Source organism: Vipera ursinii, assembly GCF_947247035.1.
Source record: "Vipera ursinii genome assembly, chromosome: 10".
Taxonomy (NCBI): Eukaryota; Metazoa; Chordata; class Lepidosauria; order Squamata; family Viperidae; genus Vipera; species Vipera ursinii.
The window spans coordinates 7,668,840-7,813,018 of NC_139520.1; the positions used below are offsets into that span (position 1 = coordinate 7,668,840).

Here is a 144,179-nt window from a genome sequence, read left to right on the forward strand (position 1 = left end):
GACAGGAGAAACATGGGTCTCCTGTGCTTTGCTGAAATTTACCCAGAGGCCTCTGGACAATGCAAGAGAACTAACATGCGGATAGTCCTCAAGCTACGAGTGTTAAATGACCAAGTTACAAAAAGTGCTTTGCAACCTATACTCGCACTAATGATCCTCACACCACCTCTGCAGTTGCATGATTGCAATTCAGACACATCACATTTATGACCAGTTGTAACGTCCTGCGGTCACGTGATCTCTTGTGGGCACAAAGGGACTCGAGACTGATGACGCCTTTGATCCCTCCCTCTGGCTCAGCCTGGTTATCTCCGACAAGAAGGCACTAAACAGCCATCTCTGAATTTGTGGAAAGAAATTGCAAGCATTTGAATAATTTGATGGTGGTGGAGAGTTGATGAGTGGATGGATGGATGATAGATAGATAGATAGATAGATAGATAGATAGATAGATAGATAGATAGACAGACAGATAATTTTATTAAATCTGTCACCTATCTCAAAGTTCATAGATAGATGATAGGAGATAGAGATGATAACAGGTAGATGATAGAGGAAAAGATGATATATATAGAGAGAGATGATAGATAGATAGATAGATAGATAGATAGATAGATAGATAGATAGATAGATAGATAGATAGATAGATAGACAGACAGACAGACAGACAGACAGACAGACAAAGATGGGTGGGTGAGAGAATAGAGAGATCAGCATTTTTTTTAGAAACAGGAATGCAGATGACATGACAGAAGTTTAGGCTTATCACTGTTCTGCAATTGTTGTGGTGAAGGCGTCAGATGCACACCTCCTAACCGGTTCATTTGTGTGCCACAGCAATGAGCAACCTTTGGATGCCTGGGCAACAGCAACAAAAAGGGTCCACATCATCAAATACACTTTGTGGTTTTGGGGAGGAATGTTGTGGATTTTCTTTTGATATCCACACTCAGATTATTTTAGAAGTAGGCTTATGTGTTGTTTTTTTTTTACATTTGTAGGGTTTCCAATTTTGGAGAAACAGAGCTGCTGATTTTCAACAATAATGGTGAGACGATTCACAGGGCTTTCAAAACGTGGTTGCCCCTTTCCACCTAACCCAACAGTATTTCCAAAGCTTCAAGTTGGTCAGTCTCTCTGCAAAACTACCATTCAGTTTAAAATCTCTCGCCAAAGCGAGATTTTGGGGACCTACAGCCAACATTAGGAAGTCCGCAATGAAACTCCGGTATCCGAAGCTTTGACAACATCTTGGAAATCCACCTTGTATGAGTCAGTTGGTTGCAGGTATCCATAAACACACCCATTGCTGTTTCCCAGCACTGGGTCAGCAAAAAATAGCGCGCACGCGCACACAGCTCATCAGAAAAACAAAAGAACACTTCTCTCTGATGGGTGTGAAGTGTGTAGGCGAGCTGTTCTCAGCCTCATCCTACACAATATTTTGGATGGGGACTTTGCAACTTGGGGCAAAAGGGTTGTGTTGTACATCTAAACAGGATGAGGTTAGATGTTCTGCATCACAGCAACGCAGCAATCTCTTTAGGAAGACTCATCTTCTCCTTAATTCATTTATGCATCACAGGAGATTTAGCTTTGTTTGGAGGGGCAGAGATGGAAGGGTGGGTGGACAGAACCCTTAAACGACAACAACAGCCCAAAGACACGCTTGCTTCTCTATTTTGCTTTGATTTAAAATTGTAAATGGGTCTTCCAAGGCTCAGGGAGAATAAGGCACCAATGTTGGCTGACCTATATAGTACGGGCCGTACATTTCTGCAACATTCCTTGCAAACAAATTGGCAGGGTGAGGGTCTTCCAACCCTCCCTCAAAAAGCCACAAGTTGGAAATTCATCCAGTAAAGAATTTGTTGATCTCCAACCCGTAGGTTTCATGCGGCCCCTTCCCACAGATGTTGTTGAGATGCAGTTGGTTTATGCAATGTGCTATGAACACCCAGGTTGTTCATGAATTTGGTATCTCTCTTTCATATCTATCTTTCTCCATCCATCCATCCACCCATGTGCCAACAAGTTATATGAACACCGCATCCAGGTGGGGTTTGAGCAAAGGACTTTTTATCACAACTGTTCTAATTTGCTGTTGTATACAACAACCTCCATTCCTCTTGGATCTCAGCTTCCTCCAATTAAATAATGACAAAAACAAGAGATTGTGTATGTGTAATAGAAAGAAGATACCGCCTATCTGATTGCGTCAGAAGACAATGAACAAAGCGAGAGCAGATTGGAGGTGGCTTATTCATACTTTGAGACAGACTTTCACCACCGAGGACCGGCCTGTTATCTTAGAACCCAGACTTCTTAGCTTAGATGGCCTTGACCTCATGTAGGCACATGAGAGTTGGAAATACAGCACTACCACAAAAGGAGGGTTGGTTCCTCTTCCAATCTATAATGATTAAGCCCCACATGGCACCATCTATTTGTAGGTTCCTCTGACTGTAGAAGAAGGCAGAACCTGGCGGCAGAGATAAAAGAGGGACCAGCCTAGAATCCCTATGTAGCCAGAAGCAAACTTAAGTCCAACCTCCCCTGAATTCCATGGACCCTTATCTAACTCCTAGCAGGTACTAACAGTTCGTTGAATAGATTCATGTGCATAGGCATGATTAGCAATAAATCAGTTTAACTGGACCTCACCTGAGGACCTAGTCCAGGGGTAGGCAACCTTGGCTCTTTTATGACTGGTGGACTTCAACTCCCAGAATTCCCGAGTCAGCATGGCTGGTTCAGGAATTCTGGGTATTGAAGTCCACCAGTCATAAAAGAGCCAAGGTTGCCTATCTGCGACCTAGTCTTTTGTGCCTGACATCGACTGGCTTAGATTAGCTTCCTCAAGGAAACTTCAAAACGTCTCCAAGTAGGCTGGTGTAAAGAGGCACATTTCACTCCCGCCAAAGCAAACTGTTTTTGCTTCCTCTTTTTCTCCCTTAGCTCGCTCACTCTCTGCTTCCTCACTTGTTTCCGGAAAAGCAACCGTTCCCAGCTACACCCAAACCTAATACAGCCTCTATCGGCTTTATTGGCGTTTTATTATCCCAATACATTTGCATGAATCTTTCACAACGCCGAACACTCTCTTAGCAGAAGTAAGTCCTTCAGAGGACTTTGGCAAGACAAAAAAGAAGGCGCGGCTAGGTCCAGCCACATCAACACAAACGTGTTTTGTTTTTTTTAAACACTCATCTGGCTCCTTTAAATGGACAGTTCTCCCATTATCTTGTTAGTGTAGAACACCGAGATACCGAGTTGTGCGAGTGGTTGTGACTCAACGTCACCAAATAAGTACTGCGCACGAACAGGGTTTTGAATCCAAATACCAAGACATGCAGCTGCTACACCCAGAATTTGTCATCATTTCCCAGAATACCAGGTGTGGTGGATGGGAATTCTAGGTTTTTGCACGGCCAAGAGATTTTTTTTGAGAAGGTCAGGTTTTCATCATGATTGGTTGAACAAGCTTCAAGGACTGGGCTCAAAGATCATCCTGAGGCGAGTGATCCACTCAACACCCTAAACTGGTCACGTTGGGTTGCAAATAGGTGCTATCTGAGTTCCAAATGTAGCAAGGAACTAAGAAGCAGATACATGCCAGAATGGAGGTTGGTCAGCACTCTTGAGATCAGTGGTGAAAAACCTTGATGCTTTACATGATATGAAGAAGTACCTGATTATATGGATACATACTATATGTTGCCATCTTTATTTTATTAGGAGGCGGTTCGGGTCTGGATGGGGAGGAACAGACTTCAACTCAACCCTGACAAGACTTGAGTGGCTGTACATTCCGGCATCCCAGGACATTCAAAACGTTCCATCACTTTCTATGGGGGGTGAGTCTTTACCCCCCGTAGATAGGGCTCGCAACTTGGGAGTCCTCCTTGATGCACGGCTCACCTTAGAAGATCATGTAGTAGCCGTGACCAGGGGGGCTTTCACACTGGTTCGCCTGGTGCGGCAGTTGCAGCCCTATCTAGACCGGGATGCCCTGTGTACGGTCACTCATGTGCTCGTGACCTCTCGTCTTGACTATTGCAATGCTCTCTACATGGGGCTTCCCTTGAAGACCACTCGTAGGCTCCAACTGGTACAGAATGCGGCCGCGAGAGTTATCTTGGGAGTTTCCCGGTACTCCCATGTTACACCTTTGCTCCGCGAGCTGCATTGGTTACCAGTTGTCTTCCGGGTGAGGTTCAAGGTCTTAGTGATGGTTTTTAAGTCCTTACATGGCATGGGTCCGGAATACCTCGGGGACCACCTGCTGCCGGCGTCAACTCCCCTCCGCCCCGTGCGTTCCCACAGAGAGGGCCTCCTCAGGGTGCCTCCGGTCAGAGAATGTCGGCTGGTGGCCCCCAGGGGGAGGGCCATCTCTGTGGGCGCTCCGGCTTTGTGGAACCAGCTGCCGGTTGAGCTCCGGATGGCACCGGATCTCCGCTCCTTCCGTCGCGGGTTAAAGACCCATTTATTTGAACAAGCTGGCCTGGCCTGATGGGGAATCACTTAGGGTTTTAATATTTATATATATTTTTATTGTTTTTATTGTGGGCAATAATTTAATTCTTTTTTAATTTTTGTATTTTTGTAGTCTTAAGATATGCCCTGTTCACCACCCTGAGTCCTTCGGGAGAAGGGCGGTATAAAAATTTAACAAATAATAATAATAAAATAATAATAATAATTAGGTTTTTTATTCTGCCTTTATTGTTTTTATAAATACCTCAAATTGGCGAACATACTTAATGCTTCTTCCTCCTCCTATTTTCCCCCACAACGGCAAGCCTGTGAGGTGGGTTGGACTGAAAAAGCGTTAACTGGCCCAAAGTCACCCAGCCAGCTTTTATGCCCAAGGTGGAACTAGAACTCACCATGTCCTGGTCATAAGTCCAAAGTCACCCAGCCAGTTTCATGACTAAGGTGGGACTAGAACTCACCGTCTCCTGGAGATTGGCCCCAAGTCAGCCAATTGGCTTTCCTGACTAAGGCAGGACTAGAACTCACCGTTGACTTGTGATTGGGCCCAAACCACCCAATTGGCTTTCCTGGCTAAGGTGGGAATAGAACTCACCGTTGACTTGTGATTGGGCCCAAACCACCCAATTGGCTTTCCTGGCTAAGGTGGGAATAGAACTCACCGTTGACTTGTGATTGGGCCCAAACCACCCAATTGGCTTTCCTGGCTAAGGTGGGAATAGAACTCACCGTTGACTTGTGATTGGGCCCAAACCACCCAATTGGCTTTCCTGGCTAAGGTGGGAATAGAACTCACCATTGACTTGTGATTGGGCCCAAACCACCCAATTGGCTTTCCTGGCTAAGGTGGGAATAGAACTCACCATTGACTTGTGATTAGTCCAAAGTCACCCAGCTGATTTTCATGCCAAAGGCAGGACTTGAACTCCTGGTCTCCTGGTGCCTTCACCACTAGACCAAACTGGCCCAGGTTATGTTTTTCGACAGCTGATTTAAATTGTTCATTGATGTTATGACTTTTATAAGATTTGTTTTTAAAAGACCTTTTTAAAGAGGAAAATACAAAATTGTAAGAATGAAGTGATTCTTTTATTGTGTTATGAATGCAAAAGTTAAAACACACTTTATATTAAAAAAAAAATTAACCACCATCTTGACTTTGTAAATTGATCCAGATTAGGGCAACCCAGGAACATTGGTTTTAAAACCAAGTTAAGTGAAGGGTTGAAACCAATCCAAGGGAGAAGTGGCTTAATGCGGCAAAAGATCTGGTTTGCTGTGCCAAAACACCCCAAGCAGCTTCTGACTATAGTACACACTTTTTTGTGAGAGCCTTAGTTGGGAATTGCTGGACCAATTAGTTGCTGGTGGAGTATTCTCTGTCACCAAGGGATGCTCAAAAATCCCTGCTGGCAAGCTTTGTTCTCTGTGTGTAATTCATTATAAGCAAATAAACAGAAGTGCTCTGGTAGGAGGTATTACTTCAGCGTTAACCCTTTAGTCGCTCTGCAGTCCAGAAGCCTGATTGACAGGAACCAGAGATTCAAACCTTCTTCCAGACTTGTCAAGAAATCTGTGAGCAAGTGTGGGCTGGCTTACAGGAGGAAGGGCAGAATTTGAACGGGAAGAAATGATTGTTTTCTTAGTCACCTTTCCTTGCCACCTTCTAGATCGTGTTTCTCAATCTTGGAAACCTGGAGGTGTGGACTTCAATTCCCAGAATTCTGGGAATTGAAGTCCAGACATCTTCAAGTTGCCAAGGTTGAGAAAGTCTGTTCTAGATTCTCATCAAAGGACTCACTTCTTCTTTCTTTCTTTCTTTCTTTTTCTTTCTTTCTTTCTTTCTTTTTCTCTTTCTTTCTTTCTTTCTTTCTTCTTTCTTTCTTTCTTTCTTTCTCTTTCTTCTTTCTTTCTTTCTCTTCCTTCCTTCCTTCCTTCCTTCCTCTTTCTTCCTCTTTCTTTCTTTCTTTCTTTCTTTCTTTCTTTCTTTCTTTCTTTCTTTCTTTCTTTCTTTCTTTCTTTCTTTCTTTTCTTTCCATAATTTAATTTGGACATTTGATTAAATCCCATGTATATTTTAATTCCAGAACTTCTGAAGAGAATAGCAGCCTCTGTTTACTGGCACAACTTTTATGAAGTTTGAAAGTTGGCCTGAAACACAGCTCCCAGTCATGCATACAAACTGAACTCAACACCCTAGTGAGGATCAGACCCAGGAGTTTAATTTCCCCAAGGCCATTCACGCAGTGCTGCTGCAGTGGCGTCACCAAAGCCAGCAGCAGACTAGCAGAAACCCTGCAGAGACTCAAAAGAGAGATCTCGGCTTTTGCTCAAAAATATGCAGCTCCCATCCTGCTGGATTAACTTAAATGAACTTGAGGTGGAAGGTTGTTTTAGCACAACAGAAGGAAGATTAAGGGAAAGCGAACCACTGTGTCTATTTAAAAAGGAACTTTACAGGTAATCCTTGACTTACAACCACAATTGGGACCAGGAGTTTTGTTGTTAACTAAGTCACGCTCAACTTTAAGACCTTTTTTTTGCTACGATAGTTAAGCAAATCACTCAATTAAGTGAATCACATGGTCATTAAGAAAATCCAGCTTTCCCCATTCGCTACACTTATCAGGAGGTGGCTGGGAAAGTTGCGAATAGCAATAGCACTTTAGACTTATATACTGCTTCATAGTGCTTTACAACCCTCTCTAAGCGGTTTACAGAATCAGCATATTGCCCCCAACAATCTGGGCCCTCATTTGATCAACCTCAGAAGGATGGAAATTCTGAATCAATCTCTTAGCCAGTCAGGATCAAACTGTTGAAAGTGGGCAGAGTTAGCCTGCAATGCCGCATTCTAACCACTGCGCCATGAATAGAATAGAATAGAATAGAATAGAATAGAATAGAATAGAATAGAATAGAATAGAATAGAATAGAATAGAATAGAATAGAATAGCACTTAGACTTATATACCGCTTCATGGTGCTTTAACAGCCCTCTCTAAGTGCTTTACAGAGTCAGCATATTTTCCCCCAACAATCTGGGTCCTCATTTGACCAACCTCGGAAGGATGAAAGGCTGAGTCAACCTTGAGCTTCTCAGGATCGAACTCTTGCCTTCTAAGCACTGTGCCACCAGGCTCTTGGTAGATCACGTGACCCTATGATGCTGCAACGGTCACAAACACATTCCAATTACCAAGCTCCTGAATTTCAACCATAGGGATGCTGTGATGGTTGTAAGTGCGAGTACCAGATATAAGTCACTTTTCCCCCCAGTGCGGTTGTAACTTTGAATGATCGCTAAACAAATGGCTGTAAGTCGAGGACTGTCTGTATTGGATTTGTCCAAAGTCAAGTCGCTTTGACTCTGTTGAGAGGGTAGACCGAGTAGTAATGGCAAAAGGGCTCAAGGAGCCTCGAAGTGTAACAGGCATGCTGTGATTCAAGCATTGGTGACCTGCAATCCACGTTATCAGACCCCTGGAAAAAAAAACATTCCTCCAAAGCTTTTATCTGTTAAGGAAGGTATTAATATCCAAGTTGCCTACAAGTATTTGTTTTTGTTTCAAGAAATGACCACTAAATCTTTGAAACTGATGCCACAGGTCTATTCTATTCTATTCTATTCTGTTCTGTTCTGTTCTATTCTATTCTATTCTATTCTATTCTATTCTATTCTATTCTATTCTATTCTATTCTATTCTATTCTATTCTATTCTATTCTATTCCTCTATTCAATTCTCTACTGTATTCTACTTTATTCTCTATTCTCTTCTAAATTCTCTTCTCTTCTCTTCTATATTCAACTCTATTCCCTCTATTTTCTATTCTATATTCTACTCTATTCTCTATTCTATCCTCTATTCTATGCTATTCTCTCTTCTCTTCTATGCTATTCTCTATTCTCTTCTACTCTTCTCTTCTATATTCAATTGTATTCCCTCTATTTTCTATTCTACATTCTACTCTATTCTCTATTCTATCCTCTATTCTATGCTATTCTCTCCTCTTCTACTCTTCTCTTCTATTTCTCTTCTATATTAAATTCTATTCCCTCTATTTTCTATTCTACATTCTATTCTATTCTATTCTATTCTATTCTATTCTATTCTATTCTATTCTATTCTATTCTATTCTATTCTATTCTATTCTATTCTATTCTATTCTATTCTATTGAATAATTCAATTCAATAATTCAATTCTCAATAATTCTACTGCTAAGCTTGTAAGCCACCCTGACTCTTCGGAGAAGGGCGGGATATAAATGGAATTAAAATAAAATAAAAATTCACTCTATTCTACTCCATTCTAAATTCTATTCTAGCTTAGGATTTCTTATGATATATTTAACTTAAAAACAGTTATGTATATGTATATGTATATGTATATATGTATATATATAAAAATCATGGAGCATCTTTCCCTGGATTCTGCTTCCGGAGGACTGATGCAGAGCGGAGAAAGTGAATCCGAATCACAGCTTGGTTTGTCCCAACACCCAGAAACCCTCTGAGCACACGTCCTCAGAACTCGTTCCTTCTTCCTGTCTTCTGCCTTTGCTGGATTGAGGGGGGGGGCCTGCGGGGAGAGCGACCGAGAGCTCCCAGAGACGCGGTGCAGCCGGGCAAAGAAGAGATTGGTGCCAGCCAGACCACAGCCACTAACGGGGCCCTTTCTGCATCTCGGTTAGCGCGACACCATCTCCGGCCATCTGTTTTCCTGACAGGGTGACAAAACCCTTTTTGTCAATGAGCGCTGCCTTGAACGAGCGCACCTGTTTTCCTGACATTAAGACTTGCTGAAAAGCATCCTGCCCTCATTGCAGGCCACGGGGGGGGGGGGGGGGGGGTAAGCTAAAAAGGAAAAGAAACCACCAGCACAGCATTTCTGAAGTCTGAAACTGAACAGCTGAGCTGTCCCGCAGCCACTGTCTCGGCGCTCTCCAAGCCAGAGTCCTGGGGAAGCAATGGATGCTGCTATTCCAACTGCATCAAGCCCAACATTAAGCCTGACATTCCAGGGCAAGGCTCGGCTCCATGCCCGGGACATTCCAAAATATGTTCTGCTACCATCTCCTGCAGAGAAGGAAGCCCCAAATGCAGGAGTATCTAAGGCCAAGGGGCATTCAAGACTCTCTTTGGAGGTGCCCACAAGTGTCCTGAGAGGGGAGGACATGGCAGCATGTCATACACGGAGCCCTTTTGCAAAGCACTAAGGTCTACTTTATGCCAGCTCTAATGGGAGAGGGTAGGTGAAAAAAAGATTAGGGGAAGAAAAAAAAAGGAAATCCAGAAAAATCTTGGCGGTGGGGTCCTTGGTGCTCTCTGAGCTTGGTCGTTTTGTTGCAGACGTTTCATTGCCCAACTAGGTAACGTCATCAGTGCTAGAAGGGGGTGGGTTTTGTGGAGAGGAGGAGGAGGAGGAGGAGGAGGAGGAAGACTGCCTTGGGTCTTTAGTGCTCTTTGAGCTTGATTGTTTTCTTGAAGACGTTTCATGACCCCAGTAAGTAATATCATCAGTGCCAGAAGGGAGAAGAGTTTGCTTTCCACTTATATACAAAGTGCCTTGCCCTGTCAGTGTTGGTGGAAGGGATTCTTGGTGCTTCCTTGATTAGGCTGGGGTTTTCTTTTGACACTCTCCAACAGGGAGTATTGTTCAAAAGAGAATCCTTGTGGAAACTGGCCCAAGGCCCATTCATGTCCATTCTGTGATAGGAAATCCTCAGGGTCTCTAAAAGCAATGCAGGAATTAAAATCCGTAGCGCTTATATGAGGCTACCTGGCTTTCGCGCATGAATCAAGCCTACAAAGCAGCTCATGGATGCTGGACTAGCTTGATGCTTACCAACAGGAGCCAAGGGAACAATCCAGAAACTTCAGGCGTTTCCACTTCTAATTCTTACTTGCCATGCAGGCTGGAGCTGATATAGCACTCGAGTGCAATTAATTCTGGAGAAGCCCGGCCAGACTCTGCTTCCTAACCATGGCACTGTCCCGACACCACTGGATGACCTCGCCAGGACCCGCTGCCTTGCAAGAGTGAGGAAAATCCTCAGGGACGACTCACGCCCTGGTCGGTATCTCTTTACTCTCCTACCGTCGGGTAGGAGATACAGGAGTATAGCCAGCCGTACCAACAGGCTGAAGAACAGCTTTTATCCATGGGCTGTTAGGCTCTTGAACGGGCAATAATTTTATAAACTTTATGCATGATTGACTTGCGAGGCCGGTGTATTGTGCAATTAGCTCACATGGTGTAATAAGATGGAGGTTTTGTTGTCACTGTGAGTTGGGGGTGGGGGCACGAAGGGAGGCTCAGCCAATCTCAATGTATACGTGGTTGTACTTTGACAACAGAGGTTCATTCATTCACTCGGCTGGGAGGATCGACAGCCTGTAGTATATGCTGCCCTCTGATGCGCACAACGAACACAACAACTTCCTTTGTTCCTGCCTCTGCTTTAGCTAGTGGGCAGGAACCATCTTCTTCCTAAGCTGAAAAGCACTACAGGCAGTCCTCGACTTACAGCACTTCATTTAGTGACCGTTCAAAGTCACAGCAGCATTGGGGGGGGAAAAGCAACTTGTCTTGTTTTTCACACTCACGGCCGCTGCAGGATCCCCGTGATTAAAATTAGAGACGCTTAGCAACTGACTCAATATTTGTGACGGCTGCAGCAACCCATAGTCACGTCAAAATTCAGACACTTGGCAACTGGCGGTGGATTTATGACCGTTGTAGCCACCCAGGATCCTGTGATCTTCACTTTTGACCTTCCCAGCTGGCTTCTGATGGGCAAAATCAATGGCAGAAGCCAGATTCACATCAGGACCACACTATTCATTCAACAACTGCAGCGATTAACAATTGAGGCGGGGGGGGGAAGGCAAGAAAATTAGGTGCCACTCGCTGAACTACTACCGCCTTGTTTAGCGACAGAAATTTGGGGGCCAGATTGTGGTCGTAAGCGAAGGACCGCCTATATCTTCCTTTGGCTTTCTTTTCCCTTGGGATCTCAGCAGAAGTGGACATACAGGCAGTCCTCGAGTTAACGACCACAACCGAGCCCCAAATTTCTGTTGCTAAGCGAAACATTTGCTAAGCGAATTGAGCCCCATTTTACAATCTTCCTTGCGAATCACCGCAATTTTCAGTTGGTAGCACGGTTGTTCAACGGACCTGGCTTTCCCCCCTTGACTTTGCTCGTCAGTAGGTCGCGAAAGGAGATCATGTGATCCCCCCCCCTCCGGGATGCTGCAACAGTTGTTAAGTGGAGAACTTGTTATATAACTCACTTTAGTAGTGCTGTAACTAAAAACAGTCACTAAACGAATGGTTGTGAGCTGAGGAAGCGCACCCATCCCTGTCAAGTTGCTTTCCATTTCAGCCTGAATGGTTATCAATTTGGCCAGCTCTATGGCAACGGATGTCCTTCATTTGCAGAGAACTGTTTCTAAATGACCTTTTGGATGCCAGCTGTAATCTTTTAATTCTTTTTTAACAAGCTTGCAATCCATTAATTCAGGGTAGAATCGGGGTGGCTGAATGGAGCTGAGCGTTTACTAGCTGGATGCCCTTCCTGTCGCCTATGAGGCGTTCACAGCAGATTTTGGTGCCTTTTTTTTGTTTCACGCTCTTGGAGAGAAATATCTGCCAGTAGGATTGAACTCTCAACCTTCCGAGCCGGAGGCGAGCATCTTCACCTCTAGGCCACCGTGCTGCTCTTCCATGATCTCAAAATCTAGCTTGAGCAAAAATCTGACCCAGATCCTCCAGATCGCCACGGCAGATCAATGAAGCAATGTTTCCTTGTAAGAAAAGGGTAGTGTTTATTCAGTTGGGAAAAAAACAAAATAACAAGGAAAAGATCACACTGGGGACATTGTATGTTTCCATAATGAAATCCATCCATCCTTGCCAGCAGTTTTCCAGCACTGGACATGCCTGTCTACCATCTGGCTGAGTCTCAGATGCTTTTTCAATTCGCTGCCTGCTCGAAGTCTAGAAAAATGCCCCCCCCCACTCCACCCCCTCCCCCCAATCCCAGTACTGGCTTTCATTTCTCATTAAGGAATATCTGTCAGAACGAAAAAAGACGTTCATTGGAATATACCAGATCTGGGCCGTTCATTTTATTTATTTTATCTTGGTTCAGATTTAAATCAAAACAAGAAGGGTTTGAATCAGAGCTTAGGATGGGAAATGTCTTTTTATTGTGACTTACAGACCATAAAAGGAGCAATGTTTGCAATGCAGATTCCAAGTATCACACTTCCGTGTTATTTAAAATCGGGATTCTCTACCAAGTCTAAGGACAAATGAACGGCACAAGGTTTCTAAATCCAATCTGGTCACCCGCTCTCCTTAGATAAAATTAGCATTTTACGCTAATTTTAGATACACTTCTCAGCATTCAACCAGGATGGACACATTTTAGGTTTCATGTTAATGATGGAATTGTCCTTTGTTATTTTTTGTACAAACATTTTTATTACTATTTTACGCTTCCATCTTTCGTTTCGCTGTTCAACTCCCAGAATTCCCCAGCCAGTCTTAAAGTTGCCAAGATTGCACACCCCTGCCTTAAACAAAGCCAGCAGTACCGTGAGGGGTGACCCCCTCCCTCTCTGCCCAGTCCTGCAGTGTGTGCAAGCTACCACAATTAAATTTTAAAAGATCTTGAAACATCAGGTATGTTGTTGAGATTTTGGGTGAAGAACACTGAATGCCTGAGTGAAGAGAGTGGATATCTTGCAGGATTTAACCATGGGCGAGAGTGCACACAACTGAAAGAATTTTAGGAATGCCTGCTCTGTGACACACACACACACACCCAGAAATGGGGACCCCTGGCACAGAAGAATTTGACATGGAGATAAAGCTGTTCCAGGGGCTTAACGGTCCCCAATTAAAAAGTTGAAAAATAAAAAAAGAGGTAAGGAATCCCATGCCTGACACCAAGGAAATACCAATCAAAATTCAAATTTACCTGTTCCACCTGATTGCCTCCAAGGCAAAAATATAGGAGAGAGAATGGGAAGCTGCATAGTGGTAAAACGCCAGCCAGCGGAGGACGGTCATTACGAGCTGTTGCAAAGAGACTCTTTAGGAAGAAGATGAGGTTTCTTGCAAACAGCATCTAGCACAAAAGAGTCCCTGTGTCCCTCACAGTCTGAAAGTTGCTGATCTTGCCTCTTGCGTTTGTGAAGCGAGGGCTGATCGGCGTTTTCGCTCCGCTTGCCTTCAGGAAGGCCCAGCGTTCTTAAACAGGCAATAGCTGCCGCTTGTTCGGCTAGCTTCTTGGATTTTTCCCTGGAAAAGAAGAGGACAGGGAGATGGTGGCCGGGAGTTTGAATTTTGATCCTGTCGCCATGGGAACGCAGGGAAGAGTTGCAAGCATGAGGACTGGATGTACTGTATTGTGGTAACTTCAAACTAACTGGACAGTTGTATGTCAAGGACTACCTATATACATAAAGCCCAAACTCTGCATTCGGCTGATTATCTATTGCAGGGGTCTTCAAACTTGGCCCTTTGATGACTTGTGGACTTCAACTCCCAGAGTTCCTCAGCCAGGCACACGTGCCTGGCTGAGGAACTCTGGGAGTTGAAGTCCACAAGTCATCAAAGGGCCAAGTTTGAAGACCCCTGATCTACTCAATGTCATATGGAGGTTCTCAGTCATCCAGCTCATGGTTGCCCCAAAGGTGCTTTTTTCAGGAGGAAAGTAGACTTTCTCTTTTTCCTTTGAAGAAGTTTCCCTTCTGGGATGAGAAGTCAAATGTCTTCAAAGAAAAACAAAAGAGTTAGTTCTCAACGTACGGCGACAATTGAGCCCAAAAGGGTTTTTGTTTTTTCTGGGTTGTTTTTTTTTTGAAAACGACAGTGAGATATTCTAGGGAGCCACCAGAAGCTTTTTGAAAGCTACAGGTTGAGTCTTTTTTCAGTGAAAAGCAGATGCTCATTTGGCTTTTTGACCACTTGGATGCTACACAACGATGAAGACCAGGTCACCATAGTCGTGGTAGATATATAGATAGGTTAGGACCTTTCTGAGGGTGGAGGGGTGGATATCGATTCTGGGAGCTTGCCCTTGGTCCCGATTTTTTTTCTTTTCTTTCAGGTGCCAGAAGAACAATGTAAATTAATTCATATTGACTTATTTCACTAATGAATTCAGGGAAACAAAAGTCCCATTGAACCCCATAGGGCAGACATGTCAAACACAAGGCCCGGGGGCCGGATCCGGCCTGCGAAGTGGTTTCATGTGGCCGGCGAAGTCATCCTGGAAACAGTGAGGGAACGCCCCCCACTGCCTTGGCCCTGGCCCAGAGACCCTCCTCCTGCCAGAGACCCTCAGATCTGTCCCACTCCTGCCCAGGCCCCCATAGGCACCCTTGATGCCAACGATGTAGAGCTGGCCACGCCCACCCAGTAGGCCACGCCCACCCTGGCCTTACCCACCCGGCCCCCTTAGGGCAACCACAATGCTGATGCGGCCCTCAATGAAATTGAGTTTGACACCGCTGCCATAGGGAGTTTACGCCCAGTGAGTGTATGTGTATATATATGTATATATATGTATGTATGTATGTGTGTATGTATGTATGTACACACACACACGACATACACACACACAAACACACACACATATATATATATATGTTTTCTGAGGTTTTCGCGGGTGTTTGTATGTAGATCTTTGGTCATTCGGGTTTTTTCCCACGTAAAATTGGAGGTATCAGGGCAACGTTTCGACGAAATCTCATCCGTCATCCTTAGGCTGGTGACTTCAGCTTCCTTCTTCTGGGAAAGGTGTGTGATAGTGGTGGGTTTTTTTATTTTCTTTTTTAAACTGTTTTTTCTTAAAAAAGAAAGCTCTGGTTTTTGTTTTTCCCCCCACATGAAAGATGGCTTAATCAAACAATAGCTTCCCTTGCCCCCACCCACCGGGTACTCCCACGGTCCAGTCATAGAACTTTGGCTTGTTATGAGAAGGGTCCACTTCTCCACTGAAGACCTGCGCTAGCGAGCTTGGCGTTCCCACAGGTTCTCCCAATCTTTGCCTGGCTCCTTGGAATTCCGTTTCCTCCCTGCGCTTTCTACCCCTCCCCCATTTCCATGGCAAGTTAGATTAGCGATAGAAGCCAGCACAGCCATGGTGAACCTTTTGGAGACCGAGTGCCCAAACTGCAACTCAAAACCCACTTAGGTATCGTCGGGTGCCGGGTGGGCGTGGCCCATTGGGTGGGTGTGGCCCATTGGATGGGCGTGGCCCGCTGGGTGGGAGTGGCTGCGACGGTAACGGCAGACTGGGTGGGACTAAAAAGTTCAATCAATCAATTCCAACTTTGTGAGATCTTTTTTTCCCCGCGAGAAGTTGAAATTGATTGATGGAACGTTGTTTTGTTTTGTTTTTGCACATGGCGGCGGAGGCCTAAAACGAAAAGGTTTTATAAAACCCAGCTGAAGGCGTACGACTAGGGCAGGGGTAGGCAACCTCGGCTCTTTTATGACTCATGGACTTCAACTCCCAGAATTCCTGAGTCAGCATAGCTGACTCAGGAATTCTGGGAGTTGAAGTCCATGAGTCATAAAAGAGCCGAGGTTGCCTACCCCTGGACCAGGGTGACAGCGCGCGTGCCAACAGAGAGGACTCTGCGTGCCACCGGTGGCACGCGTGCCATAGGTTCGCCACCAGAGAGCTTAGCAGGTCTCACAGCGGTTCAACCTGGACAGAATGAATCACACAAGAACCTCTGAGAGAGGGGTGTCCAACCTTGGCAACTTTTTAAGACTCATGGACTTCAGCTCCCAAAAGTCCCCTGCCAGCATAGACCAATAGTTGTAAGCCGAGAACTATCTATATTCTAAAACACTGAAAAACAGGCCCTCCTTGCTTCAACATGCTTCACCGCTCAGAAGAGCAGATCAGAAGCTTCTTCTTACCCTTTAGTGCAGCGTTTTCCGAACTTGGCAAGTTTAAAATGTGTGGATTTCAACTCCCAGGGTTCTCCAGCCAGGCACAGCCGGCTAGGGAATTCTGGGAGTTGCAGTCCGCTTAAAGTTGCCACGGTTGGACATCCCTGTTCGAAAAGGCATTATGCCGACGTTCAGTAGCCCTATTATTCCTCCTCCCTTTCCGAGTTGTCGTGAACAACTCCGCCCTTTTTAGCAAAGGATCCCCTTGCAAATTACACTTTCCCAAACGGCGCTTACCAGAAAGTCGAGCTGTACTTTTGCCCAGCAACCGTCACGACAGAACAGAACAGTCTATCCCGGGGCCTTTCATTCTAGAGCGAGATGAGAAACGAAGGGCGGATGGATATGAAGTCAACGCAAGCACTGATCCATTCATCGTGCTTTGGAGCGAACGTTGGTGAAACTAGCAAATCCCCAACAGGTGTGATATTTCAGGGCCAGGCTGGGGACAAACAGCACCGGCTTAAAGCTAGGACGCAGAAGCTTAAGGCAGCTGATTCAGCCGCATTGAAAGCGGCTTTCGAATCTTTGGCTGTCCTGAACAGCTGTTCCTCCAGAACACAAGAGCAAGCTGCTGGTTGAAAAGCTGGAGAATTTCAAAGGCAGCTTGTGATGCAAGGGGCTTGATGCAAGGGGCGTACGAGCAAAGTGGGTCAAAATTCCCACAGACACAAATATTTGTAGAGGCCCCGAGTATCTCTAGCTATCGGAGCCAACGTTTTAAGAGGACACGATTCCCTATTCAAATTAAATATTTACTGTGCTCCTAGGTCAGCCTAAGAAGAATTTGGAAGAAGGGGGGGGGAGGAGGAGGAGTTTAACTAATGAATGTTGTCATATGGTGTCTTACTGTTTCATAAGCAGGTTGGACCAGCTTCTCTCTCCTGCACCATTCCAGAAGATACATTTTGGGTGTAATCTGCGGGGGATACTCTCGTCTGAAGAAGTAAAAAGAAAACGGAACAATGAAAGGGCACCCTGGAGGCTAGGGGGCTGCCGTCATCTTCAACAGCCCAATCTGTTACACCAATGTTTTTTTTCAAATCTGGCAATTTTCAGAGGTGTGGACTTCAACTCCCAGAATTCCTCAGTTAGCAAGCTGACTGAGTACAACAAAGTACAATGAAAATCTTGGCTTAATGTGAGGCCTGAACACAGACAACTGTTTCTTATCAAACCAAGATGAAACAAGACTGTGGCTCAGCGTAACCCAGCAGCTCTCTAAATGGTTAGTATTTAAAAGAAACAGAGGATGCTAATTATCTCACTTACTTATCAAACCTAACTGCCATCTTAATGACATCTGTGTCTTCAGTGTGATCATCATTATTTGGGCTCTTGACTTGCAGTGAAACTTTTTTCTTCTCCAGGAAATCAGATGCTTCTTGGAAGAAACTACTCATCTCGAAAACCTCACTAATAAATTTAAAAAACAAACAAATTAATTCTAGAAAATGTTATATATTTACATATACCTACACATACAGGTAGTCCTCGGCTTACAATAGTTCATTTGGTGACTGTTCAAAGTTACAACGGCACCTAAAAAGTGAGTTACGGCTGTTTTTCACACTTATAACCATTGCAGTATCCCCGTGGTTCACGTGATCAAAATTCGGGTGCTTGGCAGCTGCTTCATACTTATGACCTTTGCCGTATCCCAGGGTCACGTGATCCCCTTTGGCGACCTTCTGACAAGCAAAGTCACTGGGGAAGCCAGATTCACTTAACTGGGTTACTAACTTGTGAACTGCAGGGATTCCCTTAATAACTGTGGCAAGAAAAGTCATTAAAAAGTCATAAAATGGGGCAAGTCTCACTTCACAACACAAATGTTGGCCTCGGTTGTTGTGGCTGTAAGTCGACACCTGCCTGTATTATGAAAAGCACTGACTGTATAAGGTAAAGGTAAAGGTTCCCCCGCACATGCGTGCTAGTCGTTTCCGACTCTAGGGGCCAGTGCTCATCTCTGTTTCAAAGCCGAAGAGCCAGCGCTTGTCCAAGGACATCTCCATGGTCATGTGGCCGGCATGACTAGACGCCAAAGGCGCACGGAACGCTGTTACCTTCCCACCGTAGTGGTCCCTATTTTTCTACTTGCATTTTTACGTGCTTTCGAACTGCTAGGTTGGCAGAAGCTGGGACGAGTAACAGGCGCTCACTCTGTTACGCGGCACTCGGGATTCGACCCGCCAAACTGCCGACTTTCTGATCGACAAGCTCAGCGTCCTAACCCACTGAGCCACCACGTCCCTTTTACTGACTGTATAGTAAAAGGTAAATATGCCTCTTTAATGAAATAAGGTAAAATCTACTTTTCAAAGGAGCTCAACTCTTGGAGACACATAGACCCAGCCCAGATAATTTTCTCGGCAGGAGTCCATCTGCCACTGCCTTCTTCTGACACGTTTAGCCTAGCCAAGGCAAGTCAAAGCATCTCTCCCATCCAGTAACAAGCAGGCCTAACTCTGCTTAACGTTTTGAGGTCCAGGTAAAACAGTAACAAAAGTGGCCCATCAAAGTCTCAATCCTATCCCTAGTTGCTTGGGAAGAGGCTTCATGAAAGACTTGCTTCCTGGGCAGTTTCGCATAAAACTGTTTTTAGCATAGATTCAACCTCTTAGTTAAGCTTTCCGGGTCTTTGAGGGCTTTCTGATAATAACCTAACGTCCATTTTAATGTTAATATGTATTATTCTTACGTTTCAATGGCTTATCTTGTTGCTTTTGCTTTGTTGTTAAGTTGCCTAGAGTCGCTTCTAGGCGAGATGGGCAGCACATCAATTTAACAAACACACAAGCTAAGCCAGTGGTGCTCCAAAGAACGCCTCTTGATCATTTTACATTAGGTTTTTATATTACTGGGAATAATAGGACATGACGAGCAAGATAAGTAAGACTAAATTCCATCTGTGATGGGAAGATTAGAATCATTCTAACAGAAGAATAGGAAGATTTCCTTCCAGCAAAGGCAGTTAAAGGTAAAGGTAAAGGTTCCCCCGCACATGCATGCTAGTCATTTCCGACTCTAGGGGCTGGTGCTCATCTCCGTTTCAAAGCCGAAGAGCCAGCGCTTGTCCGAGGACGTCTCCGTGGTCATGTGGCTGGCATGACTAGACGCCAAAGGCGCACGGAACACTGTTACCTTCCCACCATAGTGGTCCCTATTTTTCTACTTGCATTTTTACCTGCTTTCGAACTGCTAGGTTGGCAGAAGCTGGGACGAGTAACAGGCGCTCACTCTGTTACGCAGCACTCGGGATTCGACCCGCCAAACTGCCGACCGTCTGATCGACAAGCTCAGCGTCCTAACCCACTGAGCCACCACGTCAGTTAGCATGCATTAAAAAAAAGGAGGTAAACAAAAGTGGCAAGTTTTTGCATCAAAAACTTCTAACAAATATTTTAAACTGTTTGCATTTCAGCACTTTACACTGTTGGCTTTATCCAGGGACACATTAATTAAAACAAAAACATGAAAATGCCCTTACCAGATTTCCTGCAAGGACTGTGCGGCGTGCAGCTTTTTTCCTTCGGCGTTTTCTAATTGCTCCCGTAACATCTGGCACAAGCAATATTTTGTATTGGTATAATGATTGTCATATCTCACTGCCTAAGGAAAACAAGATGAGTAACAACACTTTGACAAAGGAGAAACAAAGGCCTTCCAAGTCCAATTCTCGTTCATTTCTAGAAAGGCAGATTTCCAACTCTCTTTTGACTTGCCGGAAATTTTAGAATATGTCAGAAACCTGGTACTAAAAAAAAACCCCCTCATCTTTCTCTCGTAGCAGACATCTAGATTGAACAAACTGTGCAGTTTACAGATGGGGAACAGTTACTCCATTAATGGAATTAGGGAGGGGGACTGTCTTCGCAGACGAAGCAGACTCTCTCCCCCACCCGGTTCCAGCCTGACTTCAAGGCTGTTGTGCCCTGAGAGTTATCTGCCTAGCACCTCAGCATTCTCAAAACATCTTTGGAGCATCATCTTGGCTGCCGGTGGACTTGTTGTGGGGGGGGGGGTTGGGATTTGGGGAAATTGAAAGAATTGCTTTTACTCTTTGCATGGGATCTTCAGATTCTGCTCGGCTTTCCTGCAGCCACTCTCTCTCAGGAAAAGTTCTTTTGATTCAACTCAATGGATTCAAGAGTCTTCCTTTCCTGAAGGGCCAACTGGGGCAGGCCCTTACGTAACCGTTCGTTCAGCAACCGTTCAAAGTTAAAACGGTGACGGAAACAGCGACTTACAACCGGTCCTCCGACTTATGACATCGTAGCATCCCCATGGTCTAGGGATCAAAATTTGGGGGGCTTGGCAACTGGCATGTATTTACAACGGTTGCAGTGTCCCAGGGTCGTGTGGTCGCCACTCGAGACCTTCCCAGCCAGCTTCCAACAAGATAAATCAGTGCGGGAAGTGGGATTCACTTAACAATCAATGAGATTCACTGAACAACTACAGTGATTTGTCCCGTCCCCCCCCCGCCCTGCCCCCCTGAAAAAAAGGGATTGCAAAATGGGGTGCGACTCATGTTACAACCATTTTGCTTAGCAATGGAAATTCTGGTCCTAATTGTGGTTGTTGAGGTATAGCTGCGTGGGACTGCAGGAGCTGCTGTTATGAAACCCAGAAAAATGGGAGACCACGGTTTCATGTTCCTTCAGCTATAATAGAGCCTTTCCCCCCCCCCCCCCACTCTAAGAGACTGCTGTCAAGAATGCCTACGTATTTGATGTATTCCTGCATGACGTCCTTCAAGGGCAAAGAGCCTTCCTTTCTGAAGACGGAGGGGTTCCACATGGCAGCCCGGGCGACCATTACGGAAGATGCTGAGGTCGCTTCCTGGAAGATCCGGAGGTCAGAATATTCTTTGATGAAATCGTAGGATCCTCCGCTGAAAGAAGAACACGGTTCGCATTACCAGCAGCGGTGCATGAACCTGATGTAGGTGAGATGTGGTGTCTATGAGGAGTCTCAGTTATCCAGGTCCTAGTTGCATCAAAAGGGGTCTTTATTTCGAAAAGGCGACTGGACTGATATATATATATATATATATATATATATATATATATATATATATATATATATATATATATATATTGAGGAAAAACGAGACAGATTGACAACTTGACCACAGAAAAATTGAGATCAGTTGTAGTCGTAAGTCAAGGACTAGTGTATAGCCAATGTCAAGCTCTGCTAACTGCAGGGGAGGGAACATTTATGTTCACAATGCAATTTCATCCATTAGGGCAGCTTGTTTGCGCCAAGGCTGGACACTCTGGCCTTAGAGCGAATTCGTTCTACTTACTTGGCTATTACTGGGATAGAAACTGCCTCGGAGATGGCTTTGATCACATCGCAGTGGACAGGGTGCTGAGGCCTCTCCTCTTTCTTCCTTCAAAAGGGAAAGATCAGAGATTAGCAATAGCACTTAGATACCGCTTCACAGTGCTTTTAAAGCCCTCTCTAAGCGGTTCACAGAGTCAGCCTATTTGCCTCCAACAATCCGGGTCCTCATTTTACCGACCTCGGAAGGATGGAAGGCTGAGTCAACCTTGAGCCGGTCAGCATCGAACTGTCGGCAGGGGGCAGAGTCAGCCTGCAATACTGTATTGTAACCACTGCGCCACCATGGCTTCTGAGCAGCAGAGCCTGTTCTACCAGCAGATCCAATTCCAACCTCAAAGGGTTTCATGAGGCAGAAGGACCCATGAGAATTTTTCTCTTTTCAGAGGGAGGATTAGTTTACCTTCCATGAACAGCAATAGCGGCTACTCCCGCCTGCTCTATCCTCTTCACTAATCTTAGAGTTTCTTCTTCCTGAAAATGGTGGTGGGGGAGAAAAAAAAATCAACGCTCACCCAAGTTTACTACTTAACTTTCCTGAAACTAAACATGGATGAGATTTCTTTTCTTTTCTTTTTTTTATTTTCAGGAAAAAGGCTTCGGGGGGGGGGCAGTTGGTGTCCCAACCCATTACATTTGCCTTAAACCCCAAATGATTCGTTTTTCCAAGTACACGTCCTTAATGAGATTTATTGGGAGGAGATTACAAGAATTGCAGCAAATAAATTTCCGGTTTTGAAAGACTGTGTGTCTGTGTGTTATGAAGAAAATCAGAAAGCCCCCCCCATCCTAACAGTCATTCTATGATCTGGTGAGGAAGCAAGTAACAGCATCTGGAGGCTCTTTATTTAATAGCTGCCAAGGTGCAAGCAGCGAGAACCATTTGTGGATAGCCTCGGGTGGTGACTTTATTGCTTATTACCTATGTTACAAGAATCCCATCAGACTGATGGCCTTCCCCTGGGACATGGCCCAATAAGGCTTCATAGATCTGGGGGGAGGTCATGCTTAGGAGGTTTGGGGCTGTGCAATGACTCCAAGCTAGGCCCTTGCTTGACACCCCCCCCCCACTTCCAGCCTAATTGGCATTTTCCCAACATCAGCTTCCTGAACCTTTACCAGGGTGGAAACCCACCCCGTACAGTGTGGGTGGTGAGTTTGAATTCAGTGAGCCTTTGGAAGTCAGGTGATTTGTGTTCCCCCCCCCAGCAAATCCTGTTTAACAAATTGTGTAGGTACAGAATCATGTGTTCAGGACACAAATGCTCTTCCAAAGCACGCAATTCAACGGAGGGAGTTCATGTAGGCTAACCTCAGCACCTCCTGAACCACAATAAAGGGTTTCTGAATCAGTTGGGGCTACATCTGATGTGGGCTCTTATCAGAGTTTTAAAAGAACAATCCTAGACACGTCTACTCAGAAATGTTTCGTCTTACTCAATTTAATGGGTCTTATTTGCAGAGAGGGGTACTGTATATAAACAGCAGTGAACTTTTTTTCTTTTTTAAAAATCTCTCAAAGGCTACGTCATCTAGATCAGAGGTCCCCAACCTTTTGGGCACCAGGGACTGGTGCCATGGATAAAGACTTTTCCGCGGAGAAGAGGGGGTGTGGTTTTGAATAGTGCCTGCATCCCGAGGATGTAGCTTTGCTTGTTTGTGCGGCCTGCTTGCTGGTGCCGGTCCACGGACCGGGGGTTTGGGGACCCATGATCTGGATGATGTTGGGGCTATTTCTCACGCCAATGGCTGAAAAATCCAGAGTCAGAATTAGGTGCAGTATCTCCCTTACTGGTTCATTTTCACTCAGTGCAATTGCCGCAAATGAAGCAAAAACTGATTTTTTGCATCAAAAGACTAGACAGGTTCTTTTTCCCCCCCAGAAGTGTAATATCTGAAATATTGTAATATATTCTTACCGATGACAAAATTCGGATTTTGCAAGTTACTGGCTTAGACACACCATTGACAAGCGTAGTCAAAATCTAAAGAAGAGGAAGCAACAGCAGTCTTTTAAGAACAAGAGATGCAGAACGCTTTGAAAATTTAGGTCAGGGGTAGGCAACCTCGGCTCTTTTATGACTCATGGACTTCAACTCCCAGAATTCCTGAGCCAGCCAAATATTGGGAGGAATTCTGGGAGTTGAAGTCCATGAGTCATAAAAGAGTCGAGGTTGCCTACCCCTGATTTAGGCTTTTCCCTCATTCTGAAGTCATATCTCCTCAAGTTCTCAATGGAACAATAAAACAAGCTAAATGACTCCTAATGACTTCCTATTGCCTTTTTCTCATGAAGGAGGTCCACAATTCTGCCTGCAAGCTGTACATAAAAAAATATTTCTGCTCTCAGCCTGATCCTCCAGGCAAGCTTTGAACTAGGAATAGGGGAAGCTTGAATATGTTCCCAAATGCCATTAAACGTTACTGCCAAACAAAAAAAAATAACCACCCAACAACGCATCACTCTGCAAAGAAAAATACAGGGCTAAGGGTTTTCTTAGGGAACACTGCCCACTTCTTCAGATGCATCAAGAATTATTTTGAAAAAGAAACTTATACGTGCCCCCGAGGATTTTTTGGTGGGGAAGGAGGAGGTAGGAGAAAGGAAGGAAATGTAGAAATGAGGGGAAAAAAATATGACAGCTGTCTGCAAGGAATATAAATCCTTCTCTTCCCCACCAGCTAGTCAGAGCTGAAGAAGCTTTTTGGATGAGAGATGAAATTCTTCAAAGAGCAGGGGATTGGACTAGATCAGTGGTGGCAAACCTATGGCACGCGTGCCAGAGGGGACACTCGGAGCCCTCTCTGTGGGCACGCACGCCTCGCTCTTTTGGCTATGTTTTTGCAGAAAAAAGCCATTTCTCAAGCCCCTTCGTAGCCAAAACAAGCCTCCAGAGCGAGTGCGCTGTTTCTCAGCTTTGAATTATATCAAATCTGACATCAGAAACAGGCTAACAGATGAGCTGAGGGCTGCATGTGTTGCTCTCAAACTTACAAAGTATAAGCCAAAGTTAGACAAATTACCAGCATGCATACAACAGCAAAAATCACATTAACTGTTCAAAGGCATGCCAAATGCAAACTTTTACCTTTCAGTAAAAAGTTGTTTGTAATCGCTGAAAACTTTGTTATTGTGTTTTTCTTTTAAGACAAAAGTTGCTAATGTATGAGTTGTTTTTTTCTAAACTAAAACCTCAGTATTCAGATTAAATTGCCCTGTGGGCACTTTGCGATAAATAAGTGGGTTTTGGGTTGTAGTTTTGGGCACCCGGTCTCTAAAAGGTTCGCCATCACTGGACTAGATGACATCCAAGGTCCCTTCCAACAATATTATTATTATTAAAAATGAGAAAATCCAGTTGCCTCTTGAAAAAGCAACTTTGGGACAGGCAGGGAGTAACAAAAAACTAGCAAAAAACCCCACCGTTATGAGGGTGAAGGCTCGTTCTCCGAGCTTATGGGTTGGTTTCCGAACATTTCGTTACCAGGCTAGGTAACATCTTCAGCGGAGTTTAGGCAACGTCAGTGTCAGGGTTCTTCTGCTTATAAAGGCTTCAGGTGTGGGTGCGTCAAGTGCCCTTAGAAACAAAAGAATGTGTTTGATTTATTAACCCAGGTAATATATATATAATGGTTTTGATTTATTAAAGGGGATATTGTATTATTAAGTAGGCGACTTAAAGTGGTGGGAAATAGATAACTTTTAGGAAATAGAACAAGATCGCATTTAAATAGATAAAATGTGTATTTTGGACATTATAGTTTGTTACAAAGTGAGATAAGGGAACTCTTGGTTACCCAAAGCCTGAAAACTATGGATATCAAAGGTTAAATTGGAATATTGATAAGTTTAAAATTATGTAAAAATTGATAACAGGATATGGATTGCTTAGGGAGACTGAATGTAATTAAGGTATGCCTAAGCTAAACATTTATTGATAAATGTAATGACGATGTCTTTATTGAGTTGATATAAGTAGACATGTACTAGTTGGAATATGAGACAGTAAATGTTAAGGGGGAAAAAAGAGAAGAAATATCTGATGTTTTATATATATATATATATATATATATATATATATATATATATATATATATATATATATATATATATATATATATAAACAAAAGAAGACACACTGAAGAAGTTACCTAGCCTGGTAACGAAACATTCGGAAACCAGCCCACGAGCTCGGAGAAGGCAGCTTCACCCCCATCCTACACCTGAGCTACAGGTATTCACCACTATTGCAAACCGCCTGGTTGTGACCCCTGTACACTTTTGATATAGCTCCGCTCAACATATTCCTGCCCTGCCACCTATTCACAGCCCCCGTCAGTTCCTCCAGTCTCCACCCGCTCTTATTTTTATCAACAGCCACAGAAAACGACGAGCAAGGAGCTCGGGATACTCACCGATTCTATTCTGTCCGGATCAGACAAGAGGGCTGCACCCATTCCTCCCTGGGGGGAACATGCACAAAACAGGCCTTCGATCATCATCTCAGCAGCCCAAAATATCTCAAGGAGGCTCTACAGGTCATCCTCGATTTACAGCCGTTCGTTTAGGGACCGCTGGAAGTTGCGTCGGCGTCGACAAAAGCGACCCGCGACCGTTGCGGCCTCCCCACAGTCATCTGATCTAAATCCAGGTGCTTGGCAACCTGGATTTGGACTTATGACACTTGCATTGTCCCGGGATCATCTGATCACCATTTTTAACTTTCTCAGCTGCTTCTGACAAACGAAGTCAAGGGGGGGAGAGGCGGATTTGCTTAATGACTGCATGATTCAATTAACCGCTGCAGAGATTTGCTTAACAATTGTGGGGAAAAGGTTATAAAGTTGTTGACTCAACCTTCCATCCTTCCAAGGACGGTAAAATGAAGACCCAGGTTGTTGGGGGCTGACTCTGTAAACCGCTTAGAGAGGGCTGTAAAGCACTACAGGGCAGTACGTAAGCCTAAGTGCTGTTGCTATTGCCTTTTCTTTGTTCCATCCATCCATCCATCCATCCATCCATCCATCCATCCATCCATCCATGATGCGCAGTGGTAAGAATACAGTATTGCAGGCTAATTCTGCTCACTGCCAGGGATTCGATGCTGACCGGCTCAAGGTTGACTCAGCCTTCTATACTTGGGAGGTAAAATGAGGACCCAGATTGTTGGGGGCAATAGGCTGACTCTGTAAACCGCCTAGAGAGGGGCTGTAAAGCGGTATGTAAGTCTAAGCGCTGTTGCTATAAAATGGAGCAAAAACTCACTTAACAACTGCCTTGCTTAGCAACAGAAATCTGGGGCTAAATTGTAACCAAAGTCAAGGAATTCCCAGTACCGAGAAGGTAATTAATCAACATAATCAAAGAATTTGAAAACTGTGGAGGGGAAACCAGGCTACTTCTACCAAGCCGGGAGTACCACTGTGGGGATGCTAACAAGAGGGTCACGCAGGCTGGGAAATTAGGGGGAACAAAAATCCATCTCATTTGGAAGGCACCAGATTCAACCTGCAAGGCCAAGAGGTCGGAGGCCTGTTGCCATCTGAAGCAAATTTCAGAGTTCCGTAGCGGGAATCAAGACACCAAGCTAAGCCACTGTTTCCTTAATCACGCTTTAAACCACAGTGGCCGGGTTTGCACCTAACAGTAAACTGAATCCTCTGGTTTACAAACCACAACATCTAGTAGGCACATTGTACTAACTAAGCCAACACCAGGCCATCCTATGAGGTGCCAACAGAAGAGAATATTTTAGCTCAGGGTTGAACGGTGGAGGTCTTGGGTCCTCTCTGAGCTTGGTGGTTTTCCTGCAGACGTTTCATGACCCAACTAGGCAACGTAATCAGCAAACCCCACTCCCTTCCAGCACTGATGATGTCACCTAGCTGGGTAATGAAATGTCTGCAAGAAGACCACCAAGCTCAGAGAGCACCAAGGGCTCCACAGTTCTTGATATATTTTACACCAGTCCATTAACCCTCTTTTCTTTGTCTGGTGGAAAGTTGAGAATCACGCAGGGAACCCTCCCACTGCTTTCCTACTTAAGATGCCAATCAGGCTACCAGATGATGCATTAACTCGAAAAATACAAGGAAATGAATGGAAGTAGTAAAAGAGACGTTTCATAACTTCTCAATTACTCAGATTGGAGCGAATCAGGAAGCCAAAGGGCCAGCAGACGTGTTTTTCTGGAGTAAGCTAGAAATTCGCATCTTTAGTGTGCAAAAAAAGGGAAGCTGTTTGAATGCAGCTGATCAAAACAAGGACGCTGTCTGCACTGTTAAATCAGCCAAATGTAACAGGATGGGCTCGATCAATCCCTGGTCTAATGTTAGGTTCAGGCAAGAAATCCTGATGTCTCATTCCTAATATGACAAAACTGAAACACAAAAACTCCGATCGGGGTTCTGACTTCCTGAGAGAAAAACAAACAAGCAAACAAACTTATTCATATGTTATTCTAAAAAAAAAACAACAAAAAAAACCACAACCCAAATTGTTTTTCTGTTCTTGGACACAAGGTTTCCGTTACACGTATTTAGCTATTCTGTCACAACACGCAATTCTTTCAGTTAAGCACAATTGTATTTGCAGCCTGCAAAATTCCTAGGGGGTGATTTCAAAGGCTTGAAAGAAATGGGTCTTTCATACTTTTATAGTCTTGATTAAAGGAATAAGAAAGATGGCAGAAATTCAAATAATGATGCAGGTTATATTCATCAAACCGGAGGTACTGCATCGCACGGCATCTATAAATATGATTCATAAAGAAAAAGAAAAACTATAGATGGGCAAGATCAACCTTACCTTTGTGGAATATTCTTTGGGGCATCCCATGTTGACGTCAATGCCAGCGATGTCGTCCTCTCTGAAACGACAAGGCAAAAAGACAATCACAAAGGCATAAGGAGATTTTTTTTAACATTTACACACACACAATTAAGCAATTCATTTTCAGAGTAACTAGCCAGTGGCTGGAACCGTGAGATGCAAAGCAATTGTTTATTCTTATCATCTTTTTGTAGCAAATCCGCCCATTTTAACGTTTGTATTGACTGTTTTTTAAATGCCTTGTAAACCGCCCTGAGTCCTTCGGGAAAGGGCGGTATATAAATCTAAATTAAATAAATAAATAAATAAATAAATAAATAAATAAATAAATAAATAAATAAATAAATAAATTTTATTCTCGAAGCATTTGTTTTTGTACTGTTTCCGTTTATATGCCTGCTTAGCTCAAGATCATTGTCAGAAGGATCAAACTTCCTTTGTCCAAACCAGACACAGCTCACGTCTGAGCAATATCCAATGATCCCGTTACTGACTTTGTAAGAGTCGCAATAAGCCATACACACGAACTGCATCTTCACCATGGAGATTACAACTCTGTTTTAAATTACCGTTATCTTTTCCTTCACGGGTTTTTTTTGGGGTGGGGGGGTCTGTGCATTTATTTTAAAAGCTCAGGGATATAATTTCCAGACTTACCCTAAGATTTAATTTGCTTTTATTAAAGAGAGACAAGCATTTTCTAAACCATTCTGCTTTCTGATTACCTCAAGAAAGTAATAGTTTGCATGATAAGTAAACAATAGCTTTAGGCTATCACCAATCCCAGTCACCCATAATTTCCTTGCTAAAGGAATACGAGTAGAGTAGAGTAGAGTAGAGTAGAGTAGAGTAGAGTAGAGTAGAGTAGGGTAGGGTAGGATAGGATAGGATAGGATAGGGTAGGGTAGGGTAGGGTAGGGTAGGGTAGGGTAGGGTAGAGTAGAGTAGAGTAGAGTAGAGTAGAGTAGAATAGAATAGAATAGAATAGCTTTGTCACTTTGAATGTACACTAATCGGTATACATTAAAATGAAATTTCATTGCATTCAGCTCTCAAAGGGTCACCACCTCCAATATACACGACATAAATATGGCAAAAATAAATAAATACAGAATTATGCATATACCCATACATATTATGACACAGAGAAACAACAGTCTAGTCTGAGTTATGTACACAAGTGCCTGGTGAGAAAAATGAATCTGGCAAGTATACCAGATGGATGGGTGTCATTAGATCAGTGCTATCTTTTCCCTCAGCAGAAACTCAAGGCAGGCAATCTAAGTATTTCCCCTTCCCATCTTGGCCACCCAACAATTTTGTGAGGCTTGTTACAATAAAGAGCATAATGGACCCAAAGGCACCCCATGGCTGAGGGGGACTTTTTTCTAGCCCTAATCCAAGGCTCTGAACCAGGGGTGTCCAACCTTGGCAACTTTAAGACTTGTGGTTGGCTGGGGAACTCTGGGAGTTGAAGTCCACAAGTCTTAAAAAGTTACCAAGGCTGGACGCCCCTGCCCTAAATACTATGCCAAACTAATACTGTCAAGTTTTACTCCTGAGATTTGCAAAGTGTAAAAGAAATAAACATTATACAAATGGAAATGTGGAGTGGATCTGCAACCCAGGCAGATTTGTTAAAAGTTAATGCCCAGTAAAATTAAGTCTTTTTTCTTCTTCTTTGTTTATTGTCATTTCTGTGGTCTTAGAGCGAGAGGGGAGCGGATGTAGTTTTGTTAGCATTGTTATGATTTGCTTTTAACCTGCCTGGGGATGTTTTCACTTTTGTTTATATAGCACATAAGCTGACGAGAATTGTTTGAACGTAAGACGAAAGAAGTACAACACGTAAGTAACATGCATGTAAATATATTCTGACAGATACATACACAAGTTTGGCTACTGCCAAGGCTCTCTCAGCATCAGCTGTGCCCTGAACAACAGTGAGGGGAAAAAACATAGAGGATTATTTTTCTAGAAAGATTACTAGTTCATTCTTCATTCTCCAGAGTTCATAGAATTGCTCACATATACATTAAAAAAAATTAGAGGTACTCCTCATTAAAAAAAAACAACCCTAGATAGGACTGGCAACTCTTATCATTAAGTAATGCAGCCATTGCGGTACATGAACTGCACTTTCTGGCTGGAAAGAGACAAGACTATTGTCAGGTGCAAAGGTTCACATGTGAAGTTGCGCTAAAGATTTATTGCAATAGTGGCAAATATCTATAGCTCTGGTGTAAGATGAGGGTGAAGGTTCGTTCTCCAGGCTTGTGGGTTGGTTTCTGAACATTTTAATAATAATAGTAGTAGTAGTAGTAATAATAATAATAATAATAATAATAATAATAATAATAATAATAATAATAATAATAATAGTAGTAGTAGTAGTAGTAATTGTAATAGCAATAGTAGTAATAGTAATGATGATGATGATGTTGTTGTTGGAAGGTCGTCTAGTCTTGGAGGTCATCAAGTCCAACCCCTGCTTAGGCAGGAAACCCTATACCCTATACAGGTGGCATGCAGAGCCCTCTCTGTGGGCACGCGCACCATCGCCCAAGTCCTAGGCCTTCAGCTAGGTTTTAAAAAACCTTTTCGCTTTAGACCTCCACTGCCGTGTGCAAAAAAAAAAGGTTCAATCAATCAATTTCAACTTCTCGCGGGGAAAAAAAAGATGTCGCAAAGTTGGAATTGATTGAACTTTTTAGTCCCACCCAGTCTGCCGTTACCACTGCAGCCACACCCACCCAATGGGCCATGCCCACCTGGCACCCGACAATACATAAGTGGGTTTTGGGTTGCAGTTTAGGCACTTGGTCTCTAAAAGGTTCGCCATCACTGCCCTATACCATTTCAGACAAATGGCTGTCCAGTCTCTTCTTAAAAACTTCCAGTGTTGGAGCATTCACACCTTCTGGAGGCAGGTTGTTCCACTGGTTAATTGTTCTCACTGTCAGGAAGTTTCTCCTTTCGTTACCAGGCTAGGTAACATCTTCAGCAGAGTTGAGGGGGTGTCAGAGTTCTTCTGTTTATAAGGGTTTCATGCGTGGGTATGTCAAGTGAAGGTCTGTGATGGGCCTTGTGTTGGGTTGTGATGGGTCATTGAAGCTTGGCACTCCATAAGCAATTCCATCAACAGACACACTGGCCAAAAACCAGCCCATGAATCTCTCAGAATACCAATCAACCGTACAGCCAACCAGAGGCAGCAGCGACCCTCAACCGAGCCATGAAAGCCCTCCTCCCATCAGTAGTTCAATGACCCAATGACCATGACCTCATCACAAGACTGACACAAGACTGACAGATGACTCATCCTGATCCATCACAGACCCTCGCCTGAGACACTCACACCCAAAGCCCCTATACACAGAACACTGACATCCCCTCAACTCCGCTGAAGATGTTACCTAGCCTGGTAACGTTCAGAAACCAACCCACAAGCTCGGAGAACGAACCTGTACCCTCAAAGGCTTATTGCTCAAGATCATGCATGAGAATTTTAGTCATAAAATTTAGTACTGAATCAGTATCAGATAAGGGTTATCAGAATTCAGGAGTGGTTGGACTTAGACCAGGGGTCACCAACCCCAGGTCCGTGGACCAGTACCGGCCCACATCATGCCAACAACCAGTCCGCACAAACAAGCAAAGCCCCATCTGTGGGATGCAGGCAGCACACAAAACCACATTCTTTCCGGTCCATGGGAAAACCTCTCTCCACGGAACCGGTCCCTGGGGTCCAAAAGTGTGGTGACCTCTGACTTAAGACTATTTGTGGGAACATAATGATTCTAGGCTGATGACTCACTTAACTCCGCTCTCCAGCTCTGACTGCTCTTCTCAAATCACTACTTAGTTTCACACCTTCAGCTTGGTTTGCCAACTCCTCTGCCCTTTGAAAGGCCCCCATGCCTACAGAGCTTGGAGCCACGGGGACGTCACGCAAAATAGCTGACTCTCTTGAAATCTCTTTCTCTCAATCTCTCCCCTCTCTGAGGAGGGTGGGGGGGGGGAGGTCAGACAAACAAGCGATTGCCTAAAGAAACAGATTTTCTTTCTTTCTCTCCCCACATGACCACCCCGATTTTATGACCTTTTTGTGGTGGTTGCTTCGTTTTAGCAGTTAGCTTTGCTTTTGTAACGCTTGCAGTTTCCTACCATTTGAAAAACAACATGGTCTTTTTCTCTTTCACAAGTCCTGAACACCACTCTCTCATTGGGGGCAACAAAGTCCACAGTTCCAAGAATATCTGTGGGACACAGAAGGGAAGAAGTCTCTACTAAGGACTCAATTAACAGACTATTAATTATTAACACACCCATATTGCCATTCAAGATTTCACTTCTTAGATCTTCACTGCTGATTACAGCCAAATATTAAATCACGATATCAATACGGAAAGTTCAGTTTGTAATTGTGTTTATTAAATTTGTTGGATGTGTCACTTTTACATAAGCTCTGAATACTTCCAAAGAAAGGAGCATCCTTTACATAAGTGTCAAAAACAATATATTTAATAATCTATAAACAAAGTTAAACGTGCCAGCAATTTATAAGGTGAACCATAAGGAAGAACAGGTCAATATTATTATATACATGTTTAGCTTAGTTTACAGCTGGAATGATTAATTATCTACACTATAATTTGATCAAAAGTTTATGGGTTACATATTCAAATATGTACCAACCAATTATTACCATTTTTTTTACCAGTGTTAATTTCAGTTTCATCAAGACGTTTTAATTTAACAAGCACTTTATCTAAAGAAAAGAAGCCACATTAATTATCGTCTTAAGCTAACGGTTAGGAAAAACAGAACTTTTCCATTTTGTCGCTCAAATATCAGATAAATACTTGCCGTTTACAACTCTTTTGCACTGAAGCATCTTTATGTCAATCAGCTCCTTAAAGAACAAGGCAAAGGTTACCAAAGAATTTCATCCCAATAGGAAAAAACAAACAAACAGATTTTTAAAAAGTAACCCCCTTTCCCTTTAATATACAGAAGAGGTGAAAGATATCCAGGCTGTTTTCTTAGCAACAATGTCTAAGTGTCTGGTCACTGCTGTCTTCTGAGCTATTTGAAGACTAGTTTCCAGCTCTGGAAATTACCTAGTGGTCTCTCTTCCCTGTTAGTATTGGTCAGTGCTGCCATTTGCAGAGACAGAACTACAATTATATAAACACGGAAGAGACTTTGACAGTCAGAATCCCAAACCCTTGCTTCAAATGCAGTTTCTAGCGATCTACTTGTGAACTCTAGTCAGAGTGTTTCCCTCTATGAATTACTACATAATGGGTGCTGTACATAATTGCTACATAATGGTTAGTATACGCTATGTATACAGCATGGGTCAGAAAGAGGGTTGAGAAAATATTATACAGACCCCTCACACCCTGGACATAAAACTATTTCAACTGCTCCCTTCAAGACACCACTATAGGGCATTTGCGTGCCAAAACAACCAGACACAAAGACAGGTTTTTCCCTCTGTTGAAAACCCAGTTACCACACTACTGTCTTATATCCAAGTATATTTACCCATGTAGTATGGCTGTATTACTATTATCCTTCTCATCTTTTCTACTACTTTCTCCTGTCGGTATCCTATGATCATATTACTTTGTTGTTTGTATGTACACCGAGAGCTTATAGACCGGAGGCAAATCACTTTTTGTCCAATTGCACATGGCCAATGAAGCCATCTCTTCTATTCCCATTCCATTCTCTCCTGAAAACAGTCTGAAAGAGAGGGAAACACCCTTGTCCCTTACCTCACAATACACAATATCAGCACCATAATCCAAAGCCAGTAGTCTCATCGGCAGGGTCCCAACCCGCACCATGGGAGCCAGGATGGCTTTATTTGTGAAACTGAGGGCTATGTGGTTCATTGGCATGATGTCTTTGGAATCAGCTGAAAGAAAGAAAACTAAGGGGGGGGGGGAAACGCGTTCAAAAATTAAAGAGTCCCACTGAATTGAAGTAACATTAAAAACTGACCAGTTAAATTATTCTTTGCATAAATAAGGAAAACCATCCATTGCACTTATAACTGCCATAGTCAGATACAGCTTCCAATCCTAGTTTAATCTGTTGATATATATATACTAACTTAACAACTGCAGTGATTCACTTAACAACTGTGGCCAGAAACGTCATAAAATGGGGGGGGGGCAAAACTCACTTAACTGTCTTGTTTAGAAACAGACATTTTGGGCTGAATTGTGGTCCTAAGTTGAGGACTACCTGTATATAGAAACTGAGTTGCCAATTTCAACCTGATTCATGGCTTGGTGTTACATACACATCCATTTATCCTAATTAATGCTTCCAGATTCTGCCATGTCAACCAGGCAAGCGTTTTTCTTCTTTTTTTTAAAGACCTCCCAATGAAATTTATAAAACATGTTTCTAATTTTTTTCATTCCACAGATCACTTCTTCTGTCTTGATCACGTACCCTCTTTTCTCCCTAAAAGGGTAGATGAAGAGGGGCATCATATCCCCCCTTTTCTCAAGAGTATCCAAGCTCATTTAAGAATACCCGAATAACAGAGCTGGAAGGGACCTTGGAGGTCTTCTAGACCAGCCCCCCCCCCCCGCTCAAGTAGGAGACCCTATATCATGGGTCTTCAAACTCGGCCCTTTTATGACTCATGGACTTCAACTCCCAGAATTTCTCAGCCAGGCATGCTGGCTGAGGAATTCTGGGAGTTGAAGTCCATGAGTCATAAAAGGGCTGAGTTTGAAGACCCCTGCCCTATATCATTGCAGACAAATAGTCCAATCTCTTTTTGAAAGCCTCCAGTGATGGAGCACCCACAACTTCTGAAGGCAAGCCCTTCCACTGCTTCTGTTCCACTGGTTAATTGTTCTAATATTAGAATTAATTCAGCCACTTGGGAATTCAGAACTGCACTGGAAGGTTGCCTATTCTAAGGAATCGATTGGAGATAACCAGCCTGGATAATAAAAATGAAGATGGAAAGAAAGGTTGGACCAAGGGTGAGACTTGGCTGTCTCCAAACAGAATGTTGAGGCTGGATACCAGCTATGGGCATGGCCCAGCCAAGGAAGCATGAGATGAGTCCATGGATCTTTAAGTACTCAAGATTGAGAAACGCTGCTCTAATGTACACTATGAATCATTTCTTGAGCTTTGACCTCCATTCAGAACATTCAGGAAGTAAATAAAACAGAACGACAGAGTTGGAAGGGTCCCTGGAGGTCTTCTAGTAGAGGGGTCCCCAACCTTGGCAACTTGTGGACTTCAATTCCCAGAATCCCTCAGCCAGCGTGCCTATTTAAGACTATTTAACACTCCCACCTCCTGTTTCCGCTATTACAAACAACCCCGTGAAATGGGCCGGGTTCCTGCCGGGCTCAGCCTGCCCCGAGGGGACCTCCAGGCCTTCCCTCCGCCGTGGGACGCCGAGCGAGGCTCAGCTCGGAAGCGGCTCCCACCGCAACTCACCAGACGCCGGTTCCCATCGCTCGGGCCAGCCTCGTCCGCTGCCGCGCATGCGCCAGGCGACGAGATATGACGTCGCTGCCTTGTCCTTTTTTTTCCTCTCTCTCTCTCTCTTCCCCCCCCCCACGATGCCCAGGTGTAAACAAATGCCAAAGTTGGGTTTTTCGAATTACAGTTGTACAATTATACTTCCATAAACGTTCAGTGGATCTCATATCAATGAAATCATGCCTCCGCGCTTGGCTCGCTCTTATAACGGTTATACCAGGGGTCGGCAACTTCGGCTCTTTTATGACTCGTGGACTTCAACTCCCAGAATTCCTGAGCCAGCTATGCTGGCTCAGGAATTCTGGGAGTTGAAGTCCACGAGTCATAAAAGAGCCGAGGTTGCCGACCCCTGGGTTATACGGAATGCCCCATGCTTCAAACATTACAATTTTTTTTAGCGTTACTGACCCAATTGATAAAATCCGGTTGTCTGGAAAGAAATTTTTTGATACGCTTATAAGCCACCCGTTCGAATTTTTGTAGTTCTGATAAAACTGCAAGTTCATTTCTATAGTCTAACGGCCAGGGGTCTTCAATCTTGGCCTTTTTATGACTTGTGGACTTCAACTCCCAGAATTCCTCAGCCAGCTTGCCTGGCTTAGGAATTCTGGGAGTTGAAGTCCACAAATCATAAAAGGGCCAAGTTTGAAGACTCCCCTAGTCCAAGGGTAGGCAACCTTGGCTCTTTTATGACTCGTGGACTTCAACTCCCAGAATTCCTGAGCCAGCCACGCTGAGGGGAAAGGGAGAGGTTTCCATACTGAGCCATGCTGGCTCAAGAATTCTGGGAGTTGAAGTCCACGAGTCATAAAAGAGCCAAGGTTGCCTGCCCCTGGCCTAGGCCGCTTTATGACTCGTGGACTTCAACTCCCAGAATTCCTGAGCCAGTCATGCTGAGGGAAAAGGGAGAGGTTTCCAAGCTGAGCCAGGCTGGCTCAGGAATTCTGGGAGTTGAAAGTCCACGAGTTATAGTTTAACACATGTGTGGTAACCGCTCTCAGCTGATCTTTATGTTTACTCGAAATGTCTAGCCATCCTCTTATGAAAACAATCGTAAAACTTATGAAAACTATCCTAATGCCCCAAAGTGAAACATGGTACTATCGCCTTCCTTAATGAAACATTATATCGGATGGCTCCCGACCTTCGCTCTTTTCGCCGTGACCTGAAGACTTGGCTATTTGAACTTGCCGGCCTTAACTGAGGGACTGGGATTTTAGATCTTAAATTTTAAAAAAAATTAATTTTTAGAATGTGTTTTATTGTTTAGGGGTATTTAGTTTAATTTCATTTTAATTTTTGTATATTATGTGTTGTTCATAGTGTTTTAATTGCCCTGTACACCGCCCCGAGTCCCTTGGGAGAGGGGCGGTATATAAATCCAAATAAATAAATAAATAAATAGATAGATAGATAGATAGATAGATAGATAGATAGATAGATAGATAGATAGATAGATAGATAGATAGATAGATAGATAGATAGATAGATAGATAGATAGATAGATAGATAGATAGATAGATAGAGGCTCCTCTATATTTTATAGTCTATGGTTTCTAAGCGCCAGGAGGCGAGGGCGTCTTTGACGTCATCGAGGAACGCCTCCACCGCGAGTCCTAAAACCGCGCCCACTGTCTACGTCATCCATTGGCGACCGTCGCGTTCTCCCTTACCGCACCATCATGGCGCTCTCGTTTTGGGGGATTCGCGGAGCTGCGGCGGCCGCCCGGTTCCCCTCGTGGCTGCCGCCGGCCGTGCGGGGCTGGACGCTGCGCCAGGCCTCCGGAGCATCCCCGCCTGACGACCGCGTGGTGCGGATCCCCCACGCTTGGAAGCTGCGGCTGGAGCGGCCGGCGTCCAAGCGGGAGCGAGGCGGGAGCCCCAAGAGGGAAAGCAGCGCGTCCTTTGGGGAAAAGCTGCTGCTGCGGACCAGGAGACGCGAGCTGAGCCAGGCGGCCCGGCACACGGTGGGCCGCCTGGACAGGCCGCGCTTGGTGTCGGACGGCTGGAAGCACCGCTTGTCCCGCGGGGATTATTTCCAGCTGGAGCGGACGCGGAAGGAGCCTCTTCGGGAGCCGAGCGACGGGGAGGCCCCGTCCACCTTCCTCGAGCTGGGGCTGGAGCCTCGCGTGGCGGCCCCCTTGCAGGAGGTGCTGGGCGTCTCGCGGCCCACGCCGGTGCAGCAGCGTACCATCCCGGCCCTGCTGAAGGGGCGCCACGCGCTGTGCGGGGCGGAAACCGGCAGCGGCAAAACCCTGGCTTACCTGCTGCCTCTCTTCCAGCGGCTCTTGCAGGCCCCGAAGCTCCCCGAGAAGGACGTTTATGCGACCTCTCCCCGCTCCTTGGTTGTGGTGCCCTCCCGTGAACTCGCGGGGCAGGTGCGTAGAGTTGCCGCCTCCTTGGCTGGCCCTTTGCACTTGCAGGTGAAGGAGATCGGCGGTGGCCGAGGCACGGCTGTGATCCGGCGCCGGATCCGTGAGGGTCCCACTGACCTCTTGATTGCCACGCCTGGTGCTCTGAGCAAAGTCCTGAAGAGGAGGATGTTGTCCTTGGAGAAATTGCTCTTCTTGGTGTTGGATGAAGTGGATACTCTCCTGGATGCCTCGTTCGTCGATCTGGTGAAAGAAATAGTCCAGCATGCTTTCTTGAAGGATGTCGTTCAGCAAGCTTTTCTGGACCCACATTCTGAAGACAGGGATGAGGCTTGGGATCCCAAAGCCCAGCTGGTAGCTATGGGTGCTACCCTTCCAAAGGGGCTGAGTGAGATGTTGAGTGAGTCTGCCGATCTCTCCAGCTTCACCATATTGACTGGCTCAAGTTTGCATTGTCTTCAGCCTCACGTGGAGCAAAGGTTCGTACGTTTGAAGGGCTGTGACAAAGTAGCAGAGCTGGTACAGCTCCTCAAAGAGCGAGGGCCCTCCTCCGGAGCCGTTATTATTTTCTGCAACAGAGCCAGCACTGTGAACTGGCTGAGTTACATTTTAGAAGACCAGAAAATCAAACATTTACGTCTGCAAGGGAACATAGCAGCTGATACACGAGCTGGCATATTTCATGCCTTTAGAAGAGGCGAGTCTGACATTTTGTTGTGTACTGATATAGCTTCCCGTGGATTGGACACCATTCACGTTGAGCTCATCATTAATTATGACTTCCCTTTAACATTGCCAGATTATCTGCATCGGGTGGGACGAGTTGGTCGCATCGGCAGTAGATTCCTTGGGACGGCGATCAGCTTTGTAACCCATAAGTGGGATGTAGATCTTGTTCGAAAAATAGAAACAGCAGCTCGCAAAAGGAGTCCGCTTCCAGGGCTAGATATAGTTGTTAAGGAGTCTTTGCAGAAAAAGAAGAAATTCTGAATTTGCCCGGAGGGCCTAGAATTAATGTAATGTTTGCAGCAGTTCCTAATATATTTCTGACATTTTGTGTATTTGATTTTTGACCACTCAGTTCCTTAATAAAACTCTGCTAATGCATGGATGCTGACATGGAACAGTTAGAAACGTCCTCTATCCTATAAAAACATGGAGGATATTGCATTCACCATATTTATTCACCATATCTACATATGTTTTGTATTGTCCAAATTGACTTTATATATCATTCTACAAATGGTATAATCCAGTAGTTCAGGTGCCAAATGGTACGGCCCTTAGCCATGCCAAACTTCTGGGCTCTGCCATTCCAGGTGCAATTTGGTAGTTTCCTGGAAATACACGGCACGTACCAAAAGCAGCTTAATGCATACTGGTAATTACATTCTGAATTCAAAAAAATAGTGTACAGCTAGTCCTCAACTTAAAACAGTTCAATTTGTGACCATTCAAAATTGCAACGGCACTGAAAACTGACTTATGACAATTTTTCACACTTATGCCTATTGCGGCAATCCCATGGTTACATGATCAAAATTCAGATGCTTGGCAACTGACTCGTGGTTGCAGAGTCCCAGGGTTATGTGATTGCCTTTTGAAACATTCTGACGAGCAAAGTCAACCAGGAAACCCAATTCGTTTAATAACCACGTTACTAACTTAACAACTGTGGTGATTCGCTTAACTGTGGCAAGAGAAGTCATAAAGTGGGGCAAAACTAACATCTCACCTAGCGACAGAAATGTTGGGCTCAATTGTCATAAGTCGAGGAAATGGCATGGCTTGAACGGGGCTGGACTAGAAGACCTCCAAGGTCCCTTTCAGCTTTATATTCTGATTGATTGATTGACTTATCTGTACAGCCTTAATATTGCTTGTAAACTCATTGGACTATCGTATACTAAGTGCATATTTGGGCAGGTTTCTGCCTTCAGTGCCAGAACACAAATGTTTATAAGTGAAAGAAGTGCCCTTGGGCATGTATGGAGAGCTTTGAGGAGGCGCTGTGAACATTTGCAGTCAGCCCTACATGGCCTGGGTCCGGGCTATTTGAGGGAACATCTGCTGCCGGCATCAAACGCCCTTCGCCCAGTGCGCTCCCACAGGGAGGGTCTGCTCAGGGTCCCGCCGGTAAGAGATTGCCGGTGGGTGACACCCAGGGACAGGGCCTTCTCAGTGGGGGTGCCTGCCCTCTGGAACCAGCTGCCGGTGGAGCTGAGGACTGCTCCCGACCTCCGATCATTCCGCCGGGGCCTGAAGACCTGGCTCTTCGAGCTCTCTGGCCCAGGCTGAGGAGACATTCATTTTAATTGGGGTTTTTAATAGTACAGGGTTGATTTAATATTTTTTAAATTGGGTTTTAACTTTTGTATGGTTGATTTTTAACTCCCTGTAAACCGCCCTGAGTCCTCAGGGAAAGGGCGGTATATAAATGCAATAAAATAAATAAAATAAATAAATCCAGCTTACCTTGAAGAGTACAGAGGCAGACACGTTAGAACCGTGAACAGTAATATCCAAGATCTCGGTGCATATTTAGAGAGTGTGTTAAAACGCAGGAGCTGTTAGAGCAGAATCATCATTGTCTCTTTAACCATGGTTTGGCTGCATGTGATCTACGTCAAAGCAACTGCTATTTCCAATTAACTGGAAAAGTGGGTTGGGAAGGTATAAAAAAGCAATGTGTACGTTCTTGTCTATGGTTTCACCTGATATCCAGGTGTGTGGTGCTTGTTGCATGGTACTTTCATACAGCAAGCATGTTTACTCCACCCATAGCAATCAGAAATGGCCAAATTCTTGCATTGTTTCTATTGAGATGCCACAACCTATAGCGAATCTGAACTGCAACATCTGACTTAAAAGGGATGAAGTGACGTGGAATCTCAGTTGAAAGTCAGCAGGTTGCTGGGTTTGTATCTAAAAATAGGCTTATGAGTATGCTTGCAAACTTAAGTTTCTTGCAGAGCGTACTGTGCAAATAAAGCCACTGTGTTTGGCTACTATTAAAGGTACAGAAATAAAAGCAGAAAGAGGAATATTTGAGAAAATCCAAAGATGTAACCTGTAGGGGATTTTTTGGGTAATCTTAATGGAATCTATCCTGTACGGCAGACATGTCAAACTTGTGATGTCGCGTGACATAGCGTGACTTTTTCCCCATTGCGGTCAATGGGATGGGTGCGGTTTCGGCAGTTTAATATGCCTGCTGTATATAAAAAAAACCTTTTTTTGAAGCAGCAATGAAAGGTTGGTTTAAGAAAACCTCTATGTTCATAAAATCTATGTAAAGGGCATTTTTAATACTGATTGGGATTAACCCTAACTTTCCACTAACTTTACCATTTCCCTAATTAAAGCAAGAACTCCATGTTCTTTAGATCATAAAGGTAACAATGCTGCAAAAAAAAAATCACACCCTTGATTCCTTTCTAAACTAGCACAAGGTCAAGTCTTCAAGTCAAGCTGAACTTGTGATTTATGCAGACCATAAACCAAGGAAACTATATCAAAAGTTCACTTTATTTTTGGTCAAACATTGTGGGAGCAGAACCATACTAGTTTGTTATAGGGAAAAATTCTGGAGTCTGTTAACCTGGCTACCAAAATTTATTAAAACGTATCAGCTTTTAGGAGCTACAATTCACTTAAAGCTAAGCATCTGATTTTGTTGTTGTTGTTGTTGAACCTTACTTTCCAGCCAAGATTTATATGTTGTTTTGACATTTGTGCTGCCGTTTTAAGTTTCTAGGAGTCGAAGCTTGTTACCTGCAACCACTTGGGTTTCAGCAAGGCTAGTTATAGATTTGTACGTGGTGGAGGGTCACATGATATTTTGCTATGAAATCCATTAGTCTTTATAGCTTAGCACAGTTGTTTTCAACCTGTGGTCCATGGGCCGCGGGGGGGGGCGGGGGGCGCCATGATGTTGCCACAGGCAGTCCACGAAAGCTTGAAGAAATGTTATGATTTAAATCTTGAGTTAAGTCTTGGAGATCCATGGCCACAAAAAGTATTTAAAGGGGGTTTGTGATGAAGAAAAGGTTGAGAACCACCGGCTTAGCGTACAAATATACGTCGTATATTTTCAATGTTTTGAAATCTAAACATTTCTAAATAATTATTTTACACTTGCCCGAGCAGGTAAGAAATTCTTTTAGCTGGTCATCTTCAACTTGCAGTCATGTGTTTGATAACCATTTGAAGCTGCAGCTGTGCTGAGAAAGTGGCTTACAACTGCTCATTGCAGCACCCCAGTGGTCACGTAACTCTCATTTGCAACTTCTCATCTGGCTTCTGACAAGCGCAGTCAATGGGGAAGCCAGCAAACCAGATCAGAAGTTGCAGACTTATCCCTGTCTCACTTAACACTTGTGGGGGAAAGGTCATAAAATTGTGGGGTGTGTGTGTGTCATGTGATGCCTTGCTTAAAGATTTCATTACTTAACAACAAATGTTATCATTCCTATTCTGGTCTGTCTTGAGGGGCTGTCAAAGGGAAGAAGGGTTCAACCTATTCTCCAAAGCACTTAGGAGGGCAGGACGGGAAGTAACTGGTAGAAGCTTATTAAAGAGAGATCTAACCTGAAACTAAGGAGAAATTTCCTGATAGGGCAATTAATCAATGGAACAGCTTCCCTCCAGAAGTTGTGGGATTTTAATCACTGGAGGTTTTTAAGAAGAGATTGCACAGCCGTTTGTCTGAGATGGTATAGGATTTCCTGCCATGGGCAAGGGGGCGGACTAGAAGACTTAGGGTCCGTCCCAACCCTATTCTATTTTCTAGATATGGTCATAAAATTGAGGGATACCTGTGTCTTGATTTTCACAATGCTGATCCAGTTGCAGTGTCGGAATCCATTTATATTTCATTTCTAACTCCCTCTCTGTGCAGAACCCAAATCTCACCCCCTTACTGGATTCTGCCATTCCCAAGGAGGGGCAGGGTTGTTAAGAGCCCATCCCTATCCCTTAGATGCAAGGTTTGTGTATTTACCCTGCCTTGGAGGCCATCACAAAAGACCAGGGAAGAAACCCTTTGAACTAAGAAGAACAAAGAAAGGGAGGGGGGGTGGAATTCTGGTTTGTATCTCCGACTGGAATGTGAAGGGGAGGAAGTAATAATGTTGCAAGTGTACTGGTGTTTCTCTTTTCCCACAAGGGGTTTTGACACCTGAAACCTGACTGATACGGGGCTGACCAAATGGACCAAGGGGAGGGGTTTTTACTCGGGGACATTTTAAAAGTTTCGACCTGCGAGACAATTTCCAGATCCTGTCTAGATTATCCACTGTCAACCATGTTTTAGTAAAAGTTCCTGTTTGGATAATCTCGTCTCCAAGAGTTCTTCTTTCCTAAGATGTGGATTGGGGTGGGTTCTGACATAGTTTGCTTGTGAGGAGGGGGAAGGAACTCTGCAATTGACTGGACTTACGTAAGATAAAACACAATTTACAAGCCATAATGGCTGGATTCACTTAGCACGGTAAGCCAAAAATAAACCACATTACGACTTGGACTGCCATGTGAATCGGACCAATATCTCAGCTGGACCCAGTCCACAGCTAGCATTGCCGAGCGAGCAGATTAGTAGCCGTTTAGCAACTGAGAAAACGGAATGTTTTAATGCAGTGTGTTCCAATTTGCAAAGAGAGGTGAGGCACACCGTTCTTCTCCATCACAATAAAAGTAATCAGTACAGTAAAGCATTTTTTACACCCGCAGTGCAATACAATCACAACGGATACCCACTGGCTTCTAAACTAAGGATTCCAGTAACGCACAATTATATAAACTTTGACAACCGAGCAAAACCATATCGGGACACAAAACATTCACCAGCACGGCAGTGTTTCAGCACATTGTTTTGAACAGAAAAATACATCTGACCTCTTCAGCGTTTCAAAGATTATACTATGATAAACAACCGCAGTTCTAAATCTGGCCAAAGTGAAGTGCGTATGTTATGTACGAAAGCAAATTCTCACATCTTTCTGCTGTTATAGATGGAACTTGAGGTGTGGCAACCTGCTGTGCTTTGTGGGGAGATTTTTCCAGCTGTCACATTCAAGTGAAACTGTATTTGAAGCTGAGTTGGAACATTCCTTTACAGACAGATGATGGTTTGCCCACACGTGGACAGCCTGCAGTTTAAATGCTGGGAAAAAAGAACATGTCTCCTTTCCAGGTTGTTGGATCCAGTCTGAAGGCTTGTATGGTCTAGTGGTGAAAACAAAGGAAAACGTGGAATCTGATTCATCATAGCTTGCTATGGTCCACCTTGCTCGGCCGCTGAGCAACAACAGATTGTCTATGCTCTTCCAGAGAAGGTCTCCTCGTGGACCTCCAGCGATGTGCCAAGGATTCTTCCCTGAAAAGGTGGCAGACCCAGGAACTAAACCATTGTATTTCATTGACTTTGACAGTTAATTAAAATGAAATAACCCAATTAGTACCATCCCCTCCAATCGTGTCTTCTTTCCTTTCCAAGTCTGGATGTTCCCGCAGATAACGTGAATCTCAGCTCTATGAGATCTCTACAAAGGCATTATTTGAACTGGAGGATTCTGGGAGTTGTGGTCCACGCATCTAGAGGCAGCTCAAAGTAGCCACTGCCCAGCTTTTGAAGGGCTACTGGGTAAAGCACTTTTCAGGGCACGGAGGGACTGCATTTGGTGTGGGAAACCTCAAATGGTGTCCTTTGTGCTGCCTAAATTGACAGATTTCCAGCAGTTCCTAATTTCAGAGTACCCTGCAGTGCGTCTTTCATTGAGGGTGTTTCTCTATATTTTGTTTATATTCCAATGAATAGGGAGAGAGAGAGAGAGAGGATAGTTGCAAATTAGAAAGCAGTAAAGGGGTCTTTCTTTCATAATAAAAACAACATATTATAATGTACTTTTTCCAATTTAAGTCATCTTGAGATTACACTATTCCTGAACCTACAATACTCCTCACCTTTCTAGATCTTCTGGTTGCAAAGAAATCTTGAAAATATTCAGGCAGAGAAAAGAGAGATGGCCGAAATAATTTCAGATGGTCAGAAAAAAAAATGCAATTGCCCATCCTTTTGCTTTCCACGACTGCAGAATAAATTAACACATACTGTATGACTAAGAAGGGTAAAATCAATTTTACCGAGGAAGATAAATTCTGCAGCCTTGCATAATGCACTGAGGGTCTTTGCTTTGGCGCAAACGTCTTGAAATCTACACACACAGCACCAACTGTCACACTAAACATGGAAATGCTTCCTGCGAGATGAAGGGTTAGGGCTTGGTAGCAGCAACACTGAGACAGCTTGCTGTACTTGCGTCTCCTTTTCACTGCCTTTTTCAGTAGCAAGCGGCAAATAGAAATCCGTACCTTCCAGAAAATTGGAACTTTCCCTTCCGGCATCATGAGAAACAGCTCATTGTCCCTCCTAAGCCACGAATGGACTAGTGCTGAAAAAGTCAAAGTGGTGGCAACAAAGACTGGGTAACATAACCAGGGTGTGCATGATGGGACAGGTAATATAACCATGGTGAAGATGAGAGATGGGCAATATAACCATGGTTGAACTTCATAAATGGGTAATATAACTAGGGTGAACATCAGAGATGGGTAACATAACCCTGGCAAACCCTGGTGAACATATTACCCATGGTGGATGGGTAATATCACCATGGTGAAGATCAGAGGTGGGTCATATAGCCATGGTAAATATGAGACATGGGTCACTTAATTATGATGAACACGACTCATGAATAATATCACCATGGTAAATATGGTGGATGGGCAATATAAGCATGGTGAACAAGAGAGCTGGGTAATACCCTGGTGAATGCAACGGATGACCTGCTCAGGCCAGCTTTTCCAAGATGAACCATTTCTGAACATTTTTGTATAGTCACCCATTTGCTGTTCTCCCCGTACTACTTTGAGCTTCGGCTTCCCTTTCACACATTGGTTGTGGAGTGAGTAGTGGAAAAATTCTCCATGCGAACTCTCACCAGCTTGTCGGCAGGGGCTGGCTGAAGGAGGAACTTGCAAGTGAAGACCTGACGGCAGGCATTGCGGAAATTCTCAGAGAGGAAAGCATAGATGATGGGGTTGACGCAGGAATTCCCGTAGGCCAAGCAATGGGAGATGATGCGGAAGGTGAAGGAGATATTGTTCAGGGGGAACTGCCCAAATTCTGCCCACATTGTGATGATGTGGTGGGGGAGCCAGGAGATCAGGAAGACGGCAACAACCAACAGGACGGTCTGGGCCGTCTGAAAGAAAGAGAAGAAATTTTGGAGAGACAAACTGTGCGAACTGCAGCTTGCGCAGCATCGTTGTTGTTTTTTTACAAAGATGCCACATTGCCAAGTTGTGTTTAACTATACGCCAAGCGATGGGCAAAAGTCAGATTTCCAACATTTAACTATTTGCAACCTAGCAGCTATCAAAGGGGTAATTAACTTTTTTTAAAAAGAAAGTTCTTAAACTGGGCTTGGGACAGATTGACAGCAAACATAATTTTATTTCTACTACAGAGGATTTGGAGATTAATCTTGCAAATGATCTCATCCCTCGAATGAGCTTGAATATTTTCATTTTGAGCAAACATGGTTTTCTTCTTTCAGGATTTGTTTTGATTGTTCTTCTGCTGTTTTAATTGTATTCCTGGCAATGCTTACAGTCCTGACGTGAGGCCATCAAGAAATCACAATCTCTGTGTCATTCTCCCTCCCTCCCTCCCTCCCTCCCTCCCTCCCTCCCTCTCTCTCTCTCTCTCTCTCTCTCTCTCTCTCACACACACACACACACACACACACAGAGAGAGAGAGAGAGAGAGAGAGAGAGAGAAAGAGAGAGAAAGAGAGAAAATTTGAGTGTTGTGCAGTAGTAATGGTGTTGAATTAGAATTGGGGAGACTCCAGTTTTAATTCCCCCTCAACCAAAGAATTTCACTGGGTGATTTTGGGCCAGTCACTCCCTCGTAAATCAAACTAAGGGAAAATAGGAGATAATGTTGGGTACCACAGCCTTAAAGCCCTGAATTAATATGAGGTAGGATAAAAACAGTTATGGACAGTCACTTACTAAGATTGGGTTCATACAACATGCTTAAGCAGGTTGGTTTCACATCTGGCAGACAGATTCTCACAGTGTGACAAGTTCAATTACTGATAACTTGGGTTAGCTTTTTTTTACTTCTGGGTGTGAATCCAATCTGTTCAGCTTATTGTTTAATGCAACATTTCTCAACCTCCCCAGCAACTTTAAGATGTGTGGAGAGGATGCTGACTGGGGAATTCTGGGAAATGAAATCCACACATCTTAAAGTTACCGAATATCAGAAACACTGGTTTAATGTATCGCATGATTTCCCCCAAATGGGCCCATTTATTAACCAGAACTCTAAAGTAAGTTATCAGGACCTTGGAGAGTTCACATTCCCTCTGTTCAATGGTTGATGAGTTTCTGCTGACTTTAAAGAGCCCTTGATAGTCTACAACAGATATGTCAAACACAAGGCCCAGGGGCCGGATCCGGCCCTCAAAGTGGCTTCATGTGGCCCGCGAAGCCATCCTGGAAACAGGAACGGCCCCCACTGCCTTGGCCTTGGCCCAGAGACCCTCCTTCTGCCAGAGACCCTCAGATCTGTCCCACTCCAGCCCAGGCCCCCATAGGCACCCTTGATGCGAACGATGTAGAGCTGGCCATGCCCACCCTGTAGGCCATATGCACTCTAGCCACACCCACCCAGTAGGCCACGCCCACCCTGGCCATACCCACCCGGCCCCTTGAGGGCAACCACAATGCTGATGAGGCCCTCAATGAAATTGAGTTTGACACCCCTGGTCTACAAACTCAAACTCCTGTCTGGTTCCTCAGACACTTTAAAAAAAAAACCAGTAATTTTTCCCTGGACTGAGGATTCAAGTACCAAGACAGCTGCTTCCCCATTCTAAAAAAAAAAAGACAAAAAGAGACCTTGAAGGCTTTCTCTGAATTGAGGATCTTGCTGTAAGGCAAAGTTTTGAAAATACGACACCTCATGTTGGCATGGTGGACATCTGAAGGCAGTAGGTTCTTTAGGATTTGGAGACTGTAGACTCAAACCAATGTGGAACACCCAAAATTGAATAAATATTAAGAGAGATACAGTGAAAAAGACAGACCAACCCATGTCCCTTCAACTTGCCAGAGGCTCCAAAATGGCAGCGGCTGAACTGAGATGTCTACTGTTGTGCAGCAGCTTTTCTTCTTGGGTTTTTAGATCTGTCTCAAGATTCAAGATGTTGGGCGTCTTTTGCCACCTTCTTATACTTTTCTTAAGAGTCAGTGTGGATAAACATAATGCTTGTAAATAGTTGTGGGGCACATCTTACTAGTGGCTTGATCATAACAGAGAAAGCCGATCCTCTATCAGGGCCATTTCAAAGTAAGACATGGACCCTAGCTGTCAACATCTAAGGATGTATTGCTGATAGATCTTGTCAACAACTTGAGATTCCAGAAAACTGAACCTCTTTATTAGGGTGCCTAATATTTGCAGAAGAAAAAAAAGTGGATTGCGCCACTAGCTCCTCACCAATCTTCCAAAATGCCAGCACATGCCTGCATGCTTCATGTTCTTTATAAGGGTATTAATGGGTGGAGTGTCCTTGTGCTCGTGTGTTTATGGTGGCCAAAACTACTGTAAACCTCCACCCGAACTGGGAGACAAAAAGCTGTAATCTCTCTTGCAGTACTATATGGCAAAAAAGATCCTAAACTGGCCACAACACACTTAACAATCGCCTTGCTTAGCAACAGTAATTCTGGTCCCCGTTGTGAAAAAAAGTCAAGGACTAACTACGGTGCTTTCCGATGTTGCCAATTCCTCCATTATAAGCCTATCTTCTTCATTTCTGGACACTTCTACCAAAAGGATTATTAAGAGAGAGAGAAAAAAACAGAGTTTTCCTTACTGGGCTAAGTAATGCTCCAAACTAAACTACTAAAATGAGTCCTAGTGGCGCAGTGCAGTATTGCAGGCTAACTCTGTCCACAATCTGGAGTTTGATCCTGACTGGCTCAAGGTTGATTTAGCCTTCCATTTTCCAAGGTTAGTAAAATGAGGACCCACCTTTTTGGGTGCAATGCGCTGACTTTGCAAACCACTTCAAGAGGGCTCTAAAGCCCTGTGAAGCGGTATATAAGTCTAAGGGCTGTTGCTATGCTCGAGCACGATGGAAGAGCACTATCAATACATTCAGATGGAACTGACTGCGTTCACCCACACTGTGCAAAGTTAGATGAACCCAATTGTGGTTTATTTAAGTAACCCCATTGCCTGCTTGGAGCTCACGCCCCATTTGCGTTTGCGTCGTATGTTAGATGAAAATGTGGTGAGCTCATTTGCGGCTCACGTATGTGCTACACACATCTAGCCCTTGACAATTTGGAGAGGGGAGAAATTGAACATCCCTGTTCAATAGAAAGCTATTATCTGCACTGTCCTTTTTAGCACTGCTTACTTTCTGGGAGCTCACAATTATGGTCTGGTCTTGATTTGATTCATCACCCAAACTTTACCGCGGAGCTACCAGCCCTACATTAGCACTTCCAGGACTAAAGTGCTATTGAAAATACTCTAATTACATGGCTCTTGGTTACGTCCAGAAAGCAAAGTATTTTATCCTGAATGCATTCGGTGGTTGGTTGGAGGGGGAAAAAAAACCCAGAACCTCTGAGTCATTTGTTGAACAGCTTTCAGTGGCGCTGCCCTGAGATTTGTTTTGGTAACTCTGACTAAATAATTGCCACACAAATGACAAAGAGGAAGGGTGGGGGGTGATGGAGAAAGGGCACCCTTTGGAAGAGAATCAAGGCACAGCAACATCTTGGGCCAAATCAAAGTGTAATCTTGGCCAACAGACAAACCCAGCTGGCGTTCGCTGTGATTACGCCTCAAATTATGACCAATCATTCACTCCTTCTGGCCACCATTTCAACCTTTTGGGAATGCCTGTGAAAGATCCTCCTGTCCCTGAAAATCTTTAAATAAAACTGCCAGCCAGAATAGGCAATACTAGACTAAAGGGCAAACATTATCTCATGTTTGTAAATCCCTTCCTTGTTTGTAAGTCCCTTGAGTCTGATCTGGAATTCGTAGGCCACAATCGTGCCCTGGAAGGTGACAGCATTGTCCAAGGAGGCCATCTGTTTATGCCATATAAGCAGTGGTGGGATTCAGCCAGTTCGCACCACTTTGGCAAAACTGGTAGCTCCTTTTTTGTTGCCCAGGCCCAGAATGGACGTCCGGAAGTGGCATTCACACAGATAACTGGTTGTTCACATATCTGAGTCCCACCACTGCATATAAGCACTCCGTAAGAGCCAGCCAGCCTACGTTTCTATCTTCAGCCCTTGCAATGATGTATTTAAACTTTTGGGGAAAGAAAACATGGTTTCCTTCCCTGCAGTTTGTTATTTGGGAGGGAGAGGAGATGCAAAAAAGAAAAGAGGTTTTGGAAGAAAAGATTGTTTCTTTCCTTCTTCTTCTTTGCACTGTTGTCCTCAACCTGGTCAGCCCTTCCTGCCCGAGTGATTTCAACCAAAGAACATGGAAAGGCTTTACTACTCAACATGACCTGCAGACCCATTCTCGTCCCCGCACAAGCCAAAGGGATCATGTGGTTTTTCCCCACAATACCTCTGACCCTAGCCTGTAGATAAAACAACACTGGGAATGAGGTTGTTGGTCTAAAAACAGCCAGTCAGGTTTGAAAGCTGTCAGTTCAAATAGTAGCTCTGCAAACCTCTGACCTCGTGCTGCAGCAATTGGGATAAAAATATTTCTTGCCAAATTCACCAGCCAACATCTTTTCCAATTAGCTAAGAGCACTGTTGTTTTTCTGTTACACACACACCCACAAACCTAATTCTCACTGGCTTCTTAATTTTTTTTTTGGCACTTGGAATGGGGAAAGAAGGAGGCCTTAATGTGAAGATCTCTAATGGCAGACACCTTCTTGGAACCGCTGAAAGGAGTGTGTTGTGCGAATGGATGTTCCACATCCATTTTGCACTCTGATTCAGGTGACCCCGAGGGCACAGGTGGCATCAATGACTCTCAGAAAGAGTGCTAACGACAAGATGACTGCAAGGGATGCAAATCCTTCCATCCTCCACCGTTCAATCAGAACCGAAGAAGCTTCTTGGATGAGAGGTGAAACATCTTCAAACACCTTCTTGGAACTGCTGAAAGGAATGTGTTGTGTGAATGGATGTTCCACATCCATTTTGCACTCTGATTCAGGTGACCCCGAGGGCACAGGTGGCATCAATGACTCTCAGAAAGAGTGCTAACGACAAGATGACTGCAAGGGATGCACATCCTTCCATCCTCCACCGTTCAATCAGAACCGAAGAAGCTTCTTGGATGAGAGGTGAAACATCTTCAAACACCTTCTTGGAACTGCTGAAAGGAATGTGTTGTGTGAATGGATGTTCCACATCCATTTTGAACTCTGATTCAGGTGACCCCGAGGGCACAGGTGGCATCAATGACTCTCAGAAAGAGTGCTAACGACAAGATGACTGCAAGGGATGCACATCCTTCCATCCTCCACCGTTCAATCAGAACCGAAGAAGCTTCTTGGATGAGAGGTGAAACATCTTCAAACACCTTCTTGGAACTGCTGAAAGGAGTGTGTTGTGCGAATGGATGTTCCACATCCATTTTGCGCTCTGGTTCGGGTGACCCCGAGGGCACAGGTAAACCTCCCAGTGGCATCAATGACTCTCAGAAAGAATTAGATGACTCCACTATTCAATCAGAACTGAAGAAGCTTCTTGGATGAGAAGTGAAACATCTTCAAGGAAAAACAAAGCCCACTTGCCTCATGAAGAAAGCCAAGCATGACCTGGAGGACTGAGAATCTCCACAGGCAACTACTTTGCTGAGCCAATCTAGTCACAATTATATCTGTTATAGTTAAATGCACAAAGCCAGCATTATGCCCCATTTATATCCATCAATATGATATAATTATCATATGGCTGAGCATAATATTATAGGAGCAGGAACTAAACAGCTAATGGCCAGAGTAAAGTACAGTATTTCAGCCAAAAAAAATTGCTTTTGATGGAAAACCGATTTGCTCTCTCATACATATACAAGAGTAAATTATTTTAAATTATATCAGTCCTCAAATAGCAGGAGTGCCTGAGTTTCCTGTTTTTCTTTTTTTTAAAAAAAAAATTATGCCTGGCCACGGAAGGAATCCAGACCAGAAGAACGAGATCTCCTTGGAATTATCGCCTGCCTCGGTCATTTTGAGGGGTGTTTCGGACTTTCAATAATTTTGTTCTTGATGAGAAACCGACTCAAGGCAGCTGTTGCTGTGCACTCTAATCATCATTTTGCAGATGAGGTAGAAGTAGCCCTTGACTTAAAAACCACTTGTTTATTGACCTATGACCCTTTTTCACACCGTTGACCGTTGCAGCATCCCCACAGTTACATGATCAAAATCTGGACACTTGATAACCGGCTCATATTTATGATGGTTGCCGTGTCCCGGGTCACATGATCACCTTTGGCAACCTTCTAACATACAAAGTCAATGGGGAAGCCAGATTCACTTAACAACCATGTTACTAATTTAACAACTGCACTGGTTCACTTAACAAGTGTGGCGAGGAAGGTCGTCATATGGAGCAAGATTCTCTTAACAACTGTCTTCCTTGGCAAAAGAAATGTTAACTGTGGTCATAAGGATCGTTGGGCCAAAGACCACAACGTCCTCTTCCCTTTGTTGAAGAGAAGCTCAGTAGGCAAACTCATAGTGAATCTGAACATTAGGACATGGTTGGTGAGCGTTCACTCTCCTGGAGTTCTCCTGGGTTTCAAACTGGGCTTCCCACCTCCAGCCTTATCTAGAGATGCTGGGCGTCAGTCTTCAGATCTCCCTTATGCAGAGCATGGGATCTGCCTGAGCTACGGGATCTGTCTCTGCTTTTGAAAACATACATTTTCATCTTCCTTCCGCGAGGAACTAGATTATTTGAATTTCACTGTCATTCCAACAGACAGAGGAAAGGAAAACCTCCTAATTCTGCATGCTGCTAGTAAATTCACTCCACTTCTAAGTGGCTTTTGTCCCTTGTTTTGGCTACTGGTTGAAAGTGGGATCCTCTCCCTTTCTTAGAATCAGCACCAGAGGGCAGCAAAGAGATATAGAAATCTCTAACCCTTTGCCGCCACTTACTGGTTGGTCAAAGTGTTGCAGCCCAGACTTGGTAGTCCTAGTTCTGCCCCCCCCAAAAAAAATACAGGTAGTCCTCAACTTATGACTACAACTGACACTAGAATTTCCATGCCTAAGGAAGGCAGTTGTTAAGTGAGTCGCACCGAATTGTATGTCAAGGTTGATAAGTGAATCACATGTTTGTTAACTGACCACATGACTGTGGGGATGCTAAAACAGTCATAAGTGTGAGGACCACTTGTAAATCACTTTTTTCAGCGCTGTTGAAATTTTGAACAGGTGCTAAACAAATGTTTGTAAGTCAAGGACTACCTGCACTATATAACTAACACTGATAAATCCAACTAGCAATGAATGTCAGATAATAGTAGCCTTAATGAAAGTGAACACTTTAGAGATAGTTGCACAGTGGTTAGAATGCAGTATTGCAGGCTGACTCTGCTCACTGCCAGCAGTTTGATCCTAACCAGCTCAAGGCGGACTCAGCCTTCCCTCCTTCAGAGATCGGTAAAATGAGGACCCAGATTGTTGGGGCAAATATACTGAATCTGTAAACCACTTAGAGAAGGCTGTAAAAGCACTATGAAGCGATATATAAGTCTAAGCGCTATCTCCATTTTCCCTGAAGTTTTCTTCCCCTACTGTAGGGATGGTCTTGAGGAAGGAATTCAACACCTATTAGGTGTTGAATTCCTTAGCTCCACTAGCTTAGCTCCAGAAGAGAGAAGGGAATGAGAAAGAAGTTCAAGATTGCCTCACCTTGATTCTTTTTGCTATAAGGGAGAGATAGAACCTCTGTCAGGCTTTCAAAGTTCTGTTATAAAACCCTTCAAAAAACAAACTGAGTTCCAATACTCCTGGTGGAGCCTGTTTCCTGAACTGGCCTATCTTGAAGAGCTGATAGCTACAAAAGATGGTGGCCTTCTCTGCATGAGATACTTTGAAAAGAGGACCACCACGTTTAAATTCTCATTCTGTTTAATCTATCCAATGCAATGAACTGCATAATTTACCCAACTATGAATAAATCACAACCGGTTTGGATCACATATACTAAGCCATAAGCCAAACTTACAAATCCTGGGTCCACAGACTATCCTCACCTACAGAATCCGGGTAAACATACATTCTCTCTATATAGTAAAATGTATCATGTACCATTACCAAGTTCACAAAAGGCCACAAGGTAGAGCCAGTTTTGAAGTACTCCATAATTCTTCTGTTAGATGTTTTTGTGTCAGCCATGGCAGTTCCCAAAAAGGTCATCAGATGGGATCAAAGAGGCATCTTTGCTCCCACTGGTGGGTCAGGGGTCCCCGGCCCCTGCAGCCCCATTGGAGAGAGTTAATTGGTAAGGGAGGGGCTGAGGACCCCCATAAAAACCTCTGCTCAGGGGCTGCTCTCTCTTATGCTCTCTCGCTCTGCTTGCTTGCTCTCTTGTGGGAATGATCCATGAGCTCAATCCAGGCATGGATGCCTCCATGCCAGGGAACTCTTTCTCTTTACTCTATCGTTAATAAAGCTTTATCTGATTGCATCCCTGCGTGCTGCTCTTTTTACTTGGAAGCACCTTAACGAACCATCGGTCTCGTGAGGCCATCTCACATCTTCATTAGAGTTTTAAAAAGAAAAATGATAAATTAAGATAAGGGAGACAAAGAAACAGCATCTGCATGTAATTTTAATAATAAAACTGTTTGTAGCTATCTATCTACGGTTACTGATAGTCCTGTATGGCTTTCAGAAGTACAAAAACTGCTTTTAGGATCCTTTTACCCAACAGGAATATTTGTGGGAAAAGTATACATGTTTAAAAAGTGAAGATAGAGATTATATAAAGATGCCAACAAAGCTCTGTATCTTTTTTATGTATTCCTTCAAGCGCAATGCATATTAAAAGATGCTCTCAGTTCCTAAAATTGTTAGTCTGAAGCAACCAACAAATAAGTCCTCCACTCAACTCCCTGCAATTTTAAAAATAAAAAAAAATAATTTGGAACTTTACTATTACTTATAGCTGTATGTTTATCTTCCTCATGGCAGTATTTCAAATTAACATTGGGTTTTCTTGTAACATTTGGTGAATAAAGGATGATAAACTAATTAAAAAAAACCCCTTGTTTGGAAACACATTTACCTGGGCTAAGAATTTTGATCAAACATGGTCATCTTGCTAATTGGTTGTGAAACTGCAAAACAGCAGTTCGCAGAAATTTTAAATATGCACAGCATGAAAACCCTCAACCTTAAATGCCTGCAAGACTGTTGGCTTGCTTTCAGGAAAAAAAAATATTGCTAGTTATAGTATTGCCCCTCCGTGAGTTTCTTATATGTAATTCGGTTCTACCAGCTTCCAAAAAGGGAATTATGCATTGATTTGTTTTGTTTGTTTCTATCCTGCTTTAATTATTTTTACAAATAACTCAAGGTGGCAAACATAGCCAACACGCCTTCCTCTTGTTATTTTCCCTACAACAACAATCCTGTCAGGTGGGTTTTGTCGCAAGAGAGAGGGACTGGCCCAGAGTCACCCAGCTGGCTTTCACGGCTTAAGGCAGGACTTGAACTCATGGTCTTCTGCTTTCAGCTCTGGTGCTTTAATCACTAAATCAGACTTGGTTCAACCAGGGTTCAATTTTTTATATGCTTACATGTAACAGACAGAATCTTGCCAGGCTAAATGCTTACTACTCTTACCCTAGTGAATATATCCTAGGGAGTGGCTATTTGAATCCTCTTTATCTCCTATCCATCTCTGGGCTGGTCTCTCTCTTTTCTCCCCCTCCCTCTTTCTAGAATATGTTCCCACCTTTCTGGGAAACTGCCACCTCATTGTTGTCCTTCACACCAGCTCCCCCTCCCCTCCCACGGGCATCATCTCTCATAGAAACAGACGTACCACATTTTGATTACTTTTGTGAAACACAAAATATCTTCCTCGTCTACAACGCTTAGTAATTGCTGTTGGGCATTTACCTTTCTCTTTGATATTTCTGACTTCCGGGAAATATTCTTCACTTTTTTATGAAGGTGATATAAAACCTACAACAAGAAAGAGTGAAAGAAATTGTTACCTCATTTCAGAAAATATCGGTTTTCCTCAGCCCGTTGCTGGAGTTTGCAAGAGAATGATGAATCTTCCCCCTTAATTTGATCAGGCTTCAAATGAGATCATTGCAACCCCTTGCTTTTTTTTATAGCCTCTCATGTGTGTGTGTGTGTGTGTGTGTTTAAGAAACTGCACTACATAATAGTTGTCTCTATATGACTAGAACTCTTCTGTCCGTTCGTCTATCTGTAACCTTCAACTGGGCAAAATGGAGCCTCATAGGGCAACCATTTAAAAAAAAAAAACAGGTCGCTGTGATGGACTAACGTAGGGGAAGAAATAGCAGAAACTTTGTGTGTATGTGTGTGTGTATGTGTGTGGAGTTGAAAGAGGGATCAACCTAAAATGAGGGTGAAGGTTTGTCCTCCGAGCTTGCGATCTTTTTCAATATCTTTAGTACTCGCCTCTCCTTTTGGTTCAGAGTTTCGTTTCGTCTGTTGCACTGCACGCTGGAGATGATTCTTTGTCTGATGTCTTCTTGTGTTGCTTGGTCCAGATTGCATGTTTTTAGAATGGATTCGAGATTGGCGAGGAATTCAGTGGGGTCAGCATCTTTGTGATTGAAACTGAGGCCATGTGTGAGGACGGTCTTTTCACCATCAATCAATCAGAATAGAGCTGGAAGGGACCTTGGAGGTCTTCTAGTCCAGCCCCCTGCTCAAGCAGGAGTCCCTATATCATTTCAGACAAGCGGCTATCCAGTCTCTTCTTAAAAACCTCCAGTGATGGAGCTCCCACAATTTCTGAAGGCAAGCTTTTCCACTGGTTGATTATCTTCACTGTTTGGAAGTTTCTCCTTAATTTCAGGTTGCTTCTCTCCTTGATTAGTTTTCATCCGTTGTTTCTTGTCTTGCCTTCTAGATAAAGGTCTGCTGGATAGATTTCTGATCCATGGTTTTGAATTGTCGTCTTGTGATTGCGGGGGTGATGGTATTAAATTTCTGTTGTAATGAGTTGCATTTTTGGGTTTGTATTTTGTTGGTGTTCCTGTGGATTGTGCATTCTAAAGTGTCTGTCTGTCTGTCCTATGGAGTTGAGGCATGTGGGTTTATTTGTTCGTGTATGATGCATTGGTATTTTTCCATAAACTCGGAGAACGAACTTCATCTTCATCCTATACCCAAGCTATCAATATTTCAAATCAACCTAGAATCTCTACATAGCCAGAAGTGAACAAACTTCAACCCCTCTTGAATTCTGTTGACCCTTATCTAATTCATAGCAGATTGGTTAAGAATATTGTTGTGAATAGGCATGGATAGCAATAAATTAGTTTAATTGGACCTTTACATGTGGACCTGATCCATCATGCCTGATACTAGCTTAAAGAACATGTCCAAAATCCAGGGCTCATTAATTCTGTGGGATTGAAATTTCAGGAATCTTCAGTTCACTTCTACAGTATTGACAAAATTATGGCCATTGCAGCATTACCATGCCACCCTGCAGCCCCACCATGCCACTGCAGTCAGCCACGGTCATGGGATCATGATTTCTGACACTCCCTGCCACCTTCCCACAAGCAAAACCATTGGGGAAGCCAGCAGGAAGTCAAAAGTTGTTCCCACTGCGACTACTTTTTTGCCTGCTCATCGTTATTCTGTTTATTGGTTTAGGTAAGGAAATATTTCTGAAACAATGAACAAACTGTTCATAGGCTGTCTGGAACATACATACTTTTTTTTCGTTCAGTCATGTCTGATTCTCACAGATTGCCTGGACTAGACCTGCAGTTTTCTTGGCAAGGTTTGTTGGAAGGGTTTGGCCATTGTATTCTTCCTAGAGCCGAAAGAAAGTGACTGGCCCATGGTCTTAGGGTCTCCTGGTTTTGTAGCCTGATGCATTATCCATTACAGCAAACTACACAATATACTAAATGCTTAATTAAAACGATAATTGTACAGGAGAAGGGAAGGGAAAGGAAGGGAAGGGAAGGGAAGGGAAATTTTGAAGCTGGGCAAATATAGCTACTAAATCTTGGACCACATTAGTTCAACATTTTGTGTAAATCCATCTAACAAGCTGATGGCCTTCACCTTAGATCACTGTTCAGCTTCAGGGAGGTTACATCTGCCAAGAGCCACTAATCTTAATGGAATTGTTTTATCTCCTCTTTGAAAGGCATCGTATTTCTGTGACTCAGGTTTGACATAACATTGCGCTAATTAACCTGCATCTGTTTTGTTTATGCAAAGGGATTCTTCTCCCTACCTCCATTTGCAAAAGAGGCCTCTGTAGTGAAGGCTGGCCTTGAAAAGCAAAAGAAAAAAAAAGATTACTCTCTATTACTTCAAACTTAGCTCTATGTCACCTTTCCAAATGGAGTTTGTCAGGGCATTTTGCTGCTCATTAAAATCGTGAACGTTTTTTTTTAAAAAGTAGGGTTTTGGGTGTATAAATGAGAAAGAAACAAGTTGGTTTCTCCTTCTCCCTCTCTCTCCTGCTCCTCAGCGCTGACTTCCTCAACCTCCAATCTGCTATTTACATTTGAAGAAGCACAGTGAAAACAGATATTAACTGCATTCAGGTAATTAATACCGTTTAGGCCTAAATGATCCGCTGCTGAGAAGCAACCGCAAGCAAAGAGATCTTGCCTGGATTTGACCCTTGCAGACCGTAAAGGCTACTTTGCTAGAACCAGCTTGGTATAAGGGTTAAAAGCGCTGGATTAGAAACTAGGAGGCCACAGGAGTTAGCCCTGTTTAAGCACAGAGGCCAGGTGGGTGACTTTGGGCCACTCCCTCTTTCTTGGCCCTAGGCCAGAGGCCCCCAACCTTTTGGGCACCAGGGAGAGTGGTTTTTTCCCACAGATAGGAGGGGATGTGGTGTCGTGTGCTGCCTGCATCCCACGGGTGGGGCTTCCTTTGTTTTCACGGCCTAGTTTTTGGCATCCTGCAGACCAGTGCCGGTCCACAGATTGAAGAGTGGGGACCCCTGTCCTAGGCAAACCAGCTTGGTCTAATGGCGAAGGCAGCAAGCTAAGAAACCAGGAGATCGTATGCTCCAGTTCTGCCTTAGCCATGAAAGCTGGTTCGTTGACTTGGGCCAATCACCAGGAGAAAGTGAGTTCATGAGAGCTAGCCATGAAAAGCCAGCTGGCTGATTTTGGATCAGTCTCTTTCTCTCTCAGCCCAACTCACCAAGCAGGGTTGTCGTGAGGAAAATCGGAGGACAAAGGGGTATCAAATAGGTTCTCTGCCTTGAATTGTTTATAAAAATAATGATGGTGGGATATAACTTAAATAAACAAAGAAATGAATAGAACCACCTCCAAGCTTTTGCCAAGACAACTGCAGGGACTTGTCCATGCAGCTGATAGGAGTCAAGGAGGCCGTTGGTTGTACTTAAATTAAAATGATCCGAAAAACCAGAGAGACAAAACATTTAAAAGATGTTCAAATCCTGAAAGATTCCTGGGTCCAAGAATCCTAAAATCTTGCATGAGTTTTCATCAATGTCCTTCTTTTTACCCAAATGCTTAGTATTACGTTTCTCAACATGCCGCACTAAATTCTTAGACATTGGTGACTTGATGGGCCATAACACCAAATAGCTGATCTGCAGGACCTTCTTTCTCCTGTGTAAATGAGGACCACTGATCATTTTTTATGCACTGTAATTCCAGACTTGTTCACCCACGCTCAGTTTACCTGGAAGCCTCTCTCCACCCAACTGTTATTTATTTTTTACACAAGGTCACCAGTAGAATGGAAAAAGGATGGCTCTTTTTTTTAAAAAAAATAAATGAAATTGTAGACTTGTGAAAGAATACTGCTGCTTTCTCCTTCCAGACACAACATCAAGCCTTGGTGGAGCAGTGGGCTAATGCCTCCTTAAGTAACACCAGCTGCCTGCCATTAGTGCAGGTTCGAGTCCCACCAGGCTCAAGGTTGACTCAGCCTTCCATCCTTCCCAGGTAGGTAAAATGAGAACCCAGATTGTTGGGGGCAATTAAGCTGACTATGTAATAATGCCGCTTGGGGGGGGGATGTGAAAGCCCTAATAAGCAGGCATATACATAGAATGAAGGCTACTGCTAAGCTTGTAAGCCACCCTGAGTCTTCGGAGAAGGGCGGGATATAAATGGAATTTTAAAAAAAAAAGCCAAAGTGGAGGAAAAAAACTGAAATCCAGAAGAGGTGTTCTCAAGCTTAAGCTTTATTTCCAACCAATTTACATATCAAAGAAAAACAGTGTAAGGCTTTGGTGCAAGGATACTATAAAAAGAGATACTACCCTAAGTGGGGTTTGGACGCACCGGTCAAGACCCTTTTTACTAGCATTTTAGCCAAGCACACTGTAGAGAACTCACTCATCTGATTAGTTTATTTTTCAGTAAGTTTTCAGAACCCCAACTGGGGGTTGGGTAATCAAGATTAAAACCATGGTTGTAGTTTGAGGACTCAGCAAGATACTTAGGGTTACATAAATGGAGTGGAATCTAAGCAAGAATAGAAATTTGGGGGGGGGGTTGTCTTGAATTATTTCCTACTAGTTAATTTTTAAGGACTTAAAATAATGTTTCTCAAACTTGACAACTTTAAGATGGAGGGATTTCAGGATTCCACAGCCAGAATGCAAAGTCCTTCATTTTGCTATAATCTTGTTGCTTTCTTAATTTTTTTGCCTGTAGTCTTTTAATGAACAGGAGAGAGAGAGAGAGAGAGAGAGAGAGAGAGAGAGAGAGAGAGAGAGAGAGAGAGAGAGAGAGAGATCCCATTTTATAGAATTAGCAGCTTGTAGCTCCGTTTTTAAAATTGAAAATATTTCTTTTGGTAAATTAAATGGATGCATTTATAACAACTGCCTCAATAAACTATATACTTTTAAACTTCACACACCAAACTTTTTTATATATAAGCAAAGCAATTTTTATAGATTACATTTACTAAAATATCTTTATATTTTTATATCTGTGAAAGTTATTGCATGTATGCCTGGTTTCCCCACATTTTATGTTTTTCTAAATGTTGATTAGCATTTGTGGAAAATTTTACATCTTTACATCTTATTTTGAAATGGATATGCCATGCCTCAAATATCTAGTTTTTGCAACCTTCTTACTTTTTCAGTGCTACCATATCTGGACAGGGCAAAACCCCACACTAGCTAGTAGCAAAGAGAAAACTTTGATTGTGTAGCCTAGATATGATACCTTTAGCAATACTCCATATGGAGAATTTGCTTTTGTTTATGTCAATGTCCAGTATCAATTCTGTCTATTCCCAAACTTCAGCACAGAGACAATACTGCCCCTTGAAATGGCATCTATTGTTGAACTCAAAGGAAGCAATCTTAAAAAACAGAAAGGCAAAACATTTAAAAGATGTTCAAATCCTGAAAAAGTCTTGAAACCTTGTCCTATGCATGAGTTCTGACCATTGTCCTTCTTTTTACCCCAGTACTGTTTTTGCTGTGAAAGTTCTCTAAGGGACTCGAGAAATGATTAAGGTGACTACATGAAAATCATTTATTTTATTTTTTTAATCCCATTTATATCCCGCTCTTCTCCAAAGACTCAGGGTGGCTTACAATCTAAGCACAAATCAATTTAAACGTGTGCCTGAGTGAGCCTGGATTTTGGCAAGATATAAGAATCTAATTTAAGGTTAATTGACTTCTTTTTGATGGTTCTCTTCCATTAACCACCTATTGGTCCTGTTAAGTATATTATAGGAATACCGCCAACATCGGCAGCATCAGTGGCCCTTGCCATATGCAACTTTTTTTCCACTGTTATTGTAAACACCAGTTGAGCACTTATTTTCAGGAGCTCGCAATTTATGTAAGATTGTCTAATTCTGTGGGCAATATTTTATCTTTTTTTAAAAAAAAAAACAAATCAGTAAACTATTAAGAGGAGAAAAAGTGTATCCTGTTCTCTAACGAAATTTAGCTTAACCTTTTGAAAACAGAGTTACTGCCCTACTGTAACCAAGCAATGGATGTACTTAACCATTAGATCTAGGAGACTAAAGTACTTATGTCGGTTAATTAAAAGAAAATGCATCTATTAATGATAGCATTTATTATCTCCCTTGCTGACGGGCTCACTCAAAGCGGTGACGCAGAAGGAAAACATTTGAATTCCTAAGTTACTAGTGAGGTTGGAAGAGCATTGGAAGTTTATTGCATTTAGTTTATGGCCCTCTGCTAAAGAAGGATTCATAGAGCAGCGTTTCCCAACCTTAGGAACTTGAAGATGCGTGGACTTCAACTCCCAGAATTCCCCAGCCAGCTATGCTGTCATAGAGGCCATTTGACCAAACCATCCCTTTCCTTTAGATACAGAGGCAACCCTGGTCTGGGAAAGCAAGGAGGGAAGGAATGAGGTCCTACATGCCATGATGTCCTCAAGCAAATGACACAAACGATGTCATTATGGAAACACCTAATCCACACGATGGATGTAACGTTATCACGATGCATCTGGCATCACTGCAGCTATTACCAAATCAGGAGTGTTGGTGTTACAGTCTTGGCCATTGGAAAACTGAGCTGATTTATTTCTCTCAGTGGCATGTGGCTGAATGCTCCAAAACTGATTTACTTTTTCCTTTTGAGGGGAAGGGGGGGGGGGTTCCAGCTTAGTTTCCTGTGGGAGGGAACCCTCCCTCCATTCCTCCATTCCTCCTTCCCTTCCTCCCTCCCTTCCTCTCTCTCTTCTTTCTTTCCTTCCTCCCTCCCTCCCTCCCTTCCTCCTTCCCTTCCTCCCTCCCTTCCTCTCTCTCTTTCTTTCCTTCCTTCCTTCCTTCCTGCCTTCTCCTTCCCTTCTCCTTCCTCCCTCCCTCCCTTTATTCTTTTCTTCCTTCCTCCCTCCCTCCCTCCCTCCCTTCCTCCTTCCCTTCCTCCCTCCCTCTCTCTTCTTTCTTTCTTTCCTTCATTCCTTCCTTCCTGCCTGCCTGCCTGCCTGCCTGCCTTCTCCTTCCCTTCTCCTTTCTCCCTCCCTCCCTTTATTCTTTTCTTCCTTCCTTCCTTCCTTCCTTCCTTCCTTCCTTCCTTCCTTCCTTCCTCCCTCCCTCCCTCCCTCCCTCCCTCCCTCCCTCCCTCCCTTCCTCCTTCCCTTCCTCCCTCTCTTCCTCTCTCTCTCTTCTTTCTTTCTTTCCTTCATTCCTGCCTGCCTGCCTGCCTCCCTTCTCCTTCCCTTCTCCTTTCTCCCTCCCTCCCTCCCTTCCTTCCTTCTTACTTTTGGTTTGCCAACTGCAGGTTCCATTAATGGAATACTGATTTGATAGCTTTGCAGGCTTCCCTGCCTCCACAATCCAGATAAACCAACAGCTTAAAATTGATGGGAGTTTAATACCAATGGTATCCTGGAACAAGAGGATACCAGGCACTTCCTTGAGAAAATGGACAAGAACTCCCATCAAGAAGACCTTTGACCTAGCTAGCAACAGTGTGTGCTGTGTTATATTCAGAGATAGGATTGTTTGAATACCATTGTTTGGAAACAGGCTTTACAGTTTGAAGATAGTGAAACTAATTGATAAAATAGTTAGGTGCTCTTGGGCTTACAGAGAAGATTGATAGAATTGGGTGTTACTTCTTAGATTTACATTCAAACTTTCATCAGGAGGGAAGAACAACGCTCATATAGTCTACCCTGCAGATTTTCCTTAGAACAGCAACCCTGGGTATTTAGGAAGGACCAGAGCAAAGCCATCAACTGCAAAAAGGAATGAGAGACAACCTTAAGAAGCATTAAGGAGAAACAGTTCCATAGTCCAGAGGGAGAAGCAAAGGTGAGAAAGAAACTCAAAATAACCCCACCTTGATTCTGCTAGTTTAAGAGAAGATAAACTTGAAGAACCTTTCAAGATTGATATCAGCTCTTCAACACCGGCCAGGTCAAAAAAAACAGACCTGGTAGGGAAGTAAGTGAAAAGTGGAATAAGTTTCATTTCTTTTCCTTTCTTCTAGTACTGGTCTCCAAACTTTGCAACTTTAAGACTTGTGGACTTCAACTCCCAGAAGCCTGAATATCTGGCCAAGTTTGAAGACCCTTGTACTAGCACTAAAAAATGTCTTAAGCAAGGAAGTAGCAAGGATCTGGAAGAGAAACCCACTCTCTCTGAGGTTGGTTACTTATGTTGCTCAGAAGACGGCTTACAACCATTTGCAAAGACATGTTCCACTATTTAGAGAAAACGAGGCCTCTATCAAGGACTAATTGGAACGGTGACAAGCAAACATCCGTATTAGCCTAAAACAACCCATTTCCACAAATTAAATATTAACCTTGATCACTAGAAGGGGGAAAAATCAATTAGAGGGAATTACAGTAAAATGAGAAGGATGGGTTTGCATTTCATCAAACGATCATCACACGATCAAACAGCATCATCTCCATCGTCTGCTTATCGTCTGATTATGGATATGTTTTCTTTCCTCGGGTTTCTAAAAGTTAAAAATTGTTTCTTGAATAATATGATTCTGGATCTTAAAACTAAGAAAAGGTCTCCTTTGCTCTTACTGGCTTTAACTCTGTTACTTCGGTGTGTATGTGTGGGCATAGATGTAAGAAGGACTCATAGTGGTGAAATTCTGGCAAGACATTTAGGAAAGGAAAGATGGGATTTAGATTCAGAAGCTGCCTATCTGTTCTAACAAGGTCAGTTTAGACTTCTAAATTTGTCTAGTTTTCAGCACAAAGCTAGCAAGATCATTGGAGTGAGGTGAGGGTGTAGCTCAGTGGTAGAATAGATTTCATATCATGTGGAAATTCCCAGATTCAGCGGATATGAAACCCCTACTGTCATCTATCATTCATATGCATAGATGAATGGCCTGTGTTAATGATTGGATTTGTACATCATACTATACCCAAGTTTAGTTTAAACAGAGTTGGAAATAACCACTTTGGCTGGGGCCACACAGCACACCTGTCAGAATCCATTTATATCACATTTCATAAATGTATAGGTAGAACAATGTGCTTATTCTGGGGATTCTGCCATCTCTCCGAAGGGGGGGGGAGAGGATAGACTTTAGGCATCTTCAAACAACAGGGAACATTTGAACAAAAAAGGAAGCAATAACCATAAAACCAAGGAGAGTTCCCTTTCCCACGGAAGGGCCTGACATCTGACCAAATGGATGAGGGGAGGGGCTGAAATGGGAATGCTTTATGTAGGATTGAAATGTAACTTTGTTAGATTCCGTCTTGTATTGCCACAATCGATTCCATCCTAGTAAACATTTTCCTTTTGGACTAAACTTGCATCCAAGAGTTCTTATTTCCTAAGATGTGGATTGAGGTGGGTCCTGACAACACCAAGCTATAAGTTTACAATCCCAAGAGCTGAGATGCACTAAATTCAAGCCCAATGTTATGAGTAATGATCTGGCTTAGCTTAAGGGATGACCCCACGTGAAAGAAGAGCAAGAAAGAGTATCAGGGGACTGGAAGCTAAAATATATAAAGAACAGCTGCTAGAATTGGGTAGGTCTAGTTTAATGAAAAGATGGACTAGGGATGATATGATAGCACTGTTCCAATATCTCAGGGGCTGCCACAGAGAAGAGGGAGTCAAGCTATTGCCCAAAGCACCTGAAGGCAGGACAAGAAGCAATGGATGGAAACTAGTCAAGGAGAGAAGCAACCTAGAACTAAGGAGAAACTTCCTAACAACGAGAACAATTAACCAGTGGAATAGCTTGCCTTCAGAAGTTGTGGGTGCTCCAAGACTGGAGGTTTTTAAGAAGAGATTGGACAGCCATGGTATAGGGTATGGTATAGGGCTGAAATGGTATAGGGCTTCCTGCCTGAACAGAAGGCTGGACTAGCAGACCTCCAGTGTCCCTTCCATCTCTGTTATTCTATTCTAAAGTGATTTGAAGGTGGGTTCTTTGTGTCAAATGTCCAGAGGATTTAACTCATCCTTGCTTTCCCCTTAGTTCAAGTCATGTATGGACTCTCAGGGATCAATGAATGACAACAGAGTATCTTATGGGCATGCTTGGGAGAAGTCTACCATTGTGCTCCAAATCTTTCTCTAGCAAACAAAGAACTCCTGGAATTGAGCAGGGCTGGCTTAAACTGAGAGCCTAGATATGCCAACTTGAAAATGCCTACCTCCCATCTCCATCCCCTCTTGCCCCATTGGTACCCACCTTGGTGTAGCAGCATGTGATGAGCACCAGAGGTAGCAGATAACCCACCACGAAGATGGTCACCTTGTACATCTGCTTGGCTCCCGGATTGCCAGGCCAGTGTTCCCAGCAGAAGGAGCTGTTGGGTGCCTGCTGGTGCCCACTTAAAAGTTCCTGGTGCTCAGCCACTGGGATGGCAAAGAGGAGAGAGAGGAACCAGATGGCCCCCACCCCAAGAGTGGCATTACGTTTGCTCCGAATGCACAGGGAGCGCTTGGCATGCACCACAGCAATGTACCGGTCCACTGACATGGCCACCAAGGTGAAGATGCTGACAAGCATGGTGGCCATGACGAGATAGTGCACCCACTTACAGAAGAAGGCTCCAAAGATCCACTCTGGCAGGGAGTAAATGGTGGCCTGGAATGGGACACAGAAGAGAAGGAAGGAGAAGTCCGCAATGCTCAAGTTGAGGATGAAAATGTTGGTGGCACTGCGGGAGGGACGTCCACCTGGTGGGAGACGGCCAAGCACCACCAGCACCAGTGTGTTCCCCACCATCCCCAGTAGAAAGATCAGTCCAAACAGCACAGGAATAATCACTGTCTCTGGTCCAGCTCCTGTCTTGCTTGGCCAACACGTAGAAGCATTGGCTTGCTTGAAAACCATATCAGTGGTGCAAAAGGTGACATTGGTGTCTACCTCCTCCATGGGGGCTCTCTTGAGGGGATGTGGCCCCACTTTGGGGGATGTTTCCAGGAAAACAATGGACCTGTGTGTTTTGCCTACAAATTGTGGAAGTTTGTTGATGAAAGCCTCTCCTCCCTTGGATGGAGCTCTGATGGGTTCTATATGCTCGCTCTGTCTTGAAAGATCTTCTCCATGGTGATCAGTAGAAGCGTTTCATTCAAATGTTCCCAGCAGCTGATTAGGCATCTTGAAGACTTGCTTTCCTCTGGTTGTTGCCAAGATCGTCAACTGGAGTCTCTCTGTTCATCAAGCCTTGGAGATAGAGAGAGGGCTTACTTTAAGCTGCTTCCAGCAATGCTGCCGAGAAAGCTAGTGAGCTGGGCTGAGAGCAGCTGGCTGAGATTTCCAGCTCCTCCTCTTTTCACTCTGTAGCTTGAGGGAGGGGAGAGGGCTCTTTCTAAGCAAACACAACACAACATATGAGTTTTCACACAAGATGCTTGAAAGCCTTGTTTTCTCCCCATGCTTCCGGGTCTCAAAAACCACTGCTAAAACTTTGTTCTGCACTGCCATACGCAACCTTCAAAATAGATTAAAATAACAGAGTTGGAAGGGACCTTGGAGGTCATCTAGTCCAACCCCAGCTCAGGCAGGAAACCCTATACCATTTCAGACAAATGGTTGTCCAGTCTCTTCTTAAAAACTTCCAGTGTTGCAGCATTCACAACTTCTGGAGGCAAAGTTGTTCCACTGGTTAATTGTTGTCACTGTCAGGAAATTTCTTCTTAGTTCTAGGTTGCTTCTCTCCTTGGTTAGTTTCCATCCGTTGCTTCTTATCCTTCCCCAACCGGTTTATTTACTGGACCTCAAGGAGGGTGGGTTTCCCAGGATCTGAATGCCTTGATCCTGTGACTGGATTCACACATTAAGCCAAATGACCTTGGTTTGGTGTGCAGTTACTTTGATTCCAGGGGGGGGGGGACTACCCTTGGAATCTGTGGGAGACTCACCTCACTCTAGGGATGTCCTCCCCTAGGTTAAGACGTATAAACTGACCATCTCCAATGCTCCTGTGCAGTCTGCTGGATGGTTTTATAAAGCTGGAGGCTGCTAACAAGGACGTCGATATGGAGAAACAACACATTCCCCTTAGCTGGATACTGGAGAAAAATATTTCAACTAGTGGTGTATAACTCCTGCAGAAGACTAAAGCCTTTCTTTTTCATCTAGTAGGCAAGAAGTGTTTGCAAGCTGGCATGTGGAATAATGAGTATAGTGCTAGAGGAAGATGCCGCCTTAAGGAAAAGCTTTATGCCTCAGCCTACTGTGATCCTCGATCTGTATTTATTAATAAGTTGGCATTGTACAGGCCTTCTATGTCCCAAGAGCTCTCTGTTTTTTCCCTAAGGCAGACATGTCAAACACAAGGCCCGGGGGCCAGATCCAGCCCGCGAAGTGGTTTCATGTGGCCCGCGAAGCCATCCTGGAAACAGTGAGGGAACGGCCCCCACTGCCTTGGCCCTGGCCCAGAGACCCTCCTTCTGCCAGAGACCCTCAGATCTGTCCCACTCCTGCCCAGGCCCCCATAGGCACCCTTGATGCCAACGATGTAGAGCTGGCCACGCCCACCCAGTAGGCCATATGCACTCCAGCCACGCCCACCCAGTAGGCCACACCCACCCTGGCCATACCCACCCGGCCCCCCGAGGGCAACCACAATGCTGATGTGGCCCTCAATGAAATTGAGTGACACCCCTGTCCTAAGGGAAACAGCTTTGGGAGAAAGTGATTTCTGAAAATGTCTCTCAACTACAAAAGCAGGAAGTCTGAAATGATGTCAAGAGACTGGTAGCTTTTCTCCTGAGTGGTGGGGTTTACCAGTCCCCCCCCTCCTTTGCCATCAGGTCTTGGGAAATAAACTTTGTGCAATGATGGCTCAATCTGTTTATTCTGCTAGGGCAGAAAGGGTGGTGGGCATCTGCTGACAATATTTTCCACCTGATGCTAAACTTAGCTGAAACCATGGGCTCTGTTTCAATTTGCAAGGAAGGGATAAACAGTTTGAACATATGCAAACCTCCAAACAGAACTATAGCTATGGGGAGCTAACAATTGCACTCTGTGTAAGTCTGTGACCTCTTGTAGCCAACAGATGCCAGGGCCTTCCCTTCCCTTATTGTCCACCAAAAGGGCTCCCGGAGCTGGAGTGGGACAATTCACCGCAGCCAACTCATCACGGCCAACTCGCTGTGGGACAATTCAACAATTCCATTTAATTTTAAAAATCGGTAATTATTTCAGTTTTTGTCATTCACATTTCATTTTGTTCCTCCTCTTGCATCCTTTCTTTCATGATTCTCGTCCACCATTTCTTTGATATTAGCGTAACTCTTGTCCTGCACCGAGTTGTCCCATGGCAAGTTGGCTGTGGCAAGTAGGCTGTGTTGAGTTGGCCATGGTGAAAGAACAACTCCAAAAAACACACACACAAAAAAACACCCCAACAACAACCAAAAAAACCCAGATGTAGCCTGAGAAGACAAAGATGTGTTATTCTTTTAGGTCTTTATGCATGCTTTTCTTCCTAGTGTAAAGAGGATGGCCATATATTTCTGGATTGTTGCCAAGAAAGCAACAGGATAGTCTTGGGAGGGAAGTTCAAGTCAAAGAAGGTTTGTCTTATGTAGTCCACTTGCAGGGGATAGCAAGAGATACATGCTTTCACTGAAATAAGGCTTCCTGAAATCATATAGAGCATTAAGCTGCTCTCAATCATTAGTCATCTCTGATCCAGACATAATGTATATGGTTGTAATGGATCACCAGTCAGTGCTGGGACAAGAGACAGGCAGTTTAATAGCAATAGCACTTAAAATAACACACTGCTTCACAGCACTTTACAGCCCTCTCTAAGCGGTTTACAGAGTCAGGATATTGCCCCAACAATCTGGGTCCTCATTTTACTGACCTCAGAAGGATCCCGGAGTGAGCAGTGAGTTAGCCTGCAATACTGCCTTCTACTTTGAACTATGGTGCTGGAGAAGACTCCTGCGAGTCCCTTGGACTGCAAGGCGATCAAGCCGGTAAGTCCTAGAGGAGATCAACCCTGACTGCTCATTAGAAGGCCAGATCCTGAAGTTGAAACTCAAATACTTTGGCCACTTAATGAGAAGGAAGGACTCACTGGAGAAGAGCCTAATGCTGGGAAAGGTTGAGGGCAAGAGAAGAAGGGGACGACAGAGAACGAGGTGGCTGGATGGAGTCACTGAAGCAGTAGGCGTGAGCCTAAATGGACTCCAGAAGATGGTAGAGGACAGGAAGGCCTGGAGGAACGTTGTCCATGGGGTCGCGAGGGGTCGGACACGACTTCACAGCTAACAACAAACAACTGCCTTCTAATCACTGCACCACCAGTGCTCTTATCCCAGCTGTCTTGGGACAATCATGAGCCAATCTCCTCAGCCACGGTTAGCAGCGTTGTGTATACAGATCTCAAAATCCAGCTGACCCAAGGAAAAAAAAATGATTGGTGAAAATGCAGGGGGGGAGGCTTGGCCAGACAGAACATCCCTCCTAAACATTTATTTTGTAAGGCACAACCAACCAGATCCACACATGTAAAGTCCAAGCTGACTACTTTATTGTTATCTGCCTATTGCACAGGAATCTCCCCAGACTGGCAGTTTTCACATGGGAATAGCCAGTTAAGGCTCCAAGGCACTCAGGGAGAGTCAGACCTAGCCCTCTTGTGTCCATGTATCAAGTCCAACCTAATTCCACATTTGACCCCCTTCCCAACCAGGATCGTTGCTCTTCAACAGATTGGCTGCAGTCCCCAAGGAACGCCCACGGCTTTATGCTAGATGAGTGGGAGCAGGGGCTGTTGACACAAGGAAGCCTTCTAAATACTTCCCTGTGCATTTGGATTTATGGGATGGCTGGGAAGATGGAAGATGTCAGCAAGGGGTCCACTTCCTTAAATGTGGTCCTCGACTTGATTAGCACAATAATGGGCGGCCAAATCCAACAGTCAGCTGCTTTGTAGCTGAAGTATGTTATGTGAACCCAGCTACTAAATATTCCAATGGCTGAAATGATTAACTGTGTTTCTTGAGTTTCTTTTCCCTTACATATGGCAAAATATGGGCTGCCCCGCAGCAGATGAAGAGTTCATTTTTAATTTCCACCCTGGCCATTTAGTGCCTCTGCAAAACTCAGAAGCCAATGCTTTCTTTTTCTTCTCTCCCTGAACGGTTCCCTCTGATACGAGAAGCAGCACTAAAATGATTGTCATTCCTCTGCCAGCCTGTTGATATCAGAAGCGTTGCAGGCTAATTTCATGGGCGAGGTAGTATCTTAATAGTTCAAACCTACGTGCATCTGCTTGGAAGTGCGATTTTGGGGGATTAATCCCAAATGGTTTGGCTCCAGGGGTCAGCCTTCATTCTCCATCCTCTGTGCTTTCTGATCTGGAGCAGGGACTGAAGGCTAATAGACAAAGCTCAGAAGAAAGGTTTCTGAGAGATGCTGCAGGTTTTGCAGTTCCGCATTATATCCAGTCCCGTCAAAAGAAGAGAAATGTAAGATTTTTATAGGGGGAAAAACAGAATGGCCAATGGTTAACGAAGATTTACGCACATGATGGGGATTGTAAGGGGGTCATTTAGTTGTTGTCTTCCCATCTCCTGGAGAGGGATGCTTCGGTACCGATTTTGAGCAGGCACCAAGTCCAAGAAAGCCAGAGATGGTCCAGGGATATCCATGAGGAGGGGGGTTAAAAAGTCAAGATGGCAGTTGTGACTAGAAAACCAAAGTATCTTTTTTTTTTACTCAAGACGTGTTAAAAATTAACAGGCCTTTGGTTCTATGTTTGTGGTCACCATCTTGACTATTTGATATACACACAGAGACATCCCGCGGACACCTTTGGCTGGTGCTACTATTGGACTTGCCATGATTGCAAACTGCATGAGACAAAGATCATTTCTGAGCATCTGAATAAATATATTGGCTTCTGATAGCGAAACCTGTATTGATGCTAATCTGTGACAGAAGCTCATAGCTGATCTATCCCTAAATTTGGACTGGATTCTAAGTTTGCACTTTCTCAGTGTCTGTCTGTCTATCTATCTATCTATTGTCTATCTATTCTATCTATCTATTATCTATCACCTATCTATTTATTATCTATTATCTATGGGACGCGGTGGCTGAGTGGGTTAGGACACTGAGCTTGTTGATCAGATGGTCGGCAGTTTGGCAGGTCGAATCCCGAGTGCCGTGTAGCAGAGTGAGTGCCTGTTACTCGTACCAGCTTCTGCCAACCTAGTAGTTCGAAAGCACATAAAAAATGCAAGTAGAAAAATTGGGACCACTACAGTGGGAAGGTAACAGCGTTCCGTGCACCTTTGGCATCTAGTCATGCCGGCCACATGACCACAGAGACGTCCTTGGACAAGCGCTGGCTCTTCGGCTTTGAAACAGAGATGATCACTGGCCCCTAGAGTTGGAAATGACTAGCATGCATGTGCGGGGGTACTATTATCTATTATCTATTATCTATTATCTATTATCTATTATCTATTATCTATTATCTATTATCTATTATCTATTATCTATTATCTATTATCTATTATCTATTATCTATTATCTATTATCTATTATCTATTATCTATTATCTATTATCTATTATCTATCTATCTATCTATCTATCTATCTATCTATCTATCTATCTATCTATCTATCCTGAACAATTTATTACACATTGTACTCTTATATCTATTGAGGATTTTTAGCAGAAGAACTATCTCCATCTTCTCCTCAATAAAATTGTTCAGAAAACCATAAGAAATAAGAAAGCACAAGAAATCAGGAAGCAAAAGTGCTCATATGAACTCACATATGTTATACACATATCAACAATGCAACAGCAGAGACATTGAAATCTGTAATATAGAAAAAAAGACGAAAATGGCAGATTCTTATCTTGATATTGCTTGATATTTTTTGTTTGTATTTATTATTGATGTACTATATGGAATGGGACAAGTAACAGAGTGAGCGCCTGTTACTCGTCCCAGCTTCTGCCAACCTAGCAGTTCGAAAGCAAGTAAAAATGCAAGTAGAAAAATTGGGACCACTACGGTGGGAAGGTAACAGCGCTCCATGTGCCTTTGGCATCTAGTCATGCCGACCACATGTGCAGGGGAACCTTTACCTTTACCTTTTATGGAATGGGAATATCTTTTGGAATAGTAGTTGGTAGCTGGTAGCCATGAAATAATATACAGTTTATCTCCCTGGACAATTTTGTGGAGATGGCTGAAAAAAAATGCTACAGAAAAATCTACTTAAGCTCTCCAGCATCTCTACCATTAGTCTCAATTACTGGGGTAACTTTGCTTTGTTCCAGGAATCATCTAACCATTTTAGCTTGATATTTCATTCTAGTTGGCTTTCTAGTCCTCCACCAGAAGATGGAGTTCCTGTAGTAGATGAACAGAAAACAAACTCGAAGTAATTTTAAGCTGCAGGTGCTTGAGTCACCAGAACGAGCTGACTGACACAATATTCAGGGGAGACAAAACAAAATTCCATGCTCCTTTGCCCTGAGGAGATTGTCTATAGGGAGCAATTGTAATCTTCGTCCACAAAGGCTTTCAGAAGAGATCCCTGTAAAGGGAAATAATTGCTCTCTTAATTCCACTTCACACCTTTGCCTTTTTTTCTACGCGACCTTTCCACAAAGCTTCCTGTGTAGTGTATAAGAAAACAGCTCCTTAACATAAATCACCCGATGGTTAAGGGGATGAAGTCCAAATTTTGTCAAGACATCTCACAGCTCTTTTCCTTCTTTGACGGAACATCAAGACAGGTTTCTTGGGCAGGTCAACCTACAGTTTCCAAAACAAATGTTAATTAGAGTGTTACACACCTCTGCAAGAGTCTTTTAGATATTATTTATATGTCGCCTGAGTGCCAAGAGCTTGTGTTTCTACAAAGCTTTTCTTCCTTTCCCTGAATTTGATTATGGGCTTTGCAAAGTAGCATCGGGCTTGCTCAAATACCTGTTAAAATCAAGCACAGCACTTCACAGGGCTTGAGTGAAAAAGCAGCTTGGTGTATAGTTGTCAGAGAGATGGGAAAACAGTCAAGTGGACTGGCAGAAGATCTTCCTGGCGGAAGATCAATTTTCAGAAGACTCCAGAAGAAGATACGAACTGTAGAAACTAGGAAATAGTAGGGTAGGGTAGGGTAGGGTAGGGTAGGGTAGGGTAGGGTAGGGTAGAATAGAATATAATAGAGAGTAGAGAGTAGAGAGTAGAGAGTAGAGAGTAGAGAGTAGAATAGAATAGAATAGAATAGAATAGAATAGAATAGAATAGAATAGAATAGAATAGAATAGAATAGAATAGAAAAGAATAGAATAGAATAGAATAGAATAGAATAGAATAGAATAGAATAGAATAGAATAGAATAGAATAGAATAGAATAGAATAGAATAGAATATTGGCCAAGAGTGATTGGACACACAAGGAATTTGTGAGAGTAGCAAATATCTGTAGATCAGGTGTAGGATGAAGGTGTAGGTTCATTGTCCAAGCTTATGGGTTGGTTTCCAAATGCTTGTTACCAGGCAAGATAACATCTTCAGCAAAATTTAGGGGATGACAGTGTCAGTTTTCTTCTGTTTACAAGGGCTTCATCTGGTCAGTAGGTCCTGTGATGGTGAGGTCATGTCAGGTGAGGGTAACATCAGGACAGGGTCTTGTGATGGATCTCATGTTGGGTCAGGTGTGTGTGTGTGTCAAGCGAGGGTCTTGTGGTGGGCCTTGTGATGGAGGGTATGTCAGGTGAGGGACATTGGAAGGTGAAGTGCTGGTTGGGGGGGGGGGGCTTGCGACTTTACCTAGCCTGGTAACCAACCCACAAGCTTGGAGAATGAATCTCCACCCTCACACAAGAAATTTATTTCCAGTGGATAAACTCTTAGTGTACATGTAAACAACAAAGTGATATAATCATAAGATGCCAATAGGAGTAGTTAATAGTAAAGATGAGAAGGAGAATAATAATAATACATGAGTAAATATCCTTAGGCACAAGACACTATGTCCTAGAACAGTCCTGAAAGTGAGAGAAAACAGTTATTTCTCTGGATTCACGCACACACAAACACACAAAGTTCTCATGTAGTTGATGTTGTTTTCCTTTTAGGTTTATTGAATCTGTATTTTTTGGCTCTGCAAATCTTCTCCTCCCATTTCACTTAAAAACTGTATTTGCGCTCTTGGAAAATAATCTATACTTCATCCACTCTGCTTACTCATCCATGTACTTTGACTCCTTGGAGCACATTACTTACCGCTGCTGATAAACAAAATTTCTTTTTCTTTCTTGATTTATATAACAATATTTATTTTTCTATGGGCAAATAAATAGGAGCGCAGAGAAGAGCTACAAAGATGATTAGGTGACTGGAGGCTAAGTCCAACGGTTCAGGGACTTGGGAATGTCTCTAGTCTAACGAAGAGAAGGGTTGGTGTGACGTGGTAGCATTCTTCCAGGACTTAAGGGGCAGTAAAAGAGAAGAAGGGACCGATCTATTCTCCAAAACACTTGAGGGCAGGAGAAGAAGTAAGAAGTAATGGGTGGAAGATCATTAAAGAGAGAAGCAACCTAGAAATAAGGAGAAATTTCCTATCAGTGAGAACAATTAACCAGTGGAACAGCTTGGCTCCAGAAGTTGTGGATGCTCCTTTACTGAACCTTTTCAAGAAGAGATTGGACAACCATTTGTCTGGCATGGCATAGGGTCTCCTGCTTGAGGAAGGGGTTGGACTAGAAAACTCCAAGGTCCCTTCCAACTCCATTATTCTGTGTTCTATAAAAGTATTCTTTATTCTATAAATGAACTCTGTCATGGAGAACATACATGAACTTGTTTGTTTGTTTATATCCTGCCTTTATTATTTTTCCCCCAATAAATAACTCATGGTGATAAACATACTTAACATACTCCTTTTCACCACAACGATATTCCTGCGAGGGGAGTTGGACTGGGAGAGATGCCCAAAGTCACCCAGCTGACTTTTATGTCTAAGATGGGACTAGAACTCACCATCTCCTGGTGATTGGCCCAAAGTGACCCAGCCAGCTTTCATGTCTAAAGCAGAATAGAACTCACAGCCTTCTGATGATTGGTCCAGAGTCACGCAGCTGACTGTACACGTTGTCATCATCATCTCTGAGTGGTTTTTGAGTAGCTAAGAACTTTGCCCAGCCTTAACCAGACATTTTGCAAAGACCCCATAGATTTTCTTCCCCCAAAGTTCATTTATTTCCTTGCAAACAGTGGTAAGGGACAAATGTGGGGAGCTTTAAAAATGGCCCTGGCTTGCTGCTATCTGCGTTGTTCTTATGCAAAGGTTTATTTTGAAAGAATTTGTGAATTGTGTGGGAAAATGGAATGGAATGGAATGGAATGGAATGGAATAGAATATAGAATTATTGAAAATAGAATAAAATTATTGAAATAGAATAGAATAGAATAGAATAGAATAGAGAATAGAATTATTGAAAATAGAATAGAATAGAATAGAATTATTGAAAATAGAATAGAACAGAACAGAATAGAATAGAATAATAACTTTATTGTCACTTTAAACATACACTAATCAGCATACATTAAAATGAAATTTGGTTGCATTCAGCTCTCAAAAAAATACCATTATGCATATACCCCCCCCCCCACACACACATTTCTTAGGGCACAAATCTTTTACTTCCCAAACAGGAAAAGAACTTGACACGTTAAAACCCAGTTTTCTGGTGGCTCTTTTCCCAGTTTTATCAAGCAATTCTTAGCAAAACCTGACAAGCGATGTTTGAAATCGACAGCAACCGCGAAGAGCAGCCTGTTTTTTGCAGCCTGACTGCAGGTTCAGAGGACGTGGAAACAAAAGATTTGCCACTGATTTGAAACTGAATATTCAGTACTTTCCTCTCCTGCTGTGGTTCCATGTGGGAACTTTCTCTTGAGGTTGGCAGTTCAAGCCTTTCTGTGCCAACCGTGACTTTAGAAGAACATCTAACATCTGCTGTAATCTCATTAAAAGATGGATGGATCCTTTTACCCCACTGCTAACTAGTCTACTATGACTTAAGTTGTTATTAAGCTCTGAGCAGGGGTGTGCCTAGGGAGATATATAAAAAAAAATCAAGATGGCAATCACAGACACACAACAGAAGCCCCTTTCTTTTCTCATATGTATTGCTTGTTGTTTTTCAGGCACTAAGATATGTCCGACTCTTTACCACTCCATGGACCAAAGCACGCCAGGCCACCCTGTCCTCCACTGTCTCCCAAAGTTTGCTCAAATTCATTTTTATTTATCAATGACACTATCTAACCATCTCATCCTCTGCCGTCCCCTTCTCCTTTTGCCTTCAATCTTTCCCAACATCTGGGTCTTTTCCAAGGAGTCCTCTCCGCTCATTTGGTGGTCAATGTATTTGAGCATCAGTGTCAACACTGTGACAATGGATGTCAACGCTCTGACAACTAAGAGTGCCTTGTTTTTTTACTGTTTTGAAGTTTAGTTGTAGAAGTGGGGGGTGGGTGGAGTAAATGCTTGAGGGTTTAGTTTGCCATAACAACTGCAGCTGTGCGGGAACTCAAGGTCATTACTTGATAAAGCTTTGGTGGGCTGAGGAGCTGGGAAGGAAAGCCGGCAAGTTTTATGTTAATTGGAGAATGTGATTTCTGACAGCTTCTTTGGGGTGGGAATTGCAACTTGTTACACTGTATCTGGAGGGAGGGAATTTCAGTTTTGGGTTCAGCTATGCAAGTGCCAATAACTCTAAGTCCTAATAAAATGTTCTTTAAGGAAGAATTCTTACCTTGAAGTATACTTACTGGTTTCATCTATTGGAACCATGACATTCAGCTTTTGAATTTGTCCTTCCGGAGAACAGCTAGGGTTGAGTCCCTTGAAGATTGACTGATTGGGTCTCCTTGCAGTCCAAAGGTCTCTCAAGAGTCTTCTCCAGCACCACAGATTGAAAGCATCAGTTCTGAGCCTTCCTTATGATCCAGTTCTGACAGCCATACATTTATTTCTACTGGGAAAACCAGTAGCTTTGACTATATGGACCTTTGTCACCAAGGCGACGTCTCTGCTTTTTTAATATGCTGTCTAGGTTTGCCATAGCTTTCCTTCAAACAATTTTATTTTATTCAAAAGATTAAAATCCACAATCCAAAAGAAAAAAAAATGAATGGAGACAAAACAGAACTGAACAAAAACATTGAAAAAAGTGAATTTTAAAAAAGGGACAAAAATATATATTATCCTCCCTAGTTCAACTGAGAAATCTATTGCAACAATACTATCTTCTTATGGAAAAATAATATTTTCTTATCAGAAAGTTCTCAATAAAAATATTTTTGTAAAAAAAAGGCATTTTATTGGGTTTCCTGGAGTAAGGAAGAGGGTTAAAAAAATAAAGATTACGGAACATAGAACATAGAATAATAGAGTTGGAAGGGAGCTTAAAGGTCTTCTAGTCCAACCCCCTGGTCGAGCAGGACCCTATACAATTGGTTCCAACTGTGCATTGTTTCTCAACCTTGGCCACTTGAAGATGTATGGACTTCAACTGGCTCAGGAATTCTGGGAGTTGATGTCCACGAGTCATAAAAGAGCCAAGGTTGCCTACCCCTGTACTAGTTGATAGCAATGCTGGCTTCGGAGGTTTGGAAGTTGAAGTCTGCACATCTTCAACTAACATTCTATCCCAACATTTGCTAAGATTCGCATCAATTTTCTACAGGAAATAAATGGAAAAATAAAGAACTGATGATGCATTGACCCATGCATCAATTTAGAAAGACTAACAAACACACCAACGTTTTTGCAATTAAATAAGAGGCCATAAATACTTGTGCTTTTTTTGATAGTATGTTTCTGCTTTGTTATTATTTCCTTTCAAATGGAACTCAGAGATTGAAAAAAAAAAATCCTTTTTAAAAACAGTGGTCTCCAGCAGCAGAATATCTATCCTGGTTTGAAGATTGCAAAACCAATCCTATTACGCATATTGTATTATCTAAAGAGTACAGTTTATACTTTCTTCTTGGAAAAGCATTCAAGTTGGAAGGAGATAAAATAACATGTTGGTTTCATCTTTGGCTTTTGCTTCCTAATAAACAATCATGTATACAATCTGCAGAAGAGGAAAAATTCCTGAATGAAAATAGAAATTCAAATGCCTCTGGCATAACACAGCTGGGAAGAGCAGTTTCTTTCCATATTTACATTAGAACAAAACCAAAATCACTGCATTTTTCCTCTTAAATCAATTATTACATGCTTATTATGTTGACACTGACAGTTGAACAATGGAAATAGGTTCTCCTGACTTTTATTGTCAACAAAATAGTTCCTCAACATTGGAAAGGCAAATATTTATAATTCATTTATCTAATGGATTGGAGACCTGATGTTATTTATGCCCTACGAATGAGTTACTTAAAGGCCAAGATTATATATGGACAATTACATCGAAGTACGAAAATGTTTTATTGAAACAGTTACATTAAACATTCAAACACATGCACTTATATATGTGTAAGAACCTCTGTGTATACAATTTATTTTCTTATAATTGCGTCAGGATTTTCTCTCTTTTATTCTTGTTTTTGTTTTTCTTCTCTCTCTGTCTCTCTGTCTCTGTCTCTCTCTCTCTCTCTTTGTCTCTCTGTCTCTCTCATCTATCTATCGAAAGAAACTATTAATTCAACTAGATCAGGGGTCCCCAACCCCTAGTCTGCAGACCAGCACCGGGGCGCAGCATGCCAAGAACCAGGCTGCGCAAACAAGCAAAGCCCCATCTATGGTATGCAGGCAGCATGCAAAACCATGCCCCCTCTGGGCCACAGAAAAACCTCTCTCCATGGAACCGGTCCCCCCCTCCTCTCTCCTTATCTCTCTATAAAAGCCATGGTGGCACAATGGTTAGAATGCAAAATTGCAGGTTAACTCTGCCGACTGCCAGCAGTTTGATTCTCACTGGCTCAAGGTTGACTTAGCCTCCCATCCTTCAGATGTCAGTAAAATAAGGACTCAGATTGTTGGGAGCAATATGCTGACTCTGTAACCGCTTAAAGAGGGCTGTAAAGCACTGTGAAGAGGTATATAAGTGCTATTGCTATTGTTGTCTCTCTCTCACTCTCTCTAAATCAATCAAAAAAACAAACAATTAATAAACTAGACAAGAGACAGATACATTCTATTTGTCTGTCTGTCTGTCCGTCCGTCCATCCATCCATCCATCCATCCATCCATCCATCTCCAAAGCTTTGTTTTGGAGAGAAGTCCACAATTTTGTAAATCTAGAGTTGCATTCAACCCTTCATTTCTTAAACCAGGTCCGGTCAGGCATTACCCCATTAATGCCATTGAACCCATTAAGATTTTTGAAAGGATTTTTATTTTATTTTTTTAGAAAATAATTTAAAGCAGAAATCAATGCCCACATTGTCCTGCTTAAATGCCTCCAGTGATGGAAAAACATTATCTCTTCATCTCTGCTTTTAATGAGTTGGGGGCAGTGACATTTTGCTGTGAGGGAGGAATGTACTCGAGAGGGCAGACATTACATGCATTTAAATTGCCACTTTTTGCTGTGGAGTTCACAGAACTATCAATCACTTTCCCTGCTTGGCACAGTTGATAAGAAAAAGTAACAGTTTGCACCAGGATTTGATTTCTTTCTTGCTCATCATTTCTTTGGTTTGGAGTTATTGTTTTTAAAGCTTTGCACACTGTACAAATCCAGCCTTGAAGTTTTTACCTGATCTGGTTGAACTTATTGTACACGTTTTTCTTCTTCTCTTTTCTACTGCGGTTAAGAATATAAGTATATCCAGACTTGATTTATGCAACACACATACCCATAATGTGCTTTTGTTTAGTTTTTTAACATTAGTGAACCCATGGCTAACCAGGAGTTATAGTTTCAGGGTTGGCCATTGTGGCTGGTTTAGCAATCCCAGTTTAAAACAGGCATGGTTTAAGCACAGCCATGGGATTGACAATCCATATAATTCCAAAGTTTAGGAAAAGCACAGAAGTCAAATGGAAAAGATTGCAGGACCTTGGACAGATCACAAAGTGCTAGTGATTTTCTTGAATGAAGTCCCAGTTCCAAGATGACCCGTGATTACCAGCCTTCCATAACCTGACCTCCATCCAAGCAAACCCAGGCTACACCTCCTGTTGTGATTTTGCTATCTAGGAATGATGAAGGTTGTAACCTAACACATCTGGAAGGCACCAGGTTAGAGAAGAGAACTTTTCTGAACTTCCCCTTCTACATCTTCCTCCAACTAGACTGTAGAGAATCCAATATATGGAACAAACTCTATAAACTGAATGGTTATATCAACTATCATTAAAAACTAGAGACCACAAGATGGACTCAAAATAAATCATATTGCAAATGAGGACACTGTTTCTGATCCTTTCCTTCATTACTTCCTGTGTATCCATCGCTTAAGGAATAGAATACTCTGCAGTTTTAATGTGCCCAATTTAAGAAATGTTTCCAAAAAGTGCTATTAAAGGCACACCTAAAAATACAAAGAGTGACAGCAAAAGATGGAGACCTGATCCTCTAGCTCAGACATGTCAAACTTGTGACATCACGTGACATCGTGCAATGTATCGGGACAGTTTTGCCATCGCCGGCAATGGGGTGGGCGTGGCTTCCATGTGACGCATCGGGCCCGCGGGCCGGCAGTTTGACACCTCTGCTCTAGCTGCTCTTACAGAGAATTGCAACCTTCTGCATTCTCTTCCCAGGTCATCGCTTCCCAGGTCATTGCTCCGATTCAAACCTGGGGAGTGCGCTACCAAAGAACCAGCTTTGGCAGCAAAGTCGGCCATTTGTCAGCAGGGAGAAAAAAACTGCTCAATGCATCATTTTCTGGGGATCTCAAGAAATAAAGGACAATAAAGGAGGGAGGTTCAGAATAGCAAATTCTGCTCAGAAATTGGATTCTCTCATGTAAGCCTCTTACAGTTTGCACAAGGAATTCCATAAAATTATGTTTATGTCCCATCTTTGCTGTTGGATTATACTTACTCTTGTTTTTGCCTTCTCAACAAGTCCAATAAGTAAGGAATGCTATGTTATAATTCCTAGTCCAAAGTTACCCATTGAGTTCACAGTTGAATGGGGGCTTGAGCTAGAGTAACTCTTTGACCTTGGTACCCCCTTGGCTTTCTTATTAACAAAAATGAATAGTCGGTCTGACATCCATCTTGTATGAAATGCACTTGACTTGAACTTGACTCAAGTTTACAGACCAGGGGTTTATTAATGGTCTTCCACCCAATCGAAAGTCTGAGACTTTCACAGCTTTGAAGCTATATGAAGATACCTTTATTCAGCAAGTAAGAATGAAAAACAAGCAGCTGAGCTCAGAAAGAGGTCTAAACTTTTCTTAATATGGAGGAAAAATCAAATCATGGGCACTATAGTCCTCCAAATAACAATGGTTTTCTGCATTGCCACCACAAGGTCTTCCAGAAAGCTAACGAAGAAGTCTGTGGAGATTCTCAGTCATCCAGGTCATGGATGTACCAAAGGTGCTTTCTTCATGAAGCAACTGGACTTCCTTGTTTTTCTTTGAAGACGTTTCACTTCTCATCCAAGAAGCTTCTTTAGCTCTGACTGGATGGTGGGGAATGGGAGGATTTATACTCCTTGCAGACAGCTGGTCATTTGCATTCTTTTAGAGAGTCATTGAGGCCACTTGGAGGTTTATCTGTGTCCTCAGGGTTGCCTAAATGGTGCAAATGGGTGTGGAGCCTTCTTGGAACTGCTGAAAGAACTGTGTTGTAGACTGAAGATAGATGATCTCATGTCCCTCCCCCTCTGTTAAGAAAGGGCTGTCCAGTTTTGACATAGATGGCCTCTTTGACCCCTCTTTCAAACCAGCGGTCCTCTCTGTCCAGGGGGAATAAGGACCCTTCCAGAGAGAGGGAGCCACAGCAGAAAAGGCACACTGCCTGGGTCATGCCAAAAGGAGATGAGCTGCTTATATAGTGGAAGGTAACCTATCTGCTCGCAACCCAATACATGAGAAGGAGCACATTTTTCTGAGGAACGTGTGAAATAATCAGCAAGAAAGAATTAAGCTCCTTGTTAATTAGCCAAGAAAAACAATGGTCTATAAATGGAAGAAAGTTGGTGTTGAGCCCTTAACAGCTGCTGACAAAAAAGCCAGGGTTATTTAGCTTTCTTATTGAAAGAAAGGCTAAATAAGCCTGCTTTTTTATCAACAGCTGTTAAAGGACGCGGTGGCTCAGTGGGTTAGGACACTGAGCTTGTCGATCAGAAGGTCGGCAGTTTGGCCGGTCGAATCCCGAGTGCCACGTAGCAGAGTGAGTGCCTGTTACTCGTCCCAGCTTCTGCCAACCTAGCAGTTCGAAAGCACGTCAAAATGCAAGTAGAAAAATAGGGACCACTACGGTGGGAAGGTAACAGAGTTCCGTGCGCCTTTGGCGTCTAGTCATGCCGGCCACATGACCACGGAGACATCCTCGGACAAGCGCTGGCTCTTCGGCTTTGAAACGGAGATGAGCACCGGCCCCTAGAGTCGGAAATGAGTAGCACGCATGTGTGGGGGAACCTTTACCTTTTACCTTATTGAAAGAAATAAGGAATTAACTTACAGAAATCTTGGCAACTGGGGCTGTTTGCTTTAGCACTTAATTTTCCTCTCAATTCATTAGGGGAACTTTTTTTATGCTCTTACTAACCACCCATTGATCTATTAGGGAAGTGGCTCTCCATTTTGCTGATAAAGAAACAATATGTGGTCTTTCTTGCTGGTAATAGTTTCCAAGATACTAATTTTTCCCCCTTAGGATCTAAGCAACTCATTAAAGGCAGGACCTTAATATTTCCTCAGAGACTTCCTCTTTATAACAGGTATATATGAGAATAATATGATATATTTTAAGTATTTCACATTCCTCAATCTTTCAGATCTTACATGCCTGATATCCTTCTTGTGTTTAGCCAAGTGACTAAAAAGTACAGGAAGTCTCCTGAAGCTATCTTCAAGATGAACTCTGATCGAGTGAAGAAAAAAAATCTTCAGATTTCTCTTCACTCCAGCTGTCTTTAAGAAATAACAAGAATATTGGATTACCCCAGTGTCTGTGAAGTCCTTGGCGCTCTCTGAGCTTGGTTGTTTTCTTGCAGATGTTGCATTACCAAAGTAGGTAACATCATTAGTGCTAGTAAGGAGTGGGGTTTGCAAAGAGGAGGAAGGAGAGAAAGAGGAGGAGGAGAAGAACTGTGGGGTCCTTGATGCTCTCTGAGCCTGGTTGTTTTCTTGCAGACATTTCATTACCTGACTAGGTAATATCATCAGTACTAGAAGGGTGTAGGGCACAGGTCTGCAACCTGTGGCTCCGGGTTGCAGAGGGGTCTTCTGCCATGTGCAGTCCCCCCCCAAAAAAAGTGGGACTAAAAATGTTCAACCAATCAATTCAAATATGCAGGGTAGGTGCATATCTTGCCTTGGCTCCACTCTTCAGTCAAACTCTGTTCTGCGCATGCGCGCATGTATGCGCATGCACACATTTTTTTCGCGGCTGCCAGTTTTTCCTTTTGTGAGGGAACCGGTTCCGAGTGGCTCTTTCACTGTTTCAGGTTGCTGACCCCTGGTATAGGGTTTGCTCTCTGTTTATGTACCCTATCAGTGTTGGTGGGAGTGGTCTTGATGATTAGGCTGTGGTTTACTGTTTGATTGTAGCCTGAGTTGGTAGTTCCTTGATTGGCATATTGTTGACAGCTTGGTTGTTGGTCAAATGTTAATCTTTTTTATATATATAAAAACTTATTGGTTGCCCATCCTACTATAGGATAATTCTGTAATCTTTTTTTTTTTTAAATTCCATTTATATCCCGCCCTTCTCCGAAGACTCAGGGCGGCTTACAAGCTTAGCAGTAGCCTTCATTCTATGTATATGCCTGCTTATTAGGGCTTTCACACCCCTCCCAAGCGGCATTATTACAAAGTCAGCTTAATTGCCCCCAACAATCTGGGGCAACACCTCTTGGTCTTAATCTCTGCTTATCTGGTGGTTGAGTGCTGGTAATGAGGTGTTTTGATCTTTTTGTTTCCTTTTTGGCTTTTTGACTGTCTCTTTTGAATGGTATGGAGATGTTGTTTATCTCTAAAAGGTAAAGGTAAAGGTTCCCCCGCACATGCGTGCTAGTCGTTTCCGACTCTAGGGGCCGGTGCTCATCTCTGTTTCAAAGCCGAAGAGCCAGCGCTTGTCCGAGGACGTCTCCGTGGTCATGTGGCCGGCATGACTAGACGCCAAAGGCACATGGAACACAGTTACCTTCCCACCGTAGTGGTCCCTATTTTTCTACTTGCATTTTTATGTGCTTTTGAACTGCTAGGTTGGCAGAAGCTGGGACGAGTAACAGGCGCTCACTCTGTTACGTGGCACTTGGGATTCGACCCGCCAAACTGCTGACCTTCTGATCGACAAGCTCAGCGTCCTAACCCACTGAACCACCGCGTCCCTTTGTTTATCTCTATGTGCCTGTTAATGGCCAATTTGTCTGAATGTCAAGCTTCCAGCAATTCTCAAGGATTTTTGAACTTAACTTGCTCTAGAATGCCCCAGTACACCTTGATGTCTCCGTGTCATAGAACGTGCCATGACCATTTTATCAAAGTCTAGTGGTTGTCCATCTGATCAAGATATTCTTTCCCACAAGCGTTCCTCACCCACAGGATGTACAAGAATTTTATCAGAAAAAAACATGTTCAGGACTTCGCTCTCCCTTCATAATTTGGAACATCTTGCTCATCCATGTTTTGCAGATTTCTTCCTTGGCATAACCTTTATCACCCCTGCGTAACCTTTATTTTCTCACAATTAGCTTGTTCTATAACACAAGTTCACGAAATGCTAATGTTTTATCAATGCTTGGACCAATACCAAACCCCCCTTTTTCCATAGTTCACCCCCGATAAGACAGAAAGACAGAGCCTCAGAGAGTTCAGGAGGTTCAGCAGAAAATCTTTTCAAGGGGGATGAGTTTCTGAGAAATATAGATCCCTGACATGCTAAAAAAAAAACTACTTGCTGACTCATCTTTATTTCCAAAGAATACCACAAGGTTCCAAAAATGAAGATGGGCCGCAAGTGCCCTCCCCACCCCGAGGAGGGGCTCAACTACAGAAAAGTAAGCAACAGTTTAACAGTAAATATTCTAAGGGTTGAGTACAAATGCTTCCAAAGGTGCGTTTTCTTTTTCAAGAGGCGACTGGACTTCTTTCTTTTTTCCTTGAAGACGTTTTGCTTCTCAACCCAGAAGCTTCTTCAGTTCTGTTTCCTGGATGAGAAGCGAAACATCTTCAAAGAAAACAGAGAAATTCCAGTTGCCTTTTGGGGGAAAAAAAGTACCTTTGGGACAACCATGTCCTGGATGACTGAGAATCTCCAGAGATGAATAGACAGCTGTAGCTCTGAGTCCATTTGTGCACAAAAAAATAGACGATAAAGATGTTTAGTCCATTTTTACGAAGCAATTAGATTCAGGCTCTGCTTCTACAGGTCCTCGTTGACTTACAACCGCCGATTTGGTGACCATTCAAAGTTACCACTCGGCATTGAAAAAAGTGACTTATGACCGTTTTTCACACTTACGACCATTGCGGCATCCCCCTGGTCATGTGATCAAAACTGAATGCTTGGCAACTGACTCATATTTATGATGGTTATGCATTGTTCTGGGGTCATGGGATCACCTTCCAACAAGCGAAAGTCAATGGGGAAGGCAGATTTCGCTTAACAACCGGGTTACTAACTTGACAACTGCAGTGATTCACTTAACAACTGTGGAAAGAAAAGTCATAAGATGAAGCAAAATTCACTTTGCAACAGAAATATTGGGCTTAACTGTGGCCGTACATTGGGGGCTACATGTAATTCTAGTTTTATCCTTGTTTTATTTGACTTATTTCCAAACTAGCATAAATAAATGAGAAGGGGAAGAATTAGGCAGATAACTTGCCGGGGGGGGGGGAAGGTCCCGCCTACGTGGATTAATTGTTAAAGGTATGTAGGCAAGTGACACAACCTTCTCTGCAATTCCATTGAAGTCCCAGATGTAAAACAAAGCAAGACTTTGCTTGTAGGCGGCCTTAGATTGAAGAAGATAGCCGTATCTTGAAAGGGACAAAAACTGACCTATTAAAGGTAATAATGGACAAATACTTGTTTAGACTTTCTACCTTAGTACCTTTTGTTAAGGATTTCTGTTGCGACTGTGTTTTTTTTAAAGAAATACAGAACTGAATTCTGCTCTTCTAAGGAAATTAGGTAAGTGTAATCTCTTGGCCACTGAATCCATTCCTTTAGACGCAACTCTAAACTGGGAGGGAAAATGAATGCCACGAATGTAGACCCTGCATTCTTCAAGAAAACATCCAACTTCAGAGAGCACCAAGAACTCCATATTTCAACACTGAAAGTACCAAAATTCTCTGCTATTGACACACTGCTGACTTTCAGCTGTATGCAAAATCAGGAAACGCATTGTACTTTTAATCTTTGTAGATGTAACAGAAAGACTGATCGATATGACTCTTCCCTGCTGCTACCACTAATTGCTGGTCTCCCAAACATCTGGAGATTGAAGCTTGAGAACCCGCTTTCTGGATTTCAACCTCTTCCTCCATGAGGGTACATAGAAAGAGGGAAAGGTAGTCCTCAGTTTACAAAAGTTCACTTAGTGTCCGCCTGAAGTTACAAAGGCACTGAAAAAGTGACTTATGACCATTTTTCATCATTGTGGCATCCCCATGGTCACACGATCAACATTGTCAGAGTAGGAATGCCTTTGTGTCTCCTCAACCCTGCCAATATCCAGTGGACTAATTAGAAGGAAAAATGTGCTTTTGTAAACACACACACATACACACACACACACACACACACAGAGAGAGAGAGAGAGAGAGAGAGAGATTCAATTGCAGATTCCTCCTTCTGCCCTCGCATGCCCTTTCGATATCATTTCTCTGTTTTTATTAAGATAGTAAAATAATCACCTTGCCATCGAACACTATCTTACTACTTCTCCTTTTCTGGTGAGCTGAAGTGTGAGGAACCAGATAGTAGAGAAATTGGGGAACTCCCTCGTAATCACCAGCCCATCATCTGTTCTCATGATCACATGCTGCTCCTTCAAAAACCCCGTGCGTTCAGCTTGCGTTGTGCATCGTGGTGATGCTGACAATGACTGTTGCAGTTTGGTAAGATACAAACCCTGAGCTTTTCCCCTTCTGTGTGTGTGGGAAAGGAAAATGTGCATTTTGTGGGTGGTGCTACCCATGCATCAATGTTTGGGAGGACCTGGAGATCAGCCACTGCTGAGAAACACCAGAGAGAAAGATATGAACCACATCCTAAATTCCCATACTGTAGGACAGATGAACAAATTAAGCATGGAGCCAAAAGAATGACTAATTCTGTAAGGAGTCCTCTGTTTTGTGTGATGGAAAACGGAAGCGGTCAGGAAGTAGATCAGGCCAGTGGGTAGACTCCTGGATGACTTACCGCAAGCATTAGGGATCTACATTTTGATTACGTAGACATGTTCAAATGGTATGGCTGGATTTCAGAAATAGGAGAGCACTTCCCATTCACTGATCTGTGTTGGAGATGCTGTGAAGAGCCAATGGGATCTTCTGAAGGTAGGAACTATGCTCTGTTGTGCTCTATTGATGTATCTGTCTTGGAGAACCTAATGAATCATCTACAGCAGGAGTCCCCAACTCCCGGTCCATGGACCAATACCGGGCCGTGGCATGCCAGCAACCGGTCCACAGAAACAAGCAAAGCCCCATCCACGGGATGCAGGCAGGACACAAAACCACCCACCCTCCGGTTTGTGGAAAAAAAGTTTCTCCACGGAACCGATCCTTGGTGCCCAAAAGGTTGGGGACCTCTGGTCTACAGGTCATCGTTTTAGAATTTCAGTGTAGGAAGGATAGAAAGCTGACCCAAATCTAGTAGATCAAGCACTATCAAAAGTAAGGCAGATGATTTCAGGGGTCAGAGCTGAGGAGAGGAAGGCCTGGCCCCATAAAAAAAAAACTCCTCAATCTTTGACATTCATTTTTCTATGTGGAAAAAAAGTATTCTGGAGAGAATGAATACTAAGCATAGAATGACTTTTTCCAGGAAATGTTGGTTTCTTATTCTGCATGGATAAAGGAACTCTGTATTGAATATATGCAGCCCTAGTGAGGGGTGGGATTTTAGAACATTGAATAATAGAGTTGGAAGGGACCTTGGAGGTCTTCTAGTCCAACCTACTGCTTGAGGGGAGATATCAATCCAGACAAATGGCTGTCCAATGTCTTCTTAAAAGACATTGGACATGTTAGCAGTGTTCCAATATCTCAGAGGCTGCCACAAAGAAGAGGGAGTCCAGCAATTTTCCAAAGCACCTGAAAGCAGGACAAGAAGCAACGGATGGAAACTAGTCAAGGAGAGAAGCAACCTGGAACTAAGGAGAAACTTCCTGACAGTTAGAACAACTAACCAGTGGAACAACCTGCCTCCAGAGGTGGTGAATGCTCCAACAGTGGAAGTTTTTAAGAAGAGACTGGACAGCCATTTGTCTGAAGTGGTATAGGGTTTCCTGCCTGAGCAGGGGGTTGGACTAGATGACCTCCAAGGTCCCTTCTATTATTATTATTATTACTATTATTATCATTATTATCATTATCATTTAAAACCTCCAGTGATGGAGCATCCACAACTTCTGGAGGCAAGAGTTTCCATTGATTAATTGTTCTCACTGTCAGGCAATTTCTCCTTAGTTCTATGTTGAGTCTCTCTTTAAATGATATTTCACACATTACTTCTTGTCCTGTCTTCGGGTGCTTGAAGAATAAGTCAACTCCCTTTTCTCTTTGACAGCCTCTCAAGTATTAGAATATTGCTGTCGTGTCTCCCCTAGTCTTTCTCTTCATTAGATTAGACATATTTAGATCTCTCAAAACATTCATTGTACGATTTAGCCTCTTTTTTATTATTTTGAAAGAGCTTTTTTATTTGTTTGGGTTTTGGAAGAGTCCCCAAACCCCAGATATGTTCCTTAAACAGAGCAGATGGCAGTTCTGATTCTAGGACAGAAAATGGAAGGCAGGCTTGAAGGGAAAACCGGGAAGAATTTCATTCAAGATTGAGAAAATGTTTCCAGCTTTTAGCCCAGTGGAAGCTTTTGTCATAGGCACCTCCAACAATTCCTATTAAGGACAGTCTTATTTGTTTCTGGTGATGTGCAACACTGATGAATTAATGGACTATATTGCCTTTTAAGGAAGTTCCTATGCTATAATGCGTATGCTGAAAGCATTACAAGAATCCTTTGTGCGTTTGACGCATCAGATTGACATGGCTAGTGTAGATCCTTCTGAGTTTTCCAGGTTTTCCATTAACAGAAACCGAGCAGAGACGGAAAAATATCCCTAGTGTATTTTTCCAGTTTTTATGCACATTCACTTCAATTTTTCTTTTTCCAAAAATTTTATGCAGGCACAATTAGTATAATAATATTTAATCTAAAAAACAACAACACCTTAACCCAAATTATAAAAGAGACCACCTCATTCTAAAAATACAAACTGAAAAGAAAAAAAATATCTTATATTTTATACTTATCAATAGTCCCTGGTTTAGCAATAAATTACTCCTGTAATATAATAAATTACTCCTCTAATATAATCAGTTCCAAATATTATTGCAGAATATCACAAACATCTCTGCAACAGTAAAACGTATTGCTGCCTCCTTTGATTGATAGAAAAGGTCACTTTTCCAAACAATAAATCACCTGTTCCAAATAGATGCCTAAGAAAACATGACATTTGCAGCCTTTGTAAAAAAAAAAAGCACAACAGAAAGTTTTGTGATGCTCAAAACACTAGCTCATTTATCACAATGCAGGTTTTTATGAGCCAATGTCTACAGTATTTCAGCTGACGTTTATGCCACGTTAACCTTGGATTTAACAGTGTCATGAGAGTCCCTTGTTTTTATATAAATATCATGTGTCTCAATTATATCCTGTCTTACCAGAATCCATCAAGCAGATTAGTGGTTGAACACCTGCTCATCTATGCATCCTGTGCATACAGGTAGTCCTCGATTTGCAATCACAATTGGGATCAGAATTTCCATTGCTAAGCATGTGCCCGACTTTATGACCATCTTGCCAGGGTTGTTAAGTGAATCACTGCAATTGTTAAGTGAATCACGTGGCCATCAAGCGAATCCAGCTCTCCCCCATTGTCTTTGCTTGTCGGAAGCCAAATGGGATGGTTGCAGAGGGTGATCACCTGCCCCCAGGGATGTTGTAAATACATCCTGGTTGACAATCACCCAAACTTTGGTCACGTGACAGTGGAGAAGCTGAGATGGTCGTACGGGCAAGGCCCAGTCATAAGTCACTCTTTTCAGTGTTGTTGTAACTCCGAAAAGTCTCTACACGAACAGTTGTAAGTCAAGGGACAACCTGTAGCCAAGTAGCAGATATTGCATTATTATGATTAAAGCAATTCCTGTGCAGGTTTTAACCAAGCTAAACCAAGGGAAATCGGAGAGCTGCTTTTCTGGTTGCAAACTGCCAAATCTTTGAAAGCGAGGTTGAAAGTTTGCACATGTTCAGTCGTTAGGTCAGAACTGAAGAAGCTTCTTGGATGAGAAGCGAAACGTCTTCAAGGAAAAGCAAAGAAAGTCCAGTTGCCTCTTGAAAAAGCACCTTGGTCCTGGATAACTGAGAACCTCCACAGACACAGCCGAAGCCCCTTTCCTTTCTCACATGTATTGTTTGGGATTGTTGTTCAGTCACTAAGCTGTGTCTGACCCTTTGCAACTCCATGGACCGTAGCCTCCTCCCCCGTCCTTCTGTGTCAGCCGGAGTTTGCCCAAATTTACCTTCATTGCATCAAGGACACTATCTACCCATCTCATCCTCTGCTGTCCCCTTCTTTTGCCTTCCATCTTCCCCAACATCAGGGTCTTTTGATTTGATCTCCAAGGGTCTCTCCAGAGTCTTCTCCATTACCGTAATTGCAAAGCATCAATTCTTCTGACACTCAGCCTTCCTTATGGTCCAACTCCCACAGCCAGGCGTTACTACTAGAAAACCACAGCTTTTACTATGCAAACCTTTGTGGTGCATTGGGACGCTCCACTGAATTGCAAATAACGGCTCAAGAGGGATTTTGTCCCTCTATCCTCCAAATTTGCCATTTGTTCAGGTTTTCCTGTAGTATCTCTTTAAATGTCTGAAAGAGGTACATGGATCTCATTCACACAATTAGTTTTATGCATTTCTCAACTTCCAGTCACCCCGTCTTCTCTGTGTCTATAATACAATCTTCTGTTCAGAAATAAGTTTTAGATGAACCTTGTGTGATGTGCTTTCAAGGAATTGTAGCAGCTTTCTCCAGCCTTCTGCCCTTCAGATGTTTGTTGACACAGTTCTGGGAAATGTAATCGCAAACATAATTGGAGGACAGATTGAAGATGGCTGAGAGACATGACAATGAATGTGGGAGACTCTGGTGTGAATTAAAACCCTGCAGAAGAACTAGGGTCAGGAAAATCCTCTAGAAAAAAATGATTGTTTAACATATACGTTGGAGGCCCAGTCACCTTACCAAAACTCTGCAAAGGCCTTCTGAGGAAATCCATATTTAATGGCACAGCAAAATGATTTAAACACACCCACCCACCCCCTCTTTTCCTTTTATAGATTTTAGTCATGCTGCATAATCTGTTTTTCTTAACTATTTTTGTTGCTTGGGTGTTTGTATTGCTTCTTGTCCTCCATTACATTTAGCTAGCATTGCAGGATGTTAGAACTCTTAAGGATTCTAAGCTTGTTTCTGATTCTTACTTTGCATTGTTTTTAAATCTAACTTTCTAAACATAAATATCCTCTGAATCCATTGAAGAAATCCTCCCATTTTTGGCTTCCCAACAGAATTCACTCCAGCTAGGGAAAGTCTGGATTGCCTCTAAAAAGCAAAGCTTCCTCAGCCTCGTGAGCTTTCAGATGCAGTTAGTTCTGGACTTACGACCACAATTGAACCCAAAAAATTTATGTTGCTAAGCGAAACTTTTGTTCAGTGAGTTTTGCCCCATTTTACGACCTTTCTAGCTCTAGTTGTAAAGTGAATTGCTGCAGTTGTTAAGTTACTAACATGGTTGTTAAGTGAATCTGGCTTCCCCATTGACTTTGCTAGTCAGAAGGTCACAAAGCGGACCCCGTTGGACACTGCGGTTGTCATAAATGCGAACCAGTTGCAAAGCATCCGAATTTTGATCCCATGACCAAGGGGAATGCTGCAACGGTCATAAGTGTGAAAAATGGTCATGTTTTTTTTCCAGGGATGTTGTAACTTTGAATGGTCACGAAAGGAACCATTTAGTCTATGTGGATTTTGATGCACAGAATTCTCAGCAATCGCACAGCTGGGAATTTCTGAGATGGGGATCTTAATAAATTACACGATGAAAGAAAACTTGCCTTGGATACTGCAGACGGAAGAAAGCGTTGCCTTCTCTTTTAAGAAGAAAGAACTTTTTTTTTTTTGGTCAGCAAATTCTTTTGTTAGCCCTAATCTTTATACACGTTTGTGCATGGGCGGGATTGGGGGAAAAAAAATAAACCAAAACACATTTCTTCCTATGCTCGACCAATCCTGGCTTCGAATGTATGAAAATTAAAATGTCTTTCCTTGACATTTTGTTGGGTCTGGTGCCTATGCAGTTTGTATGTTGTAAATATTAGTGCTGCCCAGAGGAACATCTGGTCTTCAGTAAGAAGAATCTATTCTGGCAAAGTTTTGGGAAGACGTGAGTGCATATTTTCTATGTGAGAGAGATTCTCAGAGGTTACTATGTAATGTTATTTGGGATATGAACTCTCGGTGTTGAAAAGCCTGAGAGACACATATATTGGTTTTTTTTAATGCAGCGTGAGAGTATCCCCATTACGTCTCCTCTTTTTCTTCCTTCGTCAACAGCAGGCTGATTGAGTAAAGATTTTCAGAGACCGTTTACCTCTTTTCACTGGATTTGAAACCCTTTCCCTGAAGAGTCTCCTCGAAAACAGTGCTCCTTTTTTATCCAAGGGGGAAAAAAATTTAGAGGCATCTCATTTAGCTTGTGGACTTCCTTGGGATCCAGTGATGGTGGTGCTTGTGGGGCTACTCTTTCTGCTTTTTGACATTCTGGGATCCAGAGCAACTAATGAATCCTTGAGAACTGAAGTTCTTGACCTCATGGCGGCATCTCGGCTAATAGACGGGTATGTGGGTCTCCTTCCTTGCAGACGTAAAACAGCAAAGCTATGATTTGACTAGAATCCTATTCTGATGAGGGTGTGTGTGCTGCAGCTCAGTGGTTAAGATGCTGGGCTTGTCATCTGGAAAGCTGGCAACCGGGGTTCGAGACCCCAGCACCACACAACGGGGTGAGCTCCCATTCCTTGCCCCAGTTCCTGCCCACCAAGCAGAGAATAGAATAGAATAGAATAGAATAGAATAGAATAGAATAGAATAGAATAGAATAGAATAGAATAGAATAGAATAGAATAGAATAGGAGTAGAGTAGAGTAGAGTAGAGTAGAGTAGAGTAGAGTAGAATAGAATAGGAATAGATTGTAGAATAGAGTAGAGTAGAGTAGAGTAGAGTAGAGTAGAGTAGATTGTAGAATAGAATAGAATAGAATAGAATAGAATAGAATAATTAGAATAGAATAGAATAGGAATAGGAATAGATTGTAGAATAGAATAGAATAGAATAGAATAGAATAGAATAGAATAGAATAGAATAGAATAGAATAGAATAGAATAGAATACTCAGGCAGGAAACCCTATACCATTTCAGACAAATGGTTGTCCAGTCTCTTCTTTAAAACTTCCAGTGTTGGAGCACCTCCAGTGTTGGAACAACTTCTGGAGGCAGGTTGTTCCACTGATTAATTGTTCCATTCCACTGATTCATTGTTCTAATTCTCCTGTCCTATCTTTCAGACACAACGATCTGCCCTTGAAATTAAGATGGTTATACCAGAACAAGCTAAGCACAATTGACTTGAGGAAACTCAGCACCACCAACACAAACATTGAGAAGCTCCAGGCTGGCCATGTTGGGGTGCAGGTAAGTGCTACCTGAGTCCCAAGGAAAAACTAGGGGCTAAGATACATGCCAGAATGGAGGTTGGTCAACAATGGTGAGAGCAGTGGTGAAAAATAAATGATGTTTCACATAATACAAGGATTGAAGTACTTCATTGAACTGATATAGCAGTTGCCACCTTTATTTTACCTGTTTATTAGATTTTTTTAGCCTGCCTTTATGATTTTTATAAATAACTCAAGGTGGCAAATATAGCTTATACTCATCCCTCTTTCTATTTTCTAAATTTTTGCAGTTTTGGTCAGTATATGTTCTCTGCGGTGCACAGAACAAAGATGCTGTACGTTTGACACTAGAACAAATTGATGTTGTCAAACGGATGTGTGAAGACTATGAAGAACTGGAACTGCTGACATCTTCAGAGGGTAAATTTTGTTTCACTTGCTCAATGAAAGAAACGTTAGACGAAAGTATAAGAGATAGGAAACATGCATCATTTTCCTGTTTTCATGAGAAACAACCTAATTGACATAACAGCATAAAGATACGTTTATCTGTAAGCTTAGAAATACTTAGCAATCTTGTTCTTCTACAATCCCTTCAGTTAATCATTAAAATGGATCTATTTACCGGGGGGGGGGGGAGTATCTGTAGGTTCTGAGGAATATCAAAAGAAAACTTTAGAACAAGGACAGGCAATATTTTTCTAAAAACCTCCCTGTGTCTGGAAGGAAGGAACATGTGCAGCCGAAAATTATAGCGTACAATTTTCATTTAGAGGAGATTAACATTATATCCTTAATTTTAAAGGTGCTAAGCCTTGCAAAGAGCTGCAACAGAAGGCTGAGTATGGATGTAAGGGTCTTGAACCACAGTTGCTTGCCTTTTCTTTAGGAGAAAAACTGTGGGGTGGAAATCACAACAACCCTTAGTTATTGTGGCTGTGGAGCATACTGGATGGATTTATTCATCTGAGCTAGAATGCAGACTATTGAAAAGGGTAAACAGAAGGAGAAGCAACATACAGGTAGTCCTTGACTTATGATGATAATGGAGACTGGATTTTCCATTTCTAAAGGACGCAGTTACAAAGTGCAACTGTGGGGGGGTAATCACATGACTGCAGGGATACTGGAGTAGCCAAAGTCTGAGAACTGACCGTAATCAGCATTTGTTCGCGGCCATCACAACTTCAAATGATTGCTGACTGAATGGTCATAAGTCAAGGCCAAGACAAATGACCGGCTGTCTGCAAGGGGTATAAATCCTTCCATTCCCCACCATCCAGTCAAAGCTGAAGAAGCTTCTTGGATGAGAAGTGAAACGTCTTCAAAGAAAAACAAGGAAGTCCAGCTGCCTCTTGAAAAAGCACTTTGGGGACAGTTGAATAGATAGGGAGAGCAACTCTACCTATGCTCCTTGTCCATGTGATGTGTTGAAATTCCAGGGGTGATGAACATCCTCTAATGCAGTCTTATGTTCCAATCAAGGCTGAAATTGTTGTGCTAGTTTTTATACAGGTAGTCCTCAACTTAGAACAGCTTGCTCAGTGACTATTCTAAGTTACAGCAACACTGAACAAAGTGACCTATGAGAATTTTTCATACTTATAACCGTTGCAGCATCTCCGTGGTTGTGTGAATTGCATTCGGGTGTCCAAGAAGTGGTTCATATTTATGATGGTTGCTGTGTCCCCCGGGGTCACATGATCTCGTTTGCAACTTTCTGACAAGCAAAGTCAATGGGGGAAAGCCAGATTCACTTAACAACCGTGTTGCTAACTTAACAACTGCAGGCATTCGCTTAACAGCTGTGGCAAGGAAGGTCGTAAAATGGGGCAAAAAACTCACTTAACACATGTCTGGGTTAGCCACAGATTGTCTGTAGACTGACTTGGCTGTGAAATTCTGGGAGTTGACGTCCACAAGTCTTAAAGTTGTCAAAGTTGGACACACCTGCTCTAAACTGTAGGTTTCCTCTGATGCTCTGTCTTTCTTTTTAATTAGAGGGCTCTCTTTCTGTTTCAATTCCAGGCATAGAGAATCTCAGCAACAATAAGATCGCCTGCTTGATCGGCATTGAAGGTGGCCATTCCATTGACGGCAGTCTGGCCACCTTGAGGATGTTCTATGAGCTGGGTGCTCGGTACATGACTTTGACCCACACTTGCAACACTCCCTGGTAACCAACAAACAAATTTTCTCTCAGAGACTCTGGATTGTTATGACAGCAGCCACAGTTGCTTTAGATAATATGGCGTGTATGTGTAGTTTAAGAAAATGAATTGCAGGTAATCCTTGACTTGCAAACATTTTTTTAGTGGCCATTTGAAATTAGAATGGCACTGAAAAATGGGACATATGGCCAGTCTTTGGTCAAGACTGGGAAATCAGGAAGTCCAGGCAGTTCAAAGGATTATATGAATTTATTGTATGCTAAAGCTCTCTACAAGAATCGGAATGGAATGGAATGGAATAGAATAGAATTACGAAAGAATGGAATGGAATGGAATGGAATAGAAAATAGAATAGAATTAGAATAGAATAGAATAGAATAGAATAGAATAGAATAGAATAGAATAGAATAGAATAGAATAGAATAGAATAGAATAGAATAGAATAGAATAGAATAGAATAATGGAATGGAATAGAATAGAATTCTTTATTGGCCAAGTGTGATTGGATACACAAGGAATTTGTCTCCGAGGCATAAGCTCCCAGTGTACATACAAGTGTATATACAAGCAACAGATGATAAATCATGATCATGATCATCATAAAAATACATTCATCATAAATCATAAGATACAACATTTAGTCATAAGTCATAAGATACTAAATAAGCAAAAAAACTTGAATCATACTAGGATACTAAACAAAACAATATAAATCATAAGATACAAGTAACAAAGTTATAGTCATAAGTAGATAAGGAGGTAGATAATAGGAAAGATAAGGAGAATAATAGGCCCTACTAGATAATTTGACAGTGTTTGGGGGAGTGATGGCCTGGGAGGTATATATTTTATTGAGTTTTTTTAACACAATATAGATCACTCAATAATTAGTAAACAGTGTGTTGTCTGGGTAACATTTGTAAAACAATCTTTAACAATTGATTTCTATAATCTATATTCCATATGTTAATTTTAGTTGATTTCCCCTTTCCCCAAAGTATCCTTCTTTGCAAACAATAGATTAATACAATTCTCACTATTCTGATAAATAACAGTTAAGTATATAGTTTTTCCAATATTCCTGGAAAAAAATCATATTAATATAATATTTCTTATTAGTCATCTTAGTTGCCTTATCATAAATCCTGTTACAGTCCTTATTTCAGTTTATTTCTGCCCCCCCCCCCCCAAGTTCTAGATATTCTTACTGGTGACAGTTTTCTCAACAATTGATTACATTTACATTGGTGGATTTCATTCTATTTTTCCTTTCCGAAAGAAATGGAAAAAACTGTCCTTGTATCTGGTTGTTTTGACGTGCATAGCCCTATAGCAGGGGTGTGCCGGCCCGCGGGCCAGATGCATCATGCAGAAGCTGCACCCATCCCATTGCTGGCAATGGAAAAAGAGTGCCGATACGTTGCGCAATGTCACATGATGTCAGGAGTTTGACATGTCTGCCCTATAGCATCATCTTGAGTGAAGAAGTTGAAACAGTTTACGTCCAGGATGTGAGGGGTCTGTAGATATTTTCACAGCCCTCTTTTTTGCTCGTGCAACATAGAAGTCCTCAACGGAGAGGAGGCTGGTAGCAATAGAATTACTAATGCTCAAAGCAAATTGAGGGTAAATAACAGTCAACAGAATTCAAGGTGGGCTGGACTTAGATCCCTTGCCCCAAGAGGCAAGTGGACTTTCTGGTTTTACTCTGAAGATGTTTTGCTTCTCATCCAATAAGGTTCTTCAGCTCTGACTGGATGGTTTGAATACCTTTACTTTGAATACCTTTCAACTTTTCACCTTGCATTGAATAAAAGTCCTTCTTTTTTGTTTATTTTCAGGGCAGAAACTTCAACGAAAGGCAGATACCATTTCTATCCTAATGTTAACGGCTTGACTCCTTTTGGCATCGTAAGAGAAAGTTCCTAAGTGAAACTTGGGAAGTGACTTGAATTGATAGTGAGATCTGAGGTTCTCATATGTAAGGGAGATCTGGGAATTAATCTACAAGGGTCATTTCTTGTATCTTGATGAGAATCCACCATAATCACCATTTAAATATGATGAAGATTGTGGCGATGATGGTGATTGTGGTGGTATATGCCATCAAGTTGTTGTTGAGTCTTAGAGAGTATATAAATAGATCTTCTCCATGAAGATCTATCCATAATCTGGTCTCCAAGACTTCCAACAGTGCATCTATCACCACATTACTGCCAGGTGTCCTCTCCTTCCTCTCTCCTTCCATCTATGCCAGCATCAAAGCTTTCTCCAGAGAACTAGGTCTTTGCATAATATGCAAAGTGTGATCCCAGTTGATTTGTTTGATGGTTTGTTGGTTGGCTGGGGAATTCTGGGAGTTGAAGTCCACAGGTCTTAAAGTTGCCAAGGTTGGACACTCCTACTTTAAAGAATTGTTCTTATTAACTGAAAGTCTCCTTGGAGAGATTGTATATCCTGAAAGGCAGGATGTAAATAATTTTAATTGAGAAATAAATACATTCTTGAGGTATTGGTTGCATAGTTACCTGGAATTCATAGCAGAGTACCCATTCCATTTATATCTAGGAAACATTTTTTATTCTTCTCTTTAACCAAAAGAGATCCAAAATACCTCATTAATATGAAGTAGTTCCTGTCTTCAGACTTACAATTTATTTCATTGTTATTTGAAGAAAAGTTAAGCCCAATCTTCTATTGAGTTAGGGATGTGGTGGCTCAGTGGGTTAGGATGCTGAGCTTGTCGATCAGAAGATCGACAGTTTGGTGGGTCGAATCCCGAGTGCCGTGTAACAGAGTGAGTGCCTGTTACTCGTCCCAGCTTCTGCCAACCTAGCAGTTTGAAAGCACGTAAAAATGCAAGTAGAAAAATAGGGACCACTACAGTGGGACGGTAACAGCGTTCCGTGCGCCTTTGGCGTCTAGTCATGCCGGCCACATGACCACGGAGACGTCCTCGGACAAGCGCTGGCTCTTCGGCTTTGAAAGGGAGATGAGCACCGGCCCCTAGAGTCGGAAACGACTAGCACGCATGTGCGGGGGAACCTTTACCTTTACCTCTATTGAGTTAAAGATAAATTATTCCTTCTCTCTGGCATCTTTCTTCTTCCACTCTTTTTGCCAATTATTGATTCTCCAATTTCTTCCACATTCCTTAGCAAACTTTATCCTAACTCAGTCTTCCCCAACCTTCTAGTCTCCAGAAATGGTTGATTCCATCAGCATTTTTTCTTGTAGAAGAAGATTGGCAGATTGGCAGAAGATGCCAATCTTGACCATCTTGATTGAACATGCTGAGTGGCTTTAGAATTTCTTCCTAACAAGAAAATGGAAGACTTGAGTTGGAGATGTGTTGGTTAGTTGGGAGAAAACTTTGAACAGCACTCAAGAAATGAACATTTTACTGTGATTTGGGGGAGGATGGTCAGGGTCCCAGCTTTGTGGGCGAGTGTGTCTCTGTGTCTGTGTACCACAATAACTGCTGTATTTTCTCCAGGAAGTGGTGAAGGAGATGAATCGCCTGGGGATGATGGTAGACCTATCTCACACCTCTCATGAGACAGCAAAAGCTGTTCTTAGGGTATCCAGAGCACCTGTCATTTTCAGCCATTCTTCTGCCTATTACATCTGCCGCCACTCCAGGAATGTTCCAGATGACATTCTCCAAAAGCTTGTGAGTCTTGTTTTCCAGATCGTGCACTAAAGGAAGGTCTCCCTCAACCAGAGACCCTTTAATGTCCTGGACTCCCATTATTCCTGGTCACCTAATTTGCATTTGGTGGATTACATTGTTTACAACTCAGTGGGTTACATTGGGTTACAACCACTTGGGTTACAACTCAGTGGGTTACATTGGGTTACAACCACTTGGGTTACAACCCAATGGGTTATATTGGGTTACAACAATTCAGGTTACAACCCGATGGGTTACATTGGGTTCCAACCACTTGGGTTTCAACCCAAACATAGGGTTCCAACCACTTGGTCTTTCTAATTTTAGATAATGCTTAAGGTTGATGCAAGACTAAAAGGCATTCCTACTAAGATGGCTGATGGTAGAGCAGGGATCTCCAAAGTTGGCAGCTTTAAGACTTGTGGACTTCAATTCCCATGTCTGCCTGTAACTGAAATCCACAAGTTGCCGCGTTTGGAGACCCGTATGGTAGAGAGAAGTGGTTTGCTTTGCAACATGCTTACTTCTCTAATGAGGTGGGGCAGGGGGCCTTGATAGGTATCAAGAGAGACACAGCCATCAGAACTGGATATTTGACTAATTTTTTCCCTTGTTTTAGAAAGAGAACCATGGAATTATAATGGTGACGTTCCCTGTGAAGTTTTTGGCCTGTGGAAATAAGTCAGTTAACATCTCAACTGTTGCAGGTTTGCAAACATTGTACATGTAGTCCTTGACTTACAACCGTTCATTTAGCAAAAAAAGTGACTTACAACCAATCCTTGCGCCTAAGATCATTGCACCATCTCCAGAGTCATGTGACCAAAATTTGGGCACTTAACAACTGATATGTATTTACAATAATTGCAGCATCCTGAAGCCACGTGATCACCATTTACGACCTTCCCAGCTGGTCTCTGACAAGTAAAGTCAATGGGGGAACTTGGATGAAGCATTGTCAGGTGCAAAGAATCAGGATCGTTTGTGTAGTTGGCTGCAGAAATGATTTATTCAAGCCTATACACAAGAATCTGGTACACTAATGGTCAGCACCAAATTGGCACTAGATTAAGGCCAATGAAATTCAAGGAGGACTGGACTTGTTTGTGGCAACATAACAGCAATAGCATTTAGACTTATATACAGTGCTTTGTCTGAATTGGTATAGGGTTTCCTGTCTGAGCAGGGGGTTGGACTAGAAGACCTTCAAGGTGCTTTCCAACTCTATTATTATTATTATTATTATTATTATTATTATTATTATTATTATTATCATCATCATCATCATCATCATCATCATCATCATCATCATCATTATCATCATCATAGTTGGGTAAATTATGCAGTTCATTGTGTTGGGTAGACTAAACAGAATGAGAATTAAATTTGGGGTGGTCCTCTTTTTTGAAAGTACCTCATGGAGAGAAGGCCACCATCTTTTCTAGCTATCAGCCCTTCAAGATAGACCAGTTCAGGAAACAGGCTCCACCAGGATTATTGGAACTCAGTTTGTTTTTTGAAGGGTTTTATAACAGAACTTTGAAAGCCTGACAGAGGTTCTATCTCTCCCTTATAGCAAAAAGAATCAAGGTGAGGCAATCTTGAGCTTCTTTCTCATTCCCTTCTCTCTTCTGGAGCTAAGCTAGTGGTTAACCTAATAGGTGTTGAATTCCTTCCTCAAGATCATCCCTACAGTAGGGGAAGGAAACTTCAGGGAAAATGGAGATAGCGCTTAGACTTATATATCGCTTCATAGTGCTTTTACAGCCTTCTCTAAGTGGTTTACAGATTCAGTATATTTGCCCCAACAATCTGGGTCCTCATTTTACCGATCTCGGAAAAGAGGGAAGGCTGAGTCCGCCTTGAGCTGGTTAGGATCGAACTGTTGGCAGTGAGTAGTGAGTTAGCCTGCAATACTGCATTCTGACCACTGGGCTACCATGAAGTCTAAACTGATGATGTGTTTTACTCTGCCCTCCAGCTCTACCTGGTCCTCTCTTATAAGCATTTCCCCTTTCTCCTGGCTATGTACTGATGCTATCTCATCTTCTTTTTTTGATGGAAAAAAAATTCCAGATCACTTTGACCACATAAAGGAAATTGCAGGTTCATTTTCAATAGGAATTGGCGGTGACTATGATGGAAATTCACGGTTAGTATGTGGATACCTTATTGTTTGGTGATGTGCAAAACTTTTCCATTTCAAACTATTAGGGCTTGAAATGTATTTCATATTCAAAACAGGCTGTTTCAGTCCTTTGAGAAGTGTTTTGAACTCAAAATAATCCCATTTTCTGAGCCCTAAAGACCTCAAGCAACATTTGAAGGGGCCCGGTTCAAAAGCCAAAGAATTCTTTTGAAAAGAAAATGGAGTTTTTCATATTCAAAAGTGCTCACATTTGAACGTTTTTGCACATTGTTGTCATGTATTTCACGAGGGTGTGGATGTATGGAAACCTTAAAGAGGTTCTCCAAACTGCCACTTTTAGCATGCCCAGAGAGATTTAATATTTTTAGTTTGAAAATTATATTAGCTGTATTTAACGGATATCCTTTTAATTAATTTAATTTAAGTGAAATGACACTTGAAAAACACATTGCTTTCTCCTGGTGCCCTCCATTTTGGGAAACTTTGCCTCCAAGGCTGCCAAGCTGACTGAAATCTTCAGTCCCCAAAAGAATTCAGAATCCCTGTGGTGTCTTTGATTCTTTAAGCAAAGTTATACCATCAGAGAAAAACATGTGCAGCTCAAGGTTGAACTGTGAAGTCCTTGATATCTATGGAGATTCTCAATCCTCCAGGTCAGGGTTGTCCCAAACGTGCTTTTTCAAAAGGCAACTGGACTTTGTTTTTCCTTGAAGACGATTTGCTTCTCATCCAGGAAGCTTCTTCAGTGGGGTCCTTGGTGCTCTCCGAACTTGACAGTTTGCTTGCAGATGTTTCGTTGCCCAACTATGTAGCATATTTGCTCTCTGTTTCTATACAGTAGCTTGTCCTGCCAGTGTTGGCGGGAGCGGTACTTCCTTGTTTAAGGAGAACACAATACCCTAAGCAAGCAGGTAGCCCAATCAAGCAAGGAGAAAACCACATACATACATACATACTCCATCACTGGTGGCAGGTCAAGCTACTATACACATATATAAACAGGGAGCAAAGCCTACAGATGCTAGCTGTCAATGCTGCTAACATCCGATGTTCTTGCTTGAAAACATAGAGAGATGTAGCCTTTCTTTAACTCGTTTATTACTTTTAGAGCTAGAATTAGTGGACGCTGGGGGGAGTAGGGAGAATGTATCTCAAGACTGTTTGTAATAAGACAAGATAAGAATTTGGCCGGTTGTTAAACAGGAGGGAAAGTTTGCATTTTAAACTGATTGGAGAATGTGATTTACGGTGTTTAATTAAGGGAGGGAATCGTGCTTGATACTATACGTTCAGGGGAGGAGAATTCAGATCTTGTCTTCCAATATGTAAGTGCCATATTAAAAGATCCTTTAAGGTAAACAATGCCTTGAAGTTCTTTGAAGTACTGCATTTGTCAGAACCATGACACTAGCACTTATGATGATTGGGTAATGGAAGGTCTGCAGGCAGACAACCAAACTCAGAGATCACCAAGGACTCCAAAGGTATAAAAAAGATGAGCTAAAAAAAAATCTTTTCCTTCCTTCACAGAGAGTCATTTGGCTTGCCTTGACCATTTCCTAATGCATATTTCCATTACCACCAGTTGCAGCAACTTATGTTGTAACCTCGGACTTCAAAGTAGATGGGTCTGCTTGGTTTAGCCTGACCATTATGAGCAAGGAGCGCCTCATTTTAGGAAGCAGGTGCAAAGGGATGCGTTCTGACCTCTCCCCATCCTTCTGAGCCTGTGGGTTGCCTTGCATTGGCTGTTTGGCCTAGTGGTCTCTCCTAATTTCACATAGGCTGTGAAGCTGGGAAAGAGCTTTGACCACTTAGGCAAAGAATAGGACCAGCAGATCTAAGCTACAAAATTCCAGCTGACCGTTTGATAGAAGAAAGCTTTCATTCTGTTGGTTATCAGGTTCTTGTGACACCTAGCTGTCCTATTAAGGAGGTGTCCTTTCTCAAATTAAATAGCAAGCTTTGTGCATGCTGGCACTCTCCAGAATAAACGATGAGTAATAGCTAAGCAGGATTGTACATGTATGACAATCAATTATTGACTGTGACCGTCTACATCTTATCTTCAGTCTTGAATTAATATTCACCTACTGCTTTGATAGCTTTTTGTATCCGGGAAAGTATATTTTGTCCTTGCCACCCACAGGAAAGATATGGGCTACTTATAGCCTTGCTGCAACACTTTCCAAGAAAATCATTAACTGGATGGTAGTTTCACGGTATAAAGATGTTGTGCAGATTTTTAAACCTCTGTAAAAATGGCCTAGTTTTACCCAGAAGGGACCCTTCATATTTGGTCTAATCTTTCTAAAAAACATTTAGGTCTAATAAACTATTCCATAAAGAAACATATCAAGCAGTGCAATTGGTGAAATTCTTGGAATTTCCCAGGTTTTTTTTTTACAAAAATATAGATTTATAAAAAGCTTGTGAGTCTCTCATGAGCAGCCATTTTACTGGTAGCAAAAGCTGACAATGAATTTTCTTAGTTCCTAATCTGGCTGTGGTTTTGTTAAGAAATAGACATTTAGATTGTGCCGCTCCTGTCTTGACTGACAGATTTCCTCAGGGACTGGAAGATGTTTCAAAATATCCAGACTTAATTGAAGAACTGCTGAAGAGAGGTTGGACCAAGGAAGAACTTCGTGGGATTCTGAGGGAGAACTTGCTTCGTGTTTTCAAAGAAGTAGAAAATGTAAGGGTTTCCCGTTCGGTGACAACTGATTTTTAGCTTTGCTCTTTCGTCATATTAATGACTGATGGCAGACATCCCTAGGGATCCTGGAGTCCAGGTGTGACAATTTTAAATTGTCGATCAACATCATGAAATGCTGCTGTCAGACCTGCCCCAAAACAACCATTTAGGAAAGCAGACTCTCGACTCCAGTTGATTGAAGTGAAAAGAACTTTAACTAAAGTTGTTGGTCGCAGGAAGGGGAGGTGGAAAGTGGAGTTCCTGCTCACTGGTACAAAGAGCCAAACCCAACATTTCCCCATCCTTCCCCGCAATGTCTGGTCCATTGCCACCCAATCCAGGATCCACCCCGATGTGGGAAACTCTGGGTTGTTTAAGCTGCTGGAATTTCACACCCAGGACAAGTGGGCTTGAAGATGCCCAGTGTAAGTGGTACAGACAGCTCTGGTCTTCTTCACGTTAGCTCCCACTCCCCATTTCCCACCATTAGGTACACAGGTGTGGGTTGCCCCAATTGCCTCCCCCCTCCCTTCCCTTTTGATGGTATGAGATGCCAGCAAGGCGCCAGGTGGACAATGGAGATCCTGATAGCTACTTCTCTTGGTTCAAGGATCACCATGAGCTTGACCTGAGCCTAGATCTAGAGCCTTGGTGGTGAACCTTTGGCACGCGTGCCACAGGTGGCACGCAGAGCCCTCTCTGTGGGCACGCGCACTGTCGCCCCAGCCCTAGGCCTTTAACTGGGTTTTATAAAACCTTTTCGCTTTAGGCCTCCGCCGCCATGTGCAAAAAAAAAGGTTCAATCAATCAATTTCAACTTCTTGGGAAAAAAAGATCTCGCAAAGTTGGAATTGATGGATTGAACTTTTTAGTCCCACCCAGTCTGCCGTTACCACTGCAGCCACACCTACCCAATGGGCCACACCCACCCAATGGGCCACACCCACCCAATGGGCCACGCCCACCCGGCACCTGACGATACATAAGTGGGTTTTGGGTTGCAGTTTGGGCACTCCGTCTCTAAAAGGTTCGCCATCACTGATCTAGAGTGACCCCAAACAGTGAGATGGATGGTATACCAATTTAATAAATATGATTTCAGATGTTTGCATTTCATACAAAGGGGATTTGTGAGTTTGGCCCTAACTCTGAACTTCTGAACTAGGTGAAGAAGAGCTGGCAAGGGAAGGCAAGTGAAGTGGAAATCCCGCTTGAACAGGTGAATCAAACCTGTCGCCTGGAGCTGAAGCCTCCAACCTCATCAAGGAACAGCTCCTGCAGGCTGCTTTGCATGGGGCTACTCAAAAGCCTTGTATACACTATAGGAATGTACATGATGTTGCCCTGAACTTGATTCTGACAACGGCGCCAAGGACGGATGCTTCCAAAGTTAAGATAGAAACGAAGAACAACACTACTCATTGTCACAAAGTCTGGAACAGCCAATGGTTCCTGCTTCATTTGCACAACGGTGCTTTTCCAAGAGGCAACTGGACTTTCTTGGGGTTTTTTTCCCCTTGAAAACATTTCACTTCTCATCCAAGAAGCTTCTTCCGTTTATGGATGAGAAGTGGGATGTTTTCAAAGGGAAAAACTAAGAAAGCCCAAATGCCTTTTGGAAAAGCACCTCTGGGGCAACCGTGACCTGGAAGAATGAGAATTTTTACAGAATGAGAAGATTTTGGGGATGCGAAAAGAAAAGCTGCCCAAGCAGAGCCATCATTTCCATTAACATCACATGTGGTACCTACATGCTCAGTTCAGAATGAAATTCAGTCATATTCAATAACTCACAGCACATTCTAGTGATATTTAATTCCTGTTAAATCCTGTGGAACTTCCTTCTTCAATTAAACATGAATGGGTTAGTACTGTGAATTTCTTATTCTTTGGTTACTTCATGTGATGGCATAGGAGTCTCCCCATGAGAGACAATGCTGTGAAAAAGTTTACAGGTAGCCCTCAACTTACAACAGTTTGTTTAGTGATCATTCGAAGTTGCAATAACACTGAAAAAAGTGACTTAGAACTGTTTTTCACACAACCGTTGCAGCATCCCCATGGCCACGTGTTCAAAATTCAGATACTTGGCAACTGATTCATATTTATGACCATTCCACAGTGGCCTGGGGGTCATGTTTTGTGACCTTCTGACAAGCAAAGTCAACGGAGAAGCCAGATTTACTAAACCATCGTGTAACTAACTTAACCACTGCAGCAATTCACTTAACAATTGTATCAAGAAAGAGCACAAAATATTGGGCAAAACGCATTTAACAACTGCCTTGCTTAGCAAAAGAAATTTTGGGCTCAAATGTGATCATAAGTTGAGGACTACCTGTATTGCAGATATTTGAAATGAAGTATGTTGGAACCCTGAAAATAGACATAGATATACAGTGGGTTAGGACGCTGAGCTTGTCAATCAGAAGATTAGCAGTTTGGCGGGTCAAATCCCGAGTGTCATAACATCTGTTTTTGTGAACCAGATGATCAATAGGCCAAAATTTGGAGATTGCTTGGATGGAAAAGCCAGGATAAGTTCTTTCAAGTTCTCCTTATCTCTATTTATATAGTTAATGTTCTATTAGTTTTTGAAAGTACAGGGCTTTAATAGTTTGCTATTAGCTGCTTGTTTATACATACCAATTTTTATTAGCTTATAATATACGATGCAATCCAAATGCAAAGTAAATAGCGGGAAAGATGAGGAAGGGAAAAGGGAGTAGAGAAATGAGGTAAGGGAGAAAAAAAAGGCGGGGGAAGCATTGACTTCCGGCTTCTTTTGGTGCAATTGTTGTGATTCAGGGTCAGCCTGTGGGTTCGGCAGTTGGGTCGGACGACTCAGAGGAGGAGGAGGGGGGTGTTGAAGACCTTGCTGAGGGGGTTGAAGATCTTGCTGATGAGAGCCCTCAGCCAGGCCCCTCCCACTTGGTCACCACGGAGACCCAGCTGTGTGAGCCTGACAGCGTGGATGAAGATGACCACAGCTGGCCCTGTTCAAGGACGCAGGAGGCAGTCAATTAGGAGTAAACAGAGGAAGGCAATGGGGCACCTTGGAAGGAGGCAGAGAGAAGCCATGCCCTGAACTCTATATAAGGGGAATGTGTGGGGAGGGCTGGTTTGCTGAAGGCAACCGCTTGGATAGTTCGTGTTTCTTAAAGCTCCTGTTTCTTGGTTCGTGTCTTGTTTGTTTTTGTAGCTATAAATTTGGCAGGCATAATTCCAGCCTCTTGCCGTTTGTAAAGGGGTTGTCCCTGCCTTTTCTGCAGGGCCGGTAGCAGGCTGGTACAGAACAGCAATAGAGCATCAACGTCAAACCTCAACTTTTTCCTTTTTACAAAATAATATAGATTAGCCATTTCCATAACATCAAATCCATCTCACTGGTAAAGGCCGCAGTCAAAATTTCATTTTTTTTTTGCCCACCTCAAACACCAAAATCTAGAAGCGGTTTCCACGTGGTCATAAAATTATTTGTATTTTAACCAAGACAGACAGTTTAGCCATCTCTGCTAGCTCCATCCGTTGTTGTAACCATTCCTCCGTTGTGGGAATTGACGGAGTCTTCCATTTCTGAGCATAGAGTAATCTTGCTGCTGTCAACGTACATAACATCGAAGTTTCAGATTTTTTTCCCCAACATTTAGAAAACTAAGAGAAAGAAAACCTGAGAAGAGAGGGGAAAACTGACTTCTTGCATTTTTCAGTACAGTAAGATCCAAAAAACTGCAGCTTCAACCTTTCGGTTTACACTTCGCAGTGTTAATGAGAAAATCTTTCTAATCATCACAACCTAAAACCTTTTCATTCCACTCAAACAAAAATCCCAGAAGCTGTTTCCAAGTAGGAATAAAACTAAATAAGGGGTCCTCGGTGGTCTCTGAGCTTGGTGGTTTTCTTGCAGACATTTGATTACCAGCCTAGATAACATTTTCAGTGCACTGATGATGTTACCTGGGTTGGTAATGAAACGTCTGCAAGAAAACCACCAAGCTCAGAGAGCAGCAAAGAGCCCTCATTTCAGCCCTGAGCTATAAATATTCTCTTTTATTGAAAACTAGATAAATTCTTCCCTTTAACCAAAACAGTCAGTTTTGCCACCTCGGCTAACTCCATTAACTAGGACAATTTTAACCCTACTAGTTTATGTTCACCCGTATACATCCTTTGCTTCATGCTAAGCCCTGAGTCCTTCGGGAGAAGGGCGGTATACAAATAAAATTATTATTATTATTATTATTATTATTATTATTATTATTATTATTATTATTATTATTTTTATAGGTTTGCATAACTCAGCTTGAATACCCAGTGGCTCAGGCTTATTCACACATCTCTCTAAACTATAATATGGTTTCTTTGGATTTAATTTAGTATGTTGTGCGAATCCAGTGATTATGATTTGTATGTGGAGAGACCTGGCCCATAGAATCGGCAAGAGTCGGACCCGTCTGAATGGATAGCATCACTATCATTTGTACATCATACTTACAGGTTAACGTGATGCAAGAAACCATCCACTGTGGTGGTTTGTTCAACAAGCCTTGATTAAACCATGAATTAACAGACTGTATGAATACAGTAAGTGGGAAATGCCTGAGATCTTTCAGTAGGATATTTAATTTAAATGTTGTTCTGGCTTCCTTTAGAATAAAATTGGCATTATTACTTGTTACACATCAAAGAACTACACAATAGCACAAATAAGCAGAAAAGAATCAGGTCTTTGACTGGAGATGTGAGTTGAAAATGTGTTGTCCAGCCAGGAACCAAGGAAAGGGATGTTGTAACACTAAAAGTAAACGTTTCCCCTGTGCAGTTGTGTCTACACAAGCGGTGTTCACCTTCGTTTCTTAGCTGAGGGAGTTGTCCGAGGACACTTCCATGGGCATGTGACCAGCATGGCTATATGCTGAGGCACACAGAACGCGATTACCTTCCCACCGAAGTGGTACCTATTTATCTACTCACATTTGCACGCTTTCGAACTGCTCTGAGCTCCCGTTCCTTGCCTCAGCTCCTGCCCACACACTTTTCTTGTTAATGTTTGGAAATGGGAACATTGCAGGTGTGAAAATGCCCCTAGTCAGGTCTTAGTTTCATATAGTGTAAGTAGGAGAAACTGTTGCAAAAAGTCACATACAGGACACTACTTTTGCTAATGCAGTCCAGCAGGGCTGAAAAAAACCCCATAATAATTCATTGAGTTAATTAGTCTGAAAGTCATTTACTGGATGGTAGCGCCCTCTCGTGGATTTTACTAAATAATTGTTCTGTTGTGTTCTATATCTATATATCTACTGTATAACTATATTCTATCCTATATCTACATGATATCTACATTCTATCCTATTCTATCCTATCCTATATCTGTATTGTATTGTATTCCATTCCTATTCTATTCCATTCTGTTCTGTTCTGTTCTGTTCCATTTCATTCCTATTCTATGTTATCCTATCCTATCCTATTATTTCATTCATGGTTGCTGGAATTGGGTATGTCTAGTCTAATGAAGAGAAGGACGAGAAGGGACATGATAGCAGTCTTCCAATATCTCAGGGGCTGCCCCAAAGAAGAGGGAGTCAAGCTATTCTCCAAAGCACCTAAAGGCAGGAAAGAAGCAATGGATGGAAACTAATCAAGGAGAGAAGCAACCTAGAACTAAGGAGAAACTTCCTGACTGTTAGAACAATTAACCAGTGGAACATACCCAATTCTTGCAACCGTTCTTCATATGTTTTAGACTTCAGTCCCCTGATCGTGTTACTGCAATAGCTTTTTTTTATATTCATCTCAGCTCCTTCCCAGCATAACAAAAGTGGAGGGGCAGAAGATTCATGGTGGAAGTACCCTTACTCCCCCACCCCAGTTTCTGCCTGAGCCCGTGTTGAAGCTGGGAGGAGAATGTCTTGCTCAATCCTTTCTGAGAAAGTTCCTCTTTTGGGCAATAACACAGAGTTGCTACATTGCAAAGTTTATTTCTGAATTGAGCGATGACCTTTTGTTAGGGGGGCCTTCAGCTGAGTCTCTGGGGAAAAAGCCGGCAATATGTTTGGTCACGTTCTTGTTTTTCTCCCTCCTCTTTAGAAAGAAGGAGCTTCCTACACGTTGTTCAATCAAAGCTCGTGGAGTTTTGTCAGCTCTCCATTCTCTAGGTTGGCTGCCTCTGTCTCCAGATTCAAATCAGAGTGTGGTTTCAACATTAAAGCCCTAAACCAGGCCTCTTCAAACTTGGCCCTTTTATGACTTGTGGAATTCTGGGAGATGAAGTCCACAAGTCATAAAACGGCCAAATCTTCTTCCAGGTTGGCCTACCAAAGGATGTGAGGTATGCCTCTACCAGGGGGGGGGGAACCTTTTCTGTGGTGGTAGCCCATTTGCAGAGCCAGTGTGGCCTAGTGGTTAAGGCATCAGGCAGAGACTGGATGACTGGGAATTCTAATCCTGCCTTGGGCATGAAGCTAGCTGGGTGACCTTCAGCCAAACATTTCCCTTTTTTCCAGCCTGTTTTCCATTTTCTTTGACTAGTGATCATTCAAGCAGCGAGAGCCGGTTTGGTGTAGTGGTGAAGGCACCAGGCTAGAAACTGGGAGACTGGGAGTTCTAGTCCTGTCTTAGGCACGAAACTAGCTGGGTGACCTTGGGCCAGTCATTCTCTCTCTCTGCCCTAGGAAGGAGGCAATGGTAAACCACTTCTGAAAAACTTTGCCAAGAAAACTCCAGCGATGTGCCCCGGCAGTCTCTGAGAACTGGACACAATTGAATGGAAGAAATATATATATATATATATATATATATATATATATATATATATATATATATATATATATATATTTGCAGAATTCCTTTCCCATTCTTGTCCCTAAGGCATGCCTGGCTGAGGAATTCTGGGAGTTGAAGTCCACAAGTCATAAAAGGGCCAAGTTTGAAGAGCCCTGATTTAAGGTATCAAACATCTTGTGCACAACTTGAAAACTTGAAAACTCATCTCCAAAATCAACTTGAAGAAAAGACGCCTTCAAGTTTACAAGTTGTGCAGAAGACGTTTGATACCTTAAATCAGGGTGCCTGGCTGAGGAATTCTGGGAGTTGAAGTCCACAAGTCATAAAAGGGCCAAGTTTGTAGACCCCTGCCCTAAGGCAAGATATTTTCTAGCCTTCTTCCCTAAGTTTAATCCGGCTTGTAGGGACCAAGATTTGGGGGTTCAGAAGCAGTATGCAAGCCCATGGGCCAATGAACTTATTCCAAAAGTTTTTTTTCTTTCTTTCTTTCTTTTTTAACTTACATACTTTTACAAGTTTGAAAAACAAAACAGAAAAATGCAAAACTAAATCAAATGGCTACAAAGGACTACCAAAAAAACCCCAACACAGTTGAGAAATAAATATAAAATGTATACGAATCAATAATAACAAAAGGGGAGGGGGAGAAAAACTGCAGTCTAAACCTATCGGTAACAAGTGCTCAACCCAACGTGAAAAATTCAGGATGTACCCAAAAAGAAGACACTGTGGTTGTCAAACACAATGAAATATAAGCCGATGGGAAACAGGTTGCATCGTTTTATGGCGAGCAGCAAAAATTACCTTCCCGAAGGGAAGAGTCAGTGCCATTTCAGCCTGTTTAACTGTGTGAACCCAGAAAATTTGGAGTAATCGGATTAATGATGGCCAGGCAAAGTCTGCCAAGGTCTTAAGGCATTACTCACAATCAGAGTCCCTACACAGTCTGCCTTGGCGATTTACAGCATGAGGAAGGAAAGTTGTATTCAGCTTCCTTTTTCGTTTCTTAATAAAAACCAGGCTGCTGCTCTTGAAACAGCCTAGGAGCAGCTGAGCAACAACAACAAAAAAATATCTTGCATTGTTCACTCAGCTTGGCTAAGCCATCCATCCTGTTCCTGTTAATGACATTTATTAGAAGCACTGCCTGCATCCCAGAAAATGGGAATAGGAGCCAAGAGCCCCGTATTTCTCCATTCCAACCTGTCCCAAATTTGTTTCCCTCAAAGTATGAAGAAAAACCTCTTTCAAGTTGAGTTCTATATGATGACTGCATTGATGCAGGATTTGACACATTATTATGGCTTGCCTGTGTGTGTGTGTGGTGCAATGGCTCAGAGGTTAAAGATGCTGGGCTTGTCAGCTGGAAAGCTGACAGTCCAAGTTAAAGACCCGAGCACCCCGTGACAGTGTGTCCTCTCCATGCCTCAGCTCCTGTCCACCTCGCAGTTCGAAAGCATGCAAATGCAAGTAGATAAATAGGTACTTCCCACTTCAATGGGAAGGTACAGTATTCCATGGGCCTTGGCATATAAACATGCTGGCCACATGACCATGGAAGAATCTTCAGACAACACTGTCTTTCTCTGCTAAAGTACACCACTCCTAGATGAGCACCATCCCCCTAGAATTGTATATGGGTGGGCAGGGGAAACCTTTATCTTCATCTTGTGATTTGCCGTTGGATACTTCTGGAATTGTTTTTCCCCAATTTCATAGGACTTCCATTCAATACAAGAACAGCCTCCAGGCATGGCTTCCATATGCTATCGTCTACTGCTGGAAATTTCCCCCCTCCCTTCCATTCAATCATGACCGATTCTCAGAAACTGTCTGGATGAAACCCTGCAGTTTTCTTGGCGAGGTTTTCTAGAAGTGGTCTGCCATTGCCTCCTTCCTAGGGCTGAGACAGAAGCCTGGCTCAAGGTCCCCCAGCTGGCTTTGTGCCTAAGATGAGACCAGAACTCATGATTTCTGGCTTTGTAATCTGATGCTTTAATCTATCAAGGTCCGACTGATGAACCCAACTGAGCAAGCACTGTTGAGACGATCCAATCTCTTAATGCAAAACTTTATTGAGTACATCATGTCAGCACAGATGAAAGCAAAACCAGCTCTGGTTATTTCCCATGCAAACCACTATAATTAAAGTATAGAATTCTCCCTCCCGCTATTAGTGCAGGTCACCTTGTCCAATCAAGTGTCAAAATATTGTTATGAGAAAGTGTCTCTGTGGGTTGGCAAACACCTGCTGAGACGTCCTTGGTTCATACAGGCTGACTGGAGCCTGCATTCCATTCCCCCATCTCCTCCCCCCTACTGTATTGACCAGCTGAGAAGCAATAATAGTGGCAACATCATACACACGCTTCGAGCTTGACATAATCACCCCAGTACACAAACTGGCTTTCTCAGTGACAAATACCCGGACGAGTCCTGTAGTTGTCTTGGCAAGATTTTCAGAAGTGGTTTACCATTGCCTCCTTCTTTGGGCAGAGAGAGCATGACTGGCCCAAGGTCACCCAGCTGGTTTTGTGCCTAAGAAAGGACTAGAATTCCCAGTCTCCCAGTTTCTAGTCTGGTGCCTTCACCACTACACCAAACCATCTCTCTCTGCTTGAATGATCACTAGTCAAAGAAAATGGGAGGGGGTCGAAAAAAGAGAACAGCATCTCAGGGGGTCAAAAAAAATCAAGAGAAGGTCCACAACCAAAGGAATTGAAATCTTTTTACATGTGTCCCAGCCACCACCTTGGATTAATCTTCGTAGGAGGTACGAAAGGGGAGGAATAGTAAAGATTTATGGATGTGGAAAGAGAAGAAAACCATCCCAGGGTCTGTAGGGTTTTAATTTCCATCAGGAATACAGATCGTCGTCAACTTTACAACAGGTTATTTATTCACCGTTCAAAGTTATAACGGCACTTATGACCATTTTCCGCACTTTTTCAACCGTTGCGGCATCCCCATAATCACATGATTCAAATTCTTGGCAACACTTGGCAACTGACTCATATTTATGACGGCTGCAGTCTCCTGGGGTCATGTTTTGCGATCTTCTTGATGAGCAAATCAATAGGAAAGCCAGATCCGCTTAACAAATTGTATCACTAACTTAACAACTCCAGTGATTCACTTAACAACTGCGACAAGAAAGGTTGTAAAATGGGACAAAATCCACATAACAATTGTCTCACTTAGCCACAGAAATTTTGGGCTCAATTGTGGCCATAAGTCAGGGACTACCTCCAATTGTGATCAGGCAGGAGTGGGCAGCTGTAACCACTTTATGACCTCCGGATTTCAACTCCCAGAATTCAGGACCGGCTCAGGAATACTGGGAATTGAAGTCCAGAGGTCATAAAGTTGCTATAGTTGCCCACCCGGGTGATAAAAAGACTAGGATAGAAAAATAGATCACGGAGGAAGGAGACCAGGAGGCAGAAGCCAGCACCAAACATAAATCAAGAGGGGTTCCCGTCAAAAGCAGGTTTAAAATAATTGTATCAACCTCCATATGTTTGATCTAATTTACCCTATAAATCAAAATTAGCCTTTACTAAGAGCCGGAAATCAATCTGTAGTCACGCATCTGGAAAGAGGAAGCCATTAGGTCCAGGAAGTCCTTGCCAATTCGTTTGTGAAGGAGGAAAGGTAAAATTAGATTCAGATCAAATGTAATCCAAATGCTTTCGATTGTGCTTTTTTAAGGGGGTGTTCTCCGAAAGCCTGAGAAACTTCTGCACATGGGATAAGATCAGGTTTTCCCACATTCGTTCCTTTTTAAAGAGCATATTCCTTCCCAATTCAAGGGTATACATTTTTTTTCAATTATAGCCTGTCCTCAACTTACAATCACTTGTTTAGTGACATTCTAACAGCGCTGAAAAAAAAGTGACTTCTGACAGGCTTTCCGCAGCCCCCTGATCACGTGATCAGAATTCGAATGTTTGGCAACTGGTTCATACTTACGATGGTTGCCCTGTCCGGGGCGTCATGTGATCCCCTTTTGCAACCTTCTGACAAAGCAAAGTCAACATGAGATTCACTTAACAACCACCTTACTAACTTAACAAGTTCAGTGATTCCCTTAATAACGGTGGCAAAAAAGGTTGTAAAATGGGGCCAAAGTCATTTTAAAAACTCTCTGGCTTAGCAAAAGAAATTTTGGGCTCAAATGTTCTCATAGGTTGAGGACCACTCATGTAGGAATGGAGCTACAGTTATGCTACTTATCAGTTATATAAATGGTCTGGGAAAACCAGAGAAATTGTTCTTAAGGAGCATCAGAGGATTTCATCACTTTCAACCAAATTTCGTGGAAAGTTTACCTGTTTCAGAGAAATCCTGTGAACTTTTTAAGTGGAAGATGAGAGTCCTTACCAAAAAAAAAAAAGCTAGAATCAGATGTGGACCATTCTGGAAATCTGTACACCATTCAGTATTTCTGTGCACAGAAAAGCCGTAATATTTTTATTTTCACTTTTGCCTGTAAGGAAAATAGCCAGGATGGAGGAATAGAGAGTAAGAAAAAGTTATCTGTTCTTTGTGTTATATTTTATTTGAGGAAGAATAAGTGAAAGGCTTGAGAATTCTTTATGGCATATGCATCGTCTTGGCTTTCTGTTCAATTTCTAGAAGCTTGAATGTTTCTGAACAGCGTCTTGTATTCCATGCTCGTAACTCTTTTCTGAAATTCTCCCTTTGAATTTTCCATCCATTTTCTTCACCCCCAGGTCTTTCTTTATTTGCTGGCCTGGGATTGCATTTGCAGAATACATTTAATTTAGTAACTTTAAAGCTCTGTTTACCAAAATATCCCAAATGTTACTGCATTGCTACAATGCAACCATCTGGGTTTGCACAACAAAAAGAACCACAGTGAAACAACACAAAGTTAAAAATTACTCAGGTCTGGCCTGTTGTCAAACACACCCTTGCTTGTGTCTTAGCTGAATTGCTGAGATAAAGGTTAACTCAGTAGGTTAAATCATCCTCATTTATTCTCACATCTCTTCCAGGCAAGGCAAAATGATAAGCAATGATTTCTCTTGCAGGCCAAATAAAACATTTAATCTGCATTATTATTATTATATGCAAAGCAAGCAATTACCACCTGTTTCCTGAATCATCCTTCCATAATCTTGGCTTATTGTTATGCACATAAAGCAAATGAGGGGTCCTTGGTACTCTCTAGGTAACATCATCAGTATTAGAAGGGGCTGGGATTTGTGGAGAGGAGGAGGAGGAGGAGGAGGAGGAGGAGGAGGAGGAGGAGGAGGAGGAGGAGGAGGAGGAGGAGGAGGAGGAGGAGGAGAATGACTATGGGATCCTTGTTGCTCGCTGAGCTTGGTGGTTTTCTTGCAGACATTTCATGACCCAGCTGGGTAACATTATCAGTGTTAGAAGAGTGTGGGGTTGGGAGGAGGAGGAGGAGGAGGAGGAGGAGGAGGAGGAGGAGGAGGAGGAGGAGAATAATGTTGGGTCCTTGTTGCTCCCTTAGCTCGGTTGTTTTCTTCCAGATGTCTCACTACCCAACTAGGTAACATCATCAGTGTTAGAAGGGGCTGGGATTTGTGGAGAGGAGGAAGAGGAGGGATGATGATGATGATGATGATGATGATGATGATGATGATGATGATGATGATGATGGGTCCTTGTTGCTCCCTGAGCTTGGTTGTTTTCTTTCAGATGTTTCATTACCCAAACTAGGTAACATCAGCAGTGCAACAATCCAGCCAAAGTGGTGCCAGTCAGCATGTTGGGCTTGATAATGTTGCTTAGTTGGATCATGAAACATCTGCACCAAAACAACCAAGCTCAGAGAGCACCAAGGACCCCACAGTCCTCCTCCTCCTCACAAATCCCACTCCCTTCTAGAACTGATGTTACCTACTTTGGTAATGAAACGTCTGCAAGAAAACAACCAAACTCAGAGATCCTCAAGAACCCTTCATTTCAACCCTGAGCTACAAATATTCTCCTTTATCAATAAAATCAAGTATTATCTAGGCTCAGATAGATAGATAGATAGATAGATAGATAGATAGATAGATAGATAGATAGATAGATAAAGGCAAAGGTTCCCCCGCACATGCATGCTAGTTGTTTCCGACTCCAGGAGCTGGTGCTCATCTCCGTTTCAAAGCCGAAGAGCCAGCGCTTGTCCGAGGACGTCTCCGTGGTCATGTGGCCGGCATGACTATATCTATCTATCTATCTATCTATCTATCTATCTATCTATCTATCTATCTATCGATCGATCGATAGATAGATAGATATAGATACACACACACATATACACACATATACATAGTAAGGTAAAGGTAAAAGTTCCCCCGCACATGCGTGCTAGTCGTTTCCAACTCTAGGGGCTGATGCTCATCTCGGAAGGGACCTTGGAGGTCTTCTAGTCCAGTCCCTTATTCATGCAGGAGAACCAATACTGTCTCAGACAGGTGACTGTCTAGTCTCTTCTTAAAAACCTCCAGTGATGGAGCGCCCACGATTTCTGGTGGCCAGCTGTTCCACTGGTTGATTGTCCTCACTGTCAGGAAGTTTCTCCTCAATTCCAGGTTGCTTCTCTCTTTGATCAGTTTCCAACCCTTGTTTCTCATCCTTCCCTCTGGTGCTTTGGTGAACAACCTGGCCCCCTCTGCCTTGTGGCAGATACATGTCTCTCCTATTTCTTCTTTTCTTTAGACAAGCCAAACCCAAGTCCCGTAGCCGCTCTTCGTATGTTTTAGTTTTCCTGGCTTCACCAAATTCCTTAACACAGTTGCCTCTGCTCCCTGCAAAACTTTGGGAAAGGGTCAGCTAGTATGTTCTTCCCCACAACCTGGTTTTATAATCAGGGCCACACCTTTACTTTTCTCCCTTAACTGTGGAAAGGAATTTTGCAGGCACTTTCCTGCAAAAAAAGGAGGGGGTGGGGAATAAATTTTTATTTATTTATTTACTTTTTTGTCTCTCCATCAAGCTGGCTAAAATTAGTCTGCATGGCTTATCAAGCCTGGGATCCCTTGCAGAGGGACAATTATCTGTTCAATGCGAAGAATCCAAGATGAACGTTCCCAGTTTGTCCAAATTCAAATTACCAAACTGCAATTCACAGCATTTGTCATTAGCTGTAAAACTCAAAGGGATATTTAGAGTGAACATGGACGAGGATAAACCCTTTTGCATTCCTCTCCCCAGTCCAATACAGCCCAGAGACTATATCTCGGTTCACACGTTACACTATATCCTGAGTTTATTTAGTAAATCACACTGGACTGCTTTATAAGATAAGATAATCTTTATTCTCATTTTTACTGTTGACACAACAGCACACATCAAAAATGAAATTTAGTTGCCCGCTCTCAAAGTGAAACACACACGACACGCACCTAAAACATACTACATACAACACATGTATAGACCCACACCTGTACATATACATAACAATAAAATATGAAATACTGTCCATCTTGTATATATAATGGAAGAAACCTGAGAGTTCACAACCATGATAAACCATGATTTACCATGATTCTGCTCACATAGCCTGCTGAGCCAAAACCACTAACCTCCATGCAATATGTGAACCCATCTATGTTTGGTTTAACAAATCACAGGTAAGGCGGGCGACACCAGCATAAAACTAGCAAACGGATCTCTCAGATAAATATTTACCTAGCAGTCGGTGTGAAGACATGGAAATGTCTAATTCTAAATAAAGAGAATGTTGTTACTATAGCGGAGTTATTGGCAGCTGCAGTGGCTGAGTTCACGCTCTGGAGTAAGCCATGGTTTGCTGAATAAAACCCCAATGACTTGCATTCACACACCTCAAACCCAGAGGCTGAGTTCACACTCCACAATATGCCACGGTGTGCTGAATAAACCGCAGTCAGTTGCATTCACACAACCCCTCAGACACAGCGTTCACACTGTGAACACAATGAGCCATAAATAAACCCCAATCAACTGCCCTCACACAACCCCTCCCCTCAAAACAGCCAGGGTTGCCTCTGAGGCAGGGGCGTGTGTAACTTTCACCCTGGGCTGGTCGGGCGAGGTTCAGGGTCGCGCTCCAAAAGCGAGCGAGTCAGGCAAAGGGGAACGTGTGAATCCAGCGCGCCAGGTCGAGAAGAGGCAGGGAGACAGCCCGGGGGCGACTTTACCAACTTTGGCTAACGAAACGTGCGCAAGGAAACCATCAAGCCAAGACAGCACCCCAAGGACCCCCCTGGACTCGTCGGGCGAGGTTCAGGGTCGCGCTGCAAAAGCGAGCGAGTCAGGCAAAGGGGAACGTGTGAATCCAGCGCGCCAGGTCGAGAAGAGGCAGGGAGAGGAGCCCGGGGGCAACTTTACCAAACTTTCTCCCGGAGCTCGTGTGGGGGGGGCGGCTGCGCGTCGGAGCGCGCCGGCCAAAATGTTTCCCCCCGCTTGCCGGCGCCGAGGCCAGTCGGAGCCCCCTCCCCAGCGCCGTCCCGACCCTGCCCTCCCCTCCGCGCGCTCCGCCTGCCCTGCAGTCCCGGGGAGCGGGAGCGGGGGCGTCGCCGAGCCGCGCTTCCTGGGAGGAAGTGACCCAAGGCGGCTGGAATGCCAGCCTGGCTCGGCCGAGGCTGCCGCGCCGCGTCTCCCGCTCGCCTGGTCGCGCTGCTCTTGCTCCGGCCGAGCCCCGGGCGCGGCGGCGGCGGCGGCGGCGCTTCAGCCCAGCGCTCCAGCCAAGCGGGGGCTTCTCTTCCGACGGCCCGCCGCGGCCATGCCGCACTTCACCGTGGTGCCGGTGGAGGACAAGGCGCGGGCCGGCTACGACGCCTTGGAGGGGCTCAGCTGGGTGGACTACAGCCAGCCCGGCGAGGACGGGGCGCCCCGCCAGCGCCATCCCTACGACTCGGTCAGCTCCGACGGTGAGTGGCGGGGCTTGGCGGGGCTTGGCGGGGCTGGCTTCCCGGCGCCTCGGGCGCTCCGCTCTCGGCTGGCGCTTGGCGAGGCGCTTGGCCAACGCTGGGAAGCGATGCCCGAGGTGGCTCGCGGGGCGCTGGAGGCGAGAGGGCTCAAAGGGAGGCGGGGAGGCGCTGGGCGGCGTGGCGGGTAACTTTCCGGAGGGCGCGGGAGTTTCCTAAGCAGCCTTGCGAGCGCTTCTCCCCTCCTTCTGCCACAGCCAGGCCAACTCTTTCCTCAAGTGGCCTTCCTCCTGCCCTTTCCCCCCTCAGGGCTGAGGGTTTGGACCACACTTCCCCTCCTTTGGGAGATGCTGGCTGGGTAGTCGCCCAATCCCGAGCGGGAGGGGGATTCTGGTCTTCGGGAGCTGTTTGGAACGAATAGTATGGGGTTGCTCTCCGGGTAGGGCGTTTCGTTGGTTTGCTTGTTGAAAAGTTGAATGCTTATAGTTTTGAATTGAACAACTGTGGTGAGAGAGGAGGAGGAAGAGAAGGAGGAAGAAGGAGAAGAAGAGGAGCAGAAGGAGGAAGGCAAAGAGAAGGAGGAAGAGAAGGAGGAAGAGGAAGGAGAAGAGGAGGAGGAGGAGGTAGAGGAGGAGGAAGGAGAAGAAGAGGAGGAGGAGGTAGAGGAGGAGGAAGAGGAAGAAGGAGAAGAAGAGGAGCAGGAGGAAGGCGAAGAGAAGGAGGAAGAGAAGGAGGAGGAGGAAGAAGGAGAAGAGGAGGAGGAGGAGGAGGAGGAGGAGGAGGGAGAAGAGGAGGAGGAGGAGGAGGAAGGAGAAGAGGAGGAGGAGGAGGAAGGTGAAGAGGAGGAGGAGGAAGGTGAAGAGGAGGAGGAGGAAGGTGAAGAGGAGGAGGAGAGGAGGAGGAAGAGGAAGAAGGAGAAGAGGAGGAGGAGGAAGGTGAAGAGGAGGAGGAGGAAGGTGAAGAGGAGGAAGAGGAAGAAGGAGAAGAGGAGGAGGAGGAGGAGGAGGGAGAAGAGGAGGAGGAGGAGGAGGAAGGTGAAGAGGAGGAGGAGAGGAGGAGGAAGAGGAAGAAGGAGAAGAGGAGGAGGAGGAGGAGGAGGGAGAAGAGGAGGAGGAGAGGAGGAGGAAGAGGAAGAAGGAGAAGAGGAGGTGGATTACAGGCGATATAATCTTCCCGGCCTTCATGACACAGGAAGAGGCTGGGTTCACAGACTGCACTAAGCGGTGCTTTGTTTAAACCAGGGGTGTCCAGCCTTGGCAACTTGAAGACTTGTGGACTTCAGCTCCCAGAATTCCCCCATTTGAAGTTCAGAAGTCTTCAAGATGGCTGGGGAATTCTGGGAATTGAACTCCACAAGTCTTCAAGTTGTCAAGGTTGGACACCCCCATTTAAATCACGGATATGGAAAAAAGCAGGGCTCGCAAAATTCTACACCAGATACGCAAACTGTAGGTTGTCCTCGACTTACAACAGTTCATTTAGTGACCGTCCGAAGTTACAACAGCACGGAAAACAGTGACTTAGCAACAGTTTTTCACCCTTATGCAGCATCCCCACGGTCACATGATTTACATTCGGATGCTTGTCAACTGACTCGCATTTATGACGGTCGCAGTGTCCCAGGGTCGCGCGATCCCGTTTTGCGACCGTCTGACAAGCAAAGATTTGCTTAACAACCGTGTTAGTATTTTAACAAATGCAATGATTCACTAAACAAAGGTGGCAGGAAAAGTCGTAAAATGGGGCAAAACTCACTTAGCAACATCAATGTTGGGCTCAGTTGTGGCCGTAGGTTGTGAACTTCCTGTATATTGTGTGCCTTAAAGTAGATAATCCGAAAGGGGGGGGGAGTCCCTGGAATGTTCTTGAGTTCCCCCCTCTCTCTTTCCTCGTTAATAAAAGACATTAGGGATGTGCTAAATTCATTGATTTGTTTTGTTTTGTTTCCAAACCATCCCATATTTATTTATTTATTTATTTATTTATTTATTTATTTTAATTCCTTTTATATCCCGCCCTTCTCCGAAGACTCAGGGCAGCTTACAAGCTTAGCAGTAGCCTTCATTCTATGTATATGCCTGCTTATTAGGGCTTTCACACACACCCCCAAGCGGCATTATTACAAAGTCAGCTTAATTGCCCCCAACAATCTGGGTCCTCATTTTACCTACCTCGGAAGGATGGAAGGCTGAGTCAACCTTGAGCCTGGTGGGACTCGAACCTGCACTAATTGCAGGCAGCTGGTGTTACTTATTTATTTTATTTATTTATTTTAATTCCATTTATATCCCGCCCTTCTCCGAAGACTCAGGGTGGCTTACAAGCTTAGCAGTAGCCTTCATTCTATGTATATGCCTGCTTGTTAGGGCTTTTCACATACACCCCAAGCGGCATTATTACAAAGTCAGCTTAATTGCCCCCAACAATCTGGGTCCTCGTTTTACCTACCTGGGAAGGATGGAAGGCTGAGTCAACCTTATGGGGCATTTCTGGTTATAAATCGCCTGAATTTTACACATCCCTAAAAGAAAACCTTGAGTTAGATCATACCCAGTACGGGCAGTCCTTGACTTGGGACCAGACTAAGCAATGAGGCTCTTAAGTGAGTCGTGCCCAATTCTGTAACCTTTTTTTTTTTTGCCCTGGTTGCCGTGCAAATCACTGCAGTTGTTGTGAACCGTGTGATTGTTAAGCGAATCCGGCCTCACCCGTTGACTTTGCTTGTTGGAAACAGACTGGGAAAATGGCAAAGGGTGATCACGTGACTCTCGGGATGCTGCAACCGTCATGAATACATGCCAGTTGCCAAGCGCCCCAGTTTTGATCACGTGACTGTGAGGATGCTGTGACGCTTGTAAGTGTGAGGAGGGCTGTAAGTCACTTTTTTCAGTGCCATTGAAACTTTGAACGGTCTTTAGTCTTTTGTGGCAAAATTCGAAAGAATCAGTGTACTGTATCCATCATAGATAGATAGATAGATGGATAGATAGACAGATGATAGATAGATAGATAGATAGATAGATAGATAGATAGATAGATAGATAGATAGATGATAGATAGATAGACAGATGATTGATAGATAGATAGATAGATAGATAGATAGATAGATAGATAGATGATAGACAGATGATAGATAGACAGATGATAGATGATAGACAGACAGACAGATAGATAGACAGATAGATAAATGATAGATTAGATAGACAGACAGACAGATAGATAGATAGATAGATAGATAGATAGATAGATAGACAGATGATATAGATAGGATAGAGAGATGATAGACAGACAGATGATAGATGATTGATAGATGATTGATAGATGATAGACATGATAGATAAATAGAGAGAGAGATGATAGATAGACAGATGATAGATAGACAGATGATAGACAGATAGATGATAGATAGACAGATATAGATAGACAGATATAGATAGACAGATGATAGATAGACAGATGATAGATAGAGACAGATGATAGATAGATAGATAGATAGATAGATAGATAGATAGATAGACAGACAGACAGACAGACAAATGATAGATAGATGAGAGAGAGAGAGAGAGAAAGAGAGACAAAGAGAGACAGAGAGAGAACCTTTATTGTTGCTTTTTTACTGTGGGCACATTGGCACACCTTAAAAATGAAATTTTGTTGCTTGCTCTGAAAAGTGCTGCACTCGAGTTGTTGAACATGCTGGTCTAAAATAGCCAAAATGTGATGATGCACTATGTCTTCCGAACCGGACGATTCCTGTGGCTTTTTAAACATGGATTTGCAGCTGACAAACGGTTTCAGTTACATCGTTTTGGACTCTGATCTTGCTGGCTGCAGAGTGGTCCTTTTTAGTTGGCAGGGGTTTTTTTTTGGGGGGGGGTGTCACTTATTTCTAAATGGAATAAACCAGCTACATAGGGGCATTATCTTACTCGTTTGCTGAACAAGTCCCAGATGCCCAACCAGTGTTACGTCAAGCTATTGTAATCTGCAAAATAACATCCTAATAATTTTTCTAGTCTGGTTAATATTTGATCTGTCTCCAGAAGAACTGCTTTTCTGGGTTGGTTCTAACATCTGTTTCCTTCAGTTGTGGTCATGCAGGGTTATACAGTTACTAAACCATGTAAACTAAATTGGTGATTTACATTCTAAAATTAACTCTCTGTAGTTTAAGTTTGAGACGGGAAAGGAAAGGTTTGGAAATTTGTATGCTAAAGAAAAGAAAAAATAGCTTTGGAAAATGGTTTTTCTTGTCCCTGCTGTTGAAGAAAAACAAGTTCAGACACGGACAAAGAGAACACATCAGCAATTCAGTGCTGGAGATAAATTGATTCTTCCAGTGTTGTATAATCATTGGATGATGCCTCTCCCTGTCTAAATTGGCCTTAATTCTTGTTGTGTTCTTGCATTCCAAGTATCGGAGGTGGAGCCAAGAAGAACATGAGGTTCTGATAAGTGAGTAAAAAGGGCTTGATAATCCAATGTATTTCAGATCAGAATGTAGCAACTGTAAGACACCGCTCTTGATGCATTCCAAATATTGGAGTTGCAGCCAAGAAAAACATGACTTCTTGATAAGTGGCTAAAAAGGCTTGATAATTATGTGAATTTCAGACCACAATGTAGCAATGGTAGAACGCCACTTAACAGAAATAAAAATTAACAGAATAACAACATTGGAAAGGACCTTGGAGGTCTGTTAGTCCAACCTCCTGCTTGAGCAGGAAAACCCATACCATTTCAGACGATGGGCTGTCCAGTCTCTTCTTAAAAGCCTCCAGGTATGAGGCATCCACAATTTCTGAAGGCAAGCCATTCCACTGGTTAACTGTTCTCACTGTTAGGAAATTTCTCCTTGATTCCAAGTTGCTTCTCTCCTTGATTAGTTTCCATCCATTGTTGTTGTTAGTTGCGAAGTTGTGTCCAACCCATCGCGACCCCATGGACAATGTTCCTCCAGGCCTTCCTGTCCTCTACCATCTTCTGGAGTCCATTTAAGCTCACACCTACTGCTTCAGTGACTCCAACCAGCCACCTCATTCTCTGTCGTCCCCTTCTCTTGCCCTCAACCTTTCCCAGCATTAGGCTCTTCTCCAGTGAGTCCTTCCTTCTCATTAGGTGGCCAAAGTATTTGAGTTTTAGCTTCAGGATCTGGCCTTCTAAAGAGCAGTCAGGGTTGATCTCCTCTAGGACTGGCCGGTTTGATCGCCTTGCAGTCCAAGGGACTCGCAGGAGTCTTCTCCAGCACCAGAGTTCAAAGGCTTCAATTCTTTGGCGCTCAGCCTTTCTTATGGTCCAACTTTCACAGCCATACATTGCAACGTGGAAGACCATAGCCTTGACTATACGCACTTTTGTTGACAGGGTGATGTCTCTGCTTTTTAGTGTGCTGTCTAGATTTGCCATTGCTTTCCTCCCCACGAGCAAGCGTCTTTTAATTTCTTGGCTGCAGTCCCCATCTGCAGTGATCTTGGAGCCCAGGAAAATAAAATCTGTCACTACCTCCATTTCTTCCCCATCTATTTGCCAGGAATTGAGAGGGCCAGATGCCATGGTCTTGGTTTTCTTAATGTTTAGTTTCAACCCAACTTTTGCACTCTCCTTCTTCACTCATAACAAGAGGCTCTTTAGTTCCTCTTCACTTTCTGCCATTCCATCCATTACTTCCATATAAAGGTTGGGGTTTTTTTTAATGGTCTGCCAAGCTAAATCAAAGTATATTTCATCTGCAGCTGATTTGCATGCCTGAAGATTCTGCTTCTCCTCACTTACTCTGGTCTAAACCAGAGTTGGGGAAATCTATTGTGTTTACTGAATGACAACTTCCAAGTCTTAATCAGAATGACAGTGTTAAGGGATACAAGAAGCTATAGTTTACCGCTAGTTTTTTTTATGGGGGAGGGGATGTCACAATTTACCTGTTCTTGACATCAGCAGTAAACACCCACTATATTCTTTTCTAGCCCTTCCTTTGTCCAATTTCCAGCCATTATTCTTAATGGAGAATTCCTAGAAACCCTAAACTTCATTCAATATTTATTCAGTTCATATCCGGCCATTTCATTAGTAAATTATGAATGAGAAGTGAACTGCCTAGAGTTCCTTGGAGAAATAGAATACGAAAGCGACCATTTTTAATGATATTTATGCAAATTGAGCAGAAATATCAGATTTGATTCACAAGTCACACTGCATCAAAGCATGGATCAATTTATCTTAGGCCAGAATGTGTAAATCTTGTTCTTTCTTCGCAGATCATGACTTAGGAATGTTACACAAATTCAGCCTTTAATGATTTATTCAGCAAAACCTAGTTATAAGAGAGAGCAATATATGTTCCACCAAACGTATCCTTATTCTTTCTGCCAGACTTTTGGTTTAACTTTAGGTGGAGAACAGCCTGTGTGTTTGTTGAAGGATGGAAGTGGTGGCGCTTAAATAATGACATAGTTTTGTCTAAATGGGAAAGGTAACGTGTAATTTCCAGGCTGCAAAAGCCGATTTCTCAGTGGTTGGGTAACGAGCATGGATTTGCTTTCCACCTGATGGATCACAACAGCTTAATGCGGCTTTTTTGATGCAGAGGAAGTCCCAGAGAAGGGCTTTATAGAGTTGAGGACCAATGAATTTACTAGGTTCTCCAGCAAAGCTGGGGGCAGGGAGATTAGAGAGTGAAATTCTACAGAAAAAGACAAAGAGAAACTTTCTCCTAACAATAAGACCAGTAAAAGCCCTTAGGAGTTTCCTGTTGTTTTCTTTTGAGGTTTACTGGAAAAGTGGGAGGCAGCTGAAGGCTGGAGAGATTACTGTCCTCAATAAAAGGCCTTCACACAGCCCTTGGCCAACTTAACTCATCAGGGAAAGAACTGCAAGAGGACTTTCCCCCCCCTCCTTTAAAACTTTTCAAAAGCAAATTCCATCTTGTCATTGTGAAAGAGAACTAGTAGAACAGTCCAGCCAGATAACGAACAATCTGGAATTAGTCACTTGTTCATTGTGGTTATTCTGAAACAAGAAGCCTGGCATAGCTTAAGCGTTGTCAAAAAACGCTTGAGAATATTCTGAATTTGCTGGCAGCTCATTTTTAAACATTTTGGTTTGCCGCTTTATTTTCCCAAGCTCACGATTCCATTCTGCGGCACAGAAAGGTCTTTTATATAAAACAGTTTTATATGATACAGGTCCTTTGCTTTACGTAACTCAAAAGCTATTTTTGACTGGGGAAAAACAAAGGTTGTTTATCATTTGTAACGCAGACATAACTAACACTCTCGTCTTAAACCTTTTTTTTGCAATTATCCCCCCTCTGTTCTTTTCTCTATTTTGTGCCATAGTATTCTGAACTGAAAATGTACCTAATGGAGGAATGCGCTTATCTAAACACTCATCCTTGATCAAAATTGTATACTAGGAAGAAAATTGCTTGCCAGAAGATGTGCATTATTAGGGGGGGGGGGAAAACCAGCAAAGAAGGCATAAAATAGAGAGGATAAATGTGCAGGAGAGTACACTTGCATTTTGGCTGTGGATTGCACATGGTGGCAGAAACAGGACGGAGAGAAGTTTGAGAATGGATAAATGTGGCAAAATTATTTACCTACATGTACTAACTTCACAAAAGGGACGTGGTGGCGCAGTGGGTTGGGACACTGAGCTTGTCAATCAGAAGGTCGGCAGTTTGGCGGGTCGAATCCCGAGTGCCCTGTAGCAGAGTGAGTGCCTGTTACTCGTCCCAGCTTCTGCCAATCTAGCAGTTCGAAAGCACGTAAAAATGCAAGTAGAAAAATAGGGACCACTACGGTGGGAAGGTAACAGCGTTCCGTGTGCCTTTGGTGTCCAGTCATGCCGGCCACATGACCACGGAGACGTCCTCGGACAAGCGCCGGCTCTTCGGCTTTGAAACGGAGATGAGCACCGGCCCCTAGAGTCGGAAACGACTAGCACGCATGTGCGGGGGAACCTTTACCTTACTAACTTCACTAACAGATAATGATATTGGTCAGTTTTTCCCAGCATGGTAACTTCTAAGTATCCAAGTACCTATGCTGGTGGGCAGTGCCTCTGAACTCAAAATAAGGCCAAAAATGATCTGCTTAAAGAGTTTTGCTTTGAGGTCTTTGTGAAGATCTCTGGGAATTGGCTTTTTCCAACAGTAGTTGCAATACCGTATTATCAGGTTTAAGAACCAGATTCTGATCTCCAAGGTCCCTTCCAACTTTTAAAATATTATTATTATTATTATAAAACTTTTATTCATTAAACATGAACCTCAGTCAACTGAAGATTCAGATTGACTGGCACTAATGGTTGACATGGGTTGCTGCCAGCATCCTAGGTATCAACCAGGTATCTCCTTATAAAATGTAAGATGTTCCGAGTAGTGCAGTTTTTTTGTAGCTTTGCTGGAGTTATTGCAGGAAGCTGCAATTTCTTGATGTATTTTGCAAAGTTTTTGGACATAGTTCCCAGTGCCACGATGACAATGGGTATCACTGTTACACGTTTCATCCATAATCCTGCAGTTTCGATGGCCAAGTTGCAGTATTTCACAATTTTTTCCAGTTCTTTTTCTTCAACTCTGGCATCTCCTGGTACAGTGATATCAATCAACTGTACACTTCGGTTCTCTATGACTGCGATATCTGATGTGTTGTGTTCCAAATGGCAATCTGTCTGTATTCAAAAGTCCCACAAGATCTTCACCCTCTCATTCTTGACAACATTTTCCACCCTATGTTCCCACAACTTTTTGGACACAGGCAAGTCGTATTTTTTACACAATGCCCAGTGGATTAATTTGGCAACTCGGTCATGTCTAGCCTTGTAATCAGTTTGCGCGATTTTGCTGCACTCACATATTAGATGTGAAACAGTTTCAACTTTGTCATTGCAAAGTCGGCAATTTGGATTGTCGGTAGATTTTTGTATCTTCGCTTTCATGGCATTAGTTTGTAGTGCTTGTTCTTGAGCGGCCAGTATTAAGCCTTCCATTTCTTTCTTGATGGTTCCCATCTTAAGCCATGCCCATGATGATGATGATGATGATGATGATGATGATGATGATGATGATGATTATCTTGCAACGGTACATCTGTGTGCATCTCCACTTGTAGAAGCTTAAAGCATGGTGGATGTATATTCCATTATGATGGATTCTATCTTGGGCTGAAAGATTAAACCTTCGAAACAGCAACAGCAAAACTTGTGGTTTGTTAACTTATCATGTCGCAAAAGTTTTTGGAATCTCCACAGAATTTTAAATGACAAATGCTAGTTTTGCCAAAAGGATAGATGTTTCCTCTCTAGAGATCATTACAAGATAAGAAATAAAAGTAAAACAAGAGTCCTGTTTTATTAATAATTCTTGAGCCTTCTGTCTCTCCTGCCATCCTCTAAATGGGCCTTTCCATACAGACCTTCATATAGGTATATTTACTTTGGTGGAGGGAAAGAGATTGCTGGAGAAAACAGGAGTGTGTTTGATGATTTTGTTCAGCTTTAATGGAAACAAAGGGTGAGTGACCATGTCAACATTTACCTAAGCGCTTTCTCTTTAAACTAGGCTTTTGCCTTTGGGAAAAAAAAGACTCTGTAATCTCTGTGTTCTTTCTTCTTTTCCCCCCCAGTCTTTGAATTCTTTCCTTGATATCTCTCTCCCTCAGCACCATCCCCATTAAACAAATCATGGCTTAATTTGAGGTAGAAATCTAGCCAAGGGATTGAGGTATTGTTTCCAATGGTTTTTGTTTTGCCCAGCAACCTCCAGCTAGGTTTATGCCTTGAATTAGATTGTGATTTGCTAGTTTAAAGAGAAACCAATTAGGTCAATGCTGATGTTATTAATTCAACTTTGCAGAAGTTGAGATGTGTATGAACCTCTGAGTGATTTGCTGTCAGATGTCAGGCAGGAAAGACATAAGGTTCACAGGTGAAGGTCCAGTGAAACTGATTTATTGCTAAAAGCCCATACACAGGACTCTTCTCAACATCTGCATCTGCTTGGAGTTAAATACGGGTCAATGGAGGTTGGACTTCATCCGCTTGTGGCTATGTAAGGATTCTAGGCTGATCCCTCTTTTAACTCCATCCCAGATTCTCCTATACCAGGGGTGGGGAACCTTGGCTCTTTTATGACTTGTGGACTTCAACTCCCAGAATTCCTGAGCCAGCCACAAGTTCACAAGTCATAAAAGAGCCAAAGTTCCCCACCCCTGCCCTATACAGAGTAGTCTATAAACCCCATAAAACGAATAAATATACTACAGCTCATGAGCCGACATAGTGTGCATATGGAACAGCAGGCAAGATGTCACATGTGTCATAATATAACAAACTGACACAATGCTAATGTGCTGGATGTGACCTCAATATGAGTTCTCTCACGCCTATGCTTTGGGTTAAGTCCATTTGATGAGTGATGGAAGCAGATCTTGATAAACTTTTGAGTTAAACATGTGTGAACGCACCCTTTCAAATTGATCCTAGGTAACCATGGTTGTATCCCAAGAAAAGATAAGTTCAGTTTCCTATATTCTGCGCTTTTGGGGCCAGTATGGTTATGATGCAAAAAGGGGGAGGGAAGAGGGAGGGGGGAGGTAGGGAGGGGAGGGTGGAGGGGGATGGGGGTTTTTAATGGAAAATTGTATTGTATTGTATTGTATTGTAAAACTTTTCAATAAAAAAAAAAAGTAAAATAATTATACTATCCATCCCTAAGTTTGAAAGTTGAGTCACGGTAACTGGACCTCTGTTGTCATGACTCCACTTCCAGTCCAGTCTACCTGGGTGACTGAGAATCTTCATCGACATAACTGTCCCTAACTATGCTAAATCCACGTTAAACATGGTTTAACAACTGGTGGCTTCTTTTGGGTGCTTTCATATGGAAGCTTAGCTTCTCAAATCTCCTGTAGGGACCTTTTAAACTTTCCAGTGAAAGAGGCAGGCCTGCAACATATAGCCTGGTTTGGCTGGAGAGTTAAGGGAGAAATTATGATAAAAATTTGCAATCTCCACCCCAAGGAATGCCCAAAATTCCATTCCAAGTGATGGTTTTGCATGGCCAACCAACAGAATTCAGAAGCCAGCCCCACAGCCTGGGGTTGAAGTGCTTAATTCTTCCTGCACAAAAGGTGGAGAAAGTTAAGAGTTCCCACGTGTGAAGTTTTTGATAGCAATGTAAGACTTCTGGTATTCTGCAGAAAATCGTGTATCTTCAGGCAATCTTTTTCTTGGAAACCACAAGCGAGGCGGGGATGTTATTAATCTAATTTGGGAGGCAGCCGCTGTTGATTTTGTCTCCCTGCTTGATTGCAGCTCTGTAATTTGGCTGGTGCTTGCCAAGGTGCTGGCATTGGCGTACGTAATCGGGATCTGACAAGAGATGGTAGGCTGGCCTTGTCAGCATGGAGGTCAAGTGGAATCAGATTTCATTGTCCTTTAATCAATTTTTATTAGTCTGGACTACTGTTTGCAAATGATTAAAAGGCGCCAGTTTCTTATTCGGAGGACAGAGTTGGCAGAATCTGCCTACAAACAGTGTTGGGCTGTTGAGCATTGGCGTACTCAGAACTAAAAATTAAGTGGAAGTTAATGAGGACACTTAGATAGGAAAGCTGGTTTTATGTTCCTTTCTTTAATATAACTTGAATGAGATACATCTCCCTCCCTCATCTTCCTTCCTTCCTCCCTCTCTCCCTCATTTTCCTTCCCTCCCTGCCTCCCTCCCTCCCTGTTTGCTTCCTTCCTTCCTTCCCTCCCTCCCTCCTCCTTCCCTCCCTCTCCTTCCTTCCTTCCTTCCTTCCTTCCTTCCTTCTTTCTTTCCACCCTTCAATCATTAATTTCTATATTATCCTGTCATCTAAGTGACTCTGGGCAGTTTACAATATCATAATGAAACCATATAAATGCATGAATAAAATAGCAGATTAAAAACAGATTAAAATTTAGAAATAAAGATTAAAAAACAAGTTAAAATTTTTGAAAGGGGTGGAAGGTTAACACGGGCATTGTTGACCCAAAGACCCCTGTCTGGACAAGAGACAGATTCAAACTCCGAGCCTTTGTTGTACAGGTTGGTCTCTAGTAGCAGCAACCAGAGTTAACGCTCTAAAAAAAAATTGCCCAGTCCACGTGCGCACAAACGTACACAAAGGGATGTGATTACTTTTTAATGAACAGCTTAAACCTGGAGGTTTGCAGCAATAAACCCCATGCTAAGTGGAGATTAAGGCCCTTTGCCAAGCTGCAAAATATGGCTGGACGCACCATAAAGTCATTCTTCCAATGTCTTTCCCCTCTTCACCAGTTAATTTCCTCTTCTCTCCCCCCTTTAATATTCATTATTTCCTTTGATAACCGAAATGCAGCAGAATGGGAGACACAGGGAAGTTCAGCACAATAATTCCAAGTAGTGGTAAGTGGCTTTTCAGATGCTGGGATTGAGCGAACAAACGAGAAATCTTGGCAACAGATTTTCAGATGTTTTCTAGTTTTATTGCAATGGGTTTACTTGCAATGGGGCAAAAGGGTTTGCTAGATACATGACAGGGAATCTGATCCAGAATTCTTGGTCTTTTCATCTTTGGATTTGGCCGGGACAGCCCTTCCCAGTTCGATGCCTTTATATGAGTTGGATCCACTGCCTTCCTTGCAGTTGGCATTTGGAAGAGAGAAGCAAAAACTGAATCAAGTCCTGGTTCAATCTCCTTTCCTTCTTGCTTTTAAGAAGGTGAAGTGGTTCCTCCTTTAAGGCAGGAAGAAGAGCCTCCTTCCTGCTCCAAGATTTTCATTTAAATGTAGTCAGAATAACAGAGTTGGAAGGGACCGTGGAGGTCTTCTAGTCCAACCCCCTGCTCTAGCAGGAGATCCTATGGCCATTTCGGACAAATGACTCTCCAATCTCTTCTTGAAAACCTCCAGTGATGGCGTACCCACAACGTCTGGAGACGACCCATCCCACTGGCTAATTGTTCCCACTGTCAGGAAATTTCTCCTTAATACTAAATTGCTTCTCTCCTTGATTAGTTTCCACCCGTTGCTTCTTGTCCTGCCTTCAGGTGCTTTGAAAAATAGGTCTCACACACCCCACTCTTCTTTGTGGCAGCCCCTCAAATATTGAAAAACTTCTATCATGTCACCCCTGGTCCTTCTTTTCACTGACAAGACATACCCAATTCCTGCAACCATTCTTCATCTGTTTTAGCCTCTAGTAGTCCTTGACCTACAACCAAAATTTATGTTGCTGAGCAAGGCGGTTATTAAGCGAGTCACACTCTATTTTATCTTTTTTTGCCACGGTTGTTAAGTGAATTGGGTGGTCATTAAGCAAATCTGGTTTTATTTTATTTGTTGGAAACCTATTGAGAAGATCACAAATGATGATCACATGAACCTGCAACCATCCTAAATACATAACGGTTGCCGAGTGCTTGAATTTTGATCCTGTGATCTGGGGGATGCCTCAATGGTTGTAAATAAGAGGATTAGTCCTAAGTCATCTTTCTTCCATCCTGTTGCAACTTCAAAAGGTTGCTAAACAAATGGTTTTAAGTCAAGGATTACCTGTATTCTACACTCCCTTGTCCGTTGCTTATCTTCACCTCAATAACAACTGTAGTTATAATTCATATAGTTTTGAGTTGAAATGCTTTACTTTTTCTGACTGGGTATCTACATTTTAAATTCTTAGTCCTCTAATCGTTGCAATTATACAGATAGTCCTTGACTTACGACCACAACGTAGCCCCAAATGTCTCTTGCTAAGTGAGGCATTGGCTAAAGGAGTTTTGCCTTATTTTGCGACCTTTCTTTTTACAGTTGTTAAATGAATCGCTGCAGTTGTGAAGTTAGTCACACAGTTATTAAGCGAATCTGGCTTCCCCAGTTGACTTTGCTTGTCAGAAGCTCGCAAAAGGGGATCACGTGACCCCCCCCGGGGGATGCTGCAACCGTCATAAGTACATGCCAGTTGCCAAGCAATCTGAATTTTGATCACGTGAGCATGGAGGTCATTTGATGGGTTAGGGTTGGGGTTTTAATAATGTTTTTAATTACTGTTTTAAACTTGGGCATTAATATTTAATCGTTTTTTAACTTTTGTACTCTGTTTTTATATTTATTGCCCTGTACACCGCCCTGAGTCCTTCGGGAGAAGGGCGGTATAAAAATATAATAAATAAATAAAATATAATAAATAAATAAAAGTGAAAAACGGTTATAAATCACTTTTTTCAGTGCCGTTGTAACTTTGAACAGTCACTAAATGACAGTTAGTATCCACAGTATTACTATAACTTAATAACTGCAGTGATTCGCTTAACAACTGTGGCGAGAAAAGTCGTAAAATGGGGCAACACCCACTTAACCACTGTCTCACTTAGCAACAGAAATTTTGGGCTCAATTGTGGTCGTAATCGGAGGACCTATCTGTAATAGACTCAAGTTGCGCCAGCTGGCTAATTTTGCACCCAAAAATTGCTCAGCAAAAGTGCGCACAGAGCAGGATGAATGCTGGTGCTCTCCTCCTGACGTGGTTGAACATGTTCCTTCCACCCCCCTATTTGCATCTTCTTGGGAAACGTGTTCAGCGTGATGTATCCCAGCACACTCCCCTTCTTTTCCGAGATCCAAACTCTGAAGGATCAAAGTTCCACTTCCTATTTACATTTGAAAAAGCAGGGAATGCGAGCCAATTGTTTCACTGGGCCCTGTTAATTCTTTCCGAGGGCTGACTTGCTGAGGCTTGCCCTGGCATATTTCAAATTGCTGGTTGTTGAAATAGGAGCCTGAAAATGTCTGTGGAAATTCTCAGTCATCCAGATCATGGTTGTCCCAAAGGTGCTTTTTCAAAAGGCAACTGGACTTGGTTTTTTTTTTTTCTTGATGATGTTTCACTTCTCATCCAAAAATGAAAAAAAAAAGCTTCTTCAGTGAGAAATCACACATCTTCAAGGAAAAAACAAAGAAAGTCCAGTTGCCTTTCAAAAAAGCAGCTTTGGGATATCTACTAAAAAGGGTGCTGGAAGTAACTCCAACTGTCCTTTGTCCAGAGAAGAACAACTAAGATGATAAAAGATCTGCAGGATACACCTAATCACGAGCGGTTGTCTAACTTGATGATTAGGAGTGCCATGATGGATGTCTTCAGGTCTTGAGGGGCTTTCACAGGGAGGACTTACTCTCCACAGCAATAGAGGACAGGACAAGAAGCAATAAGTGGAACTTTACAACATAGAATAATAGAGTTGGAAGGGACCTCGGAGGTCTTTTAGTCCAACCCCCCTGCTTGAGCAGAAGACTCTGTCCAGTCTCTTCTTGAAAGCCTCAATTGATGGAGCACCCACAACTTCTGAAGGCAAGTGATTCCATTGGTTAATTGCTCTCACCGTTAGGAAAGTTCTAGATTGCTTCTCTCCTTGGTTAGTTTCCAACCATTGTTTGTTGTCTTGCCTGTTAGTGCTTTGGAAAATAATTTGACCCCCTTATCTTTGTCGGAGCCCCTCAAATATTGGAACAGTGCTACCATGTCCCCCACCCCAGACGGTGAAAATGAGATCTCTGGAGGTGGGAAAGAAAGAACATCTTAAAACACAATTGTTGTTGTTCAGTTGCCAAGTCGTGTCCGACTCTTCACGACCCCAGAGACCATAGCAGGCCAGGTCCCCCTGTCCTCCCCATCTCTCGGAGTTTGCCCAAATTCATGTTATTATTTTCATTAGACTAGACATATCCAATTCCTGTAACCGTTCCTGGAATGAAAAAAAAAACCTGGACAGCCATTTGTCTGGGATTCCATAAGATTTACATTGAGCAGGGGATTGGATTAGAACAGGGGTCCTCAACCTTGGCAACTTTAAGACTTGTGGATTTCAACTCCCAGAATTCTTCAGCCAGCAAAGTTGAGTTGAAGTCCACAAGTCTTAAAGTTGCCAAGGTTGAGGACCCCTGGATTGGAAGACTTCCGAGGTCTTGTCTGTATGATTCATTCCATGATAATAATATGTTGTAATGTTGTTGGGAGTCAACTGGCATAAATATAGGATGGGGCAATATCTAATTTGCACTGGTGTATCCAAAGACTCTGTCTTTCCGTGCTTTTTATGGCATCCCTTCTTACAATATCTTCCCAACATTTTAGCAAAGATCTGATTGTATGCGGGGGAGGGGAAGGATAATCTATTTCCCAGCTCCATTAGCTTGTATCATGCTCGCTTGTTGTATTCCCATTTACTGATCAATACTGTGAAGCTGTAGCACCAGAGAGCAGAATAGATCGTCCAGGGAAAGTACTCAATCACGTCCGCCTTCCTTGTTGTCAGCAACATGATGGCGTTTTACATAATCTGCGTACAACATGATTTCAAGGGCTGGGTGAATAAGATAGGATGATGAGCCACAGGTCAGAGAACAGGAAAGAATTCCTATTAACAGGTAAGGTTATTCCTTGACTTCCCATCATAATTTTGTGGCTCCCCTTGCATTTTAAAAAAGGTAAAGTTTCCCCCGCACACGCGTGCTAGTCGTTTCCGACTCTAGGGGCCGGTGCTCATCTCCGTTTCAAAGCCGAAGAGCCAGCGCTTCTCCGAGGATGTCTCCGTGGTCATGTGGCCAGCATGACTAGACGCCAAAGGCGCACGGAACGCTGTTACCTTCCCATCGTAGTGGTCCCTATTTTTCTACTTGCATTTTTACGTGCTTTCGAACTGCTAGGTTGGCAGAAGCTGGGACGAGTAACAGAACCTAAAATGGACAACCTGTAAAGTGGATAGACTGGATGTTCTTTTTAATTGCCTTTCCATCTTTTAGGAATGCTTAATTTTATAAAGTCAGGCAATAACAAAATAAATAGATTCTGTCTAGGCAAAGCAGATGTTGATGGATGAACTGTGAACCAGATCTAAAACCAGAACTATTTGTTTTAGTATTTCGGAGAAATAAGATGAATGCATACAAGTTTTCAACAGAGTTAAAAATGCTCCTAAATTGGAAATGCCATATGTATTTTTTCCCGTAAGACACAAATATTATAAGAAAGACACGTACTGTTAAACCATCAAAATATTTACAAGTATTGTGGTGCAAATTGTGTAAAAGAAGAAAGACCAGTGTTATGTAAAATAAAGCTAGAACTTTTTTTGAGTATGACTCTGTGATATAGTTCTCTGTGATACAGTTCACTCTGATACAGTTTTATAAAATCATAAAACCCATGTGAAACAAACTAGTTTGGAATGGATACAGTTGTACATATGTGTGAAATCAGACAATAATTTGTTAAGAACAGTGTTGGAGGGAGCAGAGGCTTTGTTCATAGGGGTGTTAACTGAGTTTTCGATTGTGAAGTTTAGGACAAAAGCCTGGAGCTGTTGGGAATTGATTGGCCTCTTCCGGTTAACAAAATTCAATATGGTTAGTGATAAAGTTCTTGACCTCATCTGGCTTGGCAGAAATACAAACTTTGCTGTTGAAATCATTGGTCTGACTTGCATGAGGAAGTTGCTGCCTTTATCTCTTGGTTGAAACCTCCTGCTTGAAATCCTGAAAAGAATACACCAGGATGGGATTCAGTTTTAGCTTGATGTGTTGTGTGAACCCAATGGTGGCTTGAAATAACTTAGTTAAGCAGTTACATGGTTAGCTTCCATAGATATTGAACCATAACATCTATCCTACTGTGACTCTATGGTGCCATATTATGGTGATTTTTATCATGATTTTACCCTAATTTAATATTTTATCTTGTCTGTTGTATTGTCCACACACTTTACATCCACGTATATTTATTTAAAATTATATTGGTGCTTGTTTGTATAATGTGGCTTATTAGTCTTGTGTATCAGTGATTGCATGATCTCTGTAGATGCCATACACTACTAGATAAATAAAAATAAACTCAGTTAACATGCTGTGGATTAAATACCTGTAATGTGTGAACTAGGTGACTGAGGTCAGTAGATGACATTTATCTAACTTGGTTTCCTGTATCCATACCTTGTTATCAAGGGACCAGGCAACTGGGGCTGGATTTCAGGTAGAAATTTGAGCCATGCAAGACCATGGGGAGTTTCTGGAGAAAAATGGGTAGTCTTATGCTTTCTCCATTCAATAGCTGAACAACAAAGCAATGCTCTCTAAGAGCTAAAGATGAAGGTAAATGTTCCCCCCATCCAGTCATGTCCAACTCTAGGGGTAGGGCTCATCTCCATTTCCTAGCCTAGGGAGCCAGTTTGTTTGAAGACACTTCCATGGATCTATGGCCAGCATGACTATATATTGAGGTGCACAGAACACTGTTATTTTCCCACTGAAGTGGTACCTATTTATCTACTCGCATTTGCACGCTTTTGAACTACTAAGTGGGCAGGAGCTGGAGCAAGGAATAGGAGCTCACCCCATCATGCAGCAGTTGGGTCTCAAACCCTGCCAGTTGACAAGCTTAGCATCTTTAACCACTAGCCATTGTGCCCCCCAAGAGCTACTGTACCTGAAATATAAAGGGGAAAAGTGCCAACTCTGGAATGAGATGTTTTTAGCCTCGAAGAGGCTGAGATTTGAAATTTGGAGAATGAGAGATCCTGGGTGTTTGATGAGACAGCTTGCAGGCTATGATTCCTCCTTTGAGGAGTCTGAATCTCTGAAAGATGTTGTCATGGTTCCGATTAAAAAGACACATCAAGACACATCACTGGACAGATGTCCAGAGGACATTGTCAGACTTTGAGGTTAAGGTTCCTCTCTGCTTCCAAGGCTTTCCAGTTCTCCCGAAAATGGGAAGGTGCCCTACAAAAAGGGTTCTTGGCCTTCGCCAACAGGGTTGCAAAGTGTACCCGGCTGATTTTTTTTTCTCCTCCTTCCAAACTCTCAGGTGTATGTTAGAATTGAGCAGAAGATGCTAAAAGGTACAAAGAGATGCGTTTCTGTTTCATTAGCCAAATGCTTTCCTGTTGGCAGTTAAATATGCCTGGTAACCCTAATGGTTGTAAACCTTCCTTTCTTTGCCCAAGTTGCAATTGTCCATAGCACTGTGAGCAAATGAATTGTAGAGGGAGAGAGAGAGAGAGAGAGAGAGAGAGAGAGAGAGAGAGAGAGAGAGAGAGAGAGAGAGAGAGAGAGAGAGAGAGAGAGAGAATGCGTTTGGAAAGAAATGAAAACTTGGGTACCACATTTTCCCAACTCAGTGTTCTCAAGGTATTCGTAGACTACAACTTAAGAAGAATCCCCAGGCTTAGTTTTTGACCATGGAATTTGAGTTTTGGAAGGTGCAGAGGCAGGAATCTGGACAGTAGAAGGTTAATGAGCTGGAACAGTATGCAGAGCCCAGATTTCTCAGGATTTTAAATGAAGGTGATCCTGGGAAAGAAAAACCACTGCTTTGATGCTCTATTTTCGCAGGGACGATCACAGTTCTTCTAATGTTGCTATTTTCACAATTCATTAGACCACTTGATGGTTCTTCAAGGAATCCTGGTCTTCTTCAGGAACTGAAATTCTAGAGGGCAACTCCAGAGTTGGTGGGGGTGGAGGGTGGGTTGGAGAACTGCTCAGAGAATAAATCAAGAGTTTCTGAAAATTCAATAGAAAGGAGGAGGAGGAGGAGGAGGATAAAGACAGATAAAATCAGGTAAAGAAATGTTTGCAAGCAAACAACCAAGCCCACAGAGCACCAAGAACTCCACACAGTTCCTGAAAACAAACATTTTATATTTGAGATTAATTTGCTTGATATTATACCATAACTTTATAACAGTATTATTAATTCTTTGACTCACTATTTTTATTTTTACTGATGTTTCAGCTGATAAATTTCAATTTATTGCAAATGTACAACATTAATTGAATATAATGCTAGTAAGCTTCTTAGAGTTTTATGATTGAAGAGACCTAGAAGCTTTTAATAAATAAATTTTCTAATAGCCATCAAATAAAAAACCAGAAATGATTTGGCTTATATAAAGGCAAATCCTTTTTTTTGTCACTTTAGTTGGCTGTCAAGCCGTGCCTTATAAACAAGTAGAGAAGAAGCCACCATATAATCCCAAAATGATCAGTGATAATCCAATTTACAGCACTGTAAAATGCAGCAGAGGGATTGTTCCCTGGCTTCCCTTTGTCAGAATTCTCCTGAACTTCCCTCCTGAAATGACGTCCACCCTTATTTCTCTTTCTACAGGACATGGAAATCATAAAGAAAATAGCCCCTTTCTCAACACGTCAGATCAAGGCAAAGGAGATTACTATGACCGAAACTTGGCTTTATTTGAGGTAACGATGCTTGAAATTTCATTTTTGGTCAATTTTTCAGCTTTCCAGAATGCTCAGTTTGTCCCTTGGCCAACACGTTTGAAGGACATCAAGGAGGTCCTGGAAGAAGGAAGAAGGATAGTTTGCCTACTATAGAAGAATGGGTACTTAAAGTATCGAATCTTGCAGAAATGTCTAAGATTTCTGCTTATTTGAAAGATCATTCACAAGAAAGATATATTTCAGTTTGGAGAAGATGGATAGATTATATTCAGAACAAATATGGGACTAAAAAGTTCCACTTAGCTTATGAGTAGATTTTAGAGGGATATTGTTATTAATTTTAGTATTAGTATTGATTATATTCTTGTTTAAGTTATTATTATTATGTTTTTAATAATTTGAATGTATTTATGTTAAAGGGGAGTTAAAGCACATTATGAATTTGGTTAATTTTATAATGGATAATTTTAGTTAGAATATGATTATTATGTCTATAACCCTGTATTCAGCTCTGGGAAGTGGGGGGGAAGGGGGTTGGTTCGGGGTGGGTGGGTTTTGGGGATATGTATTGTAAAATTTTTTTGTAAAACTGTTTAATAAAAAAAAGGAGCTCCTGATCCCTGCAAACCGTAGAGCTTTTTCTTCTCATGCTTTCAATTCCTCAACTAATCATACAAAGATGTGCATATGCTCTCAGCATCCATAATAAATGTTTTCAGAAATTTTTTTGATCTAAAACAAAAAATATTGATCTAAATAAATAAAAAAAATCAAGGCTAGGGTCACAACTCTGCGGTTGAAGTCCTGCTCTATTATGTGCATTGCATGTGCACATAAATTAGGAAGTAATGTGTAACTCATGTTCTCATAATTGCTTGCTGGTACTCTTTGCTATAATATGCTTTACACATGGCTACCTTTAAAGACTAGGTGGAAACTTGTACAGTTGGTAAATCTACTAGTTGTTGTTGTGTTTTCTTCTAGTCAAGTCCCTGCAGTGCTGTTGCCAAGGTTTTTCAGAATTGTTTGCCATTGCCTCCTTCCTAGGGCCGAGAGAGAGGGACTGGCTCAAGGCCACCCAGTTGGCTTTGTGCCTAAAATGAGACCACAGCTCATGGTCTCCTGGTAGCTATGCATGAAAAAAATAATATTTTATATTGCAAAAATGTAATCATGAGGAATGTTGCGGATAAATCTGCAGTAGAATCAATCACCAAAGATCTGTGATTGATTTATTTTTTTAAATTTCCTAAAAATAATGACTCAACACAAGGAACTAGTTTACCCTGGCAGTTATAGATATACCACTTTGATTGTAATCCCTCTGAGACAGGCTAGAAAACGTTCAAAGTATACAGTGTCATTTTAAAGGGAGGTGGTGTTATCCACAAATCAGTTTTATGGTTATATCTGTTTGTGGAAGAAGATAGACTATATTTCAGCTCTATGCTTCCTTTGTCGTCTTCTTGAATCTTGGGCAGTATTTGTCGAGCTTAGCAAGCTGAAGATAAATGGATTTCATCTCTCAGCTGGCTGGGGGATTCTGGGAGTTGACATACACCCGTCTTCAAGTTGCCAAGCTTGAGAAACACTG

General features: G+C 42.8%; 5 protein-coding genes across 9 annotated transcripts in view; 3 read left to right on the forward strand and 2 right to left on the reverse strand.

Moving 5' to 3' along the window:
* Positions 1-11,973: 11,973 nt before the first annotated feature.
* On the reverse strand, positions 11,974-36,190 carry DUS2 (dihydrouridine synthase 2). Of its 3 annotated transcripts, none has more exons than XR_014493465.1 (17): positions 36,151-36,190; positions 34,449-34,606; positions 33,532-33,577; positions 32,830-32,921; positions 30,552-30,595; positions 28,639-28,699; positions 26,247-26,294; positions 23,750-23,815; positions 22,234-22,304; positions 21,793-21,879; positions 21,207-21,375; positions 19,969-20,090; positions 17,751-17,894; positions 17,329-17,416; positions 16,716-16,789; positions 13,486-13,808; positions 11,974-12,304 (listed from the first exon to the last, which is right to left on the reverse strand). XR_014493465.1 is itself a non-coding variant. In XM_083370907.1 (16 exons), exons 2-16 carry the CDS (start codon positions 34,572-34,574, stop codon positions 13,577-13,579), a joined length of 1,470 nt encoding a protein of 489 aa, XP_083227033.1. In that variant the 5' UTR covers positions 34,575-34,606; positions 36,151-36,190; the 3' UTR covers positions 12,601-13,576. The 3 variants fall into 3 exon arrangements, 1 of the variants encoding a protein (XP_083227033.1); XR_014493466.1 differs by lacking the exon at positions 11,974-12,304 and adding an exon at positions 12,550-12,573; XM_083370907.1 differs by lacking the exon at positions 11,974-12,304 and having other exon boundaries at positions 12,601-13,808.
* A 1,669-nt stretch (positions 36,191-37,859) lies between these two features.
* Positions 37,860-39,676, forward strand: DDX28 (DEAD-box helicase 28). Its single transcript, XM_083370285.1, has one exon. It carries the CDS (start codon positions 37,878-37,880, stop codon positions 39,555-39,557), a length of 1,680 nt encoding a protein of 559 aa, XP_083226411.1. The 5' UTR covers positions 37,860-37,877; the 3' UTR covers positions 39,558-39,676.
* A 6,837-nt stretch (positions 39,677-46,513) lies between these two features.
* On the reverse strand, positions 46,514-67,718 carry LOC310644920 (galanin receptor type 1-like; the record flags this gene model as incomplete). Its single annotated transcript, XM_083370256.1, has 3 exons — positions 46,514-46,831; positions 56,783-56,848; positions 67,029-67,718. The coding sequence occupies 3 exons, from the start codon at positions 67,716-67,718 to the stop codon at positions 46,514-46,516; spliced, it is 1,074 nt and encodes a 357-aa protein (XP_083226382.1).
* Positions 67,719-88,998: 21,280 nt separating this feature from the next.
* On the forward strand, positions 88,999-108,532 carry LOC310645092 (dipeptidase 2-like). 2 transcript variants are annotated; one of them, XM_083370525.1, is made up of 11 exons: positions 88,999-89,055; positions 94,849-95,132; positions 95,860-95,986; positions 96,261-96,390; positions 97,999-98,146; positions 99,983-100,052; positions 101,638-101,814; positions 102,434-102,521; positions 103,891-103,966; positions 106,526-106,661; positions 107,827-108,532. In XM_083370525.1, the coding sequence occupies exons 2-11, from the start codon at positions 95,014-95,016 to the stop codon at positions 108,007-108,009; spliced, it is 1,254 nt and encodes a 417-aa protein (XP_083226651.1). In that variant the 5' UTR covers positions 88,999-89,055; positions 94,849-95,013; the 3' UTR covers positions 108,010-108,532. The 2 variants fall into 2 exon arrangements, with proteins under 2 accessions (XP_083226651.1, XP_083226652.1); XM_083370526.1 differs by lacking the exon at positions 88,999-89,055 and adding an exon at positions 89,186-89,496.
* A 13,510-nt stretch (positions 108,533-122,042) lies between these two features.
* Positions 122,043-144,179, forward strand: part of SLC12A4 (solute carrier family 12 member 4) — a 51,296-nt gene continuing 29,159 nt past the window's right edge. Inside the window, exons 1-2 of one of the 2 annotated variants that reach the window (XM_083370626.1) lie at positions 122,043-122,344; positions 142,512-142,603. In XM_083370626.1, the coding sequence (XP_083226752.1) occupies positions 122,197-122,344; positions 142,512-142,603 (240 nt within the window). In that variant the 5' untranslated portion in view covers positions 122,043-122,196. The remainder of the gene's footprint in view (positions 122,345-142,511; positions 142,604-144,179) is intronic. The other variant, XM_083370627.1, reaches the window with a different exon arrangement.

Bases quoted from the DNA above. Each gene is read 5' to 3' on its own strand.
- DUS2 (XM_083370907.1), bottom strand. From the start codon at position 34,574: ATGCCAATGAACCACATAGCCCTCAGTTTCACAAATAAAGCCATCCTG. The intron at 33,578-34,448 runs GTAAGGGACAAG...TTGTTCTTTAAG, and splicing joins CTGATATTGTGTATTGTGAG to GAGCTGATTGACATAAAGAT. The intron at 21,880-22,233 runs GTAAACTAATCC...TCCCTTTTGAAG, and splicing joins GCTATTGCTGTTCATGGAAG to GAAGAAAGAGGAGAGGCCTC.
- DDX28 (XM_083370285.1), top strand. From the start codon at position 37,878: ATGGCGCTCTCGTTTTGGGGGATTCGCGGAGCTGCGGCGGCCGCCCGG.
- LOC310645092 (XM_083370525.1), top strand. From the start codon at position 95,014: ATGGTGGTGCTTGTGGGGCTACTCTTTCTGCTTTTTGACATTCTGGGA. The intron at 96,391-97,998 runs GTAAATTTTGTT...TTTCAATTCCAG, and splicing joins ACTGCTGACATCTTCAGAGG to GCATAGAGAATCTCAGCAAC. The intron at 102,522-103,890 runs GTTTGCAAACAT...AAAAAATTCCAG, and splicing joins TAACATCTCAACTGTTGCAG to ATCACTTTGACCACATAAAG.